Raw genomic sequence first — 144,179 nt, 5'->3', positions numbered from 1 at the left:
GTCTAACAAGTGTGAGAGGGACTCTGCAGCAGGGAAGCAGATGGCCAGAGCTGCGTGGGCCCGTGTGCCGTGGAACGAGCGGAGCGCCAGTGGGACAGACGGGAGAGAGCTGGGAGAGACAGTGAGCCTTGGCTGCCGTTGAATGGCAAGCAGTTGGAGCTGGAGCTTGTTTAGCTCCTGAATAAAAATGCTCATATTTCATGAACAACAATGGCTTTTGTAGGAAATTTATACTCTAAAACATAGGAAGGTAAAGGAATTGAGACATCCACAGCTGCTGCGAAAGAGTAAAAAGGCATTATGTCTTTGGCAAGAATTGTGAGTAAATTTATTGTGCATTCATAAAATAGTGAGAGTTCTTTGGCTGAAAAGATTTCCTTACCCAAAATGAAATGGCACAAAAAGGTGCTATGTTAGTGAGAATAATTTTTTTGTCAGTAATTTGATTTCTTTGTCTTCAGTTCAGTTTTCAAATAAAACATTTTTTCTGTAACATAATTTGATTTCTCCATATTTATTAACAAGATTTTCAAATTCAAACACACACAACTTTTTCTTACTCATATACAAAAATAACTCTCTTTAATCTTCAATTATTTTACACTTGAAATTCTTAGAAGATTGGGGAAATTTACTGTTCCTAGTTCTTAATTATATCTGAAACTCAGAATAATGTAATTACTTGATAAATGTGTTAATTTAGCAATAAATATATTTACATGAAAAGTCACGACCTACCTTTGTTTAAAAAATAAATAACCTTGTGGCTGAATTACTCTAAAAGTGCTTAAATATGCAATTTGGAGATCAATCATATTCTGAATATTAAGTGGAAGGGCTTTAACACAGCAGTTGCTGGTAGATAAAGATTTCAGATGTCTGAAAATTCTGTACAGATCCTGAGAACAGACTTGGTGCTTTTTTTTTCACTTTTGGAAAATGGAAAAGTGTTTTATTGTAGATCTGAGTTAAATTGACAGCTAAATAGTGAGCTTTAAAACAGGTGTCTCATGTTCAGTATAACAGCAAAGAGGCTCTCATCATTCTGACCAGAGTTAAACATTTTCTCATGGTTATTGTCATCCACTGGAATTCTGAGAATGGCAGTGCTGTATTTTTACGACTTTGGAGGCTCAAGATAAAGAGAAAAATAAGATGCTAGATATTATGAATGAGGCTTTCATTAGTCTCCTGCTAATATGTTTTATTCAAATTGTTGTTATTAGTCCTGCTAAGGTCTGAAGTAATTTATTCTGAGTCACAGATTGTTGTAATTGATTTCCATTAATCAGTTCTACACCTATATATATGTGGGGTCTGAACAATATAAAGCTGTAATGAGGCATGATGTTTACTCTGCATTTTGCAGGCATACTCATCTCCAAAAGAAATGGACTGAAACTTCTTTTGAGGGGTACTTATTAATGCATTTCACTGAATATACTTTTTTGGTCTCACCTCCCATAGGAGAAAGCTTTTTTCCTTTGGTCAATTGAGTATGGCACAGGGGTAATAACAAGTCTAATGAATGCTGTAAACCACCACTTTTTAATGCATAATGTAATTGAATCAGAATATAGTGTCTAGACTGATGGAGTCTCTGGTGCTTTAACAACTGAAATTATGATTAGAAAGATCCAGATAATGCTGACTTCTCTTATATTAAGCCCCTATTATACAATTTAATTTCTACAGCACATCACTTTTACTTTTGAATTATGTAGTGCCACCTTAAACAGTCCAGTATTACACTGGAATAAAATTCAGAGGTTCAAGAGAGCTTTATCATTTCTGTGGAAATACATACAGAATAAATTTGTAGTGGTGCGTGCTGTATGACTAATATTTCCTCCATACGGCTCTCCCATCAAATTCTGCATTTAAAATTGTGTTCTTTGGCAGAAAGCTTATTGTAAAGTCAGTTCTCCTCTGTTAGCCATTACTGAACAGAATGAAGAGCAGAAAGTGCCTCTGCATTGTGTGCTGAGTGTAGGTGACAGGGGTTTCTGCAGGCTCTGGGATAGCTGAGCTCTTTTCCTTTTATCTAAAGGACAAAATCTGAAGGCTTTTCTGAACAAAAGTAAATGGGAGATTGTGCTCTTAAAGCTCCACAGATCATCTAACCAGTGAGCTGCACATGAAATACGTTGTGCTTTCACAGAGAAAATTTCTATATTATTAGCTGACAAGATTCTTCATATAGATGGTAAAAATAAAAATGTCTAAGGGCCCAGCCCAGGCCAAGATGTACATGTGACACAGCACCAAGGTTAGCTGCGAGCTGAGCCTCAAACTCCTCAATATACAACAGGCTTTGGGTTAGGGTCACTGCAGGAGGACACACCTCAAAAGACATTAGCTAGAATAGCACAAGCTGCATGGATAAACTTTTCTCAGTATTGTATACTTTGAAATAAGTGTATGATAAAGTAGGGAATATTTTATCTTGGAAGTGCCTACTGGAAACTGGCTAATCACCATCCCTCTCAGTTCTAAGCCTTCAAACAGTAACTAGGTAATTAAACTCCTTTCTGTTGTATTAGACTAGAAGATATGCCTTCTCAGTTTTCCTGTAGTGGGTGAAGCTGTGGTGTGATGAAAATGAGCATTGGCTCATGCTGGCTGCCTTTCAAATCAGCAAACTGACCTTTTACTGTGGCTTGAGAGAAGTAAGAGTTTTGATTTATGTGGTAAGAAGTGCTGTACCTTGAAGGAGAAGACTGCAGAGTCAGTGGACAGTGCTTAACTTTAGAGAGCTGGAGAAAAATATGGGAGTCTTCATGGGCCAGAGCACAAAAATTTAGTGAATTGACAATGAAATCCAGTATGAAAAATATATTAGCCCTGAGAATGTAGACTTAAAGTAGTACTATTTTTTCCTTTGGTCAATTGAGTATGGCACAGGGGTAATAACAAGTTACAAATACATTTGGTGTTATGTATTCTTGGAGAATTTGGCATAATGGGCAGAGGCTGAAACTTGCTTTTTAAATCTTAAACCTGTGGGATTTTAGTCTAGGATTTATTCAAGAAGCTATTTTTAGCATCTCAGTGGATATAAGACCCAAACTTCAGTGAATCAAGCATCTATGTTCAAATTAAAGCCATGAAAAATTGCATGAACATTTGAGGTGGCTGCAAGTTTACAAGAAAGTTGTAATGAAAAATCCTATGAAATACAGCTGATGGATTCATAGTTCACGTGCTGGAATTATCACTTCTGATCATATCATGTCTGAGAAGCATGTTCTTCAAAGAAATCTGTATTTGTACACTTAAGAATGCTTTCATCAGCACTGTGGGCCAAGTAAGATTTTTCTGAAGATCCTAAAATTCCTAAGGAGTTCTGTACTGAGAACAAAAGCAGAAAGTTTTGCTGAGTGAGTATTTCAGGCAAATTTAGGCTGACAAAAACCATCCTTTATCTGACTGAACTGTCTGAGAATGTGGAGGTCATACTTAATTTTCATCTCAGATTCAGAGCTGCTTCTTTTCTAACAGAATATGCAAAGATTCTGGTATATGTATCTGTTTCTATCATTGATACTGTTAAGATCAGCAGGCCACATCTTGTGGAATTGAATGAAAAGGATAAGCATCAGGTATGCTCTGGAAACACTTGTCGTGCACCACTCTTTGTAGGCATCTGGAAGTTTGTGATCTAAGGCTCTTATTCCAATTATGCTAGATGTCACAGAAATAACACAGAAATACAGTATGAAAAATAAAGCAGAATGTACCTTTGCTTCAAATAGAGCAGTATTTTGTGAATGAGAATCTTCATTTTAACTGATGTGAATGACTGAGGCTGCAGCAGCCCCATGCCAAAAACAATCAGCCAAATGGATTGGCAAGTGTTCTGATAAATTGCTTTCGCTGGCAGTAGTTCTGTAACTTCAAATGAGTATTAACCAAATGACAGTCTTAATTTTTCAAGTACTAGCTGGAAATAAAGGTTTTCAACTCTACTGCATGTTCAGTACACAAAACACTAGGACTGCAGTATGATGTGTGTATGTACACAAATATTCACAAAATCAGTTCTTAATACATTTGTGACTGTAAATCCCTCTCCATGGGGCTCAACACACAGCACAGATGTTGCTGTCTGCTTTCCTTTCTACAGAATTGTTATACATTGTGGGATGTCTTGGGATGTTTTTGCTATTCACAGTGTATATTCCAAGTTCCTGCTGTAAAATCTTGTTCTTGCTTCTCAGCAGCATTTTCCCCCCCCCACAGTAACAAAATTCCCCAAAGTCAACTATCACAAGGGTAAGTTTTATCTACAAGGAAACACATATAGTCTTGTGAGATTGCTTGTGGCCTCTCAAGTCTTAAGTTTTTAATTAAACACAGGTGGAAAAAGAGACAAGTATTCCTTCACATTCATGACAAATGCACCACCTCATGCTTGTGTTGCAATCCATGTGCAATCCCTACTGCCCCATTAGAACCCTACAGTCCAGCACCTTTGTTTTTCCCTAATGGCTCTTACTGAGATGTGCTTTTACAGTGGAACATGTTGGGCTTTTCTACATGAGAGTTTGAGTATTAATCCTGTATATCTGGAAAGTTCCCATCTGAGGTGGTGTGTGGGAGAAGATGGGGAAGCATTTCTAAATGTCTACCGTTTCCCTCCTTTTTACTGAAAGAGGAGACTAGTTTGTGTGGAGCTAATCCACAAATTTTCTGGTTCAGTGGGGCTGTTTCTTTTTTCTTCCACACACATTCTAGTACAAATCCCAAACCTATTTTTTCAGGTGTTAACCAATAGTATGGGTTATCTGTCTCTCATCCTGTGGGATGAGACATGAACTAGAATAGAGGAAGGAAAAAAACTTACAAATGCATGTGCTAAATTATACAGCATCATATTTGTTTGGAATTGTACCAGTGCATACAGATAGGCATGTTACCTCTATTGATTGATCTTTTAAAATATTTTCAGTAACATTTAGCTTTCAGAAAATGAGGGGAGCCCAACCAGGGTATTTTATTAAATTCTGCAGTGTTTGATTTTCCTAGTCCCCAGAGACTTCACAGCCATCAAAAGAGATGGATGCATTTTTGTACATTCTTCCTTGGCTGCAGTAATCCTGTGAAGTTAGTATACTCAATCATAAGGGAAAAAAGTGAAGAAAAGAGTGAGGGGGAAAACACAGTATTGTATGCCTGATTCTCAGTCTCTGAAAGTAGCTGGGGCACTTTGTATAAATGCTGAGTTTATTTTGCTCTAAGATGCAATGAGAGTAAAGTTACAGTCTGCAGCAAGCTGAGAAGCAAATTTCCTTAAAAGTTCTGTTGAGCAACACTGGGGTTTTCTTAATGCTTGCTGCACTGCTCAGGCAGCAAACTTATGCTTATAAGTTAACAAAAAAGTACAGAAAAAATTGTCTTTTTGACACTAATCTTGAAGTTTAATATTAATTCTTTTAGCATATCAGTTAGGCTTAAAGTAGTATTAAGGAATGTCTAATATTCCTATTAACAGTGATGAGATTTTGACTCATTGATGATGAGATGCTTGATAATAGCATTGCTTAGACAATATAGTAAAAATAATAAAGAATTAAATCTGAGAAGTGGAAAAATAATCAACCATGTCAATCATTTAAAATCATAAGCCATGCCAGGAGATGGTAAGTAAGAAAGGTGGATTATAAATGCTATGTATGATTAAATTCATCAGGTGATCTTAAGTAGTTGACCTATATTCTTATGATCTCTTAATTGTAGCAATAAAAAAGGATATAAGATGATATTATTCAAGACCTTCTTTGTATTAAGCCTAAGAAGCACCTTTGAAGTTGATAGCCATACTCATGTATGTGGTGGTATGCTACTTGAAATGTTCTGGTGAACTATAGCTACAGATTTTAAACTCAAGAGCTTGAAGTGATTCTTGTGCATGCAAAAATAGTAAATTTCAGGTATCATTGTATACATGGGTCTGTTCTCCCTTTTTTTGAATAGTGAAGTCTCTTATAACTCATTCAGTAAACTTTGTAACAGGTCTTGTTTCTAGGGATGACCAATGATAGAAATTCTTGATATTTTGGAGTCTTTCCATAGAAAAACCCGTTTAGTTTTGTGTGAGTGAATGTATATATATACACAGCTCTGTATTTCTCAGCTGTGCATGTGAGTTAGTTGAGGTTGTAGAAGTGAGCAGATATTTGCATTTGTGCAGAGGAGGTGTAAATTCTTGCATCTACATTTCCAGTTCCAAAATAACTTAACTCTGAGACCAGGAAATTTATTTTTTCATCTTGGGTTTCTCTGGATTTGTGTTAATTAGATAATAGCATGGTACTTAGTGATGACCCAAACATGATAGCCATTCATGTGAGGGTGTAGGCTAGTTTAATAAATTTAGCTTCTATGTCAGGCAGCTCTGAAAATTTTGGATTAAGATTCTCAATTGTAATGGCCACCAGCCAGATCAACACTGATTCATGCTCAGAGTTTTTCTCTGTTGTACCTGAGCTGCAGGCAGATTAATTTTTTCACAAATGTATCTTTTGCTTTGCCATTGATTTAATCAGAGACTAGGACCTGCATATTTTTGTTTAGTGTAATCTTAGGGTTGTGAAAATCAATCCCTATTTATATGAGAAGTGGAGAAGATCTGCAAATTTCTAACTATAAAATAATTTGTTCAGCTTGAGTTATTAATGTTCAATTGCATTTATTTTTGAAGTGAGTTTGCTCAGTTCCCTAGAATGTGGTACAAGGCCTTCTTTGTAATGTAAATTTGATTTGATTGAAGTTAAAATCCAGATGCATTTGGCAGTGATCTCAGGCATCTTGAAATGAAACCACAGAGATGACATAGAAAGCATTTCCATAAAAAGCATAAACATATGACATAAAAAGCATAAACCACTATGTTTATCTGTGTACATTGTTTGGAAAAGATTTCCAAGGATATTTAAACTATATACACTTAGATGATTTTTAGGGCTCCTTCCAACCTAAACCTTTCTGTGTTCTAATTCTTTACTGTATTCATTTGCTAAGTATTAAGGCTATCACATCCTTTCTTCAATATTTTAATTAAAATTATGATTTTTTTAAAATGTTCTGTTATCTGACTTCAGCAACCAAGTTTTTTTCATGTAAAACTATGCCAGTAATTTTAGTAATTTACAATTCAAAGTATACTGTCTACCACAGAAACTGACTAAAAGAGTTAAAAAATAGAAATAATAGAATAAGAATAAATTTTAAAGGAAATAAAATAGCTGATTTCATTCTTGGGCTCTGCTGTGTCATCTGCCTAAGCTAGAACAGTCCTAGTGATGCTTATGCTGATAAAGTGTGATTGGCACTTATTCTATCAGCAAGTGACTTTGAGGAGGAGAATGGTGTACCTGTAAAAAATTACTCTTCTGCCTGAAAAATAGTGTTTGCAGTATCAGTGGTGTTATTGGCAGCCTGTTAAGGTTATAGAAATGTAATGCAGACCCATATTCAAACACTGGCAGCCTGGGAAACAAAAGAATGAGGTGCTTTACTATGTGATGCCACGATCTACTGGGAAAAATGCAATCATCCTTGGATGATTCTGCTACAGCTCAGCCATATGCTATCAGGGCAGGCAAATACTGAGAAACAGAAATATGTCTGTATTTGGCAACTGGCTTTAACACTATCAAACTTTAAACTTCCTCTGAGGGAATAGCAGTTTCTCCTTCTCACACCAGTAACAAATTTAAGAGTGTGGAGGAAAATGCCATCATTATGTTCTGCAATTAATAAGGACTAAAACATAGAAATAAGAAACTTAGTCTGACACTTAGCCAATGGTCCTGGAGTCTCAGGGGAGTGTTTATGAACAATTATCTACCAGAAAACACATGGTAACAGCATGCAACATCCATCTCCAATTCTTTTTACTTTTAATGTATCATCCAATTGGTTTACTAAGAAAGAAGATGTTCTTCTATTTTCTCTCAACAGGTGAAGCCCAAAGCAAGGAATGAATAAGTTATAACACAAACATTGCATCAGTTGGTCACTAGAGTATTAATTATAAAAAATCAATTATGTTTAACACTGGAGAAGATGAAAAAAGAAAAAGAAACCTCAAGAAACCTGACCCAGAATAGAACTATAAGGAACACTCTGGAAAAGAAAGAGGCAGGCAAGACAAGCGTCAAGAGGTTTTGAGGTGAAAGGCAGAATACTAAAACAGAAAAAAGGGAAGTCACCACATATGAATGCTTATCCTCAGGAAGTGGCAGGATAATAGATTTTATAGTCTGAGTATGAGGCTTCCAGAGTCATTTGCAGACCAAATGACCAGATCCTGTGCTGGATCTCTTCCCAGCTTTCCCCCACTACTTAGTGTGAGTCCTGGTTCTTTCTTCTCCCTCCCCCTGACCCGCTGGCTTTCCCTTCACAGCAAGTGAAAGATTTCTCTTTTTTGTTTGTTGTATTCCTAGAGTAATTTTTTTTTCCCCTCAGGCATAGCTATTTTGATAAATTTTGCTTTGTAACAATGTCCAGATAAAGTTCTCAAGCATCATAATATTTGCTTTTAGGAAGTGTGATTTGTGTGGAGTTTTTTTGTACTTTCACTGCAGTAGGTGTCCACAAATACAGTGGAAGAAAATGAGATGTCAGGTTTTTTGTAAAGCTATTTGTCAGATGAAAGATTTATTTCTCAGAAAGATGGATAGCTGAATGCACTTGCAAAAATAAAACTGAATTCTTTTGGGACACTAAAGCCTGTGGCTCTCAGAAAATGGAATCTGCAAATAAAGTTTTTTGAAGGCCTGCACTCATATTTTGGCTTCTGCTGAAAACTATATCTGATTGTGATATATGTAAAAATACATTTTCATGGGACTGCCAAAGTGTGAGAAGTTCTGGTTTTTTTTTAAAGAGACTGATGAAGAAAAGAACACCTAGCTTTCAGTTGTATAATATGGACATAGTGTGGTGTTTGATTATGTGATGGCTGTGCTTGGGTTATCTTCCTTGAGATGCAGAGGCAAACTGAGGTCCTCTTCCCTTTTATGTGAGAATGGACAAACTACTAAACATGAGGGAAAAAAAAAGTCTCATATTGAAGAAGAAAAGCAAATGGAAATAACTTCTCAAATGTCTGAAAAATTAGAGCAAGATAAGTCAACTTTTCCAGCTACTTCCTTTATGCTGCTGCAATGATGATGTAATTCTTGAGACTGCCAATCCTTTGGGCGTCACATCCCATCCTGCTCTGTCCTGCTCAGCTGCCTGGGTAACGTTTTTCAATCTGTTTACATGAGAGAGAGCAGAAAAGATGGGCTGCCTGGAGCTGGCTCCTTTGTTTAAAGTGCATTGTACTATATACACAATTTATGGATGTTGCTAATAAAGCATGCAAATAATTCATTGCACCTAAAGAAAAATATTCTGAAACAAAGATACATGAGGAAAAAAAAGCAGCAATATGAGAAGATATAAGTTAACTTACAGCAGAATAGATGACACCCAAGGAGAAAGATCACTTTTTGCATTAGAACCATACTGGATGTAAGTTGGTATTACTGGTTTAATTATTTTTTTTACATAGGACTTGCATCTATTGTTGATTTGTATTCTTACTATTAGAAATAGTTGATTTGCTTAGAATAGTTATGAATTCAGTTTAAATATTTTTTGTCTTGAAATGGCTATTGATTTCTAGGGATCTATTTGTAATTTAGCAGTACTTGCCAGACAGTTCAGCCAATACATTTGCATGATTAGGTTGTTTGGGAGCTGCTCATTTTGAATTTTCATGGTGTGTGACTAGTAACTTAACTCATGCATTATTGCTTCTGTTCCATTTTTCAGCAGCAAGCTTTAAAAAGCAGGAGAATAAATGGCAGAAAATTTATAACACATACACAGAACATCTTTTCATGTGAACCTTAGGTCATCTTAGATGCCACCTTTGAAAAATTTTAGGCTCAATGTTTCTGTGACTAAACCGAGGCTCTCAAACAACTAACAGAGAAGCAAATGAATGAAGTTCCCATATGTGAAAAAAAGTTGAAAAAGTACCTGAAGAAGTGTTTTCCCCAGATGTGTGGTGAGATGGGGCATGTGAAATACTTAATGTGTATGTTTGTATCAGTTACATGTTTCAATATTCCCTATATACTTGTTTATAAAAATTGTGGAGCTGGTAATGACTGAAACCACTGGACTGAGTGTGGATTAGTGAATGTTAGATTTTACTTGTTTACTTCTCTCCAAAAATAATGCACATTAAAATATTTTTAAGAGAAATATAACTAAATCTCTAAAATTGCATGTGTAGCTTCAAAAATCTTCAGAGGCTATTTAAAGGTGTTCTTCAAATAGCAACTGAAAAAGATGTGTTTAGTTCCTTTTATTTTACAAGTCTGTTATCTTAGGCAGACCATACTGGCACCAAATTCTTATATCTCTGTGTAGTACTCTGAGAAAGAAATATTAGACTGAAACAAAATCTTTCCAACTGGTTAATGAGTTACTTTAGAGTCATCCCTGTATTTGCTGGTGGATGCTGATAGTGAAGTTGCAGTAGGAGTGTTGTTGATCTGTTTGTTCAAACAATTAACTTGGTTATATCTAAATTTAGAAAAATATAGCTTCCATTTACTTTTAGATAACATTTTTTAAATAATCCCCTAATGTTAATGCAAGTTATCAGTAATGGACTTGTTTATAGGAATTAGTTGTTGCTAAGAGATTTATTTCAGATGATATTATGTTCATTGGCTTAAGCAACTGATGGAGTTTTTGAAGAGAAAGTCTTTACAGCTCAGTGTTAGCCTGGGATTCTGATGAGTAACAAGCTTTAACGTGAGCTTTGTCCCATCTGCTTTGTGCTTGTGTTACTACTGAGGTCAATGGATTAAAAAATAAAAATGTAGAAACTGTGAACTTTACAGACTTTTGTCTCAATGGATTGCTTTTTGCAGATGTATGAGGCCATATTTATTCTTTAGTCATGTTTATGGAATTTACTGAATATCATGGGGATAGTACTGGACGTACTTCAAGTAGGAATTAAAACCATGTATTTTCATTGTTTGGAAAGGAAGACTCCCTTCCTTTCTCTAGTGTATTCTGTAAAGAAGTATTAGACAAAGAAAATAATATCTATGCTGTATAGGTCTGACTCTGCTCCCATTTGAGTCAATAGTAAATCTGTTGCTGAATTTAATGAGGGTCACTTGGGACAAAACAATGCCTGAAAAAAATAATTATTTTAGGCAATTTAATAAGAAACTGTAAAAACATGTTGAAACAAAGCAATTATTTTGGTGGCCACAAATGGAAGTTACTGCTTATATGTGCAGGTTTTAGAATGGGTTTATCCCACTTGTGCAAAATTAGGCATCTGATCAAGTGTAGTCATCCGGACCTTCCTTCTGATGCCAAAATGAAGCTGAACACCCTGAGTGGGTTAAGGGTAATTCTTTCTTTATCCCATGAAAATCCCCTTGCAAAAGTTTTGATGTGGTTTTGTTTAGCTGCAATCCTAATTTGTAAGTATGAAGAACATTTTTATAGTCAATGCAGTCGTGATGTTACAAAGGTCTGCAAGAATACTTAGACTGCAACTGATATTTTAAGGCAATTACTACTGTAGAGTGAGAGGTAATGTTTAACACAAAGTGTTAATATTAAATATCTTCTTTTGTAAACCCATAAATTTCTTTGCAAATATATTTCCATTATTCAGTGATTAGCTTATACAAAAATGAGGTGTATCTGAGAGAGTAACAAAATTAACAGTAGAAGGCAGTGTTTGTCCTGACACTGTCTAGAGAAGGTTTGGACCAGTGTGATGAGCACAGTAGGCTGTGCTGGAAGGGAAAAGGGTGGTAATTTTACCCAATGGTTAGGAATAAATACTGATGTATAGTGATTGACTACAGTACACTGTAGTAAGAACAGTAATTTGAGATGTGAGGTACATTAAGCCAGACACTGATGCAAGGCAGAAGTAGGAGAGCATGACTTCCTTTTCCTGAAAAGTGCAGTCAATTGGCATTAAATGCCCTAAGCACTGGAGGTACAATCAGTCTGATAGTAACCTATAAGAAGTAATTGTTAGATAAAAATGGCAGCACACAACTTTGAAAATAAAATGATTATGTACAGTCAGACACGGGATCAAGTGGTTCTTAGGAAGACATAGTGATTAATATTTACAGTGGTCTTAACTATCCTTCCCAGTGCTGCATCTATCTGTGTGCATGTAAAAGTACTTTTCTCTTTACTGCTGTTTATTACAGGATTCTGCAAACAAGAAGAAAGTATAATAAGGAAAATCCATTGTCTTGTTTTTAGTAATAGCCTTATTTCTTCAACAGTTTTCTATGGCTTTTTTTATTCAGTTTTCTCTAAATGTACAGGGTCCTGAAATAAATACCTGAGGAAAAAAACTACAGACGCTATTGAAAATGACACAATTTTTTTTTTCTTTAGAATTTCTTTTTCTCCTTGTTTAAAAGATCCTGTGATTTAACTCTGCTCAGGTAAACAACACTGGATACAGAATATGAGTCTTACAGTCAACTAGTTTTGATCTGTACCCATCCATCTATCACTTGTACTATATGTGATTTGTATAACCTGGGAACTGCAGGGGTGGGGGTATTGTGAAGTAAAGGAAAAGCAGCCCTTTTTGTGTTCATAGAGAATATAACATTCAAGAGCAAAGAAATGGCATGTTCAGCCTATTCTGGAAACAGAAGGGAATGTCTGATTCATTGCAATTTCTTGCACACCTATTTAAACATACATTGATTATTCCAGTTAGCACTCTCTCAGTATGTGGTGGTGATTTTTCTGGTATAAAATTGGGTCTTTTTTATGGTTTTTCATCACAATGAAGAGCTTTCTTTTTTTCTTCCCAGTGGATGTTTTGAGGCTGGGCTATTCTCTACAGTCTATACTATGCTCTACATCATTCTCATAACTTCTCAGTGCTCTTCATATTTCTCTCTTGTGTAACAGTTGTTTTAATTTCTGTCCTTTGACTCTGATGTCAACAGATTTTTTAATTATGCAAATATCTTGCCTCAGCTTTGACTGGTAACAGAAAATGTGGATTTTTTTCTTACTTGCTGTGTTATCCCACTGATGTCTTTTCAAGCATTGTGGTTGTTTCATGTTGCCTCAGCAGACCCTTTTAATTTTGAGCTCTGCTACACAGGAATTCTTTTGATGATCAGGAGTGCCCTTGTATTGATGTCTTAGTGCCTTCCAATAAGATATTAGTTCAAAATTATTTGTATTCTCTCAATTTGTGACTCTGATTTCATTTACAAAGTCAGTGTCAGCAGAAGTTCTACTAAACTGGCGCTACTGATTGTTTCCAAGTAACACTCTAATTACTGTCTGACTTTGTTTCATGACCTACTTCTCTGACCTCTTTGTAGAATACCTCATCAATATACTGCTCGAATACAACGATGTATTTGGATTACAGGTATTCCTAGAACTGAGTTGTGGATGCTCCTTTTCCATCCTTATAAAACACTGATGTTCTCCAACTGCACTGTGGCTACAGCACAGGCACTGGCACTGTATTTCCTTAGAATTAGTGTCTAACAGAAGGTAGCAGAGAGGTTTCAATAATGTTTGATTCTTGATTTTGCGTTCTGTGCTGGTTCAAGCAGAATCATCTGAAAATGCAGTTTTATTAAATTTAACCTAATTATAGGAATTACATAAAAAAGATCAAAATATATGCTGAAAACTGTTTAATTTTGATGTAGCTGAAATGTTTAATTTTTTTTGTCCATCTTGACCTTTATATGCTTTGGTTTCTATTCAAAGCTTTAATTAATATGATACTCATTCCAGCTTCCACATGTTTGATACTGTACATATAGCCTATATATGAAATTCAGTCGTTTTTCAGTGTTATAGAGTGTCCCAATTAGACAAAACTAATTTATACTAAAGTGTGTGTTTTAAAAACTTAAATTCCAATTCAAAAGTGGAATGAAATTATGGTGTGTAAGTATTTGTGGAAAACTTAAATGGTTGTTTATGAGAGTCATAATGGAATGTTACAATATAAGGCTGGGACTGTGTTTCTGATTTAAGTGTTTGTTCTGTTAGTTTGACATTGTGCCTGGTTTTAGGGAGCTTGTGAATGAGGCTTTCAAATGGTTTTATATAATATTAGATGACCTATATATAAGAAGATATAAAACAAAATATTGAGTCCATAGGGAACTGCTGCTTTGCAGAACTTCAGAGAAATGTAACCAGGTGTTAATGCACATGTTGCTGTAAGGTCTAGGACAAACTTGAAATGTTTGTCCTGGATTTTACTTTAATTTTGCATATATTCCTTGTTTGATACAAATACCTATTAGTCCAGCTGTGATGGAATTGGAGAAACAGTCACCATAAATGCTATTTCTATGAAGAAATAGTCTTACAATTAAGAATACCTTTAAATACAGTGCATCATGTTCATCTTTTCAACTGATGTCTACTGAAGTTCAGTTTTTATCAAACAGATAAAGAATAATTGTTCCTATTGTAGTAAATGTTTACTGTATATTCAAAAGTAGTAAGGTTCTTCCAGTTGATCCTTTCAAATTTTTAATATTTGATTTTAAAATGGCAGAAGCATGCAGTCTCTCTGACTCTGTCAAATCCTGGTCTGACTGAGGGCAATGAACTGAGTGGCTTTTGTGCCTGTAGTTTGGCCACAAAATTCTTCTTCAGCACTGTTTCAGTCTAGTGGATTGAAACCTGTGTTTATCCTATCTATACATGTTAACAGTTTCAAATAAAGTCAATAGAGCTGCTAGTAATCATCAAATATGAATAATTAAGGCAATGAGGTGTACAACACACAAAAAGATCTTAAGTTTTTAGGCATCTTGTGATGTAAAAACCATCAAAATGGACTTTTCAACAATATCTTTAAACCAAGGCATTTATATGTTTGCATAAATCCTTTCTTGACCTTGTTCTCATCTTTCAGTGTGGAAGCACCTTGGAAAACACAGCTTCTAGACCATTAACAACTTGAAGAGAAAGTGAACAAACATAAAAATAGCAAATTACTCTCAAGTAAAGCAGTGATTAATCATATCAGTGTTCCACTCATACTTATGCCTTTTATACCTATGCCTTAAATATTTGCTTGATTTATTTTTTTTTTTTGGTGCTTTGTTATTTGCTATTCAGTGTTCATAGTTTGTTTTTGTCTTCTTTAAACCATTTTAGTCATTCAATAGGAGCACTAGAAACATTGCTTTTTAATTAAGTTGGCCAAACATTCCAGGCATATAAAAGAGTAGTGTGCTACTGAGGCAAAGATTTTTCAACCATCCCAAGGACTCAAAATTGTTGACATAAAATATTCACCAAATGGTTGCAGGTAATGAATGTTTGAATAAAATGATGGTCATTTCCTAGACAATTTGTGATAACAGAGAGGACTAAAGAAGAATATGGTTCACAATGAATAATTCAGTTGAAGCAGAACAAACATTTTAAAGTTTGGTTTCCTTCATGTTTCATAAATTTTACATCCTATCATTTATTTACCAAGTGCTCTTCTCTTCTAATTAGTTTTCTAGAAATCTGAATTCTTATTAATTTCACAAACTTAAAAGAATAAGTTCCTTTGCATGGTTCTTGTTTTCCTTTGAAGCTGGTTCTGTGTTTTTGTGAGTATGGAAACGTAATTTAATTTGTCCTGATGAAGGGAAAAGCTATTTACACATCTGCAGAAGGACTCTATGAATACGTTAAATAGTAAACTCTAGAAATTCTGGTACCTAGGTGTCATATTAAGCTTATTTTGGTGTCTTTTAATATTTTCTCTTTTGATGAATAGCAATAACTTATCTTAGCTTTTTTTTTTTTCAAGAACAGGAGGTTACACTTGGGTTCATGTTAAAATCATAAATTCCTTTTTCTTTTTCTTGTCGGTCATGAATTAGTTGACAAGAATTAGAGACATTTGTGCTTCATGGAGGACACAATGTATTCTGTGTATTTGTCCTCTTTTAAGCTTACAAATTGCTGATGAAGATGTTAGTTCATTTGTATTTTTAATTATTTTCAAAATAGTTCTTGATCTGCAGAGAAACAATGGTGCAGTGTTCATAGATTTCCTAGAAAAATATTTGATACCAGCAACATCTGTGGAATGGGAATTGGCCTCATAAAAGGCAGGATTCTGGTGCAAATTCTTTTAGGACATGTTCAAAGTTAACATTCAAAAATATGTTGCCATAGTTTATTTCTAGTTAATTGTCAGTGTTGCTTCTGCCTCTTTTCCAGTTTCTCACAGACAGAACACAGATGTAGCTGTTGAGAATTCCAGGCTGCGTGGGAAGTTGTTTGATGTAAACTTCAGATTAGGCTGTTGGCCTCTGAATATCTGTAGATTAAAAGATATGAGTTTGCTTTAAGTATGACACCAGCTTATTAGGAGGAAGATTGAACTTCTGTCATATTTTTAACAAGACTGTAATGATAAAATGGAGAAAATAATGAGATTATTGTATCATGAAGCATTTAAGCTTGAGGCAGTTTTAAAAAAATTGTTGCTGTAGTTAGTTTAACCATAAATATTGTAAAGCCCTGTTTTGTGTGTGCTGTATGACAGAATGTGCAAATCAAATTGTAGAGACAGTGGTTTAACAACTCTTACCTTCAGCTTCTTCCCTGTAACATCCGATTTCAATAACGTGAATTAAGCGGCTACTTCCCTAACTGGCAGAATTATATTTCTTTGGTTTCTGTTCTATGGACACAAAATTGCTGACAACTGCAGCAGTGGCAAGAAAGACTGCTCAGGTTGTGTCTCTGTAACATTTGTCAGATGCCTCTTCTTGAAAAACCAAGATGCTGGAAAGGCATCGGCTCTGCAGAGCCAGCAACAGCAAAGGCAAGGAACACTGTGATTACCTGTTAGAATACAAGAGTGGAGTAGAATTTCTAGTGAACAAAGATATCAGATTTGCTTCCTGCCTCCAAGTTTTTCAAAGATTTAAAGTAGCAATTTCTGCTGCTCTTCCCCACTGTGATTTTCAGTTGACTTTTGTGAGATTTTTGTCACAAAATGCATAGAGAGATGGGGCAGCTGAGGGGAAATACTGATGTAAGGAATAACCAAATTTTCATAGCAATAGCTTTCCCTAATGTGCTGCAGATAGTCTTAGGTCTATTTCTCTTGTATAATCATACAGAAATAAGAAATGTATAGAAATTGAGCAGCTTTAAATATGAGGACTAAAGGATAGGCTCCAGCTAGAGCTGGCCCTCACCCTCTAATTTGTCCAGTTATGAGTCACTGTTACTCAAATAAATCAATACAAAGAATATTTTTATACAGGGTTAAGAAACAATTATGTTCTTCAGAATGTGTCCCCTGTAATTTCTGCAGATTTCTCTGCATGCTTTTCAGGGCTGTGTGTGGTGAGTTCTGATGTTTCCTAATTGCACATCAAGAAAGTTTGTCACTTTAGCCAAAGGTCTGAAATAACACCTTATAGAACCAATTCCAATCGAACTCACTGAACATTAAGATCTACTCACCTGTTCATGAAAGGAATTCAAGTTGTTCCACAAGACAGAGTCTGAGTGGAAAAGTCAGTGATGGAATCAGGAAGGCTTCTATTTACTGTAGCAGATTTTGGATTAGGCATTTTGCATGCGGGCATTTTAATTAAGAAATATTTTTTTTCTTTTCCCCTGTATGTGCCAGTGGGTAGGGGATAATTTTGCTGCACCACACATATTTAAAAGTCATTGTTACATCCCTGATAACACAAATTTTAATTTCACCGGATACAGATCATGAAATCATTAAACCATTTCCACATTACAAAGCTTTGCTTTTGGAAACAATAGGGACTACTGGGTATACCAGAATGGTTTGTGAATATTGAAGTAAAAACCTGTGATGTCTGCACTGCCTTAGGGCTTTGGAAAAACAGATAAGGATATCTTGGACCAGCAAACTCAGATAAGGTGACGTAAATTCCTTGATTCTCAAAGAAGATAATTACTCATTCTCTCTAATCCCCCAAAGTAAGTCTCCTTATTAATAATGCTATATCATATACCAGTTTGTCCCTTATCTAATGTAACTGGCTGATAATTAAAATCCTCCATTTTTCTCCAGCTGTTATCTTCCTGAGTAAACAAACCACCAAGTTCGATTGCTTCCATTTGCACTTCATTGCCCCTTGACAGCAAACACACTATAAAAATGAGCTGCCTCAGGCTATTTTTAATCTCCAAAGGAGGAAGGAAACAATGCATACATAATTCCTTTTTTTTTAATAGTTTTCCACAAAACATAGTATTTAATTTTGAGTGCAAAACCATTTTTTCAGTAAGCAAATGTCAAGGTTACAATAATACACTTTTTGTAGACAGGAACGGATAAAAGAAATCCATCAGTGTTTCAAATCCATTTCTGTTACAGTCCAAATTGTCTTCCAAGAAGTGCAAGGTAATTAAAAGACCAAAACAAGGCTAAGAAGTATATGGCTTTACTTGCACGCAGTATTTCATTTAGAAATAACTCAAAGCAAGTTAAACAGTGGAGAAGTTCCGCTAAAATGTATTTGGTTTCTTTCCTTCATTTTTAGGGGGCACAAATACATCAAGACTTCAAATACATACAGCCTTTCCAATAGGGAATTATAATGTGGGTTTTTTATATTTCTGCTACAATATATTAACTTCTTTGAATCTTTCTAGCTCATTTTCTTTACCTATCTGGTCGGGGTATATTATTACTTGGTAATTAGTAAGGTGTTAAGGAACCAAATTTTTAAGAAGGTCTTAGCATTTTGGCCAAGAAATAGCCACAAGCTGATAGTTTGCTAGAGAAGTTATTTTACCTGTAAAACAAAAAACACCCCAAATTGTTTCAAGGTTCCCTAAAAAAATTGAAAAAATAGCTTAATGTTTTGAGTTATTACATATTATTTCCTCTGTAATCCTTGACCTTTCAAGACACTTTCCATTCAAGAGATTTTATGAAATAGTGAAGATAAAGTAATATTCTGAAATCCCTTTGTTCTTTTTTCTTTCTTTTTTTGTTTTTCTTTTTCTCTGTAAGGCAGACAACATGAGTGGCAGTAGAGCAATTCAAGGTTTGTGGGGTATATTTATGCCTTTACACCTTTATTTGGAGTTAAAGGGGTCTTTGCATGATTTTTGAGTGTATAGTGCTTATAAGATTGAGGGAAGGATGGCAACTGGTCATCCTTCACTTTGGACATACCAGCTTTCCCTGCTGGAAGATCAGGGTTGTGAAGATGTTCTGCTTATTAAAGTCTGCTAAGTTCTTTAGCACAAAGAGGTTGATGAAATAGAACATTTTCTTGTTTCAATGAAGTATGTACAGTGGTAAGAATACCTCAATATTATCAACTTGTTCAGTGAATTTTCTAAATTAGATACTAATCAAATACTCTAGAGAAGTGTATTTTATCTCTGTTATTAAAAAATGTGAACTAAACTTACAAAATCTATATTTCCTATGAATAGTTTAAAATTGATTGAAAGAATGAGTTCTTAAACTCATATAAATCTAATGCCAAAATTAGTACAAACAATTACCCCCAAAGCTAATGCAAAACAAATGCCAATTTTCAGAATCATAAGGTTCACTGGCACTGGTTAGAAATCCACATGTGTGTTCTGTTTATTCTGTCTGTACAGTCCCTTGCTGCTTGGTTTCTTAACCTCCCTTCTGAATGTAAGGCAAGACTTCCCCCTTATTGACTGGTGCTTGTTCATATAAACATGAGCTCATATGCATATAGTAAAATATATGGAAATAAACATGCATATATGGTTCTTCCATCACATGTGGGTATCACTTTTGCTGTTGATGAAGTCTGCAGCCAAAGGTGGTGTAGTAGGTGTTCGTATCTTGTTTATGATAAGGATGGCATGGATGTGGCTATGAATGGATAGTTTTTTTTGCCTCACTTTTTTTTTGTGCAATCATATCTGAGTTTTTTAAGGAAATTATTTCATGTTTATGAAGATGTGCAAGAATATATTAAATAAAAGCTCTAAGAATTAGAGTAGAAAATTTCAGTGTCTTCAATACTGGAGTAACGTGAGTTGAGACAGTAGGAAAATGTCCTTGAATTTAACTTTTTTGAAGTGGAAGAGCATTCAAACCCAAAAAACCTGAAAAGCTGGTAGCATGCTGCATGTACAACCCATGTCATTCAGCAAGAACAAGTGTCCTTTGCTGGGGAGGCAAATTGACTGAAATAGTCTGTGAACATCTGTCAGTAGCTAGCTCAGTCTGTTCTTGTAGGTCCTTCATCACACCAGACACTCTTCTCAGGTTGTGTGATGTTTAGTTCTTTTTTTTCTGCAGAACTTATGGTCTATTGACAATCTATAAGATAAAAAAAGAAATAAGCCAAAAATGAGTAATACTGCCAGTCTGATGTATTCTCTTTAAAGTGATCCCTTTTGGTACTTGTCTGTACTTGTTTTCTGTTGTTTGATATTTGATCTGTACCTTTCTATTAAGACTAAATTAACAAAAAACCCTCCAAACCCAATTATATAGTACAGTGTTTTAACCTCAGTGCCTTTACAGTGTTTCAAATATCTTTTTTTTGGAACTGGTTTGATTCATGTGTGAGCTAGCTGGAAGACTCATTAAGAACGATATATCCAGGTCTAGCTATTGTCCTTGCTTTTCTTTCTGAATATAGCAGAAACATTTGTGCCAAGGGCACAAGAGAGAGGAGAGGGTTATCCCAAAATAAATGCTACATGAAGGATAGGAGCCTGCAGAGGGCCAGCCCTCTCTGTGAGCTGCCTGGATTCCTGTAGGGAAAGGACTTGTCCTCTTGCACTAAGACAGAGGTAGCCTGATGAGGGTGCAAGGGGCATTCTGGCTCCCTATCCTGGAGACTAACTCTGCTCTTCTGACTAGGCACTCTGTCCAGAACTAGAGAAATCCTTGTTTTGGAGTTATTTATACAAGACATAAAATGCTATTTTTTAGCAAACTGCCAAATGTGGGAGAGGAATGCCTTATTGACCCAATCAGGTCAAATTCATGTATCAACTCAATTTTAAAAGTACTATCAGCGCAAAAATGTAGGATGCAATTGTGAGTATTGATAGGAGAGAAATACTGTGCTTTTACCATTCTTGATTTCATTAAATCAAAGAATGGCAGGCAGGGGTTCTCTGGTTTAATTATGCAAGAGGTAAAAAGGAAATTAAAAATGATCTCTTTGGGGCCTATTAAAGAAAGAGGGCAGGGAATACCAGAGGCTGATGAGATTGCTGTAGTGTTGGGAAAGGAGCAGAGGGATAGCTCTGATAGGAACTGGTAATATGAGAGCAGAAACAGGTTTTTGAATATTTGAAGGCTGCAGTGTTCACTTTGGGGAAAATACTCAAGCAGCTAATGGAAACAATAATTCATTAATATTTTATATAGGATATTTATGCAAGTCATGTGTTTTCAAGTATTTCCAGGCTATTTCTATGAGATTGGAATGCAATGAGGCAGAAGAATTGAGGAGCAATAACGTATCTGAAGCAAGTTTGCTAATTGAGTTTGATCCAGATCAGCCACTTCAATCAGTATTAAGGGAACAGGTTCTTGCTGTAGGTTACTGCATGTTGCAGCATGGGAAATCCCTGCAACTCATACCCAAATAATCCCACCATTCAGAGAAGGAGAGGAGTTGTGGGATTCTTGTCACACAAGGTACTTCTGTGGTGTATTTTGACAGAACTTAACAATTCAGGAGCCTTTGGAGAAGATTGTTCTTAATTGGCAGTAATGAAAATGGACAAACCCAGCTACAACTGAGTTACTGAAGTGCTCTGTGCTTTGCAGTTTTCTGCATGTGGGATCCCAGTAGGGTTAATATTAAGGAATGAATGAACAGGAGACATACAGTAGAAAGAGGAGCCATGTACTTTTCCCCTGTTCTGCTTGTCTTCTCTGCTTTAGAGCAAACTGTCATAATAATGACTTGGTACATGCACAGCCTTATGTTAACAACTTTCTGGAGATGATATTCGATTCCCTTTGGGCAGCCTGCATGCCAGCATTTGACATATGCACAAAGAAAGGAACTGAGAAAGGGAGGGTGGGTAATTCTGTGATCAGCAAGTAGCTGGGAAACTACAAGACAGCAGACTATTTCATACAGCTTACTGATAACTTGATGTTTTTTCACTCCTTTTCTTGAAAAGATAGAGAACCTACTAGACTTCAAATCCTTTTTTAAAAAAAGCTATGAAATAAAAGGAACTGACAAAAAACCCCCCCAAACCCCAACCAACCAGCCAAAAAATCACCTCTAACCAAATCAACAACAACAAAAAAAAGCAAACTAGTCCCTCCTCTTCTTCCCTTGAAAAACTAAGCCCACCTGAAACTGTATCCTACCTGCTTTTTTTAGGGAGTGTTTGACCTCAATGGAGGTTAGCTGAGGTTTGGAAAAGCCTTTTGCAGAGGTGTGATGGATACCCTGAGGCTGTCCCCCAGTGCCCAGTCAGAGGTGAGGCTCTCAGAGCTGCACTGCAGGACATGTGAGAATAGTGCAGGCTGCAGAGCAGTCTGCAGAACCTGAATTACCCAGAGCTCTGAACAGCTTTCCTGAGAGCTCAAAACATCGGTGAGCTCATGTACACAGTACACTAGTAGGATAATTCATTACAATTATTTTTCTTTATATATATACAAGATCAAAAGTATACAGATGAGCTCAATTTAATTCAGACTTTTAGATTTTGTGTCAAGAACAAAGGTTATTGAAAAAATTGATGTTTATGCTGTAGTCATCATCATGCTCTGTTTGGAGTTTGTTTTATTTTAAGGTGGATCACTGAAGACAGTTCCTAGCATAGCTTTACATTGTAAATATCTTTTTTGGGTATTGAGATGAACAGTCTCTGCCTCTGACAAGAAAGTGGAGATTATTTGTTCCATTTACTCTGGAAGTGGCAAGCCCTTAAATTCCTCTTAGTCAAAGTTTGTGATTTCTAGATATAATAGCCAAGTTCTACCAGTTTGCTATTGTTCAAAATACTTGGTCCATTTCCTCATATCTTTTTGAATAATGAGAAAATAAGCTCAAGCAAACATCCTTCTGATATGGGCTCCTGACAGTATATGAGCACCACTGACCACATTTACAGTCAATAAACCCAGATCTTCAGAGGCCTTCAGATTTCTGATGTGTCCTGGTTCAGTGGGAGCTGTGTGTACCTTTACATACCTTGAATTTTTATATTATAAGAGTGTGCTACATTGTTTTTTAACTCAGTAAGCCAAAACACAAATTCTGTCATAACAGCTATGCTTAAATGGCTTAAATGCTATTTCTCAGGAGGTTAGGTAGCTCCTAATATGTTTTCTTTATTTTCTTATTTTCATGTGTTTTTTATGTTACAGGTGAACAAGATCTCAGTAACTGCAACTTTGCTCTGAACTAAACGATTGGCTCAATTTTACATTGCCTAACCAAATTGAAAGGAGAATGGTTGAATAATGTGACCATTTATTTCACTCATTCTTAAATTGAAAGGGAAGTGTACTATTTCAGAATAAATTTAAGGAAAAAAAAGATAATTCCAACATATTTACCTGAGGTTTCCTTCATAATCTGTAATGTAGAGGGCAGGGGTTTTTCAGAGCTTAATATCAAATATTTTCATTCCTTTAGTGTTTGGTTCATCCCATTATTAAGAATTTCCTTTACCAACAGAAGTATATTGTTTTCCTTGACTAGCTCGATTCTGAAAAATTTAATGTTTCCAGAAAAGCAACTCTTGAAATAATAGGTATTAACAACAACAACAAAAAAGTAGGGGTGTTGTCCATCATGAAGTTAGCAACAGCTTATTGTCATAAAAAACATAGATGAAAAGCTTTATGTGCTACTCTGGGTTGTGTGTTTCAGTGAGACTTGAAATGCTGTGTTTTTGTTATTTCAGCCTGAATTTGTGCTAATATTCCTCACTTTCAAGATCAAATCTAACCCAGAATAGAGTGCAAAAATAAATTTAAGAGTTTGGAGTATAGTAACACCTGTAGATTAGGGTTACAAATGTAGTAAAAGCAGTGTCCTAGCAGAGTTTTAGACTGCCAGACTCTGCTCTGACAACTTTTAAGAAAAGGCAATAATGCATTAAGTGAAGCTGTGTAAATGCAGTTGCTATGGGAACAAGCCTTGGGTTTGGAAGTTTCCCGAGTTCTGTGGCCTGAAATTTCTGTCTCAGCAGTGCATCAATATAGTATTTTAAATAACATCTCTTTAAGTTATCTTCTTGAAGATGTTAGAATTGTCATGGACATTATTCAACATAAAATAACCTCCTCTGCTATAATTCTTATTAGCACACAGTTGTATGCTCTGTCAGTCAATCTACCCAGAAGTAAAAAATTCCACTGGCACTTTTATATGATTTTTTTTTTGCTTAATTGTTTTAAATTTCTTATCTTTTAGATTTTATATTTATTTTTAGAGTGAGTGCTAAATTCTAAGAATTAACTGACATGGTACTTCTTGCAGAGCAACTTAAGCTGTTATTTTTGAAGACTTCAGAGAAAATGAACCATTTTTTATCTTGGTGTTTTTTGAATGAGGATCATGTGGTACTTCATACAGAAGTCACTGGAACATTGCAAAAGAAGCAATATTTCCTGATTATAGGCAAGGACAGATGCAGTATTTTGGGATTTATCCATGTGCTGTTTATCCATATGTTATTTATCCATGTGTTGTTTCTGCAGACCAGAATGAAGAATTGACGGTTTTAGCTCAAGATTTACATCCTCCATTGATCCTTCAGGAAAATACCTTAATAGTCAAAGCCATTGTCTTGCCTCCACATGCAAACTATCCAATCAGGCCATTGATCAGTGGGTGAGTTTTATCTATTAATGAGTATATGGAAGTTCATGCCACCTGGGTGGAGCAGATAAGTCACGATAGACCTGTAATCACCTGCAACTTGACATATAACGGCAAGACTATCTCAGTCCAAGGGACGATGGACACAGGTGCTGATGTCACAGTCATCTCACATGTCTTCTGGCCCCAGGAATGGAGCTTAAAAACTCCCTTGAGTACCCTTTCAGGCGTTGGAGGGAACACCCTGTGCCTGCAAAGTGAAAGTCCCATCATCATTACAGGGCCAAGAGAGAAGATGGCCACTGCTCATCCTTTTGTGGTGCAGAGACCTTTCACAGTATGGGAAAGAGAAATTTTATCCCAATGGGGAATGAGAATAAAAATGGATTTGTAATAGGGGTCACTGAGGCACTCACCACTTTGAAACTGACTTGGAAAACAGACAACCCTGTTTGGGTGGATCAGTGCCCCCTGGGAAGAGGAAAATTGAGTGCCTTCAAAAAGCTGGTCAAAGAACGGTTGCAGAGAGGCTGAATTAAGCCAACAAGCAGTCCCTGCAATTCTCCAGTTTTCATGATTCATAAAAAATCTTCAGGTTCATGGAGATTGATTCATGATCTCTGGAAAATCAATGAGATCACTGAAGAGTTATGACCCCTTCAGCTCGGACTTCTGTCTCTTTTGATGATTCTGAGACATTGGCCAATCATGATCTTTGATCTCAAGGACTGTTTCTTCAACATTGCACTTCATCCAGAAGTTGCTCCTCGATTTGCCTTCTCTGTTCCATGCATCAACAGAATGAAACCTCTGCAGAGATACCATTGGGTGGTACTACCCCAAGGTCTCTGCAATTTGCCGACCATTTGTCAGTGGTTTGTGGTTCAAGTCTTGTCTCCAGTGTGGAAAAAACATCTGAAGGCATTGATCATTCATTTTGTAGATGATCTGCTCATCGCAGATTCAACACAGCAAGAACTAGAGGAGACTTGCAGCAGCATGTTTACAGAAAATTCAGAAGGCAGGACTTCCACTTCAAAAATTCAGGAAACCTCACCATGGAGTTTCTTGGGATGGAAGATCACAGCACAAGTGATAAGGCCACAGAAAATACAAGTGAGGACTCGGGTCAACAATTTGCAGGACTTACAGCAACTCTTGGGTGAGATCAACTGGGTCAGATCCATTTTGGGAATCACAAATGATGAACTTCCATCCCTTTTCAATCTACTGAAAGGAGACAGTAATATTAGATCTCCCAGAACTCTCACGCCTGAAGCCTGAGGTGCCCTTGAGAAGATTACTGAAGCTCTCCAGCAAAGACAAGCATGTTGTTTTTCAATGACTCTCCCCTTTTCCTTGGGGGTGTTAGGGGAGGGCATTCAATTGTATGGTTTTATATTCCAATGGGATGATTCAGAAAGAGATCCTTTGTTGATAATAGAATGGGTATTCTTGCCCTACAGATTTCCTAAGATAATTTATACTCTATTGGAAATGGCAGCCCAGATTATTATTAGGGCCAGAACCAGATTGCTAACAATGGCAGGCAAAGATTTTGCTATGATCTACCTGTCTCTGAAGAAAAATTATTTAGATTGGGCATTGCAAAAATCAGAGGATTTGCAAATTGCATTGCTCAATTTTTCAGGTGTTTATTCAAATAATTTCCCAAGCCACAAACTGCTGCACTCAAAATTAAGTTATAGAGAGAAAGCTAAAATAAGTGAGGTACCGTTGGATGCAATAGTGCTGATGCATATTTACATATTTACTGATGGTTCAGGAAAAACACATTAATCAGTCATAACATGGCAGGATGCAACCACAAAAGAATAGGAATCAGATATTCTAAAAGTACAAGGTTCACCTCAAATTGTGGAGTTAGCAACAGTGGTCAGAGCATTTCAATTACTTCAAGAATCTCTCAATTTGATCACAGATTCAACCTATGTGGCAAACATTGTCAAAAGGATAGAAGAATCTCTTCTGAAGGAAGTTGATGAAAAGAATTTGTACTGTTATCTTGAGAATATGCAGAAATTAAAATTATTAGAGCTAAGGGAAAATCAGTACTTTGTTTCTTGTATCTGAGCACATTCTTCTCTTCCAGGGTTTTTGGCAGAAGGAAATGGCTGAGCAGATAAGTTAACCATGTTATTTCGTACACTTTGCCAAACATTTTCGAACAGGAGAAATTGAGTCATGCATTCTTTCATCAGAATGCTCAAGCACTGATGCGCACTTTTCACATTTCAAAGGAGCAAGTGAAAGCCATCATAGGTGCTTGCCCAGATTGTCCTCTGGCACAGCCTCCTGTATCTACAGGGGCAGTGGACCCAAGAGGGTTAGAGTTTACGATTATGGCAAGCGGACGTCACGAAACATCCACCTTTTGGAAGATTCAAGAATGTCCATGTGTCTGTAGACACTTTCTCAGGGGCAGTTTTTGGCTCTCTTCACACAGCTGAAACAGCAAAACAGGCATGTAAGCATCTTTTGCAGGCATTTGCATTGTTAGGTGTACCTTAAGAAATTAAAACAGATAATGGGCCAACTTATAAGAATTGCACCCTTGACAAATTCCTGAGAAAATGGGGTGTTTGCCACACTACTGGCATCCCCCCATTCTTCCACAGGTCGGGCAATTATTTAAAGAACACATTGTACTTTAAAATCTATTTTATAGGCAGAAAAGAGGAGAGGCAGAAGCAACACCTCAGATGTGCTTGAACAAAGCTTTGTATGTTTTAACTTTCTGAACAGCTCCTTTTCAGAACCTACTGCACCAATTATCAGGCATTTCTCAAATAGTACCCAGGCACAAAGCTGAAGGAGAAATTTTTGGTTTTGATCAGAAATTTAGAGTCGGGATGGATTGAAGGCCCATTTCAAATAATCACCTGGGGGAAAAGGGTATGCTTGTGTCTCTACAGGACAGGACCAAAGTGGGCTCCCACAAGGCATGTGAAACCATATCACACTGAGAAGCAAGTAGTCGGAGACCCTGGAAACCAAAAACCAAGTACACAGATGTGATCCAGCACGAAGACAGTATCTGACATCTTAAACATCAGACAACCTACGTGCAAAAGTTTATGGACTGGGAACTCCGTGAAGGAGGGTTGTTTAGAGATCTGAGAATTCTTATGAAAGATAAAGTTTTCTTGGCAAAGAGAAGGGGGAGATGTTGGAGTCAGAGGCACAGAGTGTGTGCCCTTATCTCTGATACTTGACTCTGACACCCAAGAAAACACTGAATTTCGTATAACACCATGAAAACAACTGTTAAAGTTAAATAGGAAAATTAAGTGTGAGTGTGTAAATTAGAGTGTTTTCTTAAGTCACTGGGTGAAAAAGTTAAAGTTTGGAGTTTAAACTAGTTTAAAGAACAGAATACAAGATGGACAATTTAGGGTGTTGGCTCTTGTCCTTCTTTCTTCATCTTCTTCTAGAGGTTTTTGGGTAGTAGTAGGTGATTGGATAGAGAATGCTGCTGTGCAGCATACAGCTGTTGGGTCATTGGGTCACTAAGGAAAACAATTTATGTGTCTATTGTTAATTGGGTGGAAATGAGTATAAAAATAAGAGCTGTGTGTTTCGGGGCCATTTTGTGCCATTCAAGCCAATTTGAGGCGGCCAATGGTGGGCTGAACTTTAGCAGGAAGTCTGGGGAGGACTACCAAGTCTTTTGATAATATTAATTAACATGAGAAACAAGAACCTAACAAGCCTTTGGAGTATTCTTCCTGACTCAGAACTAAGATAAGCAAAACTCCCCATGGAGGAGTATCCTAAGAGAACTTGGCCCAGGAGAGACTGAGATCCTGCCTCACATGTAAAGCAATTAAGGAATATGCTTTAAAAGCAATTCAGAGGAAATTTTTTCAAGTGGTGGTTCCTGAAATCAAAGATATATATATTTTCAATTCTTAGTTTCTGAGCCTTTCATTAAGGATTGAAGGTCAGATTCTTAAAACAGCACCTGTTTCCTATATTCTGTTTACCCATAGCTTTGACCAAATTTTTCAGCTTAAAAATGGATACTTCTTAATGGTTATCCTATGAAAAATGAAATGCCATCATGGTAATTTTCATCAGAATTTTTAGAGAACATTTTTAAAAAGAAGCCTTTGAAGAGTCACTTGTGATTTTTGTTCTCTTTTCCAAATCTCTTCCTTAGAGGCTCAAGTTGATCTGTGGTGAGGTATCAGTTGGTGCTGTTGGCAGAAACACATTGTGTATTGAAATATGAGAGCTTGCTGGGTGAGCCCTCCACCCAGGACCTGCAAATTTCATTAGCTGTGGTTCCATTCTGTATTAATATGCAGTGGCAGCTTGTCCTGTGTCACTGCATTAACAAGGTGACCTTCACAAAACCTTTCCTAATCTATTAGAGACAGAAATAATGTAAATATAATCCATTAGAAGTAATTATGTGTGTGCTTTCTCCATTACTTTGTATCATGGGAAGCTATACATAACATGAGGTAATAGCACAATGCAGATAAAAATGAGGAAGTTATGGAGTGGTTGAGCATCTTGCTCTCTCTGATTGCCATTCTCTGTTGTCTTCCCCAAGGCAAGTGCATTATTTCTTTATTGTTATTGCAAAAGGAAGTTAGAAATACAGGGAGATAATCACCAGGAGAAATAAAAGTCAAAGAGCATGTAGGAGATAATGTGATCCTGCACAGTGTGGGGAAGGGAGGATGTGGTGGCAACTCTTTTCCTGACTAGCATAACAGATGACATTTCATGGTATGTACAGCAGAGCACTGAGTTGAGCTCCTGTCATTGTCCTGACAGCCACTAGGCTTTCACTCTTCCTTCCTAAGGAAAACTTTGTGCTAAAGGTGGACAGTACCCTGTGTTTTGCCACTGAGTGTAGTTTAAAAATAAGCAGCAGGGGTTTTGTGATATCTAGTGCTTAGAAATTCAACAAACTGACAAAACAATGGTAATAACTGAGAACTTTGAAGGCTTTAATTTGCCAGAAGGAAATACATCTGGACAGTCATGTCCAAGAGTAGCAGCTGCAGCACAGCCTTTCCACAGTTAGGTTTCTTCTCAAAATATGATTTCAAAATGCAACAATACAAAATTTTTTTTTTTTAATGGCAAAAAAGCCTGGCCAAAAATATTTCCATAATTTCCTAGTAGCAACATATGGCCCAGATGAAATAACAGGTACATGGGGATATGAGCTGTACAAATACTTCCATTTCAGTACAGTGATATGAGGAGTAAGATACTGCTCAGCATGAAAATCAGAACCTTGTCCAGAATGAATATTCACGAGCCTTTAGCCTAAAGTTTCTGATTGCTGGGACAGACTAGTCTCAGGGTTCAGCCTGCTGCTTTGTGCTTGGTATTTTTTATTTTCATTTAAATTGGGCATCTGAGATGTGGCAAGCAACACTTGGGCATGTTTTACAGAAAGTGCTGTTCAGACACTTTAAAAATTGTGTTTTGAAAAGAAAAACTATTTTCTGTAAAAGTACTCAAGCTTTGCATGTTTTTATGATCTTGAGCTTTTTCTCCATTGACCATGATTAGAAATTCTGCAATTCTCTGGTAGGCATGATGAAGGAAACTGGACTGATTGTGGAACAGGATATTTCCCACCTGAGTTAAGAAAGACCAATAGGTCCAACACTGCTCACATTTCATCTCTCTTGGAGGCTTACCCCCACGAGCTTCCTTGAGGCTTCCTTGGGTCATATGGGAAAGATGAAGCTCCTAGATCCCTCTTCATAACTTTGAAATCTAATCCCTGCTGTGGGAATTCAGCCCATGCAGAGGCTGTACTCTATTCATTACTCAGTCACTACTTTTGTTTGGTAGACCAGGGGTAACATGGAAGCATAGGCTGCAGATAAAATATTATCCAATCCTCTACAAAGGATTGCCAAGAGAAATCCTAATTTCTGGAGCTGCTATAAAACACTGTGGAAGTAGTCCAAACCTGTATAACCAAATGTTAGTGGTAATCTCTGTGCAGGTGCTTTACTACCTTGGAATGTTTTTGAAACATTTCTTCTGGTTTATTGCAGTATCTCTTCAAGAGTCTGAAATGAACTGTGGGTCATTGCACATAATCAAAAATCCCAGTTGGGGTTTTCATAAAGAAATTGCTGCAGCTGAGTCTGGGGTGAAGTGATGCCTTTTAAATGATCTGCCATTTTTAAACAAATGTGTTCTTTAGATCAGTGTAAGAAAGCACTCACCATATAACCTTCAATCATGCTGTTTTTCAAAAACAAATCTACATGTCTAGGACTACTCAATTATACACGTTCATTGTGTTAAAAATGAGAGTCTAGCACCTAGTTTAATTGGACAGCTAAGACTGCCTATTGGTAAAATAAATCCCTATGCAGAAAAAAGGTAGGTTAGCTTTCGTTTGTTCTTTCGTTCTTTCTTTTGTTCTTTCTTTCCTTCTTGGAGTATACTGGATTGTAGCAGCCTTTGGCAGGCATAATTTCCCTGGTTTTTGCAAAAAAAGTGGAATTTAGAATATCTTTGAAGCTATTCTAATTTACATCAGAGAATTAGTATGTTCAATGTGTCCCTGCAAGGCTTTTTGTTAGGTCAACAATATTCCCTTTTCCCAACCTCTGGGTAAAACCTTTTTAAAAATACAACAATTTGAATATTTTGGGCTTGATCATAATGAATCTATTCTAGAAAATGTAAAATTCCTTACAAAAATAAAATAGGAAGCCCCCTCAAACATTGTTCTTTCACTTCCGTTTTTCCGACTGAAATGCTTCAAGGTCTCTGCATGAATGGATTATGTTGGAGAGTTGGAAAAAGGATCTATTACCATGGTCACCCTTACTGTAAGATACAGATGGGAGCAACCCAGTTTTTGTGTTTGCAGTTCAGGTTCTGTGCTTGTACCTTCACACACATCAGAGGGGTGATGAAACTTCAACCTCCACTATACAGATTGTGTGCACACTTGTAAGCATCTCACAGGGGATGAGACTGTCCTCCAAACTGTTTTTCTTTGCTGTGCAAATGGCAGTTCATTTTTGCTTTCTGATCTTGTCTATAACATCAAGGAAAGACTTTGGTTTTCAATACCCTGTGGGTTTTGGGAATGTCCTTGAATGAACTCCACATATCAGAATTTCTTTTACTTTGGGCATCCATACTGGAGTAGATGGGGATGCTAAGGATTTTCTAACCTTAGATTTTCTAATACCTTAGACGTATTTTTAATAAAGTATGACTTTAGTTGTGCCCACGACTTCAGCAGGTGAGATACTTAAATAAGATTTAGTAACAGAGGAGAGCTAGCTGAGTCATGGTTATAGCCCTATTAATTTTGGACAGATTATGCTATAAAACACATGGATTGCTGAGTGATTTTGTGTTTCAGCAAAGAGAAGTAGTGAAAGGAGTAAAAACCAACAGAAAACATATCTGATCATATCTGCCATCCCTATTTTAATCTGTTTTTAAAACATTGTAGCTGAAAATATCTACAGAATTTTCATGCCAAGTGGTTTCTCTTTTTTCCAGCATTATATTTTTAAGCACATTTTAAAATATTTTAGTCTTTGTATCATTCTGAAGAATGTCAAATGCTACATTAGAAACTCACTATTTACATTTTTCTGTTGATGTGTGTTTTTCAACTTGTTTAATTTGCTTGTAAACAAGTATTTTTATCAACATTAGGCTGCTGTTACTGGTGTCGAGTTGCTGCTGCCTTTCCATCCATTTCTGTGCCTGCACTATTCATGGAAAATTAACTATTGAACAAGCAATTAGCCTTGGTTGTCTTCATTCCCTCTACTTGTGCAGGGCATCCAGAGAAAGAAAAACCTACAAAGCTTGGAAAAACTTGTGTTGAAGAGATGAGCTATCCTCTCATCTTCCATAGTCTAGAATGAGACATTGATCTGACCAGTCTCTGTCAGGAAGCTTTTTGTATTGGTATAATGGAAACAATATACACAGTATGTTATGCTAAAGAACTGAATTTTAACTTGACTTATGCTATAGCAAAGTCTATTGTACCATCTACTTTTATAATATTTTTATACATTACATTTAGTAAGTAAACGTATTAACATTATTTGATCAGCTACACAAATAGTGTTATAAAGGACCAAAAATTAAGACTTCTGTGGCATATTGTAGAGCATTTAAAATTGTCCTTTAGTGTCATGTTGCAGCATTTGATTGAGAAGTATTTTTACAGCCAAATGTTGCTGAAGTTAAAGGCAGATGCAGCAGTCAGGGTCTGGAGAACACACAGAACCTGACTCTTACAACTGCTCATGTCTCTGGCTGCTGTGCTGGGAGGAACCTTAAAGGCCAAAGAGCCCCTACCAGTGTAGACCTGTAACTTCTCTTAGCAAATGTGTAGATACAGTGTTGTCTACTTAACTGAGTGCAGAATTAAGAGTTTCTCATCTTGCTTCTTATTCTCAGTTTCTTGTCTGAGATCTGCATTTGTAAAAATCCCATAGAAACCTGTTCCTTTCCTTTCACTGCTTGTAAAGTAAGGGTGAATTGAAGTATACTCTGTAGACTGCAGTGCAAGTTTTGTGTTTCCTTTATACTTTCCTCCTTTCAGTTTGACCAAAATTAAAATAGAGAGGAGCCAGACAGTAACATTGTGCTCTCCCACTAGTTATCTGCCAATTCTCATCCTGTCTGCAAAGGAATGTGTAAATGGGAGCCCAGATGACTCTAAGGCTTCTCATCCTGCTCCAGGTCCTGCCAACCACCTCCTCGCAGCTGGTGTGCACACAGGTCTGCTACAGCCTCGTGCTCTCCTGCCAGGCCACTTCATTGCAAAGGGAGGCATTGCTACCTTAGAAATGGATATGATTTCTCTGTCGTGGAGAACTCTTTGGCCTTGGAGATAAGTGTGCAGAATATTGTGCCAGTATAATACCAACTCAGGAAATATTTTCCTAAGACAACAAACACAGCTCTAAGTTTGTGTTGCTTCTGCAGTTCTGAAGTTCCTACAACATCCTCCAATTTTTGGACTCAAAATTGTCTGGGTATGTAAAACATCCTGGCTTGTACTTCAGTTTATTTGTGGTATAATTTAATTTATTGTTTATCTAAATGGTGTTTTAAATTTCTAGGATTGGGATTGCAATTTAGGTGCTGGTTTTTCATGGTCTGAACTATTGCTTCCTAAAGATTTTGGGAGGAAGAGCAAGGATATTTTCTGGCTCATTGATTCTGTGCTTGCATTATATTCAGTACTACTTTCCACAGCTAAGATATCAAATATATTTTGATTAAACACCTCATTAGAAATAAATGAATTGTGCATTTGGTACTAGAACTGACTCTTAGTCTGGATACAGTTGAAGAATAAAGCTGTCAGATCATGTAGAGAGATCCCTAACAGCAGTGAAAACAAATCCATTAGTGTCAAGTATGTGTGTGTTCCTATAACATCATTGCAGCACTAATTATTTCTAACACACAGTAATAAAATTGTACCACAGTAAGGAGATAGTCTATGGCCTATATATAAAAATTGTATAAATGATATATAACTATAAAAATTTAAATAACTTTGAATCAAAAGGATCTTAAGTTTAAATAAATTGAATAGATTGGCTCCATGTGTCAACAATTTAGTGATTAAAGAAGCAGGCAATCTACAATGAAGAGTTAATTAAATGCTTACTATAGTAAAACTTTTTTTTTATTACCTGAATTCAAGAGAATGGTTAGACATATTTTAGCAACATTCATTAAAATCTTTTTTTCAGCAGGATATCCCTTCTTAGTGAAAAACTTTGGCCAGAATATATTAACAAATGTAATCAGTGTACAGCATACTATATTGAAATTGATGAAAGGTGATGTTTCCTAAAGAAATGTTGAAGATGTAGTGTTTATATTCTCAAAATTAAGAAGCTTGTTGAGTAAACTCAGATAATTTCAGACAGAGTCTAAGCTTTACAAGTGTCGAAGCAGTAATGATCATTGTTGAATTTTACAGGCAAAGAATGGTGGCAGACGAAGAAAACCCCCACAAGGCTTTTAATATCTAACTTTCAATTAAAAAAACCTGTTATCTTGGAGGCTTTGTTATATATAAGCAGACAGAAGTAATGTTAATCTGAAATTTGGCCTAGTTCTCAGTTGTAATTAACAAGATATCCAGAAAACCTAAATGTGAACCACAGAGATGTTTGCTGTGCATTTAAACATCTGCAAGCACCATTCTCTTCTGCTTTTTTAGCATTCAAATGTACTCTTTGTAATGCCCAAACATAACACCGAATGAGCAGTTATTCACCAGTACAATACCAGTATGGAGCAGCATAACCGGAAGGTGGTATAAGAACATCATAACTGTGGATTGATGTGGAGGGACAAGCTCAAAACTGCAGTCCCAGTGTTGCAGAGGCTTGTAGAAGTGTTTGAACTCTCAAATCTGCAGTTGCTCTGAATGCAGACCCATGGGCACTTTTGGATGTTGTCTCCACTCACGCGCACCCCCATCAGAACCAGCTGCTGCCTCAGCAGCTGCTACACCACTGTGGCCTTACAACTTTCAGGAGGAAATGCTGGGTCAGAATCCAATTTTGCTGTGATTTGACCAATATGTCTGCTTTATGAATAGCAACAGTGGATTAAATACATCAATACAATCTGTTCGTTCTATTTTAATTCAACCCAAATATAATATAATAGGTATAAATGGAAACCATTGCTTCACTTACCAAGTTGCATTACGCAGGCACAATGTGTCAGCATGTTGCTGATCTTTTTGAGTACTTGATCAAGTATTTAGCTGTGACATAGTCTATAAAAATTGTTAATGTTCATATTTAGCTGTCATTTTTACTGGCTTTTTGAGAACCTCCCACCTTAGCAGTAGTCAATTTATTATCCAAAAATTCTTTGTACTGTCAAAATAAGATATATATCTATAAAAAAAATCAAATCAAAGTACTGTTGGCAATGTATATCTAAATCTGCTCCCAAGATGGAGGAGTTTTTCTCCTAAATTCAGAAAAATAGGTAATTGAAAACCCTAACCCTAACAAAAATCCCATCAGTTTTGAACTAATAGCCCAGGTACAAATCTTCAGCCTGATTTGATTTGAAACTGTCTGATAGCAAATTTACAAAATTGGGGGGCAAAATTCTTCAAAGCTTACAGAGCACTGTTTGAGCTCTTGTCCAAATAATTCTGAAAAATAAAGGTTTTTTTCACCCTGTGTTTTTGCATTTATCTGTAAAATATTGCTTTTGAGGTAACTGCAAAGTGAAGACAATTATTCTGTGATGCCCTGTATTTTCTAGATAAGTGCAGGGCTAGGATTCATAGCTGTTTCATTCAATTACTGCTTTCAACAATGTTCTTACCAGGATATTGCTTTTTGGGCACTTAAGAAAACTGAATAAAATTGGATTTTATGTAAGATGAACCATAAAGGGAAAAGCCACTCCACCAGCACAGGGTTATCGGCCTTCAAAGCTGTATATTTTAGCTTAACACTTGCTGTCTCATGGAAGGTCTGCTATTTTAATTTTTTTTAGTATCAGGAAAAGAAAAAATATGAAAAATTAGCATAATCCACATGCAACCTTTTAAGCAGTATAGTAATTGCCTTTTATATGTTTCAAAACACACATGTTGTGGTGGCTTCACATTGATTGACATTTGGGAAAAAAAGTAAGAAATTATGTGATTTCTTTAAGAGAAGCTGCTCAGAACTTCCTCTGGCCTAGGCCAATAGCTGGCTAGTTCTGAGAACTGACAACATTTTGCACCATTGAGAAATTAGATCCAGCTCTGTGAGATCCACGGTTTTAAACCACAAGCCCCAGAACTCTCCCTGCTTCCAGCCTCGAAAGGTAGCGGAGCTTTGGTGGGGCTGGCCCCGGTCCCCTGTGGCCTGTGAGCCCTGGGGAGGCCAGGCCGGACCCCAGCGGCTCCAGGGTGAGGGATGGAGGCTGCAGGTCCTGGCCCCAGGCTGGGCTGGACCACGGCTGCTAACATCTCACCTACCTTATACCTTCCCCTTCCAGCAGCAGCCAGGTGAGGGAGGTGCCCAGCTCAGCCTGAAATCAAACACTGTGACTGCTGTGGCCACTGGGCAAGGTATTAACCCTTTCACTACACAGATGAGACCTGCAGACCTTGTTCCTCTCTCCAGGGAGAGAAAAGGACAGAGTGACGACAACATGAAAACACCAAGATCAGCAAAGGAGTCAAGCCTCAGATGACAGGAGAACGAGGAGATGCCATATGGGGCTGAAATATTCTTTTGATAGGGCCATGGAGATGGACATTGATATACTGAAATATCTCCTTTAATTCATGAGAGAGTATGGGGGGATGAAGTATTCAAACTGCAGATGTGAGCAGAGGAAACCATTGATGAAGCCAAACAGATGTTGGAGTAGCTGTGATCCCATGAGAAGCTTGAACAGAGAGAGAAATGAGAGTTGATTAATACCTGTTGCCCCCAGGGAGAGAAGAAGAAAACCTGTGTTCCCAGAGATGATGACAGAGACAGATGAAGGGAACCTTTGCCTTTGAACAACTCATCCTTAAAATAATACCCCTTGAGTTCATGGCCCATGAACACACCTCTAGGAGGACTGTGAAAATGGCAGGAATTTCATGATGCAGAACATTTTTGCCTGGGTGGCTGCTATTCGTGGAAATGAAAAGCCGTGAGAAAACTGTTTCTTGTAGAGAAGTGTCCATGGCATGAGAGGAGAAAACTTCTCTCCCCACAAAGACTGATGAAAGACTATTGTATAGTTGGTACTACGTTAATGTCCCAGGCTTTGTCTCTGTGTGGTGAGTTGGGAAAGGAAAAAGTTGGGTAGGGGGAGGAAAAGTGTTCTGGAGGTTTTATTCGGATGCTTCTTATACTTGTAGTCCTGTTAATAAAGTTTCTTTATACTTTTAAGGTTTAAGCCTGTTTTGCCCTTCTCCTAATCCATATCTCACAGCAAGAAATTAATAAATGCCAGTATTAAAACCCACCACACATGTGGTTCTAATTTTAGAAAAAAATGAATGTATTTGTTCTAAGCTGTGGAGGCTCTGGAGCCAAGGGCAGTAATGGTGTGGAAGGAGGCCTCTAATGTATGAAGTCAAAGCATAGAGAGATTTTCCCCCATATAAGAACAGAAGGAAAAAAAATCTTCTCCCATAGTTCTTTGTACCACCATTTCACTGTCCCCTGGTCCTATGTACCCAGTTGGTCTGTGGGCCGTCCCTCCCCTTTTTACCTTCTATGTCCTTTTCCTACAAAGTTCTGCCTTCCCTGTTTTCCCATTGGCCCCAGTTTGGTGCAGTCCTCTGCCCCTGTTATCCCATTGGCTCTCCCTGCCCCTCCTATGCACCACTTTTCCCTGTTCCTATTGGCCCTGACCCTTGGATCTGCCCCCACAAGCCCCCCTATATAACCCTGGACCCCCTTCAGCGTGTGGCTGTAATAAAGCCCGCTGGAACGCTGGACAAAGACCTTTCCTGACTCTTTGCTGTTGCTGATCTAACCATGGCACACTTATGAGTGTGAGTTTGATTGCAGCCTGCCCAGATGCCCTTCCTCCTGGAGGCGCTTTTGGGAAGGTAGCATCACCTTACCATCACCACCTGATGCTACACTAAGCACTATGGAATTGCTTTTGATTGGCTGAAAAAAGAGTAAATATATATTCTGTAACTACTGCTTGTAACATTAATTTCTGCTGTGGAGATTATGAACTCATTAAAATATTTTTTACTCATCTCTTTTTTCATATTATCAAATGGGAAACAGCTATATCAGCACTGAATCTTCTTCAGGGGAAAAATCCTAAGACTATAAAAGTTGGTGGAATTGTTTGCTGCTGTCTTTAGTGAACTATGTACCTTTTTCATGCCTAATTTTTTACTTTTTTTTTATTAACTCATTCACTTCAAAATATGTGAGAGTTGGCCACATATTTAACTTACTCAGCTAACAGAAAGATAGTTGAGGGTTGGGAGTTGAAGCAGCTTGTCTCTTTAGTAAGAATATTTTCCATGGCCTGAATTTCCTTTTGCCGTGTAAGGTTGTTACTTGTTCTTCCCACAATGAACATGGAGCAGAGTTAACTTCTATCTTCTTCATTGCAGCCTCATAATCACCTGTCATCATCTGACTCCTCAAGTTTTTATTCTCCCATACAGTAAAGAAACCAAACTCTTTCAAGAAGAGGCCAGATTTTCTAGATTTCAGATGATGTGATGATCTAGGCTTTGCCCTGTTATTTCTCATCTTCCTTGAACAAGATGCTGCAAATTAGATCCAGCATTACAGCCCATGTGATGAATTCCGAGAGCCTGTAGGATTTAGTTCACGTATTTGTCTAACACCTCTACTTCTCTGTGACTTGTATCAACATGCACATTAGTAAAGTTGATTATAATTCTTTTTCACAGTAGGAGAGTTTTAATATTTTTTTTCAGCTGTAGAATAACACTATAAAATTTCTTCCTTCAGAACTGCCATTGCTATCCTGTATTTTCATAGTAGATTGAAAGTACTGCTTAATCCTCACATTTATTGCACTATATTGCTTTTATTTCATACCTTTTTTCCCCCAAGAATAGAAGAAGCATTTCTTAATGCAAATAAGATTAGAGCTGAGGCTTCTAAATGGCTGTTCATTAGAGAGGTTTTGTTCCTTGGGCACAATAGGCATGGGTACTGTCTGCATGAACTATTGCTGGGCTTGGATGAATGAAAAGCAGTGTGAGACAGTTTGGTGGGTCATAATAACTGATCAGGCAAATTTTGAATTGTGCCTGTATGTTTATTTTCCTTTAATAAATAGCAAAATATATAGCTTCCTGAGTGTGAACTTATTTTTAATTTCTTGGTGTTTTAAATAGTTCTGCAATACCTTTCAAGGGGCCTCTCCCCAAAACACAGCCATGAGCAGACACCTTGACATATTTGTGTGCCCTGAACCTTGTACTGGTGCAGATGGGGATCAGTTTAGCTCAGATATCCCTAGGCAGGGAACTGCAGCACCAAAATTAAGATTAGAGGTCCCTGAAGCTGTTAATCTGAGGGATTAGATGAGTTCATATAGCTGCAGAGTTTAGGGTTACCACATCTGTAGGTTAATAATTTTGGTTAGTTACTTAAAGGGGTGGAATGGCTCCAGGCAGAACTGACTAAAACTGCCTTTCTTTAATGAGGTGCTGTCTGGCTGCATTCAGATTTGGCAGTGTTTGACCTCTTTGAATTAACCTGTATGCATGGAGTCTAGGGCTAGGAATGCATTTGCATTACTTGTTCTGCTTGTCCTAAAGGGACAAAGTCTGACAGAGGTGCTTTATGTATGTAGCAAGGTTTTCTAGCAATGATATTTGCTATAAATGAGAAGTGCTGTACCAAAGGCTGCTTTCAGCACAGTGCCTCCCAGCTACTGCTAACAACATGTCCAATTCACTTCACACAGAGGTAAATTGCCTTGATAGTAAAGTTGGCTGTTATTATTAGTTCTAATTATATAAAATTTGCCTACCAAGTAAATGTCAATGGAAACAAATATCAACAAACAAAATATCTTCAGTAGATATTTGAAAACACTTAAATTTTTTTGCTTTTAAATCCCTCTCACTGACTCTGTGAGATGTCAGTAGTTGGACAGATTTTGCTTAAGTGTCACACATGGTCACTATCATGAACATATCAAAATTTAGAGTTTTTATTTGCTCTAGACACATGTTTTTTAATACATGTCACTAATCCAAAAAGCAATATATGCTGCAAAATGGATTAAATCCCTGTCTTTGATCTTGGATGTATGGTTTTAATTTTCTTACTCATTTGCCAGCCTGTGATTTTACAGACTTGGAAAACTGAATGGAATATTAGAGAAGCCCATTTGTGCTTCTCCTACACCCTGAGGGAGCCTATGCTCATATAATTGTAGTCTAATCAGTGGAAATGTCCTTACAAGTTCGGAATCAGTTTGGCCTCTTAAAGCTCGGTACCTGTGTGATGAGCAAAGAACAGGAACAATGAAATACAGGGGCCTGTGTATGTGGTAAATGAGCAGATCTGAGAAGCAGTAGTTTTCTGGGCAATACACTGGAGATGAGATGTCTCTGAAATGCCTTGTTAAAGACTCTCCTTTACTTTGTACTTAAGGCAAGATTTTTGTCTGGAGGTTTGCAACAGTTCTTGTTATGCTTAGAACTAACATTTCATTCAACTCTGCAAATGGAGAGGAAATGAATAAACATTGATTAAGAATGAGAATGGGTATTTTGTGTTATATCAGGCACCCAGGAGACACTGTATGTTGCTAAAATAATTACTGTTGGCATATATGCATAGCTGAGGCACAAATGGGAAAAACTGAGGAAGCTCTAAAAAGAGGTTTCAGCAGTTTGCTAACAGTGTGACTGCAGACATCCCTCACCCTTAAGTGTTCTTTACATCCCTAATGCTAATAGATTTTTTTCCCTATGAAAAAGCTAATGAACTATTTAAATTAATGAACTATCAGGCTGTTTTGTTTCTTCAAACAGCTATGTTATTGTTATAAAACACTTTGGCACTTTCCTAGACCTTTGTGTTTACTCTGTTGAATTGTTTGAGAGATATTCTTGAAGGATTGTAAGCTTGTAAGCCACTTGTTAAAATATTACTGCTTAGGGTTATTTTAAAGTATTTCTGTATGTTATTTTTATCTACAAAAAAATCGTATGTCTATTGTAATATTAATGGATATTAATGATATTGCTTCACACAATTTTAGATTTGAACAATGAGAAGAATAGTGTGAGTATGCACAGGTATGTGCAGCAGCAGAGGGGCTTTTCCAGAGATACCAAACCAGTGGTTTTTTACATATTTGTTTTTCATGGATCTGATTTCTTTGCAGGGTAACCACCCTACCTTAGAGAATCAGTTCTGTACTGTTTCTATACATATCTGAAAATTCTTTTATGAAGTCATAATTAACTGTGACTTCTAATACACAGCATTTGATTTAAGCATTTGAAATAAAGGTTGCCATCTGAATAAAGCCCTCTGATTCTTAAGTGAGGGGTTTAAGAGATTTGACGTGGAATATTTCTCTTCAGGCATCTCTGCTCTTCCAAGGGTGGGGCAGCTTTTGGCCAGTGGACCTGTTAGCAGTGCTTAAAAGGCTGCAGCTTGATCAGACACCTGAGGATGAAGTTTATCATCTAATCAGAGCACCCTGTGGTCACCTGCAGGTGCATAACAAAAGGCTTGTTTCCCTTGGAACTCTGCTTGAACCGATGTGCAGGTACTGCAACGTGTACATAGAGTGCTTCCTGAAAGGACAAAGCAGGAGGAGTTCTCAGGGATTTGCTGTGCTGCAGAACTTTTATCAAATCTCCAGTCTGAGTCTGCCAACAGGCTTGCAGGTATAGTTAATGGCTTTGAATTTTCAAAAAACTTCAAATGCCAGTGGAAGTCGACAATAGACATCAGCCAAGAATATCCAAAAAGTATTTTGAACTCTCCCTATTTTTTCTAAATGATGATGGGGACAGAACAGAATCTAATTTTTTTGTTAATTTGACATGGACTGTTATCTTTCAAATGTAGACTAGATGAATATTAAGCTTTTGTAATGCTTAATTACTTTTTTTTAAAACCTGGATATTAATTTCAGTCTATGCCTCAATAAGCATATGTATACACATCTGAAATGTTGTGAATTTGAAATATTAGTCTATGAAATGTAGCAGGTAAATTGGCAGTAAGAATGAAATTTATTCTCCTTTCTCAATAAGGGAATCAGAAAATCATGCGTTCAGTTTTTTATTTTATTGGAAAAATAACAGTGCAATTTTAATGCCACAGTCTGCTCAGGGGCAGCATTTTCATTTACTTATGAGGCATAACTTCAATAATTTCCATATGCTGCAAGAAAACTTCTGTAAGTGATATATAATTACAATAACCTGTGACTATTTCCACAGGTCTGTTTCTATGGACAAAAGATGATCTGTGCAGTATATCCCAAAAGGTAGTAAGTGAATACATGCTCTACAGCCACAGCTATGAAATGTAAATAGAATTAAAAGTCCTAGAAAGCAGGTAGGCATTGCTCAATTTTGTCACTTGTTTATTTTTAATCTATGCTTAACACTATGCTGTGTTTCACAGAGACTACCAACTTCTTTGCAGTGTTTGATGAGGCATAACTAAATCTTTCACTATCTATAACAAGAGCTTTTGTCATGTAGAACTAGAGAACTTGCACAGAGGCTGACAGAACTTCTCTAGTGACTGTAAACCAGTATTTAGCTGCAGGGATGTAGGGAACAAAGAGTCTTTTAGTGGCTTTATTGATCTCCTGAAATAGGTGGAGAGATAATGAGACAAAGCTGAGTATGGCCCACTGTGTTCATGGGACAGGAGGAGCGAGAGGCGGTGTCACTGGGAGGAGGGATGATGTGGCACATGTACGTGGTGTCTGTTTTTCATTCATTAGCTGATCTGGTTTTCCTTTTGTACCCCTCGGCTTCTATGTATAAATTGGAATTGAAGGCAGCGTTTGTTTTCTCTTGTTTCAGCCTCTTATCCCTTTTTTTCTCTGCAGTGGTGGGAATTCCAGGGTGTAATGTTCACCACACTTCTACTCTACTGCTCAGTGTGTGTAAGGAATCCTGTCTTGGAGAGGCTAACCATAGGTTTGGGAAAAACACCAGCACTTGGAGTAGCCCAGGGGTCATGAGGGAAGAAAGGACAGAGGGTGACTCGCCCAATGTCCTTTGCTGTATGATTATGATATGATATGAGGACATGATTGCAAAGCACTTCTTGTTCCACAGCTAAAGTCGGAACTCATTCTTCTCTTTGCTGTTTTCCAGAGTGAATTTTAAACTGCCTGCGATTCTATTGCCACTCTGTATCAAAGCTCAGAAATGCAGGAAAGACACTATGCAGGTGCAAAAAGCCAAAATGGTTCTGGCAGTCTAGAGTGCAGGAAAGTCTCATTAATTAGAAATTAATTTTGTTACAGGAAAAATTGATTCTGGATTTATTCTGTTGGGTTTTTTTGGCTTTTTTTGTCTGACGTACGATACTAATTACTGGATAAATAAAAAAGAATTAAAGTAAACACTGCTAAATATTTCTCCTTTCAATTTGAACAATAGATGTTGTCTATTGCCAGATATTATTTAGCAAAATAACACTTATTTTTCAATCATATTTTGCATTTATTGGAGGAAATAATAAGTTTGTGTCTCTATCTACTGATATAGATACTGTAAATTTCCCTTTCATTTTTCCAAAAGTGAAAAAGAATTGTGGCAATTGATTTTCAAAATATTTTCCATGTCATCTTTTAAAGAAAGATGGGTATTTTAAGTGCATTCAGCTACAGACTCTTCTATTTCAAAGAAGGGAAAAGAACAGATACAGTACTTGGTATTTTTTTCTGACTACTCTTAACAACACATTGTTTTTTCTTTCTGCTGTGGCAGTTTAAATTTATGTATGGTAGTACCGTCAATGCAGCGTCTATCCATCATATATGCCTGATAAAGGTTAGAATAGAAAAATGCCACAGCTTTAGGACAGGAGGATTAAAAACATTTGTCTGAGCTAAAGCACTGGAAAATAAGACCTAGATTCAGTCAACTACCGTTTAACTCTATATTTTGATAAAATTACTTAATTTAATTAGACACCTTGTAGGGTAAATGAGCTCTATTAAAGAAATTGTAACTGATGGTTTTGCAATGCACTGAAGTGAATGAATGGACTTCAGTGTTAGTTAACCTTCACTGCACATTTCATTTTATGAATATAATTGACATTAGAGTGCATATTTTATCTCTTTGTCTTATTTATCCTCATGATCAGTGATGGCCAAGGTATGGCACTCTGTATGATGGTTTGACAATTAAGAAAAAAAGTAGAAAACACAGAAATGAAGGTTTTGAGAGAGGCTGCCTGGAGTTTCTTCTCTGCTTGAGACCTGGTCAATAGCTGGCCATTTCTGAGAATTGACAGTGTTGTTCACCACTGAAAAGTGAGATCAACTCTGTGAATACCACCTTTTAAACCTAAGTCTGGGAACTTCTAGCTCTCTTTGTTTCCAGCTTTGAAAGGTAGCAGAACTCCGGCTGGTTCCCGTTCCCCTCCCAGGCCCATGCAGGGGCTGGGCTCGGCCTGCCGTGGCTCCCGGGAAGGGATGGAGCCTGTGGGGATTTCCCCCTTCCCAGGGCCGGGGCCGGGCTCTGCTGCGGCCCTCCCGGGAAGCCTCCGGTTCCTGTTCCAGCGGGGTGTCTGAAGCCTGTCCCAGGGCTCCCTGGCCCCAGGCTGGGCTGGGCCATGGCTGCTGACATCTCACCGATACCCTCTCGCCCCACCATGGCCTGCACAGACGGCCCTGGGCCGAAAAAGCATTCGCTGCCTTTCCAGCGCTGCAGAGCTGAAATCCCAACACCAGGAATACCTGCCACAGTTTGAGCCAGATTTTAACCCTTTCACTACCCAGATGAGACCTGCAGATTTAATCCGTTTCCAGAGAAAGGAAAGTGAGAATGATCAACATGTAAAGAGATAACATTAAACCATCAAAGTCAGTAGAAGGAGTTGAGCTTCAGATGGAAAGAGAATGAGGAGATACTTTAATAAATTGAAATATTCTTTTGGTAAGGCCGTGGAGATGACAGTAATGTTCTGAAAAACTCCTTTAATTCATAAAATGAGTATCTGGGGGGAATGAAGTATTTCAAAGTGTAGATCTGAGCAAAGGTATCCACTGATGAAACTGAGCAGATGGTGGAGTAGCTGTGATCCCATGAGATGCTGGAACAGAGAGAGAAGTGAGAGTTGATGAAGACCCTTGGCCCTCAGAGAAAAAAAGAGAAAACCTGTTCCCAGAGATGATCACAGAGACAAATGGAAAGAACCTTTGCCTTTGAAGAACTCATCCTTAAAATAATACCCCTTGAGTTCATGGCCCGTGGACACACCTCAGAGAGGTGTGAAAATGGGAGGAGGGCATGATGGCAGAGTTTTTTTCTGGGCAGCTGCCATCATGAGAATGAAAAGCCATGAGAAAACTGTATTCTTGTGGAGAAGTCGCCATGGAATGACAAAAGAGAACTCCTTTCTCTGCAAAGACTGATGAAAGACTATTGTATTGTTGGTACTGTTTTAACCACCAGGTTTTGTCTCTATGTTGTCAGTTAGACAAGGGAATGGTTGGGTGATGGGAAAGAAGAGTTTCTGGAGGTTTTATTCTGGTTTCTTGTAGTTTTGTTAATCAACTTTCTTTATTCCTTTTAAGTTTTATGCCTGTTTTGCCCTTCTCCTAATCCATATCTCACAGTAAGAAATGAATAAGTGCACTGGTGATTTTAGCTAGTGCTTTTAAACCACCACACTCTGAAATAGTCTGTAGACCACACAGTTTACTGTGTCTTGTCTGTCAATCATCTTGTCAGCTGCTGTACTTTGGGTTTTTAGTAGCATCAATTTGGAAACTACTGAAGGAAATGATCCAAAATCCAGGTGCCTCTAGAACATTTTAAGACAAACACAAGAGGATGAGGGCTGCTCTTGAAGTCACACACATGGACACATCTCTTTCATTTCTAATTTAGTGTTTTAGAGCCAAAAACCTCCTTTCCCTTCAGGATTTTATCTCCAATGACACACAGTGAATTGTTACCTGGGCTCAACAAAAAACATTGGCTTCAATTCAGGTTTGATGCTTTTATGTTGCTTGAATGATCTGATTGACTGTTTTACATGGTTTTCCTGTGTGGTATGATGTGCTCTCTTGTAATTTTCAGTTATGTGTCAAGTGAATTCCACAAAGGCACAAAAATCCACCATTTCTGTCTTATCAACACCACCATGAAGTCCCTGAAAGATGCCCCAAGCATTACTTGAAATACTTGCTGCTAGCCAGTGTGAAGAAAATGGGACAGTTTGTTTGAATCTAAATATGGCCATACACGGAGTGCATTTGGAATTGCTATAGAATGTAGGAAAAGGCTGTTAATATCAACTATCAAAATGAAACTCCAGAGGTACTTTAAAAATGTAAAATATGAAAACTAATCATGGGAAAATCAACATAGAAAATACTATAAAGAAATTCCTCACAAAGCTGAAGACTTACTCTAGACTGGTTAAATGTGCATCCACTGAGTTTTTCTTAACCTACAGTCTCTGGAAACAAGAAATACATTTGACTCCGTGTGTTTGTCTTTACTTGTGCAGCAAAGATAGGCTGCTTGTGCAGTCACTACCAGGGCATTATTCAAAAGAAAATGCTGTTTCAGTGTTGGGACTGAATTGAACACTTTTTAAGGACACCTTAGAGAAAAGAAGGAATAGCACCAAACCAAATATTTTCTTTCTAGAACAAGTTATTGGAATATTTTACTTCTTGCATCTTCTTTCTTCACCTGTCAGAAGTGTTTCAGAAGAAATTTCTCTCCCTGTTGGATAAGTTCACACTGTATTAAACAAATATAAAAGCTTTTTTCATACATCGTTCTATATGTTTAATGACCTCTTTAATTTTCAGTTTTCAGAGTATTTGGGGGCAAATCTGGTATAATCCCTCATTCTGTATTCCTGGCCATTATGCAAGTTACAGGAAAAAAAGTGCTCATCTCCAGGAGTTGTTCTCATGGTTTGATCTTTCTAAGGTTCTTAAAGGTATTTAAGTGATTTAAAATGGTATTATCAGTAACTTCTTGATTTAAGGAAATTAAAACTAATTTTTCTTAGGAATCATCATTATTTTGTTACTAAGGAAATAGCCAAGGATGGCTGATATTCTTTCACAAACATAATCCCTTATAGCGTTCTTTCTATGTATTTATGCACAGAGCTGCTGATGACTGAATGGAAATAGGATTTAGTGGGATTTAATAATATTCTCAGTAGAAAAGCTGAACTTAATATGCAAGTTCTAGTGGGAATTTTCTTTCCCAAAGATATTTTATAAGCATTTAAATACTTTAAAGTATACAAAACAGAGATCCAACTCTCAAGCAGAAAAAGTGAGTCCCCTCAAAGTATTATCTTATTTAAATGTAGACCTTTATAGAAGCTGCATACTAAATTCACAAACAAAAATGTGGGATTATTTATTTAAGGGTTTAAATTGCCTATTCTCCATCTTGTTATTGACTACACTTAATACAGTCTTTGAATTTATGCTTGGTATAGTCCCCATATAGTAAAAATAGAATGAAATTTTCCACAACTGGTCAATGATAAAGAGTGATGAAGTAACCAGCACCAGCTGGGCATTCCTCCTCATGCAATCTGAGCACCTTCTGTAAGATGTGTAGTTGTTATCAGAAGTGATCCTGAGAATGTCTTCCACTCTCCGGGAGTGACACGGCTGCTCCACCCTGGTGTGACAGCACAGATAGAAATAGAGCTGGAAAACTGACTATTTATATAGGTTTTTGCTTCCACACAGTAGCTGTAAAGCTGGTAAACCATTTATTCCCATAAAAAGGCCTTGGCCTCAATGGTTGTGAAGAACTTGATGGATATGGTCTGGCAACTTCAGCTTCTGTAATGAATTATTAACAAGAGAAAAGCTATTTAATACCTCTGGAAGTTGTAGCTGAATGCTAGGATAGCATCTCAGTATTATTGTAAGTGATACTGGATGAATGGACTCTGCAAAATTGAAATAATGGAAGAATCTTTAGAATATTAATGCAGTAAAAGCTGTCTGCCATGAGTCAGTGACACAGCAACAATTGGTTATTTAATACAGGTTTGGAGATTCTTGAAGATGGTTTACTGAGCCAGAAAATTGTCTAATAAAGTGCCTTTTTTGTATGGATCTTTTGTATAAATTCGTGGTTATCTCCTAAATTACAGCCCATGTAATTTTGTAATATAGCATGAAAGGTATTTATTTCAGCCTTTCTGGCTGAAATTAGGTGGATGGGCCTGGATAATTTATTCAAGAAAATACTTTCTGAAGAAAGGATAACTATTTTAGAAAGAAGAGAACTCAGATACCACATAAATAATCAGAAAGGCAAAGCTGTTGTCTTCATTTGTTCTCTTGGAAATATTTCTATCCATAGTATTTTAATGTAGTGACTTGGAAGCTGAGTAGACAAAGAAAATATTCTTATTGGACTACTCTTGCATCTCCAAGGATGAAAGTAAGCAAACAAAAAAATGCCATTAAAACAATTGGATTACTCTCTTTGATGTTAAAATAAAATGGAAATATGGAAGTCTCTAACTCACTCCTGTGTATTTGTAAAATAAAAGGTGGTGGTTAGGAAAGATGGCTGTTATTTGCAAGCACGACCCAAGCACAAACCACAGTGATTAAAAAGCCAGACATAACTGTGTAGAAGTAAGGGTCAGGTTATCTGGTGTCTAATACCTGCCAAGATTATCTGGCTTGTGGTTATTACAATCTGTTTGGATTTCTGTAAGCCATGCTGGGACAGGGTGAGTCCCCTGCCTGAAATTTGCTTTTTCTGTTGGACAGGCACCTAGGCAGAGCAGAGCCACTCTGGAGATCACTATTGTGGGGACTGCTGGAGTTCAGACAATCCCTGTAACGCTTCTCTTCTTACCCAAACAGGTTTAGATTTACTCAGCCTAATCCATCAGTAGCTCACTGGATCATCAGATCATCCATCTCACAGAGATCATCCACAATCTCCTCTTACATAGCTATTGTAACATCCTTATTTATTTTTTTTAGTCATTTCTCCAAAAAAAGAGAAGGTCCATTTGTTGAATCCCACTGTTGTGGTTCTTGCTTTAGCATTTATATTCCATGTGCCATGTTAACTTTACTACAGTCAAGATAGAGGCCTGAAAGAATCTATAATTCAAGGTTGTAATCACGTTCCAAAATCTTTCTTTTCTGTTTAACTTAATTTAAAAACAAAATAAGTGTCTCATGCCATATAAATATGGCACTCATTTATCTGGCATGAGACACTTATGGCTGTTTTTGTGTCTGTGTGGCAATATCTATCAATTTGTCTATGTTCTATATTCCCCGTCTCCCCCATTTTTTTGTTTTTTGATTTTTTTTCTATTTAACTGTACATTATTCCATTTGTTAATTGCACAGCACCCCACACAATTGTATCAGCTCAAAAAGCTGTGAGAAGTAGCAGGGAGTTGGAAACACAGAGAAGGAGAAAAGTGGGAAGCTCTTTAACTGAATTTACTACTGAAATGAAGTGTAGAACTATATTCTTTAAAAGCTTGTGATTAGTCTTGATTCCTGGCAAGTCTGTAACAGTTATTGAAAAAAACAGAAATCATTCTACAACATTTACAAATAAATCACTTTTTCAATATACTCCCAGTCTGATTTTTATATTAATGACAATTGTTAAAATTGATTAAATTCTGGTATCTCATGAATATTCTCTAAAAGACAGCCCAAAGTAACCATTGTTTAGCATTAACAGACTTTTTGAAGCAAAAACTCACAAAGGGTTACTCATAACAATTTTCATGTGACTTTCTAGATCAGTAATTTCCATAAGTGCAGGAAAGTCCAAATTGATGAGACAATTTTAAAATGTTGACCTTTTTATGTTTCTTTGAAGTATTGCTGTGTGTTTATTCAGTCTTTATAAGTCTGAATGGAAGAATGCACCCCAAAGTGCTGATAAATGCTGTAGATCTAAATCTATAGATATACAGAGATTCATACAGTCAGAGTGTAAATCTATACTGTATAATGAATTACCTAATCTGACCTTTCCTATTTCACAGATCATTACACTTCTCCAAAACTGACTCCAGTACTGGCTCTTTTCTGAGTCTGATAGTTTGGGATTGACTGAAGCAAAACAGAGCTGAAACTTCCCACCATTCATGCATTCTCAGCATCACTGGGTACACAAATAATTCAGTCAGTTCTTCTACAGCTCTTATTGGTATAAAAATATTTTCAGATACAGTTTTTTAATGCCCTTTTTAAAGTTAATAGACAGCATTGCTTATGTAGAAAGGAAACAGAAGAGTATTTGTTGAACAGATATCTAATTAATTACTTGAAATGCCAAAGGCCCTTTTCTGTAACTTAGTGAAACACCATGTAAAAGGGCTCTGAAATTTTATAGGGCTGGGCCCAGTAGTGTCAGTGAAAGATAATTTAGCTGTTAATATTGATAGGTGGATTCACACAGACAAGACATCCAGGCATGAAAATGGTGCCAATTTCTATTTCAATATATGTAGGTGTATGCTATTTTAAATGGGTTATTTGGCAGGCCAGAGAAATTCCTATTTAGTAGCAGATGACTAAGGTATTCCAAAAGAATACAAATTAGAAAAAAAGTTGTAAAAAGCCCTAATTAGCATTTCTAGACTTGCTGTAGCTATCTGCTTACTTATCAAAATTTCTGTAATAAATCTAATAAGTCACCCCAGCTTTTCTCCCCTAATTCCCGGGTGGCCAGGTGGCAATCATGGACAAAATGTTCCTGAGTCTGTGCCACCAAGTGGACTAGCTAGACAGTGGCACAAAACTTTGGCAAATGACTTAGGAGCTGTTTACACAAAGATTGTTTTCTTACAAAGCCTGCCACACTGTACCGTTTGCTTGACTTTATTACAAAGGTTCCTTTGATTATTCAGGTGGCCATTATGTGGAACATTAGGATTTCTCAGGACTATCTGCTGAGAGCTGCACAGTTTCCACAGGATGAATATATTGCTGTTTGCAGCTGCCAGGACACTGGGGGCTGTGGCTGTCCCAGTCTCTCTGGCTGGCTGCAGCCCCTGCAAGGCATGACTAATTTTTTTCCAGATAGAAGAAATACCTCCATTTTGGGAAAGCTAACAGGGGAGTAGTTTTCCTATGTTGCATATTGTATTGTTTTCTGGCTGTTACTGCTTCAGTGTGTAAGCTCTTGCCCAGACATGCTATATTCTCTCCAGGCATGGTTGTAAATATAATGTACAACTCAGGTACAGTCATGCATCTGTATTTACATCTGCATCTTCTATATTATCTGTAAAAGTGACTTTGTGCTTTTTCTAAGTGCAGTTTGGAAAGGAAAACACAAACCTGAAATTTATGTAGCTCTTTCATCCCTATCTATTTGATCCATTATATACACTGATTTCTAATTTTCATATTTAATAAAAATATCATCCTACACTGTGGCATAAAATATTTCAATTTAAATGTGTTTCCTTGTTCTGATTTAATCTGGCAAATAAGCAGTGTTCCAGGCTCATAATTATAGGATTTTAAATTTTTTTTGTGAGTCAGTTGATGACATAAGTATTAATTTTTAGATGGTACATAAATATCCAGTTCCATAATTACCTAGTCATGTAATGCATATTATTATTCAGTAATACCAATAAAATCAACTGAGCTGGTATTTGGTATATTCTGTTGAAAAACTATGAGTGTTATTAAGCTAGACCATATATTGGGAAACACTTAATTGAGATAATTTTTTTAATGTTATATTTTACAGTGCTTTTGTCTTTCAGATTATGAGCTCTGCTGTGTGTCATTTTTCTGCTCTCTATCATGATATTGCATTGCTATTATAATAACAGCGTTTTAGCATTTGCCGTAAGAGTGCAGTTTAGTATTTCAGAGTGTAATTCATTCCTGGGCACAGGGCCAGGATGAGGCCTGTGAATCTCCCAAGTCCTACTTCATATCCCAAATAAGCGTCAAAGCATATAAAAATTGTCATGTTTTCCTCCCTCATTTGGCCTGGTGAACAGAACTGCTTTTGTAAATACTTTGATGAGATTTATGCTGTGAAGAGAGCTTGTCCAGAGATGTAAGAGATGTGGGGAGCCTCAGCTCCTCCCGAGCACGGCTGGGCTGCGCTGTGGGTCACAGCAGAGCTCTGTGACCAAGGTAATGCCCATCCCTGACACTGCCCAGCCATGGGAGCAGCCTTTGGATTCCTCCTCCATAAAGGGAACAAACTAACTCCATATAAAGTGACATTTTTTCCTCAGGGAAATGAAGTCATGACTAGGGGGAGTCAGCCATGGTAGGTGTACCATGACTGTGAATTAACTAGCCGGTTTACCAGTGGGGACAGGCCTCCTTACTAGGCCAAAAACAAAACAGGCAAAGCATTGAAGGCCAGTGTAAGAGTGTGGGAACTGGACTTTCAGACACATACATTTGTCTTAGCAGAAGTGAGCTAATGAGTGATACTGACTTGAGAACTGAAAATCTAACATCATCTGCTGGTGAGCCAAAGAAGCTCTCCTAGGCTTAAAGCTGAGTGTCTGAGGTGCTCAGCCTCAACAAAGAGATTTGTACAAATGTCCTTTCTTTCCTGACAGACTGGGAAATGGTGTAAATTAGTGTCTGTAAATTACCCTGCAGTCCTGAGGAGGTGGCTGCTGTGGAATGGCAGGTGCTGTGTGCTCTTCCCCGGGAGTGAGCTGCTGTCCGAGCTGCAGTAACGAGGAACCGCGGTTCTCCTGCACACTTCACTCCAAAAGGCACCTGTCTCTCCCAGTGCTGCTGCACTGACAGGGACAGCCCTGAGCCACCATCAGTCTGGCATGTCCTTCAAGGTGACAGCAAGCCAAATTTGCTGAGATGAGGGAAACTTAAATAAATGGCCTGTTTGCATGGTGTGACAGACTGGGAGCTTAACTCGAAAGGTCTAAGGACCTTTTACAGCGTGCACACTCAATTACTGTGCTGCCTGATTTCCTGGAGTTAGAAATGCTGCTGACCACCTTGAGGCTGTCATCCAGAAAGAAGAAATGGATGTCTAAAACTGCTGGGAACAATGATGAATTTAATTTGAAGTAATTTCTTACCATGGTAGATATGAAACAAAATATTTCCTTTATAATAAATAAAATGAAAGAAAGTTATCTGAAATTTGTTTTAAATTATTTCTATAGAGCAATCTATGTACAATCAGTATTGCTTGTAGGCAGTTTTATGGGCATGCTTGAGCTAAATTTTATGTAACTGGAAAAATAAATTTACACCTTCTCCAAATGAAACTTGCTGTACTATAAATCTTCTTTGCTGTTTGAGTTCTATCTGAAAAGCCATTTATTAAACATACTGCAAGATGAGAGGGGTTGGGGCAGGTGTAAGTGAAGATCAAGGTGATTAGAACCAACAAAAGAAGAGAAAATGCAAAGAAGAAAAAGCTGGAGTGGTTTGTGCATGTGGCTAATAATGTGTGAGGGAAAAATTACTTTTTCTGGCCCAGTGAGTTCTTCCTGTTCATGTTGACTGTAAGAACTGAGTAAATAAGAATTCAAACTTTGGTACAAAAGGCACAGTCAAATCTGTCCTGTTAGCTGTCATTTTCATTTGTCTTTGTATACTTGCCTGTGCTTCTATGGTATGTCAGTCACACAGTTTCCAGGGAAAATGGTGCTTCTGTACAGTGGAAACAGAGGTGGAGGCAGAAGGCAGCTGATCTAAACATTGTATTAATTTATAGTGAGCTGTGTTTAAAACTCTGCCTTTTTAAACAAAATCCTGAGGAAGCTTTGCTTCACTTGCACTGCTAAAATTTTCTGCAATGTACTTTAATTGGATGTTCTGAAGCAGTAGATACAGGAAAACTCCACAGGCTCTTCTGCTGATACTCAGCTGGCAAGAAGCATATGAGCTGAGCAGAAATTTCTGATTCTAAGAAAATGTGAATTTTCTTCCATATCAGTATTTCAGACAGAGACAAATATCCTTGGTCTTTAAGAGGCCGGATGCTTTTATGAAAAGCTGGTGCAACTGCTCTTCATATTAAAATCAATAAAAATTATCTGTATTTTAAGACTGAGGATTTCCTCCAGTGGTGGTGTTGGAAGGAACGGAGTTTTGATATCTGGAGTCAATCTCTATATTTATGAATAATCCCTCCAGACTAATGAGACCTGCAGAAAATATGTATCCCTTGTGTCTGTCACCCTCATGGCCTGACACAATGTGTATTGTGTATGAGAGTCTTCTGAGGAAAAAGAGAGATGTAGGAGTGTAGAAGTTATCTTTAAATACTTAGTAAATACATTGATTGAGCACAGCTAGAAATCTACAGGAGTCTACCGACTTTAAGAATGGTAATTAATCATAATGCAGGAATATTCAGGAGGATGATATGTTTTAAGAAAACTGCACCCCTCAGTTTAGTGAATCTGTGGTCACAGCTACTGCATCAATATAGAATCTCTGTTTTCTGGGGCCAAGCAAAAGCTACACTATACAAAACAGTCATTTTTTTGTATAATTTCCACAACTTGGTGCTGAGTAACTGTCTTTCCTCAGTTTCCCATTAAGTTAATGTAGAAACTCTTATAAAAATGATATTTTCATGATCTAAGTGGTCTCTTCTGTAGGAAAAATAAATTATCCTATAATTCTAGAATTGTTTTATAGTTTATTTGCATGCATGTTGATATTCATGTATATGATTGTGTGGTTGGAGAATTACTGAGGAAAGTTCAGCTTAGAAAACAGGCTTTACTTTTAGTTCTGGCATTAAGGTGATCTCTATTCTTAGTGGGAAAGTGAGTTTCAGGATTTGGCTTTATGATCTGTGGAAGGTAGTTTGCATGCTTGAGTTCTTTTGAGTGTGAGCTTCTGGTGGGATGCAGTTGTGACACTGTTGTGGTTTGGGAGTTGCTCTCCTGGGAATTAGTGGTGTGGGGAACTGGTCAGCACATCAGGCTGTGATGCAGCTCTGCCCCAAAGATCTGCAGCTGCAGCTCTCATCTGCCTGTTCTGGAAAGGATACCAAATGCTTAGCAGTGCCTTCTGCATGTCAAGGGTATAAGATTCACAGCAGGGAATGCTTGGGTGATTTATAGGAAGAGATGCTTATCCAAATGATTTCCAAAAAATATTTTCAGTGGTGCAAACATCAGTATGTATCAAGACTGTTCCCTGGCAAGTCTTGAACTGGAACAGGATACAATTTATGGGATGAGTAATTTGCTGTGAATGGTTTGTTCATCTCTACTCTAGCATTTTCTAAGCAATTGATTATGACAAATTACCAGGTAACAGGTTTGTTCAGGCTGTGCTTTGAAACAGAGTCTTTACTGGGGATCCAGCCTGCTGGGCTGAGTGAATGTGAGCACCCCTGAGCTTGTCTGAAAAGGAGGATTCTTATATGTAAGCAATCTGTGATTAAAACCTTGTATCAGTCTTACTCATTTATTTTCTTTTAATTTTTCAAATTGAATCCCATCTTTTGCTAGCAGTGATTACAGTGCTGGGGAGGCTCTGGTCACCCTTCCAGTGGTCTGCTTGGCACACTGCAGCAGACAGGGCAGGCTGCACAGCCTTCATGCCTAACAATGGACTTGGTAGCTACTCGCTGGCACAAATTTCCAGAAGGGACTATAGATTATTACTGTGCAGGGGGCTTTCTCTGGGAAGATTTGTTCTGCCCATTTTATCCTGGGGAGTAGTCAGTCCATTGCAGGGAGAGTGCTATGGGCTTTGTGGTGTGCATTGTTCATGTTCCCTAGGCTCCCTCAGGACAGGATGCCTGGAGGATTGGCAGACTTGTGTTCCTGGGCTAGATTTGGGGTTGTCTGCATCACTGTCTGCTGCCAGCACAGCTTGGTGAAATCTAGGTGTCGTGTTTTGGGTGGAGGAGTGCCATGGTCCTTTTACATGTTTATCCCTTGACACAGGAGATTGTTAAGATACTGAAACTGACTCTACAATTAATTTCCCCATGTTTAATGAGATGGTTTTTCCCCCCACCTACTATCAGTACCCCATTATCATAATAAAAAGCATCTGCTTCACCTATAAAACTTGTAGGTTGCTTCTACATTGCAAAGATTTTCTGCTTGTGCTGCCCAAATATGAAAGCAAAGATTGTAACAGATACCTGTTTATATTGAGGCATGGTGTTTGCAGCCTTTTGGGAATATTGCTTTGGAATTTCCAATTTTGAAAAGACAGGTGATCAACACATTCACAGAAAAACAAGTGCTCCTTAGCAAAAAGCTGCGTTACTTGATAATGGCTCGCCATGTTTTGCATTGATTGTATTGTATCAACTGTTATTTAATATTTAAATATTGGAATCCAACCCATTGTTACTAATTTAGAAGGGCAGGATTTATCTTGATATGACAAACCACTTTAGCAAGGTGCTTTTCCTACCCCTCTTTTCCATCCATCTCTAGCACCCTGTAGTAGTGTCTTTCTTTCCTTTGACTAATAGGAGTGTGTTATCCTAAAAATGGTATTGAAATCAGGTGAGTGCAAATGTTATCAACCTGTACTACTGTATGTATGCCAATTATACAGTATGAAATTATAAAGAAATATGGTAGTAATCATTGTCTTCAGATAAAGTGATCATGACTATTTTTCTGCCTTATGGTGATACAGTAGAAAGAAGTTTAATTTCTCAATCTAATTACTAATGTTTTTACAAGTGCTGTATTGGTTGAAAAAAACTTCTATTTTGTTGAAGTTACTCTGGTCAGGGGAAAGGTTGAGGTTTGTTTTATGGCTTTTGATAGAAATCTGAACATATTCCATTTTCATAAAACATCCCTGTATGATGTAAAATATCTTTTTTAATGAGTAGTCATACACATTTTGATATGTCACAGAGGAGGTTTCATTGTCAATACAAGAAAGTTGCTTACAGGACAGAAGTGATTTGTCTTTTTAGCTGAACTGAATCTGTCCAAATTCTGTGTAAGTTCTTGTATGGGATATGAGCTACCATTTCATCTAGACAGGAGAGGGAGATGGGAGCAAGAAAGTAACTTTTCTCTGGTCATGTTGTAACATAATTTGTTTGTTTGGTGTTTTTTTTTGTTTTTGTTTGCCTCTTTTCAGTTCTTGAAACCTTATTGGCATTTTTTTTTGTTTTGTAACTGGTATTCAAAATAAGGCAATTTGTTCAGCTTCACGTTGGCTTGTATTATAAAGCATACTTGTAAACATATATAGACACATACATTTATAATAATAAAAACATTAATGAGACTTTAGGTGGTCTCAGCTGGTACATTAGAAGAACCAGCAAATAAAATATATCACTTTTCAATTTCAAAGGATATAAAAAATAGAATTCAGATAGTGTGAGGAACACAGCTTTCACAGAATTTTTTAGATCCCTGTCTTTTCCCATTGTATTAGAGCTCAGCTAATAAAAAAGTCTGACTAGTGCTAATATTACCTTCTTTCTATTTTTGCCAAAAGAGATATATAGCACCTCATTCCTTTTTTCTCAATTATGCACACATCTCCCTGCCCCCCAGTGTCTTATGACAGTACAGCAACCCCCCCAGCTTTCAGAAATATTTGTTTCTTGAAGGCATCAGTTGGGGTGTAGCAATTCTACTGGTAGCAAGCCCCAAACCTCTTTGGAAGAGCTTGTCCTCGATATTGTTCCTTAACAAGAATTATGGTGAATACCAGGGGCCACACTCATCATCTGGGCTTTGCACCTTCCCTGGTGTATTTTCTGTGATTACTGTCATCCCAGAGAAGAGTTCTGTCCACAGATAAATGTTCTCCTCTTATGAATAAGACGACAGGCAGATGGAGAGCAGCTTGGCTTTTACCATTGCTCCTCAGTGCCCCAGAGCAGCACGAGCACAGGATGAACTCCCACTGTCAGCTGGCGGGCACCAGCCCCTTCCAGCTTCTGCCTTGTAAAGCTCACAGCAGGGATAAGCAGGAACAAGGGCAGTCAAATGGTGGAAGGGAAGAAAGTAGGAGAAAAAGACTGAGGGAGAGAAGCCAGCAGCAGGAAATAAAAACTGGGCAGAGCAAACAATTCTGAAGCTGGAACTGGTATGAAGCTTCAAAGTTGCAAATGTGCCAGTAAGCACGGCTGGTGAAGAGGGGATCTAGGAAGCAAAGGTGAGAATAGAAATCATGCCATCTCAGAAGCTTCTGGTCTTTTCAGAAATAACAACCTTTTATCAGATATTTACCACTTTCAATTGACTCATAGCCAGAACTGCAATTAAGCTTTGATATATTTTATAAAAAATAGTACTTAGTTTACTTTCACATAAGTGAAGAGATACAATTGCACAATGGTGGTTACAATGGTAGAAATACATACCGTTGATAAAATGTTTGCAAGAGATTTAAAAACATACTGTACAGCACCACATCTGAAATTGGATGATGGCAAAATGAATCATAATCCTTGTCTAAGTAAATTAAATTCCTAAATCTTTCTTTTGGAATAAATAAAAAAATACAATGTGCAATATGTGTCTGACACTACCAAAATGTTTCCTGAAGTTAAGCAATATATTAAAACAAAAAAATGAGGTAAAAAAACACATTCATGCATTTAAGCCACCATTAGTCTCAACTCTAAAATAAGGCAGATCATAATCTTTTAAACTGTCTTTAGCCATTTCAATCCTCTTTAGTGCTTTTCAAGACAAGGTCTTGACAGACCTTGCAGAATCATAAGTTAAGATGCTTTTTATTTCTGACAGATCATTTTTGACAGGTTCAGCCATATTTGAAATGCATTACATAGTAGAAAATGTTGCTTTTGTTTAATGAAGAAAGAAATGTAAATTAAAAGGAACTGAGAGAGATGAATGCTTTTAGAGTTAATCACAAATGAGACTGCTTTGAGGGAGAGAGGTAAGGGAAAGAAAATTATGTGTCATCCTCAGTTTTAATGATGTGGAAAAGGGTGACGTTAAACAGGACTTGATGTCCATTATTCCAGGCATAGAGAGCTCTATCTCTCGCATTGTAGTCAAGCATGGATATATGAAAATACTGATTATGGAAAGGAATGTCTGTGTACTCATAAGTGGAGGTTTTTGTGGAGTAGGAATAGTAGACCTTGGCTCCTGTTAAGTGCGAGTTAGTGACATACAAGGTGCCACAGATCATGAAGGATTCTCCAGCACTTCTCTTTGGGTAGCCCGTGCTCCAGCTCTTCAGCACCTCCAGCGTATCCTGGTTCAGCTGGCTGATGACAATGTTGCCTGCATTCTGGTTGGTGGCATACACAGCCCACAGCCCAATCTCATCTGCCATCAGGTCGATATCAGAGAAGCCACCCCAGGTGTAAGGGTAGACGTTGTGGAAACCAGCGTACTCCAGGCTACGCTGTGCCAGCACCCGCCCCGTGTCGAAGCTGTACTTGATGATGATGTTGCTCTGGTACTTGTTGAAATAGAGGGAGCCATTGTAGACAACGTGGTTGGTTCCTGCCCATTTGAATGGAAGGTTGTATGTCCTTGATTCGGCCCCGCTGACAAAGTCTGCGATTGATTTGTATTCACGGACAATTTTATTGTTAGTGTAACTATCCATGTACCAGACCTGGAAAGAAAACAAAGACTGGGAGTGAACATTTCAAACACAGTGTGTGGTTGTGTGATCATGACATGGCATGATGGAGATATTGCAGAGAAAGGAAAACAAGCTTCAGATGCACAGCGGGCTATCAAAGTACAATATTGCCTACATTCCTCTTACAAAAGCAGGAGGAACTCTTGAATTTCTGAATCAAACTTACCTGTACAGGTGAACTCCCAACACAACTGTAACTAACATTAGTCTGCATTTTCAGAGAAATTTAATTCTGGATTATTCAGTGTTTGGGCCTCTGCTATATGATGCTTGCCAAAATATATTTCTAGAGACTAATAATATAAGAGAGAGATGGGAAATGGCATGTGAGATAAACTTGAATTTATACTTAGGAATAAATGTGGTTAAATTATTTTCAGCTGATATTTTATTCAAAGAAAAATGGTCATTTCTTAGTAAAGGAAACAAAAACAATAGCAATGAAACCAGTGAAGTTTCAAAGCCATTTTTTCCCCTTAAAACAGAATTATTACTTCTTTTTAATGTTCTTTATGCAACTTCCATTCCCCATTTTTTTCCTTCATACAATTTGCTTTTTCTCCTTTTAGTTTCTCAGTTTGTTGCTGTCCTAAAGGTAATAGAGACTTCTGGAGTCAGCAGCAAACCTGAATGGACACAGCAGGCAGGGTAGAGCTGCACACAAATTCTTTATTTATTGTCATTTTTCTGTTGCCTTTTCTTGTCTTGGGGCCTTTTTCTGTATTCAGAAAATCAATGTTGTGGGTATCATACAAATGAAACCTAGTGTTTTGAGTTCCAAAGCCCTCTGATGGAGGGAGCATCTTCTCAAAACTGTAGCAAATTTGAGATCCTAATGGAGATCCAAACAACAAAACAATGGCATAACTTGGATATGATGGAGCAAATGATCTGACTAGAGCCTTAATGGGGTCTAATCCTGCCAAGTTTAACTGTCTGCATTATGGGTCCTGCTCTTGGGTAAAAATGTTGATGCTTGTTTTAGATTACTCTGGTTTTTAAAAGACATAAGCACAATTAAATATTTTAGGAAATAAAAAAACTGGGCTGTCAGTTCTGATAGATGTTTGTCAACCCTGAAAAAGTTGAAGGAAATGACCCAAAAGTGCTTAGATAACTTTTGTCTTTGGATATTTTTCCAAAAATAGTGTTGCTTTTTCTCTGGAGATGTTTGAGTGTGAAAATGACTGAAACAGAAAAACATGGTCGGGAATGTAACTTTCTAGGGGGAAATATCTTTTAAAAGGTTAAAATAAAGCAAGTAAGGCTCCAGGACACAAAGACAGTGCCTTAACATACTCGGTTGTTTTTCTCTGATGCCAATGGATCTGTCATCCAGGCTCCAAATCGGGTTCCAGATATCTTCACCGTAATGGGGCCGGTAATTTTCATCAATTTGCCGCATGCTGGAATCAAAAAAACAAATGCATTAATGCACAACTCTCCTTGACATCAGTTAGAGCACAAGACCAAATGCTCCAAACTACATAGTGGCTCCAGGGGATTCAGGCTTATGTTGAAGATTGATTGTCACCATTACTGGAGGAACTTTTCCATATCAAAGAGTAATATAAATATGCAAAAATATACACATAAATTTTTATTGGTATATATTTCTGTATTTACACCTTTTGAAGCACAGTTATGATCACCGGGCATAAGCTAAAATACAACTGATAAAATATCTTCTGAGCTGAAGAACATTTAATAATAAATGAAATGAAGACATAATCCCCCCCCACCTTTCGCCCTCAGAAAGTTGGGCACAAAGGTGAAATTGATGTTTCAGTTTTCCCTTGGCCAGGGTAACAAGGTGTTTAAGGGCAGACACAAAAATGAGCTTGTACACACAATATTGCTGTACTCAAAGCTTGTGCCTGACTGCCCCCTGCTTACACACACACGGCTCTTTCTGTCCTGGAGGCTGCCTGAAGAAAGGGAGTATGAGAATTATTTAGCAAGCTTGGCTGCATTGGTTGGCTTCTAATCCATTTGACTGTCTGTGAGGAAATAATGAAAGTCAATACCATCTCGGATGCTGACCTTCCTAACAAGTCAAAAATCTATATTTTAGGGGACATTAATGAGATATCTGTTAGTAACAAGCTCCTGGTGGAATTCATGTGTTTACCAAGATTTAATATCACACAGTGGTGTGCACATAATTAGCTTGAATAGCATGTTTTTAAAGAAGAGAATGTAAAAATAAGTGCTTCTCTGTGCTATGTGGTTGTGCCATACTGATAAGTGTATTTATCTAGGCAATGTGGAAAGCAAACAGTATCTGGTGTTGAGAGTGAATTTATTCAGCTCAAAAGAGAGGGTGACATCAAGCCTGAATTTTATACTCTGTAACTGGAACAGAATGTATTATGCCAGCCTACTTCAGTCACTTGGAATGGGGTTAATGCTCTGGTGAAAACTCAGAGGATGCGTGGGTAGTTTTTGTTCACAGCCAGGGAAGTTGGATGTATCAGAAATGAAGATAACTGAATGCATGCAGACCTCAATGAGCAGGATAGGCTGTGTCTATTTTCTGGGTCAGTTAAGAGACATTATTAGGAAACATATCTCAGTCTATGTATGTTGCAGTATTTTGAAGATATTTTTGGAATTTTCCATTTTAAAGAATCTTCCAGTTTTTTAATACTTGGTTATGATAGAACATAATTTTTGGATTTTTTTTTTTTATGTAGGCTGCTAGCATTGTGTGCTGAGTGCTCTTTTTCTACAGTATTGCCATTAGCTTGAAAGGTAGAGGACTATAACCTGTCAGGGTAAAGGCTTTTATTTTTAGGTGGTCTGTTAGTAAATAGTCTCAGAAATGGGCAAGAGATAACCCTTCTGAAGGTCTGAGTTTGAATTTGGAATACTTAATTCAGAATGAGTTATCAGAAAACTAATAAGCAGAAAGAAATCAGAATAACAATTACTCCTGAACTTGTAGTTTCTAGATAATTACAACACAGTGAATGCATGAGTTATAAGGGATATGCCAATACAAATTGGTGCCTTTACAATATAATATTGCAATTAGTGGGAAAGCATAAAAATAATTTGGAATCTGAAGGACTGTTTCTTCTATGGAAAAAAAAAATCCAAGAAGTTGAAAGTGGACTCATAATATAAGTTGTGAAATTTTGCTCCTGAATGGGCAAAACTTGTGGAAGAGCCCCTGGCAGAGATGTGAGGGCTCCCAGAGCCACCTTTTGTGTCGGGGGGCCCAGGCAGGGCAGGGGTGTGGCCACTCCAGGTGGGCTCAGCAGTGCCCGGGCACAGTGGGAGCAGCATGGGCACACAGCAAGCTCAGGACCCTGGAGCTGCAGCAGGACAGGGGTAAATCAGGCAAGTTTGGGGTCCATGTGGGGTGTGCACACAGCTTTGGGGTTGTTGCTCTATGTGAGGAGCTTCTGGAGGTTAGAGAGCAATTCAGAGATCTGTATGCTTAAGCATCAGTACTGTGGTTTTTATCCTGAATGTGTAGCTATGATTCGAGTTAGTTACACTCTGCTAATAATTAATGGACATTCAGCTTTCATTTAGTTTAAACTAGAGTTAAACTGTAGTTTAAACTATATGAACTGAGCTGTGTACCCCTGTCATAGGAGTTGGATGCTTTTAGAGAATGATCTTTCAAAATGTATTGAGATGCTGTTCAATGTAAAAAGAGATGACATTGTACTTCAGCCACTAAATAATCAGCAGTTTGAGTCAGGGTATATTTCTGATCTAATTTTTATTCCCAGACAGCATGCAGTGATCAAGAAAGGAAGACTCTTAGGAGAGCTGCTGTATAGCTGAGGGGCAGCTGAAAGTGACAAAGCTTCCCTTTTTGGCATAACAAAACAGAGCACTTTGTAAGAAGCATGAGGATTTTTTTTTCCCTCCTGCCCCATACATTTTTCTTTTCCTTCCTCATTAAACAGAAGCCCATAGATCTGTTTATTTTATGATATAACTTGATGGAACTGGTCTTTAAAACTAAGGAATACTTGTAGTATTCCTTAGTTTTTCCATGTATGGTAAGTGATTCCCATTGTAGCAATAATTCATCTACCATCAGCAAGCTTCTTCTGTAAACCCCAGCAGTACCTGAGGTCTGCTGACCTACCTGCTGACAGCATGGACAGTAAAAAGGAAGCAGCAGAGCTGTCAGAGCCCACCTCTGTCTTGTCATCCCAGCCTCCTCATAGCAGAGAGATCCTTATGACTGGTTTCTATTTAATGAGCAAGTAAAAGAACTCAAACCAATCAGAAAGTCCTCTCAGTTCAGAAGGTACTGCTTGAAAAGACAAGGCCCCAGAGCAAGTCTTGGCTGAATGGTCAACTTGAATCAACTGATGCTGTTTTAAACTGCTTAAGGCTGCAAAAGTAACTTTTGCAGAAGTCATGTTTAACAGCTCACTGACACAAGATGAGTTTTCTCTTGGTTTTAAGCACTTCCAAATTTGCTTTCAGTCCAAGAAATTTTCCTTACTCCTCCACCAAAGCTGGTAACAGCTTCTTGTCTACTTAAGAGTATTGATCTAATCCCTGTCTGTATTCTCAGCTGCAGAATAAACCTTTTAGTTGTTTGAGTGGCTGTATTAAAGTTGATCTTGCATGCTCTGAGGTGTTTTTGCTAGGGATTGGTAATACTAACATATTGAAGGCAGGATCATTTGCCTAAAATTTTTCTGTCATGAAAAGTCTGGGATTTTGAAATTAATGAAAATTCCAATTAGCTTCCAGTGAGGCATTTCTTTAGCTCATTTTGTAAAGAAATAGAACAGAGACAAATATAATGTAAAATGGAAATCACTTCTGGACTATGAATTTTCTATAGCAGTGAGGGGGCCGACAGTTAAAACTGGTCTATGCAATTTTTTTTTCCCCCTCCTTTTCTTTTGCCTGGTAGAAGAGAACATACAAAAAGTTTTGGTTTATAGCAATTTGATTCCCTGATAGAAGAACCAGGTGCTAGTAAAAAGTTAGGTCAAATATATCTCCATACTGGCACATGTGAAGAAGTTCAGGTACTCTAAGAAAAATGTGATACTTGGCTTTATTTCCCCCTTCGTGGGTTACACAGGAAAGCAGTGGGATCATTAGAAGCCCTCTCCTTCCCTTGCCTTTGGAAGAAGCAGCTGACTACATTAGAGAGTCCCAGCTGTAACTGATTGTAGTAGTTGGAAAATCCCAACCATAGAGTCCTTTTACCTCCTAAACTGAGCTGTACAAGAAACATCATAAGCACAATCCAGGTGTTTCTGGCTTGATTCCTCTCCTGTAACAATTCTGTACGGTGGACTCCAGTAACCTGTTCATGATTTCCAGTATTTATATTAAGAAAGAAGTTGAGCATGAAGAGAAGAGAAAATAGATGTACTTTTGTACAGCCTGTGGGCTGTGAAAGTATATGGGGCAGAACGTGTCTGAAGAGCTCCAAAGTGAGCAAGTACCAGGAGGAGGCTGTGACAGTGCAGCTGCAGAGGAGCTGTTTTGGAGTAGCTAGAAATGGGTAGCTAGTGCCATTCTCTGTGATGTGACTGAATATTGGTAGCTGCCATATAGAGCAACTGAGTGTATCATTTGTAGAAGGACTGGCAAGGGAAATAAAACCACAACATTCTCTTCAAGTGTTCATAAGCATCATTATTATGTTGGTTTGTTTGTTTGTTTTTCAGGTAATAAATAGGGGAAATGAAGTGAGTTTTCTTGGCACTTGCACAAATGAATTCCAAGTATTTTACTGCTTGCACTTTCCTGCTTATGGTCAAATTTGTCATAACATACTAATATGAGGGAATGAAGAATTAGTTCTTAATGAATGTATGTTTGCTTTCCTGCATAATATGAATCCAGGATGCACCATGATATAGTTATTAGAGTTTGCTGAGAAGTCCCTGGGTATTTCTACATGGGAGTCATGACTTGCTGTGTAAACTTTGGAAAATTCATTTATGCTTTTGGGCTGCTTGTTCCTTCATCTACAAAATGAGGTTAAGAATCTATATCTCTACTGCCCAGTTTTATACTAAATGATATTTGTAAAGTTCTTCAAATCCCAAAGGGAAGGATACTTTGGGAGCAGAAGTACCACTGCAATCAATATCTCATGCTTGCATGAGATAGCTCCTCTGCCACTGATGTAACAGAACTTTGGATACATAGAATATTCTACTTTTGAATTTTTAACAAAAAATGTTACTCTAAAATATTGTTCAGAGTCTACAGCATAATCAGATGTAGGTGGACATGAATCCAATATATATCTACTCCAATTATGTATCAGAGTATAGGCTTCTATGAATGCTACCCATGTAAGTTTTATTTCAATTTCATAAACATGTCTTGACAAGAATAGGAGAGTTCCAGGCATGCTGTGCAACCTGCATTCTCTTATAAATACCCATGACTTACAGGACTATTAGCAAAGGACCCATATATGCATCCTTACATGTGAGTTTGGGGTGTGTATAATCACATGCATTCTATTCCTATGTATTTAGCTGCATGCACCTCTTAAAAGTTTTGTCAACTGAATTCCCAGCAGCTTCATCTTGAATTTTCTCTTATTCCAAAAAGGAACAAAATTCAGTCATCACAACTGTTGTGGTAACCATTAAACCTCAGTGAAAGTAAGATAAATGCTTAGTTCACTGTAACAAGTGTTGAAAGTGTTCCAGTGCAGATGGAACTTTCAAGTGGCCAGGACAATATAAATAATGCATTATACTGCTGAAAAACACCTGCTAGGGAGAAGAATAGAGAATAGCTATTGCATACACTGATTAGAAAATTGTATTGTGAAATGCAACAAAATATGTGAAGATTCAAGCCAGATCCTGTGGCTTCTGGCTATCAGGCTGGCGTGGACAGGCACAGCTGGGTCATCTCCAGCATGGCCAATGTGGCCACAAAGGAGGTGTTGGCATCAGAGCTGCTTTCCCCTCATGCCCTCTGATCTGAGCACACAGCCCCAGCTCTCAGCAGTCACAGGAAGCCAAACTGAGGCTGTTTGTACTTCAAAAGGCACCCAGCCAGTCCATTAGTAGGGAACCATGAAAGTAATTTCAACTTTTAAGATGAGGGAATAATGTCAGTAAGGATGAATGAATCTGTGTTACATCTTGAGAAGGTCCACTCCCTTTTGATAATGGATATGCTAAATAATTTATTTTATACAAAAACTTTCTACTGCTAATATATGTAATTTTAATGCATTTTTTTCATTAGGTACATCAAGAGATTAGAATGTGTTTCAGGAATTCAGGATAGATAGGATGTCAATACACCTACTAATTCTGTTGTATGAAATATATCTCACACTGTCATTGCTTCACTAACTGTTGTTACAAGATGCTGTAAAAGCAAAGAAAAACAAGATACTTGTTAAACTGATGATTTTTGGTATCTAAAAACTTACTGGAACACTCACTATCAGAAAATACTGTTTATTCATAGGAATTTTCTTGTTTGCTGCAGTATTGCAACACAGCCATTTTCTCCTGACTGCCTTCTGTCAATGCAGTAATGTGTTATTATGTGTGTACTGAGGGGAAAATAGGATCATAAGAAATTTCTGTTTGAAGAAGTCTTTCATATATTTTTGCACATCATCACTGTGCTATTTTCAGAATAAAATAAAGAAATAAATTATTTAAGAGGCTAACTTAACCTAGATTTTTCTTGGTCTACAGTGTCAGAAAAATAAAGAGGCTCTGCTTATCCAGTTAAGAAGATATTTAATGTCCTTGGTAGCATTTAAAAGTAAACATCCCACAATTGATAACTGATACACCAATCACAGGCCTAAACCTTGGAATTTCAATTTTATTCATGTTCAGTGTTAAATTGCAAAGTGGTATTTTTTCATAAAGGGGCTGGATTTTTTTCTGTACTTATCCAGGTTGCAATAGCAATCCATTCAGAAATCTCCAAAAGCATGGATAGACTGGGAAGAGAGGACAGACACTGCACTGTATTTGTAAAGCAGGTTACCTATCCCTAATGGAAGTTGAGGCTGACACTCGATACTGATCCTTCAGGCCCTCAGTTTTAGTAGCTGATACTGAGCTAGTGCTGATTTTCAAAAATGCTCAACATTTGACTTGTAACTAAAGGCAGCATGATAGAGATGGGCTGAGGTAAACCTGGTGCAGCAGTAGCAATGATTGCTGCTGTGCCTCCTGCAGAAATCATGCTTTGGTCCCTTTCAGTTAGATGTGGAGTTTGGTTAGCACTTCTACTACAGGCTTCACACTAATCTTACAGGCTAAAGACATTACTGTTAGAGTGGCCTCTCTGGTGATACAGTAATATGCCGGGGTTATGTTGTGGACATCTCAAAACTGATTCCAGTCTACTTTTCACATTTTTTTTTCCACATTAGCAGCCCAAAGATGACTCTAGTAGCAGTGTCTGAGCTTTTCTGAAAGAATATTTGTAACTCTCCAAGTGGTTTAAACCTCAGATTTTGAATTTGCCATGTTAGAATTTTTCATCTTATTCCTTCTGTATACAGAAAGGCAGTACATTATGTCATGTAATTAGAATGGGATAGCTGACTTTAGCCTGAGTTACTCTTGTCTTTTATTAGGGTAGTACAGATCAGAACATAATGCAGTTGTTCATAAAAGAAACAAACAAATCCCCCCTCCCCCAAAGCTTAATCTTGCTAAAGAGAGACAACTTAAAATGCACAGCCAAGGAACCAAATTTGCCATGAACTTGTTAACTTACTGAGCTTTTTCATGCAGTCACGAAGCCTGGTTTCTAAATTGACTACACGCTGGTGTAGTTCCTCATAGTCATATGCACCAATTTCTTCCTGAATCCCAGTGAGCACAGTAGACAGATTCCTAATTTCCTCCTTGAACTGTGTGATCAACTTGGCATCAGTTTTGTATTGTTCCAGAACTGGGATCAGTGGCAGGAGCTCATCCATCTTTTCTTTCAACTCCTGTTAAAGGCAATCATATGTGCATTAGAGAAGTTTAAAGGAGTTTGATCCTCTAATTTTCTTTAATGTAAAATTTATGCCTGATTATTAAAACAACTTGAAAATGATTATTTTAGTTACAGATCTATTATTAGTCTACTGTGAGTCTCAGATACCTCAGACTTAATGGTGATAAGCTGTAGATTAAATGCATAAGAGAATAGTCTTTCTATTGAAAGTAGAGTTACTTCCAAATGATCTGAACCAAACCAACTGACTTTCCATCTAGAGAATATGAACAACCCCTAAGTGTGTCTTTCATCAGAAGATGAATAGGCCTGAATGCACAGTACTGTTCAAGATCAAACCTGGTTTACAGAGCTGTCATACATACTTGTTGAGCTTGTAATCTCTGTTTCATTCCCTACAAATACTAAACTCTTTGTCTTTCTCAATGTCTTTTGAAAAGTGTTTATTCTTGCTCCAGCCACAAGGATATCTAATTTTTTCTTCTGAAGTAAAAATCTATGGTTCTCAGCTGTGATTTGTACTTGTCAACCAGCTAAATGCTTTTGAACTTGCTCAGTTGACATCTCTTCTGGACTATCACCAAAGATTTATTTGTACATTTGTACACTATTTGTACATGTATTATATATGCCATGCACAGTTGTTGTTGCATTGCCATTCCTATTCTTAAACACAGACTGAAGAAAATAAGGCTCCATCTTGAAATCTCAGGTTGCCCTTTTCTCGGATTTTTTTTGAGACTCATACTTTGAGAATTTGTCTTAATTTGTAGCATATATTGGTTGCCCACCTTTAATTTTTAAAAGCACTAATTTTAAATTTAAACCAATTATTTGAAGTTGTTTTTTGTTACTGTTGTGTTGAAAACCTCAAAAAAACCTTGCAGTCAAAATATTATGCTTTACTGAAACGTAGCAGACATGTAATATATATAAATATTATATATGGATTTCAGAGTATTGTGTTGATTCTGTTCTCAAGGGGTCTTCCAATTACATTATGTCATCAGAGTTACCAAAATGGACACAAAGAAATGAAGTCCTTTTGTTTACAGTTTAAAACTATTTTTATTTGGCTGTTTTTATTAAAATCTTAACCTAAACCTACTTTATGCCTGTTAAAATGAATAGTAATTTTTACCTTGATGACAAAGGAAGTAGGCTTTGTGACAGAGAAAGAATAGCTCCAGAAGCCATAGTTACTTCATCATGAAATTATGAACTTAGGCTTCAGTTATTTGGGACAGTGAACAGCCAAAAACCACAGGTAAGGCATAATGGGAAAAAATGCAAAGCTTGTAAAAACTCAGGAGGATAAAATGTGCTTGAATTAGTGAAGGTAATGTAGTCCTGGCAGGATTTATACCAGAAGGTACCTGCTGCCCTGCATAAAGTGAAGTATGGGCTGACTGTATGCTCAAGTGTGATCTGCACCAAATTTGTACTCCTTGGTTCTGGTCAGCATAAAAACACGGATTTACAATATCTCATGTCAGTAAATCATATAAAGTTGATTCTGGTATTTTCATGATAAAAAACCAAAAAATAAAAAATTGGCTTCTGCTGACACTCCAGAGCTTGTTGCTGACACTCCAGAGCAATGAGTGGTACAAGAACAAATGTCTATTGGAACACAGATAGGTGGTAGATGTGTTCTGGCACTTTGTGGCAGTTCATATGAAGGGTTGTTATAAACAACATGATTTCTTTGTCTCAGGAAAGATAAAGCACTGGAATTTTAGTAGACTAAATTTCAGAATAGCATATTGTATTATTTTGACCTTTTAAATTATTTTATAACTGGATTGGCTGGAACTCTGTTTTATACTCCTGGCAAACTGTCAAACTGAAGGTAAATGACTGGCCAATAGAAATATTGAATATTTAAAAGGTTAGAGCACTGGAGTATTCTTCTACCTCTGACATTGTGCTTCAGACATTCAAATTTTGATATTTTGTTCCCAAGAAAAACTAAAATGAGAATACAGTATATATAATGGAATTATGCAAATGTGTTATTATTGTAGCAATAAGGGATAAAAGGGAAAAAAGGTGAAGATGTTTCCTATTAATCAAAAACCTGGGAGTATGTGCTCAAACATCTCTAAACTAAGAACAATGACATAATTTATAAAGCTTGGCATTCAGATCATTAGTGTACTTAATTCCTGATGTTATTAAGACCCACGCAATATTCAGTGGCTCTGAAAAAAACCCTAGACCTCTTGGCTATGTAAATATTTAGGTATCTAACTCCAGCATCAATTGGAAAATTAGGTTCATTTTATGTGAACTTTCAGAAACACTTCAAAAAATATATATTTGCTTAACATAATGTAATCCTCAGAATGTATTTTCTAGAACCTATTTGACTGTGGTCTCACAGTCCTGAAAGATCAATTTATCAGACTTGATATTTAAAGAACTTAAATACGCTCTTAAAATATTTTTCTCCTGAAGAGTACTCCAGGTAGCTTTTTCACAATACAAAATGCTACTTGTAGTATCTGCAGCCCTTCTTTCTCACAAAAGGATTAGCTTGTGGTTTTTGTTGTCATTAAAATTCAGTGGGAGTCTTTTTTTAATCACACAAATGTGACTGGGAGTGATTGCCCTCCTCCAGATCCCAAATTCAAAACAGCAGGCCTTCAGACATGAAATTAGATCTTAATTGTACTGGATAAAAATTGCAATAAATGGATTTATTATAGCCTTTCTTCCCTTCCACTGCAGTAAATGTCATACAAGACTATGAGCGCAGAACTCTACTTGTCTGCTATTAATTCCACTGGATCTCTCCCTTTAGCATTGGAGCTTGAAAGAATATAAATTTCTCAGTATGGTATGCACATTGATACAGAAAAACCAGGAATCTGTTTATAGTAATATTTCTTTAATAACTTAATAGTTCTTCCTATTACAATTACATTGAACATAGCAAAAGATTATTATCATAAAGGAATATTTTGCTTTTCTTTTAAATTGCACTCTTGTAGGAGCTTTTCAAGCTGGGACCTAGGCAGTCCATGCATTGCTACTTAGTACATTGTTTCCAGCAGACTTGAAAGTTACTGTAAAAACTGAACCTACTTGAAAGTGCTTTGTCATTAATGTCTTCCGATCATCTTCAATCTGTCGAAACTTGGCCTTCAGCCCCTTCATTTGCGTTTCCATTTTTAAAACATACTGGAAATCCCTCTGAGTCCGTAGATTTAAAACTTCAATAGACTGGGACATATTCTGAACCTGTCAAAGAAGAACACTCTCTAAATGCACTTTTTGTTGCTTTGCTTTTTTTCCTGGTTAAATGTCAGGCAGTGTAACACATTTCGGTCAATTAGCTGTGAGTCATTTCTACCACTGTAGTTGTACATTCCGTACCTGCATGATGGTACAAATATTGGGGAACAGGGCAAGACCTCAAAGCCATAAATTGTTTGAACTACTTAGAGGTAAAGAGAGAGAGATCCTTTAAGCATCATTTTCATTGGGCTCAGGAAATGCTTTCAGGCAATAGAGTCTACTTGAGACCTGTAGTAGATGTGGCTGTGGTTCAGAAGGTGCTCATACAGCATATATTCCTTCCAGGCACTTTGGGAGGGACAGGACTGAAATTTGGAGATTTAGCTCAGAATGAGGAGCATGACTCTCACAGTTAGTAAGCATTTATAGTATCATTCAATATAAAGTATACACAAGACTACCCAGAGATAAGCTGGGGTGTGTCAGTCACCACAGAGGTGTTTCCTCGTAATTCTGTAAATAAATGTAAATTTAGAAATTTTATTCAGATGTCTCAGTGGTAGAAATCCACAATTTATTATTTTTTTTTTAAAGATGAAAAGTAGTGAATGTTTGGGTAATTTTTGTAGAGCAAATGACTTTGTAGCTGTAGTGAGGACTTTCACCACAGTGATGCAACAGTTACTGTTGCCCAGAGTAAATGATACATGCTTTTAAAAGTTTCTGTTATGAAGGCAATGCTTTTATCAGCCATAAAAATTACATGTTTTCCAAGTGCTGTTATTCTATTTGAGTAAGTGTTTTGTTTTTCTAAAACATGAGGAAACTAGACTGCTGTAAATGTGTTAGGCATCTTACTAAGTTTTGGCTCAAACAAAACATATTGTACCCTCCTAAGAAAAGACAAACCCAGCAGTACCCCTGTAGTTTGCAAGAACATGCAATATTTGAATAGATATTCATGTTTGGAGCTAACTCATTATGATCTACAGAACGTATGATTTAGAAACTACTCTTAAAAATAGTATACATTATTCATTGTACAGTTGCCATTAATAGTTCTGAGAAAGGATTTTTAATGAAAAAAACAGAGGTTTCTCTCTCTTTTTTTTTTTTTTTTTGCTATCCAATTGTTGAAAGCAGACAAATAAAGTCCTTTGGGTGCTGGAAGAACTTCCCATTTGGCAGAAGACACATTCACATAGAGTCTCTAATTAAAGGACTGTATGGACTCAGGGAAGTACTAATACAAGAATACATATCCATGATTGCCACAGTCCTGATCATAAGACAATAGCTTTTAGAGACTGATGGTTTAGGTTCACTTCTGTGGCAGCTCAAAAATTACATTGTGATCTTAACATATCCCTCCAGTCTCCACCTCAGAAGAAAGATGTATGTTTGTTTTGTTTTTTGCAGTAATATTTTAGTATTTGGGGAATATGATGGAGCAAAGACTGAAGTTCCTTTCTTAAGCAAACAAGAAGCAATGAGAGGAGGCAGCTGCTTCTCCCTCTGCTGGTCCACCAATGTCCTCTCCATGTATCTCATGTTCTGGACTCTGCCAACTTGAAACATAGTCTCTTCTGAAGTTCATGGAAGCACAGGGAGCAAAAAATCTCTGGGGATATGGCACTATATTAACACTGGAATGATTTTTCTATAGCTAGAAAAATGCTAAAAATTATGTAATAAAAATGTTTTTTAAAGTCTACATTTTATGTTGATTTTTTGCTGCTGTTCACTCTCTCAGACCTTAGGTTCTGTACCACTGGCTATGATACAGTGATTATAACCTTGGTTACTTATACAGGGAGTGCAGGATGTTTATGTTTTCATAGTTGCAGCATTTTTTCTGTTGATGCAAAACAAGACCATATATGCAATAGTGGATAATACTGGAACTAAGAATTGGGCTGTTGGGGAAAATTTGCACCACTAGAAAATGAATAAATAAACTTGAGGAAAAGAAACAGTGAAAAGATTAGAACTGTTTATGCCCTGCAGAGTTTACTTTCAAGATGCTGTGGTGTCTCTCTCATTATTTTTTGATAAGAGATGAGAAATGACCTTCAGCTGTCTCACATGATCGATGCAGAAGCTGTAGTTTAAATCCCACAGCACTGAGCTAGTTTGAGGTGGGATTTGTAACTGGTTTTACACAGAAAAATCTGTCCTGTTGTATGTAAGAAAGAATTTGTGAAGGGTGACAAAGAGAGAAGATGCTACTTGGGTTGGGAAAGGTGTGGTGTAAGGAAAACAGATAAATAAATAGAGATGAAAACACAGGTAGGGGATATACCCTGAAGAGCAATTTTTATCAGGTAACTCTTCATTAATTCTTTATGTATTAACTGAGAGGGAAAGCAGTAGATTTCCATGGGAAGTTTAATGAGCAAGAGGAGGAATTTTTTTGGGAAGACTTACCTTCTCTAGTAGCTGTCTGAGCTGCCTGCTTTTGGCATCTCTCGAACATAGGTTTTGTTCAGGTGCAACAACAGTGCAAATGCAACGGCCATCAGGATCCTGGGCTGAACTATAAACTTGCCATCCTTCCTTGGGGCTAATCTGAGTCTGTAACAACAAAATAAGAACAATCAAAGGAGCTGAATTGATTTTTATTGTTTGAAACAAACACTGCAGCAGAATATTTTTATTTTTGCAGTAAATGTCTGCAATGAGGTTCCTACTAGTCAACAATTATTACTCTTAACTAATTCGTTTGGTAGTTTCCCAGTTTTGCCATATTTCACACCTTTGCAATAGTTCACTAGAAGAGTTTAGCACACACAGTTTCCAGGGCAAATGAGAATCTGCTTGTGATTCAGCACAAACCAGGTGATTTAATTCTTTGCAGTTTTTCATCAGCACAGAACAAACATGTCCTTTCAGCCTGGATGACTTTTACTTTAGACTAATGGAAACAACAAAGACAGGAAAGAACAAACATATGAGCCTGGGGAGAGTGCAGGGTGTGAGTCACGGGTGGGAACTGGCTCAGCAGCAGTTTGGATGTGGGGGTCAGGTTGCTCTTGAAGCTGTGCCACGCAGGAACTGTTCTCTGTGGGCTTCCACTGCACTCAGCCAAGGGAACAGGGCGGGATGGAAAAGTGTCTGGTCAGCCAGGGGAATGGGGCTCATGGCAAGTGAGCCACAGGGAGATTAAGACAATGCATGTCCTTCACTGGGACAGCAGAAATCTGGAAATTCTTAACCTGTTCTTTTTAACAGCAACCATGACTAAGAAAGGCAGACAAACAAACAAACAAGAACCACATTTGTTTGCAGAGCAGGGTAACACTGAACTGTATTTAATGTTTGTGTGGGATTCTCTTTAATAGAATGTACAGAACTAGTGTAGGAATGACAGGAAACAATGTAATGAGATGATTGAAAGCATTCAGGTGATGGAACTTAATAGATACAAGAAGCAGTTTTTGAACTTTCTTTTTAAACTGTAATTTAAAGTTAATATTGTGCTTTATTCTTTCCTAAGTTTGTACTTAGTGATGAATTTCATAGTACAGATGCTAATAGATAACATTGAAGTAATTTTGGTCTGGACACAGAATCAGTTGCTATTTATACTATAAAATTGTACTCAGTGGCAGCAGAGAAAGTGATTATTTAAACTCAGAAGCTTTGATATTGACACTTTCCTGGCAGCTTAGCGCAGGAGTTGCAGAGTTCCTTGTCTCTGAAGAGGTGCCAGCATCTCTGTTGACTGAGGTAAGAAAAGAGCATAGGCTTTTCACAGCAGTGACTCCTCTGAAAAAGCCACTGAAGATGGAAGTGACCTTCTACTGCAAAGTTAGTAGAAAAATCAAAATTGTGCTACTACCATGTTTTGCAAGGAAAAGCAAAGTGCTATCATGTAGATGACTTGAAGGAATGAGGGAACTTGGCCTGATGAGCTTTGAGAAGAGATGACTGAGGGGACCTCATCAATGTCTGTATCTGCAGGGAGGTGTCAGAGGATGCACCAGGCCCTGCTTGGTGGTGCTGAGCAACAGGACAGGGGCAATGGGCATGAACAGAGGCACAGGAAGCTCCACCTGAATATGAGGAAGAACTTCTTTCCTGTGCAGCTGACCATGCACTGGAACAGATTGACCAGAGAGGGTGTGGAGTCTCCCTGACTGGATATTCCAGAATCATCTGACACAATCCTGTGCCATGTGCTCTAGGATCATTTCAGCAGGAAGGCTGGACCAGATGACCCAATGCGGTCCCTTCCATTCGTACCCATTCTCTCTCACCTGTAAAAAAGATGAGATGCCTTAGGTTTTTCTAGAAAGGCAGAACCAGTGTTCTGCTAAATTATACTGCTTCTATGGCATTCTCTGCACCTTAATTTTAGGGCAAATGGAATTTAGCTTAAGACATGGAGAACAATAAAAATGAAATGAAATTACATCTGTAGAGACAATTTAAATAGGTTTTGAGAAGCTACTAAAATTGCAAGCTTTAACAAGTTAAGCCTTTCAAGGCTGTAACCCTTGAAAAGTGTAAGCTTTATTTACCCCAGTAGTTTCTATGTTTGTAGAACTTAGGGTCAAACAGTGTGGTCATGTAACAGCAAGGAAACTAAATTTTTTGTGGAAGTTCAGGAACATGTTCAGGAACCCAGAGCTTCTGATTATAATTCCTTTAGTAATTAATATAAGTTCATGATAAATTATTGTAATGTGCCTTATGCCTGCTACATTTAGACTGTGGGCAACTGTTTTCACTGGATTCAAGTAAGTTTTCTACAGTGGACAATATATGAAACAGCAGGATGACGCAGTCAATAGTAAAGCTGTATAATCCTATCTGAATTATCAAAGGTACTTATTTAGGCCAGAGAGATTATAAGTATCTTTCTAGGCTTTATCTAAGGAAATAAAAAACACTGTAATGATTAACTTAGCAGATATTCTCTTATGGTGTCTAAAATACATCTGATTAAAAAAGGTAACTTCTGTTTGAGAAAATGTTTCTCACAGTGAGAGAGATTGGTTAACCAAGAGCATGGTTACTGACTGCCCATGAATAAATAAGCACCCACATAGTACCAAAATGTAGGCTAAAATTCTATGAATTTTTCTGTGATTCCCTCTATTTGGAATTTTAGGAAGGATTTTTTCCTTCATTAATTAGGATGGGTAATATGAGTGCTGGCAGAGAAAAACATGCATGCATGCAAAGGTACACTTTGCTTTATTTTTCTGTTATTGTTTTAGCTTGACATTTAATCCCTACTTCAAGCAGAAACTGCTGTGCAGAAAAAGAGCTAGAAGTCATCAAAACCTTCCAGAAGCTACTGCATCAACTTTTCAAATGCAGGCTTACTGCTGACAGGCCTTAGTAAACAAGCAAGAAAAGAAATAACAAGTGGAAAACAACAATAATAAATTTTGCTATAACAATAATAAATTTTCTTGAAAATCTGGGTAAAACAGAGAAGTCCCTATAAAGCCCAATATTAACCATTGCCATGGCAGGCTGTTGTATTAAAGACTGATTTCACTTCTCAAAGGTTTATTTTTTCCCTCGCACTTTTATACATTCTGATAAAACTGTTACAGCTACCTCTGTTGTTACTATAGTGACAGGTCAAATGACAGTACCTTACTTAGGATGTTTGCTTAAACAGTATTTTCTGGTTTGTCTTGCAAATTCAGCTGTGGTACTGAAACTCAGGAGGCCCTTTACCTGACCCCACATCCCTGTACAGCTCTTCCAGCTGAAGGGAGGAAACTGGGAGGGTTTGTTCATTTTTCACATTGTACAATATACACAATTTATGAGCTGTGTATGTGTTAGGAGAGAAATTCTGGAGAAGTGCTCATGCTGCAGAGTTCACTGGAGAAGCTGCCCATGGGGAACTCTGGATGGCAGCCAAAAATCACTCAGTGATGACCCTGGTATTACTGAGCACTTGGGGCATAAAGTCTTGCAACCAACATCTAAAGCTTTAAGAAAGGTACCAGATTTGTGGTGCTTGGTTTTGTGCAAAAAGAACCATACATGATTGAAATTCATATTTTCTTTATTTGACAGATGTTGCCAAGCTCAGATAATCAAATTTTTATGATCACTTTCCCCGCTCTACTGGCACTCCTGCTACCCTTATCAAAACAAAAAATATGCACATAGCTCAACTTAATGAGTGAAAAGAGCATTCTTGAAATAATATTTAGAAGGCATTTCTATCAGCAATGCCCTGTTGTAGCCAAGGGAAGCATGACAGTTTTGTACTACTTGGAATCTGAACATATCAGTATAAACACATATACTTGTGTATAAATATATATATATATATTTATATACATCATAATAACTAATGTGCATCTTGTACTTATTCAGCTGCAACTTTAAACTTGGATGTAAATGTGATAGGGAATTTATAATATACAGCCACAAGAACTAGCAATATATACTGAAAGTCACTGAGACAGAATTACTTGTAAGGAAAATAAAACAGAGCTTTTCTTTGTATTCTCATCTTGCTGCTCTAAAACACAATGACATTTTTCTTATAACATAATTAATTTTGAAGTAGTAATATTTATAGACTAAATACAGTGATTTTCTGCAGTAGTATTTTTCCAGCATGCATATATTCAATTATTACATTGTTGGTTAGTAAATGCATAATTTTTAGTTTAAAAATTCTGAGCTTTGAGAACGGTGAACTACTATACAAATAGTTAAATTTATATTTTACATAACCTATTATTATGTAAACAACTGATTGCAGTTGCACAAAAAGATCCACAGACAAGAGTGTTTTACTAAGCATTTAGGAAAATTATGTTCTAATTTAGTTTATAAATACCAGGATAGGGTTCCCTCTCATCCTATTAAAGTGTTACTTGACTTTTTAGGCTTCTCATGAGTTCATATCTGTTCACAGCTTTCCTGTATATTTTTATTAACTGAGGCTGCTGATATGAGTGTCAATGATACAAAGTGATATTTCTGTCATTTGTGTTATTCCCATTATGAGCCTTTAAAAATTTCTGGTATCTAACCTCCTAGTACCAGGAGGTTTAGTACCATAAAATGTTATTTTATTTCTAACAACTATTTATTTGTTTAACTGCATTCCAATAAAGAAAAATAGGGAGGAATCAGACCCTTTGCATATTGTAGTGAATAGTTACTAGGTAACATTATCCAATTTTCAAAAAGAAAGCTAGTGCCAGATATAATTTTTCTAGACAACACAATGCATTTTTCTAGAGCAGTAAAGATAGGAAGAACAGGCTAGACAAACAAAAAGAAATTGCTGTACTCTTTTTAGTATTTCATGCTCAAGATAAAGGCGTTTGTTCTCACATCTTTAATGATACTATTTTGAAACCTTCCCTTTCATAGTAAGACCACAACATGCTTACCAGTGTGCAGTTTTATGATGCCCAAAAAGAAGCATGCATTAAGAGATGATAGGAAGATTAGTAGCTAAAAAAGAGATTTACAAAGAGGAAACAAACTAACGCCTTTGCTGCCACTTAAACACTAATTCAGCATTAAGATGGCTTGCAACATAAAACAGCTACTTACTAGAGTATCTGAAGTGGTTATTCTTGTGGTATTTAGTCCTACCAGAGAAGGGAGAGTTTGGGACATCCAGTTAGAGATCATTGCCATGGTACTAAGAACAGCACCAAGCTTCAGCAGCGGAGGACTCATTTCTGTGGAGCTAATGAGTTTTCATAGTGAGTGATTATCATCCCAGTGCAGGCTGGCAGTGAGAGGCGTGACTGCAGCACACAACATGCACAGCATGAAAGGAGATCAAGCTACCCAGATTTAATCATCCATTAAAAACATTCATATCCTCATTTGCCCTCTTTCTGCTCTTACTAACAAATAGTTACGACTGTCTTATGCCGACCACTAAATAAACAATCCTTTCTATGCTAATAGTCATTGCAGTTTCCAGTGGGAGATGGCTGGGTGAATTATCTCTTTATAGGTGCTAGACAGTCAATTAGCCCTTAATTAGTTCAGTCCAGGCACAGCAGTGTGTTCCTGTCTGAAATGCAAAATCCTGAGCACAAATAACCCCCCACTCCTCATCAGTGCTTTGGCAGAAATATGCCCAGTCTGTTTGTAAATATGGTTCTGTACTTGCTCATGAGGAAGGGGCAGAACTATCAGCCTGTTCATCAAAGCAAGAACTTTTCTGGACCTCCTGTGGTTTGCTGATCTCTCATAAATGACAGACATCAGTGACTTTATTATTGACAGTTTGTTATTAAGATCTTTACTGTTCATAAAAGAACATTGAGGCTGTGAAGAGTCACATTTCTCAGTGTTGTTAGTTTACAAGTTTTTGTACCAAGACTTATTGCATTACTTCCAGGGCTGGCAGACTCACTATGTCTTCATTGGTGCTTGGATGCAGGCAGAAGATAAATTGGGGATCGCATATTTTGAGACTCCTTTTGGCTTTGCTGTTAAATCTTCTGGTCCCTAGTGCTGTAGAATGAGCTGCAGGTTCTGTAGCAATGTATCTTACTCATATATTGAGTGTAGGGGGGGAAAGAAATGCAGAAAAAACAGTCTAGAAATCATTGTGCCATAGGGGCAGTTTTACTTTTTAAGAATTATTTGTAAAAGAAGTGCTGAGTGAGGACTTCTAATGGCAGTTATTTAAGAGAAAACTTACATAAAGTTTTCTGAGAGACAGGCTACTGCATTTTCCCCAGGGCAGTTATGGATTTAGTTTCTGAATTTGCTTCAAAAAAGCAAATTACTTTTTCTTAAGGACTTTTGGCAGTTCTACGAAGGAACTCTGCATGCAGTGAAACTGAAGGGATGTATATTTATGTGTGTGTCATCACTGATGTATTTATTAAAGCTACTGTAACTCTGCAAACAGTTTTTCAGATACTCAGAGCTTGTACACTCATTCAGGCTAGATATTTCTCTTTCAGTATCCATTCAGAATGATTTCCATAAATCTCTGCAGTTTAAGGAAGACACTTGTAAACTTATTTTTTAAAAAAGAAATTGAAAAACCCATTGAGAGCTATAATATAAACTTAAGGAGTCACCCAGCAATAGAAAATAGAAAACCAGTGTATCCAGTTGTTAACTATCATGTGGTAGTTACACAGTAAGGTGAGCTGTGAAATGTTTAAAATACTCAAAAAATTAATTCACTGAAAAGATATCTCAATACAGTGGAAGTATGAGTCTGCTTATGTACAGCTTCTGCACAAGAAAATAAGCTTTTTTCTAGTTTCCCTGTATATATAAGCATTGCAGTAAAAGACCTAAATATGCAAATAATTCAATACTAAATATATCTTGGTTTTATTTACCTGTAGCATACTGACTGCATACAGTGGTTTGCCTGCTTTCTGACTTATTTCACATACTTTTTCCAAAAGTCTTGGAACAAACTAACACACAAGGGCTGTTCTCTGCAGAGAACTAGAATTGCTTTGAAACTATTAACTTATAGTTGCTGATATCTGAAGAAAACATTGGGTTTTTTTGCTGATTTACAAGAAAAGTATCCCAGTGAAATAAAAACTGCACTGGATCAGTCTCCCTGATCCATTTAGTTCCTTTGACTACAATGGGCAGCTATAGGTGCTTACAAGAGGAGTGTAAGAACAGAACAGAGGCACATTAATACATTCCTTAGTGTAATCTTCCAGCAAACTGATACTAACTGGGCCAGAAGGTGCAAATTTGTGTTCATGATGCTTTCTCCTGAATTTATCAAGTAATTTTTAAAGTCATCTGTGCTTTCAGGAGGTACAACATTCACCTGCATGGAGTTCCACAACTGAATGATGCCTTTGTGAAAAACGTTATTGCTAGAAGTTGTGCACAGATCACAAATTTGAGAAATGCTATGTGCCCACAGCTATTTTACTCAGAGTGTTTTCTGTGTTTCAGGAGATAAAGTTATATAAGCTTGGATTGCTGATGGTGGTCATTATGTACATTTCTCGTAGAGAGTCCCTGTGGTCCATTCTCGATATGGTGATTTTGAGACTGAGAGGTGAGTCAGGCCTTTACCTCAGTTTGGTAGGTGCAGGCATTTGAACCTTTCCCTGTGGAGAAACCTCCCTTCTCCCTTCTGTGAGAACCTCCCTTCTGTGGAGAGGGGCTCAAAGCCCTGAACAGATGTCCAACTGAACTGTCCAGACTGACATCAAAAGTGATGCTTTTTGCTGAACCGTCACGTTTCATTGGCAATTTGTCAATTTCCCAAGGACCTGCACTGATTACTTCCAATATGGATTAGGTAACATTTGATAATGTTGGATAATTTTCCAGTTTTATTAGATTCTCCTGAAGTGTCTCAACATCTATCTAGACCTAATATGAAAAAAGATTTTAATTCATCAGTTTTATCACCTTTTTTTCTTCTTGCTCTCTTTCAGAAGTTTAATAAGCACACTAATTACCTCAATTCCAAGACATTTCCTGAATGTAATGATAGAATCTTGGTTTACCACACTGAATTGAAGCTTTTGACATTTTTGATATTCTTCTCTTTAACATTTGCTGTTTCACAGAACAACGTAGTTGTTCTCCTCCTGAATTTTAACATTGACAAAATACATTCAAAAGGCACTAAAAGACTTTTCTGATGCCCAGATTAAAAATTACTGCTAATTATCCTTCATCCAGGGTATTTTCAGCTCCTGGAAAGAATGCTGTTTGTGGAGTTATTATGATTATTTCTAACAGATGACATGCTCCTTGGTTCTTGTGACAGAATATTCATTAATGCAGTTTATCACTTTATTTTCTTCCAACTGGTTTAACTGTGAAAGTTTGCTGCCATGTGATTCCCAGTATTGCTGCTGGAGACATCGTTCCAGAACTCAGCAGGAGGTGATCCTCTATTCCTCTAGACTGGTTATGTAATTTAACATTACCAGAGCACTGGCATCCCCGTGGTGCTGAAGTCAGATCTGCTGTAGGGGCTTTAAAGGCTCTTTGTGCTGCAGTGCAGGGATGAGGGCAGCTTGGACAAGTGTCTGGAGCCCAGGGGCTGCAGGAGTGAGCATCACCCTGGGAAGCTGCAAACCCTTTCTTCTAGGGCTACAAATACATGGCAGCTGCATCCTGGGCTGCTGCAGATGGAAGTGTGCTTACACAGGCACAGCACGTGCTCTGTGGAATTGTCAATATCCTGTGTATCAGATATTTCCCATTTTGTATACCCTTTTGCCAAATACTGCTTCAGAGCACTACTGCAAAGAAGAAGTGATGGGAACACAGTCTTAAAAATGTTTTTCTCCTGAACAATGGAAATACTAAATGAAACTATATTTTGTTTGTGTTTTTACCAGAACTGTGTAAGTGTTCAAACCCTCTTTTTGTTAAGGAAATAAAATGTTAAAATAATTTTAGCTGCATTTTACCATAAATAATCGGGTACATTAAAAAATAACAAGCAAAGAGTAGAAAATTTTTCTATCGTATCTGAGGTCACATATACAAAGATCACACCTGAAGCCAGAGAATAACTGAAGACTTATTGTTGTATTGTTAGGAAGGAGAAGCAAAACTTTATGACCATTTTAGCTCTGTATCTTCTGTTTTGTTTTTTTTTTAAGCTGCAATTTCACATTTCTGGTTTATGATTAACTGCTGTGAATTAGTCTTCTGAACAAAAGCTAGAATGAAACAGCAATTCTAAAATCTGTACAGTATTCTTTACTACTCTAAATTTCTGCTGGTAGGATAGCTTCCTCTTTTAGTTAACTTCTAAAGCCAGTAAAAGCTGAATCTGTACAGAATAACTTCAGGTGTAATATTTTGATCTTACATAAAAGTCTGCCAATCTGTAGCAATTTCAGTGTTGTTAATATTATTGTATGCTAATCCTGTAATATTCAATTACTATATTACAAATTGGTAGGGTTATTAAAGATATTATTTAAGACCCTAATTGAATAAATAGTCTTAAGGCTCTCCTAGTCTCTGATATTTACTTTCACTTTGAGATCCTGTTACATTTTGATAGGGATTAAGTCTACTGAAAATGAGAATATATCCCAACATTATCTTATTACAACTGAGGTAGTAGGATCTCTGTACTGTAAAAAATAATTAACATCTGTATTAGGAATAGCAACAGAAGAAATGTCCAGCAACATGTGAGAATTTATCCAGCCATACGCCCCAAAATTAATTTCCTCCTTTCCAGAGGAAAATACTGAGTGTAAGAAAGAGGAAATAGTGAAGTTCAGCAGCAGTCACTTAATCCTGATATCAGCATATTTAATATATGTAAAACACAATGCTACCTTAAATAATTCTTGTAATTCAAAATTGTGTTCATGGGTAAATGCTACCATGTAAACACCTGAAACCTTGCATTTTTTGTAGAAATGACTGCATACTCATGGCTCAGCTGGCTTAATTAGATTCCTTTGAAGCAGAACAAAATGAGGAATCTTAAATCTCAGGAAGTCTGTATTTTGACAGGTTAGGTTTAGAAAGTAAGCTCAAAAAGAAAAGCCAGTTTACCTCACTGCACTGTTGTTCTACAGTGTATTCAGTTCTTTATCTTCATGTGATATATTGTGCTCAGTAGTACATTAGTTTAAAAAAATGCAGTACCTTAGTCATTAGTCATGTTCCTGAGCATGATTATTTATTCACATTAGGTTAATGCATGCACAAAGCAAAGTTCTCAGAACTGGAATGGCAATTAACATTCAGAGAGCTGCAGATGGACTGAGAAAGCACAGACTTGTGCCATCAGTTCAACTGCAGTTCTCTGAATTTAGAGAACTGTGCCTTCTTCATCTTACTCTGTTTTTGTTCAATAAAACCCTGTGGCTTCACAGTGCTCTTTGTGAGTAGCAATATCCAGGTGCTTTTAAGGGCAGTTTGAGAGGTATGTTAGAAACTCTCTTTTCACAGCTCATCTGTGCATATACAGTGACATTCTGCAGTCAGGTGTCTCCACTTAGGGAAGTATTGAGCAAGGGATTTTTAGTGTTGTCCATTACATGCTTCTGTACCAATGCTCTTGTGGTGGTGACCTTCCTGAAATGGTCTTAGCTATCTGCTTGTTCATTTTCCAGGCTTCAGGGAGCTTCTTTTGAATGAAGACATTAAAGAACATTTTCATGTTCTTCTCACACCTATTCTCTTGTGCTCTGCAAATCCCAAGTGTACAGAATAACAAAGTAGTGTCTCCACAGAAGAATTAGTTCATTATGAGAACTGACTGAAAGAGGAAGCAGGATGGGCAGCCTGATTTAGGCAAAATCTACAGTTAATTGAAACAGCTGGGAAAAACCAATGGGTGGGGAAGGACGAAGTCCAATGAAAAGAAAAGCTTCTTCTGTTGATTTTCTGCCACTTTAATTTTGAATCAAATTTATATCGGGTACTCAATAAAACCTCAAAAGCTTTTCTCTCTAATGTGTGATATGATGATGGATCTAATGGGAGAAAAAGCATATTTTCTAAAATATATGGAGACATCTATTTGGTAGATAATTACTAAATATTGTGCAGACAGTCCTTTTCCCTTTAACAGAGGCTGGAAAACTGCATTTTAGAGGATTTTGGGATCCCTTATCTTGCTCTGAGCATCCACAGAATGGATGGCAGGGTGCAATGTTGAATGGTTCTGGGTCTGGAATTTGTTGCAATTTTGCTTTCCTTTGAAAATTGTACGGATTGGATATGAGAATTTATACAGAATTCCTCCTGGAGTAATTCTCATTCTTTATGTACAATCTTGGTTTTCCATCTTCAAAATACATATTATTCTGTTGAGGCTGAGTGAGGTAGGTGATCTGGCTTTCATTGAGAGTAAATTCTAAGAAATTAAAGGATCTGAAACTGAAATTGCCCACAAACTTAGATTATATATAATCCTGGAGCTTGAGCCATGAAAATCAGTAAATTCCATTGTAATTTAATAAAATAAGTTGTTTCAGCTGGCTCTGACTGCAGCTAGATGTTTGAAAACAGAAACCTAAGCTACTTAGAGCCAAAGTGTATTTAGACTGTGAGAATGGGCAGTGTAACTGGCCCTTCCTCTGGTTAGTACAAGCTTACAGCTTTGCAGTCAGCATTTACAGACCCCTCAACTGGAGCTTGCCTGTGGACTGTCACATTTAATAGATAACAGGTAAATTTGTTCAGTGCCTTTAAAAAACTCCTTGAATCTTTGCAAGTGAGAAGACTGAAATGAAAGTGGAAGGGTTTGCAAAATAAAATTCCCTGTCAAAGGGGAATTTTGTCTTTGGAAAAAGACTGTGTGGGATGTGTCTGCATGTATAAACACAACAGGGTTAGGGTATGGGGTTGAATCCTGGCCCATAGCAAACTGCAGTGTTTGTTGGTGCCACACATCCTAATCACCTTTTCCTCTTATGCCTGGGCATGATTCCGGTGGTCTGGACACAGATGCAGCATTTCAAGAGGGAAAGAGTAGCTTTGCTGTGTGGAAAGGAGCTGTTCCTTAGAGTCCAGAAATCAGCTCATCTCCTTTTTATTTAGCAGCATGTATTTTCATTTAGCCAAGTGCTGTTTTTGAAATTGAGAGCAAAGGAACCATCTACTGTTTGATTTCAGCTGCATTCTGACAAGCAAGTCTTTGTTCTTTGTAAATTTACAGCTCTGCATTACAGAAATACTTGGCTATGTTCTCCTGTATTTCCCCATGCAGATAACTGTCAAGACTGACTAATAAATAAAGTAAGGTGAGAAGGGTTATCCTGCTGACTTGCCCTTCATCCCACCATGTTTCCAAACATTCTTTTGGCAAGTCTCAAACTGTCACATCAAGCTGATACCCTGTTCTAACATCCCTGTCATATTCTCTGTAGAGATGAAATAGGGAAAAATACTTCAGAAGTTTAAAGCTGAGCTTACTCCCAGAGGTCTGACAACCTACAGGCTCTACAGTATTAACCAAGAGTTTATAGGTTTAACCAGCATGGCATTGATAATGGCATTTAAAGTCTGTAGCATCTTCCTGTTTGGATTTTCTAGCAATGGTGGCATTAACAACATTTCCTTCTTGAGATATAAAGACCTTTTTCTGTAGGCAGAAAGTTTAAGAAAGAAAATTACATTTCTATTCACAAAGCACCACATTTCCTGCAACATCTTCAAAGAACAAGATTTTGTGAATGTGTCTCATTTCAAGCAAATCAATTTTTAATGTATACTGCTTCTTGACACCATCCTGGAAGGCCTAGTTTACTCTTAAACAGGGATGAAAGCTTACAAGTACTGTGAATATTGAGAAAATTCCATGGGCAATATTGCCTGCAAGACAAGAGATGTGTTAAATCCAAATGCTGTGGCCGAATTCCAATAGTTAGCTATGTTCTGTCTAGCAAAATGCTGCTTGCAGTTTCAGTTGGATAATTAACGTGTTCTTAGTGCTGTATGGTGCTTTGAATACAATGAGCCAGGTGCTGTGTTTCAGCTCAGTAAAACAGGCTGCATTTCAGCAGTGGGTAAAACAATGTACGGATATGCCACAAAGCATGATCCCAGAGGCTGTAAAATACTTTTATGTTTAAATAAGGGCACAGAAAGCAAACACTTGCTATTTTTTAAGGCTGTTTAATCCTGGAAGTTTCTGAACTGAATAATGCTGAGAAGAACTGAAGGTGTTTATATGGGAAAAAAATCAAAATTGTATTATTTGAAGAAAAATAATAGAGAATATACCATAAACCTTACTGAAATTATGACATACTGGTTTTCTTTTGCTGCCTTTTCAATTTCCTATTTATGTTTTACAGAACAGAAATAAAAGTTTTAAATAATACAGCACTTTAAGGGATTCAATTGCTCATTTCTATTAATCTTCCCCTTTACCCTATATTTTTTCTTCTTTTACTGAAATAATTTAAATTGGTGTGTGACCCTGAGGGTTGAGTTAAATCTATCCTTGTAAGGAATGGGTGCTGCCTTTCATAGGGCTGCTGAGAATGCTATTAGCAACTGCAGCTTCTCATGGATGAGGAGTTTGAGTGTCAAATTAGAAGGTCCCAGCCCCCTGTGAGCAAAAAGAGAAATATATTAAATTGGTGTTGTTGTCTGAAGGTAGTACTGTGGGAAATGCACTTCTTTAATGCACAGCAACGAACAATGCTGAATATAAATAAAACCACCACAAATATGTCCCAGATCTTTTGAAGATCAGTGTTCTTATCTCTCAAGCAGTAACAGTGGCTTGTATAAATACAGAAAAATTAAAAAATGTGTGGTTTAGTCTTGGCTACCATTTCCCTGAAATGGTAAAATGCCAATTTTCTAAGTTTTGATTTGGGTGATTGAGATTTCTGTATATGGGGGAGAAGCAAGATTGTAAAAGCCACTCTGAACATGCAAAGTTTACCACAACATTGCAAAACTCTTAGGAGGAAAGAAAAAGCTGCAGGAAGGAAGACATGGGGAAAAAATGGCTCTGAAAAAACTGAGATATAATGGTGAGCTATTAGGGATTACTGGCTCTTTGCTCCTACCTTGTCACTTGAATATACCAAAAGAAAGATGCCTAAAAGACAATTCAAAGCACCTTTTAAAATAAATTTAGGATTTAAGCATGGGCACAGTGGCAGTTATGAGGAGTGTGCCCATTCTCAGCCTGGTCATTCTGTCACCTCAGGCACACTGCCTGCTGTGTGAAGGTTGAGATCCTTCCTTGAGAGTTAACAAAATCTTGAACTGGTTAATATTCTTAGTTGCCTCATTTTAGAGACAAATAAGGTTACTGATGTTCATACAGCTCATGATATTCCAGGATTCCAGGCTCAGCAAATGTGTTGGATAACCAGAGATCTCTGCTTTGAAAGAAGTGATGTGAATTCTGACTTCCCTTCCTCCATTTCTACCAGGGGTTTGACTCAGGTGTGATTGCCACACCACTCTGTAGACTTTTAGTATCAGCACAACGCTCAGAAAAATCCATATGGGCAGCAGTTAACAACTATTAGAGAGGCCACATTCTTTTGATTACAAGAGTGGTGTACATTGAAAGTTCTTATAAAACTAGCACAGAAAATAAATGTAGGTATTTTTTCAAACTTATGGAAAATTAAAACTGGAGACATAATCTAAAAAGCTATGCTCCCAATAGTAATGTAGCTTGAATGTAGCAGTGGTACTTAAAGGTTAATAATTTCAACACTTGTGATTCTTCACCCTGTCATGTGTTATCCTTTACTCCCTCCTTGTGTGTCTGAAAGAGGCACTGAATCCTGTTCTCTTCTCAGTTAGGAAGTTGTGTTCTTGGCCTAATGCTGGGTGGTTTTTCAGCTGCTACAGACCAGGACTGCAGCAGTCGAGGAGCTGGTGGGAAATGGCTGGGCTTGCTGTTGCTTTGCAGTTGTGCAGAGCAGTGTCTGGTACTCCAGGCTGTGACAGTGGAAGAGAACAAAGCTGTTACAGCTTGGTAAGCACTTCTGACATCAAACCGATCAATGACTTATCCCACACAAAAAAAATCATTTTTCATCTTCTAAATGAAGATGAAAATGTATTCTAAAAAAAACGTAACGATGCACATCAAGTCACATTACAGCTATCCTTTTACAGTTGTAGTTTATGACCAAAGGAAACAAGGTCATTCACAATTTAGGACATGACTGAAATTTTGTAGTTTTGTGGGATTTAGGGAGCTGACAACAGTGGAGTGTGAATTATGAAGACTCAGATGATACCCCATCAGAAGTCTTCTGATTTTTTTACTGACACTCTCCATAACTTATATTTTTACATGTCTCTTCATCACTTTAAGGCTATTCTATATCATCTCCAGCACTTGCTTCCCATGTGCAGTCATAATCCCCTGTTTACAATATCAAAATTAAAATGCTGCTATTATCTCACATGGTAAAAATATGAAACCTGTGAGGAGTAAGTATCAATGAACAGCTCAGAAGCAAAGACATCATTTATAGAGAAAAAGGTTTCTGTCCACAAGAAGTTCAACGCAGGCCTTCTTTCTAGCTTTAATGAGGGGAAATTCACCAGTTAAGAATCACGAGGTCAGTGAGTCTTTAAAGAACTCCTTGTGTAGCATAGCAATTCACATAGCAATGTGACTAGGAGAATAAAATTCATGGGCAATGCTGGTGAAGTTTTACATAAGCTTTTAGATCTAATTAATAAAAAAGGGCCAAGATTTTGATTAATGAATGCATTTACATAACCTTCAAGATTTGATATTAATTTTACAGGGAGATTTAACTAACTTATTAGCAAATGACCAAGAAATTTAATAAAATATTTGTGCTAAATCTTGTAATTAGTTTCTGTAGCTTGGCTAGTAGTGCTACAGAAAGTAGAGCTACTTGTACAAGGGCAAAAAACAACTTGGACACACACCTGTGCTGGAGCTCCTGAAAGAATTTTCAATCCAAAACTACAATTTTAGAAACACGCAGAAACTCATATCGAGGATCGTAAAACAAGGAAAGGAAATTTCAATCAAAGCCACTGTACAGTTCAGACTATAAAGCTCTAACCTGTATTTTATAACACTCTGTCCTGACAAAGTAAAAATTCTGTTCTGAGTTTTTGTCTTGCATTAGTGTATTCCTAGCCAAGATTCCCATATCCTGCTTCTAAAAAAGCACCAAGACATTAAACAATAACAGTAAAAGCTACTAACATGAAACTGGAAAAAAAAATTAGCCAATTTGATAAAGTGCTTGTGGTGTTAAGGCAATTAAATAGCAATAAAAAAGCACTAAGGCCAATAACTGTTAGCTTTGAAAATCCATTTTAGATTTATAACTAGAATAAAATGATTTAAGATCTATAAAGAAAGAGATGGTTTGACAGAAATAGGAAGATGCTGAAGATACAATATTGTGGAAATCAAACATGGGAAACTGAAGAAACTGCATTTCACACATCTTTCTTATTGACTTTTTGCTTTTGATGGACTAACAAATTATTGCTTATTTGTTTTTTTATGAATACAACAGAGTCAATCTGTCACAAATAAGGAGAAAAGTGATTCCAGATGGATTCTACCTCAGTCAGTGCTTTGGAAAATATCTGTTTTCTTTGGGGCCAGATGGAATGCCATAGGGCTATTTGAAAGAATTATTTTTTGGGTTTTTTTTGTTGTTGTTTTTTTAGTGTGGCATCTAATGAAGAAAAAAGAAGAAATACACTCTCTAGTATGAAAATGTGGCTGCTGCAGGGAGACACCTCCTGTCTGTGTTCCTACTTCTCATAAGCCCTCGTGGTCAAGGGGGAAAGCAGGCAGGTACATTAATGCAGGATTTTAGCAGGGGACCATGAGGAATAACAGGAAAATGCCTAATGAACAGGCAGTAACAGGCAATTTTTCAGCAGAAATAAACCACAAGAAACCAAGCATTAGTTTGTTGTAGCTTTCATCTACTTTACACTGTTTAGGAAACGGATTTCTGCAAGTCTTACATCCAATGCAAGGGATGGCAACTTTAGCCTGAAGACTGTTAATAATACTTTCCTAAATTATCCCTCTTGGGAGATCTTTTTGTTTTACTACCACACATGTTTTACAAATAATACAAGTAATTTCCTGAAGGGCACTTCAACAAAACTCAACTTGAATTTATACCACATTTTCCTGGAAGGATTTAAGGGGACTTTTAAAATAAAGTGCTTGGTTTTAGCTCTGGAGTAACTTAATTACATGAAAGTCACTCTGCAGACAGTTTTTGCTCATTATAGTCAAAATCAGTTTAAAGGTTGAGCATGACTTGCATGATTTACACCAGAGCTCTATCACAATCCTCGTGGTTTGGATAAATCACCTTTGCTCACATTGTTAAGCTCTGCTCTGGACTGGGAGCTTTTTAATACATTGTTCAGTGAACTCAGGATACAGAAAAGTTCATGAGTTAAAGGGAAACTCAGTTCATAAAGTTTGTGACATGCTCAGTTTTCATCCATAGTAAGAATTAAAAATATTCTGATGAAATTAAAGTATTAAATTTATCATTGGGCATTTTATTATATGACTGATATGAAAAAGAAAAGTTTTGGAAAGCTTCCTTTTAATCAGTTATTAATAGGTGAAAAACAAGTCCTTAGGTGGTAAATGACTTTTTGATCCTCAGAAACTTGTCAATCAAATAATTTTACATAAATTCAATGGCTTATTAGTAAGAAGAATAGATATTTTTGGCTAAGCAACAAATTCTTTTCCAAAGCATTTAGAATAAGTATCAGCTTAAGCACTTTATTTCCTTGGAAAAATTGAAAGAGACCTTAAATACATTTATTTTGTTGCTTGTCACATTACTTATAAACCACAGTCAATGGGTATGCTCCAGTGCCTGGAAAGCAGGCTACACAAACACACCTAAATGGGGACATTCAAGCAATCTTCTTTTATACAGAATTCTACCCTCATGTTTTGCTGCTGGCAGTCTTTCATGTTTGTTTATTGTTAAGTTACATGTCTGAGCTATACAGAAACTGTTTTCAGCTCTTGTGTATTTTTGATTCTTCAGAACTCCTGGTTTTGGTTTCTTAAGCCATATAAATCGCTTTTTTTCCCTTAGCAAACCATTTTCTCTATCTGTTGGTTCAGTAAATGATACAACTTCCTACTGATTTTAGCTGGCTCATATACATACGTGAACCTAGAACACTTCCTTATTGTGTATTAGTTTTCTGTGCTACAGTTTGCTTTCTGGGATTAGAACAATTGAGTTCAGATGAGATTCACAGGACCCCTGCAGAACTCTGGCTCCAGGTTTCCATCCTCCCTTGCAGGGTCAAAGACTCTCCTAGGAGCTGGAGCTTGAGGGTACTTAAGTAACTATTAAGTAACTGAGGTATCAGACTGTAGACTTAGCTTTGCTAAATCCTACTAGTATGATAAGCCTTTTTAGTTTGGGCTTTCCTTGTTGCTCCTTGAGGGTATTGTTAATTACCTATTAATAAATTTTGGACTGTGCACTACGTGTAGACCAGATAGGAAAACACAAAATAGTATCTCAATCAGTGTTCCTTGAAGACTTTAATTTCTGCTATGAATTCCCAGATGTACAGGAAATGTCACAGCTATAAATCCCTTAAGATGATCATCAGTCTCAGAGACAGAATATACTGGATTTGGAAATATTTCTTTCAAAATGTAACAAGATCAGGTAACACACCAGAGCAAGGTGGCAGAATGGAGGAGATAAAAACACTGGTTTACAACGCAGATGAGACTTCAGCTTTTACCTCAGTAGCACTGTGCTCTAGAGATAAAGCTGGAAAACCAAGGTTGAATGTATAATGTAAATGCTATCTAGATACAAATGTCATTTATTGTTTTTATTCTTTCTCTTTTCACTTTGAGTCTTGGAGGAATTAGTGTTTAATTTGGAAGATATTGTTCCTGCATTGCTGCAAGTTTATGGTGTGCTGGACTTGGCAAGGATACCAGAATCTAATTAAATCAGTATAGGAATGAAGGGTGGGAATCAGTAGTTGCAAGAGATTCACAGAAAAAAAAGGTAAAATCTCTTGCTTTGACTCAAAAGTGAGGTATCAGAAGTCAGATACATTAAGCAGGGAGCAAATGAAGTCTCTAATGCAGCTTGCTTGGCAGTCAAAAGAATGTTATTATAATAGCTTTTTAGTGGAGTGGAAATATCCAATTTCCCCAAAGACCAATCTGGCTTAGCAGTGCAGACTTTCTGACTTCATATTCTAATGCTTACTTTACAAGATGCCCCATTTCTCCTTATGTAATGAATTGGAAATATTGTTTCAGAGCACAAAGTGCAAGTGCTGCTCCATTGGATAAAAGAATTCTCATGGAACTTTATGAATAATAAAAAAGAGAAAACTGGCCCTACAGTCTTCATGTGAAAAATTTCAAATTTTAAATATTAGATGCCTCTAGAGATGATAATCAAATATTTTTATCTCTAAGACAATCTGAGGAAAATAGTGTGGCTGATATGACAATAGAGACCCTTTAAAAATGCAATAGAAACTGAAAGGGCTGACAGTTGGGAACATCAGTATCTTGGAAAAGCACCCCCAAACAAGAACGTGCTTTATCAGATGTTGAAGAGCTGATTATATTCCAAATTACTTAACGCTATTACTTATGCCAAAGGCAGAAGAACTGCAGCCTAACTGTAACACTGTACACTGTTTTATGCATTCTGCATGTAATCATCAGGATAAAAGCCTTTCAGCATTCTATACAGACAGTTACATTGCTGCATGAAGTCTGTCTTCAGTAATTATGAAGAATCTAAGGCAATTCACAGTCTGTATTCATATTGTAATTTAAGCCTTCTGGGTTGGCAAACAGTTGTCTGCAATCTATTGTAAGAGAGGAAAAAATAAAAGAAATACTTCACATGCTAATATAAGATTAAAGAAGAAAGCAGGGAAGAAGAATGCAAATAAAAAATAACAGATTAAATCGACAAGATAATATTCTTTATTCCTTATTCTACATGACCCTTCCTTAAGGCTTTTCCTCAGTCTAGTATGGTGCTCCAGCTGGATAATACATGTACCGTCTGCCAAAGAAAACTACTGCAGCTGAAAACTGAGCTCTTTCTCAGAGCAGAACTGAAGTATAAGAGTGAAGGCTGACCAAAATCAAGAAACAGGAGCTTTCTGATTCATGTTAGGATGCCTTGTGACTCTCTAGCTGTCCTGCAGAGCCTGGAAAGGGATGGCTGAGCATGAAGAGCTCTCTGGATTACATGACTCTCTCGCTCACTGTCTTCCTGGACTTCTGGCATTTGTTGGCATCACAGTCAGCTCTGGCTTCTGCTGCAATAAGCATGAAATCATGGCAATGCCAAGGCTGCAGTAGCAAGTGGTTTATGATCCTGTCAGTCCTCCTCTGGTGTTTTTACTGGACACATGTCAGAGGGCCCTGAAAGGCAAACCTGTAATCTGTAGGAAAATGCAGCAGAAATGCCAGGCTCTAGTACTGAGATACAAATTTAAGGGAAAAGGACTGGTGTGTTATCATCTCTCCTGAGTTCCTTATCAATAAAGGAGTGTGCACATATCACTAAAGATCTTGTGTACAGTGGTGCTTCTTGATGGTTTTTATTCCATGCATGGAAGAATCACACTACCCTGGACTGATTTAGTTTTACTGAAGCACAAATGAATGCAAATATGAATAATTTTTTTTATGGCTCAGTGAAACATCTATTGTTCTAATCAACAACTGGAGAGAATTTTCTGTATGAATTGATTATATAATCCCTGAAATTAGAAGAGAAAGCATCATATTTCACCTTATGGAATCTTACTGATTGTTATTTCAGCACTTATTTTTGCTTACTTATGATACAGATTCATGGATATCCTATAATTAAAGGAATATACGTAAGACTCTAAACATGGGTTCTGCCTCTGGTCTTGGAAGTGCAAATTACTCTTTGGAAAGAAAACTTAGATTTGAGGAACTTGTACTGCAGCTTTTTAGAGTTTTATAAAATATGAATTTATAAAACTGTTTTTACTTTCCATCTATTAGTACATTGCTACTTGCAATGTTATATGACCAAGTATCATTGACCTCACAGGTATCTGTGTTTTAGTGCATTTCTGAAACAGGAGACCAAGGTAAACCTTTTCAGGCAGTCTGTCCTGTGCTGTACTAAAGAGAAGAGCACTTCCAGAGGACAGCAACACGCCTGCTTTCTAAACCCAGACCATTCACAGTGCTGAAGGAGGGAGGCTCAGGTTGTTTAAATACAAGCAGCATCCTGTTGGTTGAAATAGAAGGGCTCTAAGAAACTTTCCTAGGAAACCAGGGTAAAGTCCCTTCTTTGGACCACATTTTTAAAAGTCACAATGTAAGTTACCATATTTTGTAACTGAGACAACACTAACAAAGGAGTTAATGAACTGGAAGTGATGTAAAGCCTAAAGGGGAACAGAAGGAACGCCAGATATCTTTAGAGTAACATTCTTGAACTGCAGGCTGCATATTATTTTTGACATCTAATCAAGCAATAACTTGATCAACTGTTTTCCTTTCTTTTCCATAGCTCAGTATTTAAATCTACTTAATCACAGTATTTAAATCTACTTAATCACACCCACACATTCCATCAGCCAGCTCCACACATAGTTACAAAGTTAGGAGTGAAAACTCTAATGCTCACATGATTAATTCACTGATTTTGAAGACTTTAGAGCAAAAAGGGAAGAGCTGCATGGCCTGAAGTCTTAGTTTGAGACAAATGTGTTCATTTCACTTTTGAGAAAATGCTCTTATGACATCATCTATCAGCATAAAGCACTGAAATTCTGGCTGTACTTCTAGGATGATGCAGGGCTAAGAGTTTATGATTCAAGTATGTTAAATTGTTCTGTTTTGGAGGAATGGATTAAAGGTATTTTGCAGCTTCTGTTTCTTGTTTATCTTCTGTGATTTTGTGAGTGTTCTGATGGAGGTAGGGAGCACAAGATTTGTTCCTGAGTGGAGGGAGGGAACTGGAAAGGAGAAAAATTTCTGAAGTACCTATGAAACTTTTTTGCTTTTCATTTGAGATTAAAGTCAGGGGATAGGATCCCAAACAACACCATTAAAATGAGCAATGTTTTTACAGGGCAGCAGAGAGACAGAAAATGAGCTCTTCTGAGCTGACAAGAAACCAAGGCTAATGTCAGAAACTATTGATTAGGCTCTGGTCCACTAAAAGCAGTCAAACAGAACAATTGTGGGATCTTAGCATAAATAAGGTAGCTGTGCCTCTTAAAATCAGTAGTTTAACTTTGGAATATTTTTTAAGTCACTTTCATTTACATATTTTCTATGTGTTTGTATGTGAGCTCAGACTATGAAGTGAGGAGAAGGCATAATGAAGGTTAATGGAGCTCTCGGGTTCATGCAATTCACATGAATTAGAAATAATTTACTAAGAGGAGGCTCACTGAAATCAAATCTAAAAATACTTCATGCAGAGTTCACAACAGACTAAATATCACTTCTAAACAGCTGCAATGTACTTTTGCCAAAATGAGATAAAATAAATGCCAAGTAAGTGTCAGAGTGAACAAAGGAAGGGTCCCTCCTGTGTCCTTTACAAATACTTTTTCTTACACATTATTCCTTTTGTAAATGGAGAAGGAATAAGAATGGAAAGAACAAGAAACATTAAAAACCAAAGTGAGCCCTGGACCAGTCTCTCAATGGTACAGGAGTATATACTCCTAAAATCTCATAATCTGAAGTCAAGCACAACAAACATCATTCTTTCTCTTATTTTGGTAAACACCTGGAAGCATTATGAACTCAGCATCATATTGTGAGATCAGCTGTGTGCTCCTGCGGTAGAACGAGTCCTGTTCTTTTGTTCTTCCCACAAGAAGCTATAGAGAATTTCAGAATAGGGAGGAATACAAAACCAAATCTCTTCCCAAGACAATATGCCATTGCAAATTAGGCAGTGTGACAAGAATAGTAAATACTTTCTTTTATTAACAGCAATCATTAACATCTTTGGGATTAAAGGGGAAACAATTCTTTCTTTGTGCTGTTCATATAATAGTAAACCAATCTAATGATCATTGAGAATTGTATCCCCAGGGCATCATTTGGAAACTATATAGTTTCCAAAGGCTTTCTTTACAATATTATAAAGAGAGAAAGAATGTCTCACTTCATCTGGAAATGAGTTGTACTCTACATGCTAGAAAAGCTTGAAGGTTTTGAAACACAATTTTCATTAAGGACAAGGGATCAACTTGTGTCACTTGGCAAATAATTCTACTGCACTTTCATCTTTTCAGGTTCAGTCAGTAAAGGGCAGACGAATAGTACAGTGAGGCACACAGGAGCTTCTCAGAGGGACTCCCCAAAACTGCTTCATAAGGGTTAATCTGAGGTTATCCAAGCTTGGGTTCTTTGGTCAATCAAATTTGAATTCACAGAAAGTATTTAAGTCTGGAACAAGTCTGACTGAGTTATTTACTATTTCACTGTGTTTCAAATTTCTCCTTAATTTCTCTTTGATTATAATAATACTGATTTTAATTTTGACAGAGAATTTAACCTAAGGATGTCATAATATTTTAACATGTTCAGTCCAGCCTAGCAACAAAGAGGAATTCTAAAATCCTGTTACTTTCCATGTGATATGAAGAATGTGTGTTCTTGTCACAGATTTGAACCTACAGTTAAATTGCTAAAACCCTGGTGACAGAGAGGGAGGTAGAAGTGACCTTTATTGATTGTAATTGAATACACTGGTGGTGAAATCTAGCCCATGAGGTGCAGATTTGGTATAACTAAAATATAACTTGTGTACAAGGAAGTAGCACATTTATATGCTATTTCACAATGTATGGAGAATATAAATGCATGTGTGAGACAACACATAAATGCACTTTTTTTCTAGATTGAATACAATAAATACTAAACACTAGGTAACAACATATTCTCTCACCATTACACAAGGTAATAGTATATTAATAATGTGAAGCAACTGTTAATCAGAGCTAAATCCCTAAATCCTTATTCAGGCAGGATAAGGAAGAATTTTGTTCCATATTGCCTCTTTACCAAACCTAATTACTTGGTTACAAGTGTGCATAGTAAAAGAAATTGTTTGTTACTGTGCCCAGAAAGGATGGAACCATTCTCTTTTTCACACTCTGCTATTGCACTGTTCTCAAATTGGTCCCTGAAAATTGAGCTGAAAAAAAACCCCCTGGAAGCATGAATTCAAACTACCATATCTGTGTTTTGTAGATATCCAGTCCTGGTGTTAGCAAAAAATGAAACAGCATCTGAATGATAACTAATAGAAAAATGATGAGCAATGAGCAAAATCCTTACTGAATATAAATGATGTTTACTTCCATAAACATTTCTGAGTATGAAAGGCAATTCAGAGTGTACTTTAAGGTGGTTGCTAGTGATGACTCCAAGAATTAAATGTCACTGTGTTATGCAAGTGTATCTGTCTTCTCAAGAATTATAGAGGCACATTGTGTCTTCTGTTATCTAGGACTAACCCTGAAGTGACTGTCTTCAGTATGGTACCTAGTTTACACCACTAAGGATATCAAAATTTTGTTCTCTGGAAATTGCTTTTGCTCATTGGTTCACCAGACAAATAGAATGAAGACACTCAGGATTATTTTCTTCTCTTTTGAAACATAAAAAACAAGTAGCTATTGTTTAGGGTGGAAAAAATCTTTATATGTGCCAAATCAACTCAGAGTAATCTGTAATAATGGATGTGTTTGCTGGAGTATGTTGGTTTATTTGAATATTAAGGTTTTAACAGAATGAAATATTTATGGAGTTTTATTTAGCTAATGATGAACAAGGAGTAAATAGCTGCATGACTTTCTTTGTTAAAAAGGTTTCAAGGAGAAGAGAAAAGGCAATTAAGAATTCCACTACACAGAAACTAGACTTCTTTTCAGCTCTAGAATGGCTCCTGACTCAGCTGGATTTCTCTGAGAACCTCTGGTGACAGAAATGATGCAAAAAATATCTTGTTATTTCAGCTTAGGATTCCTTTAGTGAGTAGGAGGGAAGGAAGAAAATGAGGTCAAGGATATTAAATAATAGTGGCCAGATTTTTTCTTATCTAACTTTTTAGGGCTGTACTGATCTCAAGCCCAGGCACAGCCAGTAATTACTGGCTTGGCGATGGCAGGATCACTCTAGACTCAGTAACACCACAAAATTACACCTTGGAATTTAGTTAGGGTCAGATCTTCAACTGGAACAACTTCTTTGACTTCTGACAGTGCTCAGGGGCTGCAGCATGTCTCAGTTCAAAACAGAGACCATAGATAAGGCCAGAAGTCAATCCACAGCCTTTGCCACTGTTTCCCTGCTGCAGTGCAGATAATGTTTGCAAGTAGTTTGTGCAGAAACACTGGCCTAGGGGTCCTAACGCATTTTAATTGTACCTCCAACACATTCTCTTTCTAGCTACAGAATAAGGAAATCTTTTGTCTTGAGAGTGTACTATATTAATCCCTTGTGAATCCCACAAAAACAGTCATGTTGTTTGCTCTGCTTAGTCTTTCTCATATGGAAGATTTCTTTTATTTCTTCTGCAGTAATGTATGATATTCTCAAAAGACAGAACTCTGGACAGAAACAAAACAGGATGGTTTAGCAGTTGCCAGAAACACAATAAAAGACAGTACAGTTCAAAGCAAATTCACACACTGAATCCATTCATAATTGCACATTCACAGCAGGCCTCCAGAACAGCAGCAGTGGAATGTGTTAGGCTCTGTCTTACTCTGAAGTGCTGAGAGCCCCATTGCATAGTTAAAAATAGACTGCACTGCATTCTCAATAATAAGGCTAAGCAGATAATTTGATCTAAACAATTTAAAAAAATTAGCTTTCTCTTTTACTAGAATCAGTCTACAAAGAGTGCTATTTTCTGCAACATTTCTATAAATAATTCCTAGTGCACAGCTATTTTATGAATAATTCACAAATCTGAATTCTAAAATTTGAGCAACTATGGATTGACAAGCCATAAATACATTGGTATTTCTTAAGTGAGTATACAAAATTTGTTATCTTACACAAATGAAAGTACAAATTACAAATGTGTATTCAAACTTACAGTATTCTAACATTCTGCTTTGTCATTGGTTTTGCCTGATAGAAAAGTAGTACAAACAATTTTTAGCCTACATTTGTTTAAAAACTGGATTAACTGTTTATGGAAGATTTTAATTCTGTTCTCTTTCCCATCTATTGAGGGCAGTGTGTTAGGAAATATAAATATTGCATAATTTTCTTTTTCATCCTCATTTTCTTCATAGGCATGTTGCACTGATGTGCTTGTCCACAATAATCTTCTGTCCACATGATCTCTGATGGGCACAGGCCTGCTGACCCAGCCAAAGGTATGGGAACATTCTAACACACAAATGATGGATGGGCAGAGAGAGGTATAGCCAGAGGCCTTTCTTCAGGTACTCAGCAGTGTATTTTTTAATGAAATATATCACAGTCCCAATCTACTTGGATACTATTAGGCTTATTTTTATTAATAGGTGAGTGCTTTTATTGTCTTCAGGTATTAGCAAATTTTTTCAGATATTTCCATTTTTGGTGTTTCCAGGCTGTTCCCAGTAGAATTATTTATTTTAACCCCTCATTTTATCATCTGGACTTCTTGTTATCTTCCCTTTCTACGCCTGTTTCCATTTTTCAGAGTACCTAATACATTCTTCACAATGCATCACTATTTAGCTTATTACTTTCATCCTTTTTTTTATCACAAACTCAGTTTCACAGCCTGTTCATTTGAGGTAGACTTTACATTTTATCCTGTAAGGCTCCTATCTTGTGCATTTTTATAATGTATATATTGTTCTAAATGGCACAATTCAAACCAAACCATTTTGGTGCCTTGTGACAACAGCTGTTGTCTCAAGGGACACAGTGCAGGTGGTCTTGCATATAGCTTTGAGTTGGATTTAGAGCTCACTTTTCAGTGTCAGCAGTGGCATAGCCTGCATCCACAGTCAGGCATTTGTTTTGAATTTCCCATTACTTTCAGTGTTATCTTTGGTCTTTCAGCCAGTGACTCCTGAAGGAAGTTGATCTCCAAGTAGAATCTTGTAATGAATGGCCACCATGGCACTCATGCACACTGTGGAATCAGCATTGTCACTCAGGCAAGAATTCCCCCAGTATCAGTGTCTGTGGGTCTGAGCACACTGGTCCTAATGAAAACAGAAGTGCAAAGCCCTACTGACTGGAAATGGGGAGGACATGCTTTGTTGTGAAGATGTCTCTAAGAGGCTGTTGCCAGCTTTAAAATGTTCTGAATTCAAAGTGTTCAGTGGAAAATGCAGAGACTCTGAAGACATATGACTGATCTCCAAATATGACTTGGCTGACTGGATATTATTTTCAAAATAAAATTAAAATAACCAAGTAGATTATTAAAAATATTTCCTTACCTAATGTTTAAGTTGATGGTGGTAGGTGGGCTGATCATTAATTCCTCACGTTACAGTCAATACTTTATTCAAACAGACTTGTGTTATATAAGGCCTTCCCAAAATAAGAAATATATAAAAAATGGCTCCTTAAGGCTGTGGTAGGGTCTTTACCCTCTCTGCCTCCACTTCCCACCCTGCCCAATGCCTGACATGAAGCATTGTAATTAAGCTGATACTAATTGGAGGAACTGATCTAGAATTTGGATATGTGCCCTTGGAAGGATAGCTGAAAGGGAAGGATAGCTGAAAGTCTTTCCAGTCCAATAAACAAGTCACTAGATCTGTCTGTTATATGCTTTTAAGTAAAATCAAACATACATGAGGCACAAACCATAATCATGTGAGTTGTTGTAAGTCTGGGTTATTTTTCCTAGGTAAACAACGAATTAGGCTTGGCATTCTTGCCATCTTATTTGTAGCTCAGAGGAATTAATATCAGTTATTATTAAAGAAAAAAAAAAAGTAACAAAATTCAGCATATGAAATAATACAGAAGGAATCTGTCAAAACTTAGAAAAACTCTTAATCTTTCAAAGTCAAAAAGTATAAAAAAGATTCCTGGAAACAGAAGCCATCCTCTAAAGAAAACTGAACGGCAAACGCAAATCCCTAGCTGTTAGGGGGATCTCTAAGGGACATGTCTAGTCAGAAAGCGTTCCAAGATTGCAAACAAGAAGTGTGTGGGTACAGAATAACAATCAGCATTTTGGAGAGAGAAAAAAGTAGAAGCCTAAGGACCTTGGTATTAAATTAGCTAATGATAGCAGATTTTTTGCAGAGGAAGCAGAAATACTAGAATAGAAAAAAATATCCCATTTATTAGTTTCAAAAGATGTGCCTCAGTTTGGGAAACTAATGATGACATAATACAATAAGTCATTAGAACTTAAGACATTTATGACAATGGATAGACAAAGAGTGATAATTCAACACAAAAATATTGGCCTAAAAGAATAGTTTCTGAAGGTAAGGGCCTAGAGAGACTAGAAAATGAAAAGGTAACATCAGTCATTCTTAAGTATTAGATCCTACTAAAACCAGAAAATCACAAAATATAAGTAGCATATATCCAAGAATGCTAATGAGAACAGGAATGTGACTGTTGGATGATACCTAATTGCATGTGGTTTGGGAAAATTCAGAAGAAGATGCAGTTTTGTGTCTGTTTAACAGAACTGGGAAGTTAGGGCTTATGAGGCACATTTTTCTGTAATCAGCATCACTCTTACCATCCATTTAGAAAGTGATTTGGGGAACCACATGAGAAAACATGAATTGCTTTCAGGGTCTCAACAAGGGTCATGTCCCTTGTACAGACATGGACCCACTGTCCTCATCAGTCTTAAACTTATTTAATTTCTGAGCTATTTCTAAATGGGATAGAACTACTAGCAACAGTGATTAATTTTATTCCTGAAAACACCAGTGAATGTAATATGAATGCAAATAGTATCTTGGTAAATTTTTGCTTATAAACAACAGTGGCAATCCTAGCCATTAGTGTAGCTTGCACACTTGACAAATCTAGAACTGGGAAAATTTGAATACTTCAACTACTGCCAGTATAACATATCTATGAAAATCCCTTTTCCTTCATTTTCTCAGAAAATTAAAATTCCAAGCTCTCCGTATTGCCTGGTGGTTTCTTGTACAGTGGCCTTATCAGAGACACCAGAGAAGCCTGATGTGATTCCTTCTTCTTTTCCTTTTGAAATCTCCAAAGGAAGAATGTTTCTTCACTTCTCATTCAGGCTGGAAGAAACTTAAATGGAGCAAACACAGTCCTTCTCCTTGTGCATCATATCCTCCAGGATAATTTTACTGCCTAGTCTAACAAGCAGAGGAACAGATCTGCCTGTACATCCCTGCACACACAGATGATGTTGAAGGAATTGGAAGAACAGATGAGTGGCATTTGTGGTCATCCTCGTGTGCTGCTCTCTAAAGCTCAGAGCAGGAGGAGGAAGAGGGGGAAAGCTTCATTGACTGAAGTATAAATAAAGGTATTTTGGGGACAAGAAACTACTTCTCTGCCTGCTCTAAAATGAGAAAATCTAGTTTCTGGTGGTGCTCACAAAACCAAGTTATTGCTTCATTAAATACTTTTAATAATGACTGAGTGTTTAGCCAATAAAGTTTTTCTTCTGAGTGCTTGAGATTAGAAAGACCACTTGTCTCTAAAAAAGATAAACACCATGGTCTATATAAATGGGGCATTCTGAGAACACTGATTCAGTAAATACTTCCATTAAAAATTTTATTCAGATGCATGCTTTTTGTCATTGACAAGTAAGAGGGGAACTATATATATGTGTGTGTGTGTGTGTAGGCTGAAGTTGTATTTTGCTGTTTTAATGAAAGAAAGGAACATTGCTGCTGTTGTGAGATCTCACAGAATGGGAACAGCAACATCCACTCCAGATAAGGATAACAGCAACCATCTAAAGCAGGGTACCATATGTAAATGCAAGTCCAGAACCCGTAACTTTGGATACGCTTATTTTATTCTATCACCACAGTGAAGATATTCACATTCACTGACTTTAACTTCAGCAGCAGACTATTTCTATGAAAATGCAAGTCCAGAGGGCAAAGATCAGCAAAAAACAACTACAGCACAGAAATCTGAGCTTCCTGAATTGCGCTGGACAGACTGCTGATCACAGCAAGATGTATGGAAAGGAAACAAGGTAGAAATATATATCTGTATCATCAGCTTATATGGAAGTATTTATTTTAGCAGCGTCTGCACAACTAGTATAGCAGAAGGTCATTAAAAATTATTTTAATAAAATTTCTCTTGAAAAATATTAGAATGCAAATCAGCTATTTAACCTTGTATGAGTCACAGCTGACAGATTTTTTGATGTCATAAGTGAACCTATTACATCAAAGAATGTAGGATTATGTGGTGCATGTGTAACTTCAGGTGTTTTAAATGAAAATTCAGTAGAAGGGTAAAGACATAGCCACTCCTACTATTTACATGCCCTCCTACCTTAGAGGAACTTGTTTAATTCTTTGCATACACTAGTTTCAGTGTATTTGTCAGGGCCAGCTTCCAGTGTATTCACCTGCCTTTCCAGCTACATTTTTGCATATCTAGTTTAACTGCACACGTTACTACACGTACATACTGTTGAATATTAAAGTCCATATGATTTTAATATCAACATTAATCACAAAGAAAAGCAAGAGCACTTGCAAAATTTTAGTTGGAGACTGAGGAGGTATCTAAAAGTCAGTAAATTCCTGCCTGTTATGTGGCAAACAGAGGTGGCAGTAGGATTACCCTCTACGTTAGAGTCAGAAGTAAGCTTGAGGCTTTAAAAAGTCAAAAATGCAGGAGACCATCCTCTTTGCTTGTGGCTAAAGCTGATTCTCATGGGAGATTGCTAACATGTTTTCAGTTTTTTGATAGTTGTGCTTGTATTCAGAGACAGGACAAAAAGAAGGTGCGCAGCAGTCTTTGTATTTAGGTGACTCTGCCTGACATGCATCTCTATATTCTTTATGCAGGTGCCCAGAAACAACTGTGATCACAGCAAACAATATTGATCTGAGATCTCATTATAAATGCAAACCTGTCACCCACTTGGTTTCAGAACTGGATCTACATTTTTTGTACCATCATCTACTCTGTTTACTGTTGGTTACCCAGTACAATAGTTTGATACAACTACACTGCCTTCTACGTATTTTCTTGGGAAAAACATCCCAATACCATATATTGAAAATGCACAGTCTTATTTTAAGAAGACAGAATAGTTTGAATAATATGTAGAAGGTTATACAAAAGGAATATGAGAAAATAATTGTAGTAGGGAGGCTGAGACTGAACAACCACATTTAATATCAGTAAGGAAGGGTATGATAGGTTTGTGTTTATGAGATCTCAGATCAATAATATTTGCTGTCAGCACAAGTATTAATGTATTCTAACTGCATCTAAATGAAGTTCATATTTGTGTAAATCTGTGTATCTGTTTTAAAACTGAGTCCAGTCAAATAGCATTTACAATTTCATACATGGAAAACTTATGTGCTTAGTTGTCTCTTTGAAAGGGACACACTGGAACACATTCTGAAGTATATTCCTCTAGCTTTGATTCTATGAAAGGAAGTCCATGAAAATCTTTATAAACTATTTTTTAATAACTTGCCCCAATAATTTAAGAACAATATTCACCATATTATGAGTGGCCCTTAATAAGAGAGTTCACTCAGTTCTCGCTGATAACGGAGTTCTTTTTTTCCAGTTGTTCTGGTTGCCCCCTTATGGGTTACTGGAGAAGGGTACAAACACAAACACTGTTTCCCAAAACTGTAGCAGTGACTAGGGCTATTTGTGCTCAGAATTTGCTTAGGCTGTTGCTAAGCTGACTGATACACCCTTTTCAGTGAAACAAGTAAAGAGAATCATTAAATAACAGTTACAAGGATTTGTTTGGTTAGAAGGCAGTGCCAGCAGACAGATGACTGTTCTTCAGGGGAATGCAGGATGAAAAACACTGCATTTGTGTTATCTGGGGCTGCTTTAAGTTAGTTACTTAAGTCATTTATAAGTCTGAAAAAGGCTCAGAAGAGGTCAGAATATTAAAGTTTGTTTAATTCCTCCTGAGGAAAAAAATGTTTTAAATAAAGAGCACTGCATATTTTATGAGTAATTACATAAAATGTTCTTTCTTGTGAAAAGACATAGCTGCAGAAGCAGCAAGGTAGGAATTTACAAAATGCCATATCCATATGCCTGGGATTGAATCTTATTTTGGCTATAACTCAAATTCCAATTTAAGACTGTTGACTGACTTATGAAAAATATACTTGGTTGTTTCTTTAGCTTTTCTGATGTGCAAACCATTATCATGAAGCTGAAGGCAGCATAGCACAGAAGGAAAGGAAAGTATTCCACCATGAACCTTTCAGTTTATGCAAATTACTGTGTACACTCCTGTATCCATTGATACAGGTCTCAGTGTCAGCTGCTTGTATTACCAGTATTTCATGCTCTGTTTCCTTCCCTAAGCAGGCACACCATTTTGTGGTGTATTCAGTTAATTGGTATGAATCAGTCCTGCTGTCAGAAAAAGTAGTTATTAGGAAACCATCTTTAGAAGCTGGCCAGTAAAGATGAAGACTAGAGATCATACAATTTTAGACAACATGCACCTAAGTAGACAAACAGTACTAACCATTTTTATCGGATACATCAGTTATTTTCCTTTTTATTAAAAAATCTTTTAGTTCAATTCCAAACAGGATGGAATGAAGATAAAACAATATATAGAGAGGACCTTGTTATTTTGCATTTTGTTTTGTTTAAGACAAAAAATATGAATTCTTCAATTCCAAATAAAATCAAATCTAGACTTTAAAGCCCCTTAATATCAGGAATTAAAACAAAGACAATAAAAATAGTAATGCTTTTGAAATAGTTTCAAGTGTTCTACTACACAATGCTGCTGAAATAAGGTTAGTTTTCTTTGAGTCACTAAGGGAAAAATTGGAAGCTGCAGTCCATGCTTACAGTGAAGTGTCACTGAATTTTGGAAGTAATGCTGTAACATAAGAGGTCATGTCCCAGATAAATTTCAAAATACTTTTAATAATAATACATATTGGTACTGTGTATCTGTTTTCAAACTGCCTTAGAGCGCTAAAATCTCTGCTGGCTAGGTTCTTCAGTGGAATGATTAATGTGGATAGAACCATGTGCTTGGGTCACATATCTTGGTTTAAAAACACGTGAATAACAGAAATGATCTGGAATTCTGGGTAAATCCAGGAAGTTCTGAAATTCTGAAAATAAAGTTACTTTTTCACTGTTTCTGAATTCTCACAAGAAGAATTTTGTACTCATACCCAGGTACACAAAGTCTTTGCTTTCTCTAGATTTGGTCCTAGACAAGAAATCTGCTGCCTTGTGGAGTGAGACAGTAGGACAGATTGCCGTTCTAGTGAAAGATGGTCCTTGAGAGGACTTGTTCCACACTCCTGCTGCAAAGATTTACAGAACGCTTTTGAATTTTCCCTGGCTTTCAGTCAAGATTCACTAAGTGATGCCTAAATGATGCCCTGAATCGTTTTTGCCATACTGAAGTCTTGAAAAAGGGGATTTCAGTGCCCCAAATACACTGGACCCTCTCAGAAGAGTCCGTATTCATTTCTTAATAGGTCCCTTATGAATTTCACGTATTCAAACCTGCAATTTTAACACAACTGTGTTAAATCTGCAGCCAACTAAAAACACCATTTTTAGAGCTGATGTTGTTTTAATAGCTTCAATACTGCATTTCTTGTTCCTGATGGTTACCTTCTCTGCTTCAGCTTTTTCTTCTTTGCAGACTCAGTGAATTTATTCTTTTTCACTGGCTCATGACTTGGCCAAGCATAGAAGAAAGGTGAAAGCCTGGTTACCTGAAGGCAGTATGCCTCTACTGGAAAAATAATTGTTTCCTGTGAGGATATGTCTATCTGTGTATTTGTATTTTTTGAGATTTTATATAACATATATAACTGGTTTTTAGGGCATTCAAACAAGTAGAAGTCATAACAGTCATGAGCAACAAAGGAATCAGTTTTTAAACAGAGGAAAAAAAATAAAAGACCTCTTCCCATAGCATCAACAGTTTTAAAAAGCCCTTAAAGACCATGTGTTATCAGATAGTAACAGGGGAGTTAGCACTCATGTACATGTCACTCATGTGTTTTTCCAATATCTTAATATATGTTACTTAAATGATGTAGTGGATTCTGTTATTTTATATAATGTAACAGTGAATGTATGTAATTGAGCATAGATAAAGCAGAAATACATGAAGCATCCTTTTTTCCCCAGGACTGAAAGGTTAGAAGGCACTGTATTGATTACTGCAGGAAGAACAAGAAGTGTTAACTACAGTCTTAGGTCTTAACATATTGACTGAAGTTACTAGAGTAAAATATATGGAATGACACCTGGGAGAGAGCCCAGGGCACATTGATAGTAAAAGGATGCTGTTCAATGGCTATGAAGTCATGTTCCTCAGAAATGGGAGAGCAGACACCAAATGAGACTTGACCAGTCAGCAATTAATGATTTAAAGCATTCTTAAACCTTGGAGGTTAAATAATTATGAATGATTTTCATACTGAATAACTACTAATACCATAGGAAACAATGTAAGTTAATTTCCAAGTAGGTAATGAGATTTAATTTAGCAGTGTATTGTACTCCTGTGAGTCATATTTTCAGTAGAATAGTGTATTGTGGTAACCCTTTGCTGTACATAGTATTCTTATGAATTGTTACAATAGGGATAAATTAATTTGTATTCCTAACCAGCACTAAAGCAGTGCACTCTTCCTAGTGACAAGTTCTTGAAATCTGGGAAAAATAAAGATTTTAGTGACTATTTGTATAGTCTGATTATGTGAGAAAATCACAGGTTTTTAAAATCTAGAAACACAGCCATTCCAAAGATGCAAAGTTCAAGCATTCAAAAACAGATGACTGATTTCGAACCAGCTTTTGTTTTTCAATGTTAATATTCCAAACCATCCTATTATCCCGTGCAATGAATAGAAATCACAGTTCCTTTTTGTGACTGTCCTTATAAATACTGTACTTAGTTTCTGTCTGGAATTGTACTTGGCAGTCATTTTCTGAAATATTTTTTTGAAAAATTCAAACAATGAAAAAAAATAGATGTAGGATATAAAGCCATTATAAAATTTAAAGGCCTAAAGGTCATTAACTGCACTGAAACATGAACGTATTTATCAGATCTATTTAGATTTACAAAATTAAACTTACAAAATGTCATCTAGACTTCGAAAAACACTGAGATTGATTTCCATGTGGAGCAGGTTTATCACACTACAAAATTGTTGTGTGTGTTGTTGTTGTGTGTGTGTGTGTTGGCTGTACCACTGTGATTATCAAATGATGGTCAGCAAAGCAACCCTTATAAAACAAGTCCACTTTACATACTGTGAAGGTCATTACAGAAAACTCCAGGTGGAGAAAAGCAGCACAGAGATGCCATCTAGCAGTAACTCTTAGAAACTTCCTAGTACTGGATACTTCCTTCTTTCAAGATACTGCACTTATGAGTAGGAGAAAGAAATATTTTCTATCCAAATCCTTTCACTGTAGCTGGCTTTCTGCTGAATGTCTAACCACCCTGCTGGAAATAAATCTTTAATAAAATATATTATTGTGGATAATTTTTTTTAACATTTTCCTATGTAAAAACAGAGAAAAAATAGAATAAAGTAAAAAAATAGAATATTTAATAAGTATCTTCAATTGAAATTCAGTAATTAGCACTGTGTTAAAATTTATCATGAGTGAGCTGCCTTCCAGTTAGAGAAGAATTAGAGAAGAATTTCTAGAGTTGAACAGTAGTTTATATCAAGTTTGAAAGAAAGAATTCAAAAGCATGGGCAATAAATTACTATGACTGAAATAAAATCTTAGTGTTTCAGAGATTGGGGAATAAACTATATATACATTTTTGTTACATATGTTACCATAAGATGGCGATACTTAAGCACTTTACTATCAGCAAGTAAGTTGAGCACAACATCTCTGTCATAATAAGAGTGCCTGAAGACAGCAGTCTCGACTCAGTGATAGCCTGGTACTAAATTAAAGATTTTTCTTATGCCCCAAGGCATTATTTTAAAATAGTTGATCAATAAAATAAATAATTACCTGAAAAATATCTAGGGCATGACTAGGAATGTATTGTGTATACCAGAAATATCTGTTATGATTCATCTCCATAAGGTAAATAGTTTGTGAGTGTCAAGGGCACATAGAATGCTGTCCTTCTAGGCATGAGCATACTGCATAATTCTTTCTGGAAAAGAAAGAATTTACCATCCCCTTGTTTCCTACAATTAAGTTTGTATCACAGATTTGCTTCCCAACCTGTAGGGCAGGAAATTATTATTCTATTTCAATTTAGCATAAAGCAAGATAAATAATTGAGCACTAGTTCCATTTCTGAAGTGTGTTCAGTCAGAACTTGTACTTTTTTGCTAGAAAAACATTGTTAAAAATTTTACATATATAATTTTCCACAGTAATATGAAATATATTGTTCATAATAAAAATTAAATTACTGTTTGCCATTTTATGTTTAATGTGGTATACGATCCACTTGATCTCACTTTTTTTTGATTTATGAAAACCCAATGAGCTTTAATAAAAAACAGATTTCTAATTAAAATGCAATCTTAAGGACTCTTGGGCTTTTTTATTCCTGACCTATGACAAAGTCAAAGGAGCCTGGAAAGAACATCTGATCATCGCTGAAAATGTCACACAGAGTGATAAATAAAAGGCCATTTTCATGCCCTCTGCACAGCATGCCACAGCAAAAAGGGCTAGAAGCAAAGTTTCCAAAGTTCATTTGTGCCATTTCATTCCAGTGCCTCATCCTGTTTTTCAGTGCTGGACGGTGACAGAGACAAAAACTGGAACATTTTTTCCCAGTGATATTTTTGGGTCTGAACTAAAAAAAATTGTTCTGCCAGATCCGTTTGCTTCATTAGCGGTTTTACTCTTCTCTGGACAGAGAATGATAAATTTGCTTTTCCTGCTTTTATGCAGTCTCTTTAGTAGATCTTGCTAAGTGTAACAGAAGACAGAAAAATAAAGAAAATGAGTCTGTGGAAACCTGTAGTTCTAATGAGCCCATGTGCTTCTATTCACACAGATGTGAAACTCCCATGTGTGCACTGCCTGATGAGTCTCCTTACACTTACAGACATGGCAATACCTCAGACTTTCAAATAACTCTTATTTAATAGAACTGATTTCTTAGGTAATGTTATTAATCCTTTATCACCTCCTGCTTTTCTAAGTTGTCACTGTATCTTACTTATTGAAAAGCAGTCAGAATACTGCAGCCGTAAATCAGATTTCCACAGAATTGCTTTTTAGGTTCTGTTTTTGTTTTTGGAGAGGAGCATCCCTTCCATATTGTTGGACATTCATATTTATATACTTACAGATGAATATTTTTATTTTAAGTTAAAAACCTGCGAGAAGAGCTGAGCATTGCCTCACATGGTTGTCTGATACCTAACTGGTATCACTAATATGACATTCACCACCATGCAATATAAATTGTGGCAACACGGCACGGAGTGCTGCTGGTAATGGACTGCAATACTACAGCAATGTTTCCTCTTGTCACGTTTTTAGAATGCTCACAGTTACAAGACTGTATGCCACAAAAAAAAATGACAAATGAGACATGTTCTACATCTGTAAAATACAGCTCTACAGACATCTGCAAACCTGGGGGCTTTCAGTCATTACTGCTTGTAAGTGGTAGAGTGCAATTCTGGTTTTCTAAATAACTTAATCTGAAATCCCCTTCACCAGCCAGGCTGAGTGGCTAAAACCTATTGTTTACTTTTATAATTATTTCAATTTCAGCCTCGATCTCTTGGTGACTTGAATACGTTTGTAAATAACAGAACTGCAGCAGCCCGGAGCGTGGCTACAGTACTGAATTCAGTGTCTTCACGTGACGCCTCCAGTTTCACTCTAAACAAATTCATTTCCAGTCGGAGGCTGCCGATCCCTGCTTCCAGCGCCTCGCCGCTTCCCCAGAGCTGCTGCAGTCACCGAGCGCCAGAAACGCCTCCTTGGCTGGAGCGGGCTGGCTGGCGGCTGGTTCGCGCTGGACAGAGACCGGGCACGGCAGCCCCGTCCCTCTGCGGCGGTCACAGCTCAGCTCCTGCGAGCGAGGGCTGCCGCCGTGGGCAGCTGCGGGGTGCGGGGGAGCCCTACCCTGCCCTGCCCTGCGCGCCCGAGCCCAGGGCCCCGCTGCACGGCGTCCGCACTGGGCACCGCGCCCCCCTCCCGGGCCGGCAACCGGGGCCAGCCGCTCCCGACAGCGCTCCTCTCCCTCCTGGCTATTCGGACAGCCAAGGACACGCAACCGCCTCCCCCCGGAGCCATCTGGCGCATCGCCCGCTACCGCATACGCCCTGTGCGGGCAGGCTCCGCCGCTCCGAACTTGCGCCCGACCGGCTCCTACCTTGGAGGGATCGAGGCCGGCCAGCAAGGACAGCAGCAAGAGGTTGAGAATGCCGGCGGGCGCCCGCATCCTGATCCCGGGGCTGCCTCTCCGCGCCGCTCCTCTCGGTCATTCACTCCGCTCCCGCCGCAGCGACCGCGCCGGCAGCCGCGCTCTCCGCCCGCCCGCCGGAGCCCGAGTGGAGGCGGCAGCGGCAGCCGCCCGGGGGACGCTCATTCCGCGGGCAGCCTCGGCGCGGGGAGGGCGGGCGAGGATGGCGCTGCCCGAGCTGGTGGAGCGGCTCCACGGCCCCGTCCCACCCCGCCCCTCCCCTCCCCCCGGCCAGCCCACCACAAAAGTTTGGGCCCGGGAGACGGCGGAGCCAGCGCGGCTGGACGGGTGCGGGAGCGGGCGGCGGATGTGACATCAGCGCTGTCGGGAGGGCGCGCGGGCGGGGGGCGCGGGGGCTCCGGGCGGCGGCCGCGGGCTGAGGGGAGGCGTGGCCGGGCCGCTGCGGGGCGCGGTGTCCCCTGTGAGGGGCGGCCCCACCGACCCCGCTCCCGTCCGCGGGATAGCGGCTGATCCCGCACCCGGCCGGAGGTCAGCGCCTGATCCCGCACCTGGCAGCGGGATAGCGGCTGATCCCGCACCCGGCCGGGGGTCAGCGCCTGATCCCTCACCCGGCCGGGGGTCAGCGCCTGATCCCGCACCTGGCAGCGGGATAGCGCCTGATCCCGCACCCGGCCGGGGTTTATCGCCCCCAGCAGTGGCCGGCTGAGTAAGGCCCGCTCCTGTGTGGAGCGCAGCCGTAGGCGGGGAGGAGCCGCTCTCCCGAAAGGAGCGCCTGGCACCATGGCAAGGGTGGGCTGATGTGGGGAGCTGCGGGGAGAGGCTTTTCCTCGGGAGAATCCCTTTCACATGTCCGTTTAGAAAGTTAGGTCACGGCTTGACTGAGCTCTGGTGAGAGTAGAGCCACCTATGCTTTCCAGCTGGCCCATAGGCAGCAAGGGACCATCGTGTCTCCGTGGTTGGCCTGTGAACTGAGGCGGGAAAGCCTGTGCAGGTGCAGGCAGGCGGAGGTCATTTGCTGAGAGGATCCCTTGAAAGCTTTCTCAAAGGCAATCAGGAGTTGCCTTTTCCCATCAGCCAGCATCTTTGCAACAAGACAGCGCTGCTTTGCCAGCCAGGGCTCTGGCTTGGCTCCTGTCCGCCTGTGCAGGTCAGTCTCACAGGACAGGTAGTGACGGCGTTTGGCTTCCTCAGGGATGTGCGTTCAGCACAGCTGAGCTTGGCCCGAGTGTAAATAACAGCATTTTCCTGTTAACGTGGGCGAAGCATCTTAATGGTTCAGTTATTTTCCCTTAGAAGAGTCAACACCTATGGCCAGGGTAATCTTATTTGTGACACAGTCAAGGTTATTATAAACGTGCTTTTTAGCTTTGTATGGTAAAAATGTATTAGCTTTACAGTTAATAATTTTTTGGTCTTAACTAGGTTCATTGTGTGATTTTTCAGCATCTAGCACAGAAAGGTCAACGCTGTTATGCTGTTTTTTTAGGTGCTGTATAATATTAACTAAGGGAAAAGTGGGCTAAAGATGTCCTTAATAAAGCAAAACATAAGTGCTAAAATACCAACCTCCAGAGAAAACAAACCCCCAAGTTTGGGAGGGTATTAGGATAAGTGTGAGCAGAACATGATTTTCTAACAGTCTCCAAGTCTACAAGATTGGTGTAATTTGCCTTTAGGAGCTAAGACCACTACTGAAAGACAAATGGAGCTTGGTGCTTACAGGCTATCTGAGAAGATTGCATAGCCTTGACATAGTGTTCCCAGATCAAAAATGCTGACTTCTCCTGTGATTTCCAGTGTTTTATTACATTTTTGAATTGCTTTTAGGATTGCAATAACTAGATTTTGTTTTGTGAGTGAATTAAAATGTATGTTTTATGCTAAGATGTCTTAGACACCCCCTTTTCATCAACAGTATCTTTTACTGATACTGCTGATGAAAAGAGATACAGTCTTTAATTTCCTTGCAAGGTAGGTCTACAAATTATGTTTCCTTATGGCATGGAAAGGAAATTATAGATGATCCTTCATTGACATTCCAGGGTCAGTAATGGAAAGAGACTCCCCTCTGCTACAGCTGCTTTTGAATTACCTTCTACAAGGAAAATATAAAAGACACAGAAAGGAGATTAGTTAATTTTTTTTTTTTTACCCTCCTGTAGAAAGTATGTAAAAACCCTATTTTGTATTAAATAGCACTAAAAAATATCAAAGGGGACAGCCACATATATTCGTATTAATTTGATGTAAAGTAATGGTTCCATCGCACTGAAAACCTCAGGTTGTCCAAAGGACAGTAAACGGTACTTTCAGAAGAAATAATTTCATATGAAAAAAGAATGTAGATTCAAAGCCACAAAGGCAAGATTGAAGGTATTTAAATCTTTTCTAGAGCATCTCAATGACTAATTCTCTAATTTTCCCTAACTTTATTTTCTCCATGCTTTTCTGCCCTTCTTTTTTCTCTCAGTCATAGATAAAGTTGGCAAAGCATGTGAACTATTAAATTAATCATAGAATGCAAACCTTTTACGGAGCTTCCGTGATGCAGTATGTTTTTCCACTTCCTGATGCTGCTTGGAATATCTGTCTTCGAAATCAGTAAAATATTGAAGAATAAAGTTAAATAATAAAACCAGTGGTTCCCCCAAAAATGTAAGCCTTCAGAACTCCTGAATTTCTCATATACTTTTATGTGTTACAAACTAAAATTTGTTTGATATATGAAAAGGTACCAAAACACGTTTCAAAAGGATAGCATAAAATGACCCAATTATTTTCTGCTTGATTTTAATAATCCATTCAGAAGAAAATTAAAATACGCAATAGATTTATTCCTCCACCCTCTAGCAACCTGAGAAGTAATTTTTTTTTTGCCAGAAAAAATTGTCTGAAGACTGGTGAGAATCATTAGCAATTAGTACCTGAAATAATACTGTTTGTTAAAGTTTATCTGAAGAATTAAACAAAATTTAAGTTTTCATAAGAAGTTTTTATTTCTGCTGTATGCTCTGAAGCAGCAAGGGGATACCCGATTGTGAAGATCTCTCTAGCAAAGCTTTTAATCATCCTTAAAACCTATGAAATTCTATGTGAATGACATTTCTTGAGGTCTTTGTATGGAGACTGACTGCTGCAGTGAAATACATGATTGTGAGAGAAGAGATACCAAAAGCTTTCCTGCAGGCATCAAGGGACAGAGTATCAGCAGAATGGAGGCATGCTGTGAATACAGCTTGTCTAGATGGGGAAGGATGTTCTCAGTGTGTGCCTAAAGTTGTAACAACTTTTCTTCACACTGTATTGCAAGATGTATTGCTGGCAATTGGAGTAAGACAGAGACTTGTTCACTTGGGCACACAGAAAGTGAATTTGATGAATTGGCTGTAGATACCAAATTTTACATAACTAAGTTTGAAGTTCTGCAATCTGAGTTTGGCAGCTCAATAGTGATGGGAGTTATGAACAAGGATACCGTAGTGTGCATCTGTGGAAAGGCAATCTTTGTAACAGGTAACATCTGAAAAATTGGAATTGTTGTGCTAACAAACTTCTTCTCCAAACAGGAAAGTTCTTCATTAAATTGGTCTAATACCTAATATTTCATGGGTTTTGAATTTTCTACTGAGAAGGTAGTCTGGATTTTGAATTTTAGGCATTCTACTGATTGTGAGAATGAAAAGTTTAGGGAATTGGAAAGAAGGATTGAATACTGACCCTTGTCAACATCTGAAATGTCCTTGAGGAAGATTAAATTTGTTCTTCACTACATAAAAGATTTTGATGTCTCAAGTCAGCTAAAGAGAGAAAAAGGTACAAACGAAATTAAGCTATCAATGGTACAAAGGCTAAACATTTTGACAGATTGTATTTGTTTATATTTTTAAGGAACATGACAGAAACAGAACACATGAAGTTTCTAAAATCAGATGATTATAAGAATTAGTAAAAACTTTGTTTAATTTAGCCAGTGAAGAGTACATAGATGTTAAATAAAGTACAAAAATATTACACTTGTGGGACAAAATTCATGGTGGGACTTTAAATGACTAAAGTTACTACTAATTGGCTAGTTTTTACTGTCAGATTGAAGTACCATTTATAATTATCAGTCATATTAGCAGAGTAATTTTTGGAATCTGTCAATACTATGACCTTGCTTTCTAATCCACATCTATATTAGATAAAATATCAATGAGGCTTTAGAAGCATGTTTTGTCAGTGTAACTGCCCTAGTGATGATCATTTTTCTAAACAGTATTTTTTAAAGTTCTACTATTACCTGAAAAATGTATTTTGATTTTTTTCTATGCTATCAGAATTAAATAATTATTGAAAATAAATTTAGGAGTTTGCTTTTCTTACTCCTTGCTTTCTAGAAGTGAAACTTTCAAAAGAATTTTTGTTACTTAGAGTTGTTTTAGGAACTTTTATGTGAACATAACCTTTCTTTGCATATCTCTGTAAGAGTGCACTGAAAGCAGTTAAAATCCAAGTTTCTGCAGAAGTGCAGTGCTATTATATCCTGGTGAGCCTGTGCTGATGCCAGTGAGAGATATGCTGTGATGTGAGGGGCTGTGAGTCAGATCAATGTTACTGCCTCCCTCAACAAACACAAAATACCTGACAGATGATGGAAATACTTAGGTACTGGGTGATGTGGACTGGTTTAACAGAGAACCAGTGAGTCAGGCACCTCTTTAACTATTTGTTTAAAGCTAATCAGTATCTAGAATTTACTTGTGTCGAAGTTTAAGTTTAACCTTAATTTTCATCGGCGAAGAAATGGCCTTAGTAAAGTATTCCCACGTACTTACAGTTCATAGGAAATACAGGAAAGACTTAACTCTGTGGAAGTTTAAATTGTATATATTTTTAAACATTTCTGTGCTTTAGCTTGCTTTGTTTCTCTCTCATATATCATGCTTACTTATTTACTTTTTAATTCAGGACTTCATCAGTGTATCAAGAACAAATCTATAAAATAAATCCTATTTCTGGCCTTTCAGCAGTTAACATCTTTAGAGTACAATATAGCTATAGAATATTCAGATTTATAGTTCAGTTATATTTTAATCACTATGAATGGAAATGAGGAAATGTAATGAAACATTTAATCAGTGTGAAATGTAGGAAGGGCATTCTTTGTAAAAGTGGCAGAGTCTATAAAGACTGTTTCTCTACCAAAAATGCTTTTACTAGAGGAGTATGGAGCTTTGCTCACACGTGTTCTGGCTATTCCCCTTCCAGTATGGACAAATATTTTACAACAAATCCCATCAGAGTAGCCTTTACTTGTATTGTTGGTTATGCGTGACTTTTATAATTTTAAATATTGTAAAAATTAAAGATTAAGATTCTCTTCTACAAAAAGTATCACAAAAAAGGTATGATTCCATAGAATAAATGACACTTGGAAAATTAAGATTAAAATACATTTTATTTTAGAATAAAGTGCAGATAGAAATATCTAGAAGTTGTCTGATAGAATTTGGTTTGTTCGACTCAATATGAGCAGGAATAACATGATTTTTAAATGCAAGAATACTCACTTGGCAGTATTCTAAATTGACTGTTTTCTCTAAAAATATGTAACTTTTAGCCTGTCAAGTCACAATTAAAATTTGGCTAAGTAGTTGATTAAGTCTCCCTCTCAGTCTCAGGAATCTGTACAATTTTGAATATTAAATACCTCTTCTAATTTATGTATTTTTAATGTACTTTGCAAATACAACTTCAGAAGTAATAAAGAGCAGTGTTCTGTATGATGACACATGTATGAATTTATTTTGGTATATTCTTCAAATATTTATACACAGGCAAAACTAGTTTGTGTCTCATAGCATTTATATGAATATTTATTGACCAAAGTGTCATAGTAAAGAGGCTGCTTGCAATATTCTGGTGCAGCAGCATGAAGTTTGTGAGAATTTAAAGGCCAGGGTATGCTCAGCTATTGATCACTGTACAGTTCCTGGGACTCAGCATCTTGCAGGACTGGGTCTCAAAGAAATAAAATAGTAAGGAAACACTACTAAAAGTTCAGTTGCAATACCAATCTTTGTCATAATCATTTAAGGGTATTTTAAGTACTAAGGGAAAGATCAGGTCATGATTACAAATGATGGTGCAAACATCCTGATGGACTTTGTGTTCTGTTTCATTTTAAGGTTTTGAATTAGCCATCATAGCTGATATTTTTCCCCAAATGAAGATTCAGTGTATGTAGTACCTCTTCCGTGGGTCTAGAAATTTCTGCTGGAATGGAGAAAGAAAAGTTTGCATAAAAACTTTTCACAAACACAAATGGGCTTAAGAGGTGGGTGTTTTCTGTAATACAGTGGTTCATTGCTTTGATTTTTAATAAGTTTCAGTTTTTTAAAGAACCTATCAGTGTGATGCTATTTGAGGTACTATTACAATATTCATGATTCTGTCCCATATAGCCAGGGCTTTTTACAGCTGATGACATAAACTCAGGCACTGTTAGGGTACTTTTTGTAATTTGACATATATTTGATATTCTAATTCCAGGTAGATATCAGAATATAATTAATATGAAAAAAAAAAAAGTAGGTTTTCAAGATGATGCTTAGTGGAATCCCCTGGGTGCTTCTTTAGGATTAGATTTTGAATACTGATGTGGGTGCAGTGGAAGACACCTGTCAGTGTGCTCTCTGAGATCAGTTTTGAGTAGGTAGGCAGCTTTTTGGGAGGTAAATGTTAGGAAGAGAAATAAAGGTGGCTCCATCCAGGTCTCAAAACAGTGCAGTGAGCTAACGAAGGGTTGTGCTGGCTGGGTGAACTCAGCTACTTCTGCATTCCACAATGTTCAGTGTCCTTTGTTTTTGATTTTCTCATTACAATATCAGATTTAGGAGTCTGTAACTTGCATGTGAGACATATTATCCCCTTTTTAGTCTATTCCACTTGCCCAGTGTTACCCCAGATGCCTGGCTTTTATATTGTTTTGATTTTCCTCCTCTCCTGTGCAGCAGCCACGGAGGGACAGATAGGATGATTCCATTCATTCCAGTTCCACTCATAGCTCTGGCTGTGATACGTGGTCAAAGTAAACAAGGGATCTCTTCTTTAGAGAACAAAGTTTATAAAGCTTTTATTCAATTTTCTGTAAGATATCAGCCCATTTATAAATTGTAGAGGAAATAATTGGATTAAAAAATCATAAAGAATTATTGTAATAAAGTTGTGCTTTGGAACAAAATGTGATGGTTTTCCCTCAAACTGTGGTTTCCATTCCAGTAATTTTGTTATCTTTTATAAAGCTACTCCTCACTTATAACTAGTGTGTCTATAAAGTGAAAGTGAATCATACCTACAATATTTAAAATTCAGGAAACATAAAAAGTATAAATACCTCACATTTTAAGACATAGGAAACTCTTTTTCACTATTAAGCCAAGCAGTAGAAGAGGTTGCCTAGCAAGGCCATACCATCTGCCTTCCTGGAGGTTTCCTAGACCAGATTGAATAAAACTTTGAGTAACTTTGAAGTTTGACTTCACAGCTACTTTGAGCAGCTGGAGATCTCCTGAGATCTACAGCCTGAATTATCCTGTAACAATGCAAACGGTGGTGATCTACACAACTGCCTTGTCTCTTCTGCTCTGAGCAGGACTTGGAGCCAGCCACCTATCTTATTCCTCAGCATAACTGAAAAAGTATAGGTGCTGCATTTCCCATCAGTATGAATTTTTTGACCAATATGATGTATATTATATAGTTTTATGTGTGTATATATATATATTTCCATATTAATTATTTATAGATACATATTGCTATGTAGACCAGTTTGATACGAATTTTAATTACAGGAACAATACTGTACAAGTTGAAGATGTGTGTGTTTTTGGAACACCTCTGCTTTTTTTCAGAAGCTAGTTGCAGTCTTTGTATGAATGGTGTCAAACTCTCTCGTAATTAATTATTTTAAAAAGTTGCTTCTCTGCGCTGGTCCCTGATCATTGTTTTACAGGAACTTCAGCTTACACATTAATACCACTTTTTTTTTGGTCTCAAGCCAGAGGAGAGCGTTTTAAATCAGAGTAATACTGAGGATAGACAATGAGGTACATAAATTGTGAAATCCCTTTCTCACATCTGTACTGCATGAATGTTCATATAAATCTAATGATCTTTTTGAATATAACCTAGCTTCAGCTGTTAAGCAGTGGACTCAACCCCAAAGTTTTAATGAATTTTCTGAGATAGTCTTGTTTCAGTTTTAAGCCTGTGGGTGAAAAAAGCCTATGAGACACTACCCATTATTTATAGAACATGAACAGTCATTATTTGACTTGAGAATGAGGAGTTTGAAAACATACTTCTTGGAAAGCAGCACAGCTTTTCTTTCAGAGAGAGTAGTACAAATCCCTTGTTGTCATATTCAGCAGATGGCAGCATGCATGTTAACTGGCTGGGTATCTGCTCAAATCTTTTAGCTGCCGTGCCATATTGATGAGCAAAGTAATTAATTTGTGAGTGTCTTTAAGGTCAATCACAGTGGAAGCTTTCCATGTGTTAATATAAAATATCATATTTACCCTGAGGGTGCACTGTCACAGCAGGTAGAAGTTAATTGTAGAATTATCTAAATTTTCTTTCTAGAATACAACCATGTTGGAAGAAAGAAAATGTATAAAATGAGTGCAATTCAGAAGCCCAGTGTTTCAACCATTAAAACACAAATGTGACTTTGCCACAAATGCGTATCTGAGTGGCACCAGGATCAGGGCTTGGGATTAGGCCATGAAAGGTCATTAGGAAAAAAAAAAGAAAAAAAAAGGCATTCACACCAAGTGAATGTTTGTCTGTGATTAATGTCAATACTCACGTCATTAGAATTTGGCCAGTTCTGGTTTTTAATAGCAGACAAGGTATGGAGTAAATGACATGAAACTCTGAATATGAATAATAAAGGTGTATGATTGACGCAGCACTGCACTGGAGCTCCGGCTGGCTCTACGGTGGTCTTCTGCACTCAGGTGCAGGCAGGCACCAAGAGCGGGGAATCACTGGGGAGCAGGCTTTTCCCTCAGTGAAACCTCCAGAGTCTTGGGCCACCCCAAGCTCTGTGGTGCACGGTGTCAGGCGTGGAGGTGAGAAAGTAGAGGAGTCTCTCTTGGGTTGAAGTTCCCAGCAACAATTTTATTAGGTCAGGGAAAACACAGAAGCCACACTGGAAGGGGTCAGGTCCAAGACAGCCTCACACACACCCGTACAAGGAATTAAGTACAAGCCAACCTCCAGGGGAGGATACAAACCGTGGACCAATGGGGAATCTCTAGGGGAGGAGTAAGGGGAGGGGATCACAACTTCCAGACCAATACGGATGCACAGAGGGAGGGAGCAAGATACATTAGCCAATGGAGCCTCGAGGGAGAAATGATTGACACAGAAGGGTCTGGAGATAGGGGTGGGGTTTACAATGATGGATAGGGAGTAGGGGCAGGGCTAAACTGACTGGCAGGGAACATTTAGGAAAAATAGGAGGGGTTTATATAACTGACAACTGGGGCCAAACCAATATCAATCGATCGGGGGAAACAAGAACTTAGCAACAAGCTTTAACGAACCTTTAACAAAATTAAATAAACAAACTATTATGCTAACTGTATAAAACAAACTGCCATATTAAGTAGAAAAAAACCCCTTTTTCCAATCAACATGGTGTTTTTCACTGTAGTCTTCCTGTCAGACTTGCAGAAACAGTGTAAAGGGATACTTATATGACAAAAATCTAAAATGCTGTCTGAATTTTTCAGCTATGTTGAGTTTTGTGCAGGGCTCTTAGGGTGAACTCTTCTGTGTGAAAAATGCTATAGATTTTGACTATTGCTGAATGCTGTAAATATTCCTTTTTAGTTTTTCAAGAAACATTTCTTCTGTTTGTGTGTTTGTAGAAACTGATTTTTAAGGCCTGCTGGTGGTATCTTTGTGGATATAAAGCAATCGGCGTCTCACTATCTTCCATTTATTTGAAAAAGGTTAGCCAAATATTGGAATCATCTCACATAAATGGATCATTGTATTGAACCAAAAAAATCAATCACACAGACTATTATTAATTTATGAGTGCCTGTTGCTGGTTTGTACCAAGTCCTGCATACCTCACAAGAAATCTTACAACTAAAATTTGTTCAGAAAATTGTGAAAATTTCCCAGTGAGTAGATATTTTTATATAGTTACAGATAATTGGCTATAAAGGAACATGCTATTTTTGCTCACTGATTTAATGAAAAAATTATTCATTACAATGTAAGTTCTCTCTGAAGCAGTGTAAGCTCCTGATACTGAAGAGATTTATATGCATAGTTATTATAATCATAGATAAAGTTGGTAGGAACATCAGCCAGTGAATTTAATAAGAATGTTGCCTGTCTGTATTTCCATCACTGTGAAGTGGTTGCATTTATTACAATTCGGATGAAATGTGTTTGTAGATTTTTGTAAAAATAGGATCTTCATTTAACTAGGTTTGTTGGGTTTTTTTTTTTACTCCCCAACTCTTAGAACTAAGTTCTAAAGTAACCATTTTTGATTGCAGATTTTTGTGTTATTTACGGATGCAGAATTCTGAAGCTTTTTTGATGCCTTATTAAAATTTTATATGGAGATATAGGGATGTGCATAACCTTCAGCTAGGTTTCCAGTAGAACCATAAAGAAATCACATTAAGTTTGCATCCTGTGTTTCATATTATGGAGGCTCCCCTTCTACACCCGTGCTTGGAAAATTTAATTCCTATAATATAGGACATAATGGGTTTATTTCCCAACTAATTGATTTCTGCAGTTAATATGGAGTGAGTCAGGTGGATCTCCTGCAAAAGTCAAGAACAGACTATTATAGTATATTTGACAGGATTTAGGGAATACAATGCATAAATCAGTGTTCCTGTCTTTGTTCAAGTGTATTAATTTCTCAACTGATTAAAGACAACTGAAGAGTAAGAAAAGCTTTATTCGCATAATAGGATCTATTTTTCTTTTGTTTGCATTTAAAAGCAAATATTTGCTTTCTCATGTTTGATCTTGTTACAAAATAAATGCCCATAAAAACCAGAGCTCAGAATATTAATGTAACATTGAAAGAATGAGATGAAAGAAAAATAATTACCTCTAGTCTAGGAAATCTTTAAAGTTTTTTTACAGATAGGTTATGAACATTAGTTTTGATTAATTCATTAATTCAAGAAAACCAATAGTTTGGATGGTTGTAAGCTTTCAGTTTAATTCCTTTATTGCCGTCACTCTGTTGTGCCGAGATGCCTGCAATAGAATTAGAAGTTATTGGCACTACTAAGGCACTACTGAATAGTTTACATGTAAATCCATTGCAGTAGAAATTCTGTTTGCCTTATAGAAATGGTCAAAACTGTCAAAATTATCGTAGTCAGTTTTGGCGTGTAGAGTCTCATACTTTAATGCAGTTAAGCACAGTATGAAAAAGGAAGATTCTGAGTGGGCAGAACTGCAAAGTGAACCAGGAAGAGAATAATAAGAGTTTGTAAATTTTTTATGACTTCTAAATTCTCTATGTGAATTAGTTATTTGGAAAGTTACTGAAGCCCTTACAGCCTTAAAAAAATAAATTTCTATGGGCATCTGTTGGTTGGTTTAATTTAATAACTGGATACTAGAAATCACAAAGAAGGCACACGGTAGCTCCAGACAAACTTTTGACAGAGGCTGAGACCTCATCATCAAACCATTGCATCATTTAGTTGAGAAGATGCTGTTTCCTTCTGCCAGGGCATAGGATTTCTTTGCTAAGGTATGAGCCTTAAGTTCAAAAGAATATTAAATACTTGTAAATAATTGTCCAGAAGAGGAAAAGTAATGTGTTTTGGAGGACCAAACTGGCAAGGCATGAGCTATGTTAGAAAGTGTTTTGGTTGACTAGCTCAGAGTTTCTTTGATCCTGTTTTCTACAGGAGAAAAAAAGCAAACACTTTGTTTGCTCCATGCTTCATCTTCCCCTTATTATTTTGAAATGAAATGTTGACTAATTTAATCCAAATTTAAGAGAGGGATAAATGTGCCGAGGAAATTATTTTAATATTAGAATTTGGGGGAAAAGTATTAATGGTGGTACAGAGGAGAGACCTGTGTGAGCACTGCTTGCAGAGAGATCTTACATTTTGCTGTTCTGCTTGCTAGCAAGATGATCAGCATATCTTTACTTCTGAACCAGTCATGGGCCGAAGGAATCTCTTATGCATTTGATATCGAGAAGTCCTTGAACAAGGCAAGCACATTTTGAATGAGAAGTATTCCTAATGTTTTATTATGAATCTTCAGTTGGAGTCGATGATATTGGTTTGATAGTTTCTTGTTAAACAATCCAGTTTCCATGTACAAATGCTTAGAAAAAGAATATCTGGAATATATCAGTTTTCAGATTGATAAATACCTATCCGTATACTATATGGGTCTGTGACAAAATGTTAGAATAGTACTAAATGGTATTATCTTATAGACCTGTAACTACCCTTTGTATTCAAACATTTTTGAGTTTTGTGTTAGCTAGAGGAGGATACAATTACCTTTGAAAGAGCAGGCTTCCTGGGCTGGCATGAGGCCATTGTTACTGTCCTTTCCTTACTTGTTAGATTCTGTAGGAATATGGTTAGCTATGTTCTAAAATGTAATTTCCCAATTAGTTGCCTTCACCTAAATGAAATTAAAGGCATTCTGTGTATTTTGATTGTTCAAAAACACTGAACTAAAGGATCTTGATTTTATTACTTATTTTAAATTGAGAAAATGTATTGTCCAAATAGATTTAGCTAATTAATTCTCTGAATTATGTTGTTATTAATCTAAGAATTAAAAACTACCTTTTTCAATCAAAGCTCTATAAGAATAGTTTTAAAAGATTTTTAATGGTCTCACTTTTTATGAAGTAGTAAATGATGACTTTTAGAAACATGCTAAGGATTTTAATGCAACTTGAGTCTCCCATTATGTGAGTCTGATTGAAACAAGATTGAAGCAGGGCCAAAGGCATTCATAAAAACCAAAACCAGATACAAACAGTAGGTCCTCTCTCTGGAAGCTCTGCATTACACAACAAGGATTTGTAAAGATGGCACAGCTCTCCAGGCTAACAAAGGAAGATATTAGAAGCACTTACATAAAATTTTGCTATTTGTATTTCAGAACTTCAGCTATAATCTTCAGGTGGGTTGATGAAAAGTTGCATATGAAACTGTTTATATTAATTTATTCTAATATATATAGAACTTATGTACACAGAGGGAAGACTAACTGAAATAGTATTCCTGGATTTTGTAAACAGTTTTCATTCTTTGTGAGGAAAAATGGTTTTTTAGTAAATAAGAGAGCACAAAGTAGAAGGAAATCTTTGTGATTAGTCTTGATATTTTCTGGCTTCATCAGTTACAGATTTTAAAAAAAAGTTTGGAGTCATATCTTAGTATTTCTGGAATGCACATTTTTATTATACACATAGCAGTAAAAGGGAAATTAAGGTAACAGAAGGGGAAGGGCTGTGAACTGAGGTAAGGAAGAGGGAAATTACTGAAACAAAAAATATTGAGTCACAATGCAAAACAGAAACTGAAAGAAATAAAAAAAAAAATGGTCTAATTTTTTTCTTAATTTCTGATTACCTGCTTAGGCTAAAAAGCCCCAACCTTAAGCACGTGTAAAAACACATGCTTTACTGAATTTGTATTATTTTAAATTATGTTATAAAGTTTGGGTTTCAATTAACTAAAACTGAAAATGTAAAGAAATTCCCATGTAATTGTACTTGTAATATTTCTATCAACTCTTAATCAGCAAGGACTTGTGATACAACCCTGTGTCATAGACTCACTTCTGTTTTATAGATACGGCATGCCATAGAGAGGGTGAGCTGACTTGAAATTGAGGAACCTTTTGAAATTTACTCATCATTAATTTGCAGTTTTCCATTCCCAAGAGTCTTGGTTTGTTTGGATTCTGACATTTAAGTCACTGTCAGTCAGTGTAAATGACATAAATAACATGCATACTTGGCTAAGAAACCTGTTTCTGTTGAGTAACACAGAGCCTTAGCTTTCAGTTTAATGTCATTTAGCTTTCAGGCAGAAGAAAGCAACCCCTTAGGATGTGGTTGGTTGTTGTTTTTTTTTCCCCTTCTGTAGGGTACAGTGATCTTAAAATGTTTAATTGCTCAGATGATGAAGTGTCCCTTACACTGGAAGATATTTATGTTGATGTTTTTGTTGTCCTCTTTATATCTCGATGTCTGAGTCATAGTTAGAATTAAAGGAAGGCTGTCTTCTCGCTCAAAAGCTGTTTGACAAGAGCTCTTGAAGCATGCACACCTGCTGCATTGCTATCACAAAGTAACATCAGGAAATATAGGTGAGCTAAACCTCAGGTGTAGCAAAGAATGAGTACAACTAGCTGGAGTTTACGCAAAGTTTACTCATTTCTTACCTTTTACCTGTGGTGCTGAAGTCAATGATTTTATCTCTCTTATAAGGAACTAGTGCAGTTTTGTCTGCTGGTTACTCTGCTGGGCTCAGACCAGGAACTATCAAGCAAATACTGGAAACATTTGAGAGTAAGTCTACCTGTTGCCAGTTAAAAACAGTGGAGTGCACAGATCCTGGGTATCATTTTGTTTCTTCTATAAATTTCAGAGGCATAATTGCTGGAAAAATGTTAATTTCCTATGAGCCTGGTGATGAGCTACCCACATTGTGCCCAGTCACAATTTATATGTGGTTGACATCAGGCACAATTTAGTTGATGTAACAGGTGTGCTTTCCAGAATATTTTTCTGTGTTTATATGTTTGTGTTGTTATGGTACTCCTTTATATTACAGTGGTCTAGATCATTGCAAATTAAATGAGATTAGGTGAAAGCTTCTTGTTTGTATTTGCTCTACTCTCTAAGTGTGGCATATGGTATTGTACAGACTAGGAGTTATTTCTGTGCCAGATTAAATACTCAAAATGTCAACAGCATATGAAAACTAAGCAAAACGAAGCATCACAAGAAAAATGGAAAGCACAAATTCATATCCATAAGTGTAAGCATATAGCGTTACGGTCTTTGTGTTAACAAATGTGTCAAAATCCATATAATTTTTCACTCTCTTGTAGAAATTCAATGGCCCCAGGGCATTAGCTCATGAATCACTTGCAGCACTGAAGAAGTTCATATTTCTTATCTGTTACAGCTTCTTTGTGTATGAATCACTAAAGGAATGGGCTAATACGGGATCTGCTAAGGCCTATGAATTCCTTTGGGGAAAAATAGATCAAGTGGTGAGACTTTCTCAATGGGAGAAGTGGTGACAGAATTTAATGTCATTTGGTTGTACTAGACCCAAGTGTACACTCTATCTATTTTTCCCCTGTGTATTCTTGTTAGAGGAAGGCTGGGGTCCTTTGAAAGGTGACTTCTCTTGCTAGGGAACCTCTCTGAGGGGCTCTCACAGTTTCAGACATTTAAGCATGTGCCTCTATGAAGAGGGCAATAAATGACATTGATGTAAGGAGGAGGTAAAGGAGGGTTTTCTCTGACTGGACAGAATTTGATAGCGTGGGGTACCAGAATAACACTGATGGTAAGCACAGTAAGTTTCTACACAGGATAGAGTGTGTACAAATCCTGTGCACTCTCTGGCTTGAACTCTGTCCCGCACTAAGTACAGTTTCCACCCTTCCTTGTTTGGATTTAGTATGTGTCTGGGGTTTTTGTCAGTTTCAAGTGTGTTAGTCTCTCTGGGGAATGGGAAGCTTTTCCCCTCAGGTTAATTCAGGTTGGAAGTTTCACACCAACCAAAGCACTTCTGTGTGTCTTGTCTATTGAGAAGATAGTTCAGAATGCTACATCAGGCAACAGATTGCTGGCACAGTTTGGTTAGAAGGGAACTGGAACCTTAATAAGATGCTAAAGCACAAAAAGCAATCAAGAATGTGCTGAGGAGGGTTAGAACACTGAGAGAGGAATTGGGTAAAAATCTTCAAGAGAAGGCTGTGAAGCCTCAACTGCAGTAGAGGGACTGTTGGCAATTCTCTCATCAAGAGAAACAATCAAGTAATATACTGTGATCTGTGCTGTTTGAGGCAGTGCTGAACGAAAGATTTTGTTTAGATAAACCATCTCTCTTGCATGGTATCTTTTTTTCTTGATTTCTGGTTAACAACTCCAACTACCTTTTCTATAAAATAGTGTTCATTGAAGAATGGAATAGTTCAGCTGTGAAAATAATCAGGAATTCATTTTAATATTTGAAGTTTGGAGGAATAATTCTGAAGCTCCATCAAACATTTCAGACTCAGAAATACCACAGCCAAGATATTTACCAGGTTGTGATAGAAACTCTGGCTTCATAATTTAACAACGCAGTTTTATCTTTATTATTCCTTATATATAGGTGTAAATATGTATGAAAACGTGAGTTCAGGAATACCTTGGAATTTATTTCCCCTAAACCTCAAAATTTCAAGCAATTATTTAGGACTCTAAGTGGATGTGGTAGAGTGTAAGTTAGTTCATAGACCTTCAGTTCTGAAAGCTGAAGACAAGTGGTTCAGTTCACCAGTGGAATGTATTGGATAAACTGGAACTTTATACACATTCAGTCACTGAGCTGGGATATCCAGGATTTGGCATTAAATGGGACAGTAACTAAGCAACCTTCTAATGCTCTCCCATACATATTAGCTTTTTATACTAGGCAAAAAATAATCATTTACATTGTAATTAGTCTATCTGATGCTTAATGGATCAAACATTTCCACCATTTTTCTTAGGTATGTGCACTACACTAAATCTCAGTCTTGCAGCTAAGAAAACATGACAACAGCAATTAAAAAACTGTAAACATTGACATGTGCAAATCTAGTGAGCAATGTTTTATTACAATGAAAAAAATCTGAGCAAAATAAAATGAATAAATAAAAAATTAAAGCAAAAAAAGCACTAAAATGTGATATAAAAATGTTTCCTGTCTAAAAACAGCAAAGTGGCTGTCAACTGAAAAAAATCAATATATTTGCTCAATAATTTCATTATTAGTGCTTGGATTTCATTTGTATGTGTAAAATTTCATGGAAAATTCTTACAAATCTACTCAAAATCAAGACTTCATTGTTTGGTTGAGCATGAAAATTCTTACCTAGTATTCTCAACCGTTTGGTAATAACCCTCCAGAGGTACAAGCAGACTAGGAATCCTGGTCAGTGTCTAATTACTGTACACTCAAAATGATTGTGAACACTTGGAGAAAGTGGGAGAGAAAACAATTGATTGTTGTGTGAAACCAATAACCTGAAAATGAGATATGCCTGGTTTTGTGTTTATTGATGGATCATCTTAACAGCTCCATAACCACAAAGGAAATAGTACTCTCTCTATAGTCCCTTAAAAGAAAGCTATCTGAAGAGGGCTTATTGCTTTCTATCCTTCATGAAAAGATGTGGCTTATCATGAAATATGCATAAAAGTCGTTTTAGATATGTGACCTACATAATCACATTCATCCTGAGAGGCCAGGGTAAATTTTTTTTCTATTCAGAATAATTAAACTCCCCTTTTGTATTATTCCTCATTAATTCAATATTCTTCTAAAAAATAAAGCTCCTGCAACAGTTTTAGTAATCAGCTTTTCAGATTTATGAGCTATTTTTATGCTGGTATTGTTCTGTGAGACAAGGCTGCTTGATAAATTGCCAGGTAACTGTTTCAGTCTTTTCCCAACACTCTGCTAATCCAGCACATTAAATTATTTTTAATTGAGTAACTTCATTATTCAAAAAAATTCCCTTTTTCATGATTCTGTAAACATTAAAAGTATCTTATACAAACAATTATAGTCAAGTTGCTTCCTTCATCCCCATATCTCTCTTGTGCAGAAAAAAAGTTTCCAAGCAAGGAAGGAACATACTGGAAAAATTAAAGAAGCTTATTATCATTGAAGTAATTCCCCAAAGTACAAGACCAGTTTTAATCAGAGGTCCAGATATAAGACAGCTCTAAGAAAAATTTTTGAGAGGTGCTTTCAGTATGCTTTTATGTATAAAAAACCAGTTCTATTTGTCTGCAAGGAAATGTTCAAACCTTCATAAGTACACATAAAATGAGAATGTAAAAATTAAGCAGAGGTGATTCAGGTAGGGTATTTTCAGGTTGAAATAAAGAAGAGATTACAGGAACAGTTTGCTCAAAAGCAGTATGTTTTATGTTACCCAAAATGATGGAATCATTGAAATTAATGTTCATGCATTCTTTGTTGCATAGTTACAGGGCACCAGCTGCCTCCTTTTCAGCTGAAGAGTGGCTTTTTGAGTTCAAGTGCTCTTCCTGAAGCACTTTATTATTCCAGCAACAGTCATAACATCGCCTCTCCTAAAAAACACCCAGAAGAAAATGAGAGGTGTGTCTGAAAGGATCGAGAGGGACTGAGGAGGAAGATGGTGTAGCTGCCTTTTCTGCCGCATCTTTCTTCTCATAGTGACTCAGAAATGCTAGACATTCATGACAGAAGAAGAAATCTTTGCTCTCTGTAGTGAAAACTTTATATTTTGAGTTCTTGGAAGAATCCTTCACGTAACAGTATTCTTATTTTTACGAAGGGTGAGAAAAAGGTATTTACATCATCTGACATATATTCAAAGTATGTTCCCTTGATCAAAACTTAAGCCTCCAGTTATCTTGGAGCAGATTAAAAAATGTAGCTGTAAAAGCTCTACATGCTGCTGAGGATCAATTATTATTAATTCTGTTAATTTTTCACCTGACAGCAGCTCACATAGTAGACCTTGTTGTCTGTTCATGACCCATGCTAAAGGCGACGACGACAGGAGTTTCTACCCAGACTTCAGGCAGACCAGTTGTACAGTAGCTGATAGGTCAAATAAACCCCTTTCTTGATGGAAAGAGAAACCTAAACGGATCTTCAGTGAATGTGGTGTAACATCACTTCAAGGAATCTAGACATCTGTATGGATGATTTAGAGCCTCTATAGTGAGTAATTAGAAGTTGATGTGTATGAAAGGCAAACTTGTGGAAATCAGCGTAAGAAATAACAATCTGTGCTGATATGATTGTTTTCGTATAGTGCTTTGTGGGAACCTATTTAGATTAGATAGAAATATATGTGAAATTTGGAGGCTGGACTGCTAAACCTTAGGCTGCACCTTAAATGTATAAAATTAGGCAGTGCAATTGTCCTCCCATTCATTGACCAAATACCTCATTATATGTTGAGATATCATATGAATTAATGTCTATTTTTGCTAGTAATGTTAAGCACACTTTTTTTTGAGTTCTTTGATGAATTTTCTTAAGAAAATGCATCTGGATTACAATCCAAGTAATTCCTGAGTAGAGGCTTGATCTCCAGTCAAATATTCAGTTGATTTGAATTGATCTTGTGAAGGCAATTCACTTCCCAATAAATGGTTTCTAAACTGAATGCAGTAGTTTTTTATTAATGAAGTAAAGTGTCTTGTTTTGTGTAAGCTTTTTACCATTTTGTATTTAGTTTTTAGTTTAAAACCTATTCATAATTTGTCTTTCTGTGTTGAAAGATAATTTTTTTATCCTGAAGAGCCATGGTGCATGGTCTCTAGCTAAGCTCTCTGCCTATTGTCTGCAAGTGCATACTAAGGTGTTGAAAGTGCCTTTTTTGTTTGTTGATCAGAATGACCACAGTTACACCTAAGAGGTCACATGAAGGGTGCCAAGGAGCAAATAGCAGTCTGCACATTGATTTAAGAAGATATGAGCAAGTGCCACAACCTATGTACTTTACAAATACTGCAAAATCTGAGTGCAGTAGAGTTCTTTAGCTTGGTTGCCATGGGGTAATTCAGGCTGAAACCCGCCCATCCTGACAAGTGCTGATCTGACTGAGATTAATACTAGCTATTAATAATGTAGTACTGGTACTACTGCTGCTACTAATGCTGCTATAAACTATTCCTCCTGCTATTAACTACTGATCATGCAGTCATTTCTAAAATTCTACTTTCTAACAGAAATGACCCTGCTTCCATTTACTTTGTTTCTGGTGTTCTTTGGCATTTTTGATAAGATGTGTATTAGAGCCTTTAAGACTTCTTTAATGCTTTGCTAATTTAGTCTTTAATAGAAAAGGTGAGTGCCACATATATATGTATGCCTGTTGAGCTTTTCTTCCTTCTCAATTCTGCCTTTGTGCAGGCTTGTACCACTTTATGAATAAACTATGTTTGCATAGAGTTGTGTGTAGAGGCTGATGATGGTAAAAAAATTCTCCTGTTGAAATTGCCTTAATACCTTTATGTGATAAGTATGTGGTGGGTGGTTTTCTTCAGTTTCTTTTGTTTGAGGTGGCTTGTAGTATGAAATACATAGTCCTTTGCAAATTTTTTCTCTACAGGCAGTTCATTGATGCAAAACAAGTTCTGTCTTTCTAACTATCCAACCCCACTCACTCATAACAGTTAAAGACATGGAAAATAGCAAGGGATTTGATTTCACTGCCTGCTACAAACCATTCAAAAAAGCATAATGAATGAGATTTTTATTCCTACAATTTAATAGATTAAAAAAAGAGTCCCAGTCTCTCCAGAAATATGGTGTCATGCATGGTAGTGTACCTGATTTTCTCTTCCCTGAAAGTTTTGTGTTTCTTGTTATTCATTGGTCTGAGTCACCATTTCTGTTGTCAGTGCATCCTTGAATTCAGGCTATTCCTATTTATACTACACTGTGTGAATCCTGTCAATCATGCCTGCATTTCTCAGTTCATGTCCCTGCTGTATCCCCCTGCCTTGTGTGTTTTGTCCAGCTATTTCCCAGTTTCTCTCTCTGGGAGTTTCCAATCACAGCAACTGACTGTGCTGTCCATGCTTCGGTGTCATCCTCATTTGGCCCCTGATATACCAGACTTCTGTAGGACAATACATAGTTGTCTCTGAACTGGAAAAATCACTGGCTAAATACTAAGAAAAGATGCTCTTTCTATTAAATCCTTCCTGTTCCTGTGGTTTTGATGTTTTTGCTCTTTGTTTTGTATGATTTCATTGTGAACTTAATTCTATGTTGGTAACTAGTTTGTATATTCAACATCTGTATTTACATTTACATTATACATATACATCTGCATTATATCTTAATTTGTATACACATCTATAATTTAAATATCTACTACTGATCATCAAAACTGGGAAAACTTCCTGGGGAGAAAATTGTTTCAAAGTCCTGCTTTTCTTCCATAATAACTTACAGTTGCTAAAAACATTTTTGAATTTTGAAAGGAAGAATTCAAATTATTGGTGTAGCATGGATAAAACAACAAAAGATTGATGGAATAAAATAATGCATCACTGTTTTTAGTAATTTCTTTGTTCTTGAGAGGACACCAGGACTAGAAGTAAGGTTTTTTCAAAGGGAGTGTCAATTCCAGTGCTCACTATTGTATACGTTGTATACATAGGCACAGTTTGAGGACCAGTTTGAAAAACTCAAAGGATACCCAACACTGCAGCAACTAAGCTAGCTGCCTACCAGATCTCCAGTACTGTAGTAAAGATCAAAGGTTGTTACTGTAGTGTGCTACATGCAGAAAATGTGGATACTAAATGATCCTTGTAGATATCTCAAAATACAGTAAATTAATTGAAATGCTGGGAGAGGTATTCATGCTTTACTGTGTCTAGGATGATGAGGGGAAATTGCTGATTTGATGAGGAGAGGAAACCCAAATACCTTTGAAGTTGGCAAATAGCATGCAAATGGCCCTCCTGAGGGATATTAATGGAAACAGGAGTGGGGCACCCTGGTTTTGTCTCCCTGGAGAGCTAGTGCCAATACTCTGGGGCTCCTGGTTATAATTTATGCATTTTCTAGAAAATTAGGATGTTGTGGTACTAACATTAATCCAAGCTTTTCAAGTTTTGTATTTTAGTGAAGGAAGGTTGGAATTCATGGAAAGTAGATAGTATGAAGAAGATAAAAGGCTAAGTGTGGATTTGACCTTGTATTTAAAATTCCAGAAATGATTGCTATTAGTTAGTTCTTAGGCTTTTGAATCTTTCTCCTTGATGAAGCAATTTTATTCTTTCCCTTGTGTGCCTTTTTAAACATGGGGTAGGGTTTTATGTACATCAAGGCTATATTTTGTTTTACAATATTGATTTATTGTTAATTGAACTAAAATCAACTCTGAATATACATATTTCCACACACTCTCCTGATACCATTTATAAAATGAGGAAAAATTAGATTATGGGGAAGTGTTCTTTTGGATGGGCGTTTTCAGGGCTAGAAGCCATGGAATACATTCTTGTATTCATACTTCTCTTTCAGAGACACTTCACTTGGTGCACATAAATCTTCCTGCTCCTTGTAACAGAGGAGCAAGACTTGCCTAGTCTTATGTGGTTTTGCAGGTACTGGAAATGTGTCAGTCCATTTGTCACTGAGAATTTTGGTTTATACAGTTCATTTTTATTATCCAGCAGTTCAAGAACTATATTTTTATTCTAAGGATTTTAAAGGAAGTTTTTCAATTAATAGGTCTGATTTTTTCCTGTCTTTGAGCATTGTTTTTGATATCTCTTTCACCCTGGAAGCCTACCACACCATTTGGAAGCTGATCACAAGGCTCCAAGTGATGTGTCTGCCTATACATTCTACAGCTATCAGCTTAAATTATTGTGCTTAAAAGTTAATTTATTGTAACATGAAGCCATTCTTTTCCTTTTCTCTCCCTTGTCTCCTCTTGTCTTCTGCCTCCTTTCTGCTTTAATTAACAAAGACTGAAAGACTTTAGTACTCAAAGGCAGATTTACATTTCCTCTATTTCCAGTCTAAATACATTCCATTTTCTTATGAAAATAATTTTAGCTGAAAAAAAAAAAGTTCCTTTCCAATTATGTAGTAGTGTAGTAGTGGTTTTCTTCATCCACCACAGAGACTTTATGGAGCTTTAGTATTGTATTTATCCTCAAGTATTTATGGATGAATTAATGTTAATTTCAAGCTATCTCTGCCATTTGCAATAAATAATTTCTCACAATAAGCATTTGTTTCTTTTTCTTTGTGCACAGGCTTAAAAAACTTATGAAGTACAATTTATAGATGAAGTTCACTCTCCTGCATTGGAACTATGGGATCTCTTAAATGCAGGTTAAATGTGGCAGGACAAAAGTAATTTCAACACCAAAGGAGATAAAACTACACTAAAAGATCAGGGAAGGTGATAGTTAGCTGTTGAGGACAATTGGTGAGTATTTGGGATTTTAAGTTAGGATTCTGTGTCTGCTTTCCCTAGACACTATTATTTAGTTTCTTTCTTGAGTTTTGCTTGCTGAGTCTAGGACCATATGAATGTTTGATGACAACATCGGTGAGGAAGGAAGAAAAGTCTCCAGACCACAGTTTTCTGGAGTGAAGGCTGAGGAAACCAGTAGGCTCAGAGTATGACAATAGCCAGATTATACCCTCTACACTCCCCCTTAAATGCCTGTGCAGTTCTGAGGATACTGATTTCTGGCTTCCTGAAGTGGATGGTTAGATTATTTTAGATTTAATATTTAGATTTTAATAATCTTAAAATTTATGCCTTAGAAGGTGGTAATTTACAAACTGATCCTGAATCTATCTAATCTATCTACCTAAGAGGTCTGTCTAATCTATATAATCTATCTATCTAATCTACCTATCTAAACTATCTATCTATCGATCGATCGATCGATCTATCTATCTATCGTCTATCATCTCTTTGAAATAATTTTTACTACCTGCACCTTCTAGAATTAGCTATAACGGAGTATTGAAGGTAGTTACCTGGTAAGAATTTTAATTAAAAAAATGCTCATGTAATTTCACATTTTGCATAACAAAAGATCCCAGCAGCTGAGAATAGAAAACTGCTATTATCATAAATACATATGTCATGATGAATATTTAACATAGCTCTTCAATCTAAATGTAAGTACATTTGGTTAGGTATTTAATTTCTCCTTCTTTTCTCTGATTTTCACCTAGTTGTTTTGAACAGGCACAATGAAGAAATTAGTAATGCCAAATGTTGTCCTGGCTCAGCCTAAAAACAGTGCCAAAAGGTAATCAAATGTTAATGTAGGTCAGCATCATCCCATGAGTCAGCACTGGCATAGAGTATTAGATACTTTTATGCATTCAAGGTCAGCATCAGTTTCTTCCTATTAATATTGTTTGTAATATTCAGTGAGGCACAGGTTCTGCTTCTTGTATTTGAATCAAGATTTTCCTTTTGATGCTACATGCAGACAGAGAGCATTCTGAGCTAGAGTATTTTTTCAGTTATGTGTTTAACCATTTAAAACCTGGATAAAACCACTTTATAATATAGCTTCGCCTTAGATTTGTCTTTTTAAATAATCTTCATAATTTTTATTTTCTCAGAGAGAATTTGAGAAATACAGAACAATGAAATGTCTCACAAAATAACAAAGCAGTCCATGAGTGCATGCATTTGTTGGTGTGTTCCTCATAAAATCTGTCACACTATAAGTGATGATTCCTCATATTGAACTCACAAAACAATTTTAACAGATCACTGTATTAAGGAATTATCTAATTCTACATTTTAAAGCACGTATTGAACAAATTTTAGTTTATGATTAGTAAAACAAAAAGGCCAGTTCTGTTAAATGAATCAAAAGACTTGCATTCTTACCTCTGAACTGTTAATTAAACCCCAAATACTGGAAACACCTGGAACTTCAAACAAAAAGAATTGTGAGGAATTACTTCTAGAGTCAATTTTCTGTGATTTCTTTGTGAAGAAAAAACCCAGGCCATTTGGTATTTTTAGAATCTTGTGGTTGAACATCCTGACTGAACATGAACATGCCATCAAATAGCAGATGTCAAAGTAAAAAAATTCCAGAATGCTAAGAGAGATGTTTAAAAGTGGTTAAAATACCATCATCCTTTTATATTTCCTATTGAAAAACAGAATGCAGGGCGCAGGCATGTAAAACCACTTGAAAAGACAGCTTGTCATACTTCTGTATGTATTTGGGAAAATAACACATTTCACTGAAATGCCATGGAAGATTAACAAATTAATTATGTACAAGCTGACCTCTTATATCCTTGGGCTCTCACTGCTATCTCATTCTTTCTCAATGCCACTCTGATACAAATTTAATTGGAAGCACAGTTCCTTATGCCAGCTTGAGTTTGGGTTCTGTTGTTTTTACTGCTGATGCCTTGTATAGGGAGGATTACATCTAAAACCAGGAAACATGAATTCTCTTTGTTTTTCCTCTGCTTCAAATAAGAAACCTAATTTTAAGGAATATGGAATGCAGAAACTGCTGAACTCTGTATTTACTTTAGGATTAAACAGAATTTCTTTGTAGATTCCTCAAAAATAAAACAACAGCATTCTGTAAATAGCATTTATTAAGTACATTACATGCAAGAAAGCTTTTAGAGAAGAGCAGATGCAACAAATATGTATAATTTGCTCAACTAGTTCACTACACCTCCAGTATAAAGATTTTATGCATGCTTTTCTTTAGTGTTTTAGGGACTATTTAAAAATGAATTAAGTTATGAAGCAAGAGAAAAGCATCAGTAAGCAAAGCTCTGCATTTTCACCCCTGAAATTCTCTCTTGCCTTTGCTTTTCATTAATTTATTTTATTCATTTATTCTCTCTGCTTCTAATGACTTGCTATTCATAACACTGTCATTAAAATATCATTTGCACAGAAGCATAAATAGTGTCAAGAACAGGCTGCACAAGAAACAGCATAAACAATAGCAGAAACTTTTTGAAACCATATGTCCTTGAACTCTTTACTGCTTATGTGTTCTTCCTTCATGGTACTGGAGGTGCCCCGAGGGCACAATTGTCAGAACACTGTGGGGAGCCACAAGCAGCCACATCGAGTAGCTGCAGACAGGAGCCCAAAGTGAGCCTGTTCTTTCCCTCTCCTGACACTGTACCACATGAGTGAGTGCTGCAGGAAGGAACATGCTGTTGTATGATGAAGGAATGTACCCATGAATGGAATAGATGTGATTTGAGGTCATAGTGGGGGGATAATAATTGCTATTTTTTCCAGAGATTTGCAGTGTGTATTGGTGGCGTATCACAGGCCAAGTCTGGAGTCTAACTTCATTCTCCAAGGAAACCCTTCTATGTTGTCAGTTGCACATACATTCTCCTTTTCCCTTGTGTTAAATTTTCTGTCAGTTCAGAAACAAAGCTATCTGGTGTAAGACAGCAGATATCCTATATCCTGCAGGTTTAACCTGACCTTTAGAGATTAAATCAACACACTTTTATCACTAATAGTATTTTTTTTCTCTTTAAATTCCTTGGGCCTGCCTGGTCCCTCAATATTATTGATGCTTTTCTGAAATTATTATGTAAATTGTTATGGAAAATTTCCACTTTATGCTAAGCCATAAGGCAATAGCTGTGGGGAATAACAGCACAGATGCTTGAACATTGTGAATCCAGTACCTTAGACTGCATTTTGGAGGGAGGTGTGAAGAGAGATAGAGGTGCCCTGGAGCTAGAGAAATGCTGGAAGAAGGAGATAGGGTTGTTTGATGGGGAAGAGGGGTGCTGTACAGCACAGCCCCTCTGGGAATGGACCCTGGGGCTTGCATGGTAGCTGCTGCTGTCGTGTAGAATCCTAAAGCAGAAGAGACACTGCTGCACTCTGTTATGGAGTTAGTTGATGATTATAGTGGCAGCAGAAGATCAAAAGTCAATAAAAAGGTCTCTTACTGACAGGTTGAGGCTGTGGTAAAAAAGTTAGTATATTCCTTCTAAATTCTAGAAATGCATACTTGTAAACTTTGGTGATGTGAAAATCAGTTTCCAAACCTTCAGCTTCAATATTTTCACAGTTTATTTTCCAGCAATGTTTTTCTTATCTGTTCAGCTGCAAGTGAATGTAAGTATGTGCAAGTTAGGGAATAAGAGATTGAAAGATTTCAGCAATGAGAGTATTTAGAATCTGATAAATCAGGCCACTTTGAAGCTTCAAAGAGAACTGTACTAGAGTGACATTTAGTAACAAGACATATTGCCAGTGCCTCATTTGTAAAATTTATTAATAACTGTCAGCACTTCAGAGCAGTCAAATCTTATTAACAAGGTTGTCCTAAATTAATGGTGGTGCCACAGAGCTGTGCAGTTAGTGCTGATGGATATGGTTGTAATCACTGAGATTGAGATATCAGGCTACAGGCCTCTTTGATGAGAGGAGATGGAAGCATAGTGGGTAAAGCCAGCCTTCCCTATATTTCCTCTCCCACTGTAGGTGTTTCTGTATTCCTTGCCCATTTTGTCATTATGGCTTATACTTATCTGCATTACAAAATGGTTATATGTGATGACAGTGTATGTTTGTGTTAATTTAGAATACCTATGCCTGTATTGGAGAGAAGCAAATATTAATTATAACCTGCTCAATATATTTCTACTTTATGGGTTAAGCAGGCATCTGCTCTTGCTACAGCAGTGTAGCATCTTTATTTTTGTAGCAGGTGTAGTGTGTGATTTTCCTGCAGTCCAAGCCTTTCTAATGTAAAATTTTTAGGTACTTGCTTTGGAAAAAAAAGGTACATACTGAGTTTGTTAGTGTCTGGGAAGAACAGAGATTGCCAAAGCATCCTCTCTAACACAGAGGGGAACATGTCATGGTTGACATGTGTGGATTCCTTGGGTTCAAGCAGGAAAAGAGCTTCACTCCTGAAGGAAAAATAATTTCCTTCCTTTCTAGCGTCAGGAAGAGGCTGTTCAGATGAGCTGACTGGGCAGGGCAAAAAAGAAAACTCAGGCTTTGAGAATTGGTAGGTGCTGCTAGCTTCTCACTGTAGCTTGAGTTCTGGACCTTCTTGTTCAATATGTCAAAAGAACAGAATGGCCTTTTTGCCTTTCTCCATATTTTTTAGCTTTCATGATGTTGTTAAAGTGTGAAGTGTTTCATTTTTACACTTTATGGGCTTTTACTACTTAGTGACTTATACTACCGAAGTGTTGGACTCTGAGGGCTCTGACTTGGTGGTATGTGGCTTTCTGATCATCTGAGACACTGATTTCACCATGAGGTGGTCTCTTGGATTCATCTGAATCCTAATGATTTATAGAACAAAGAGCTCCTTTGTACCCTAGATGAATAATAATAGATACTGCTGTAGTATGGCAAGCAAAAGCCCTGTCTGGATCAATACAAAAAGGGCTTCCCATGAAAAATTTTAAGGATACTGAGATAAAATTTAGAACCAGGTTCTTATTTAATTTCTGTGTATTTGTAATACAGATTTCTCAAAAGATCACCTCTGAGTAATTTAATAACCTGAAAAAATATTCTATTGTTTCCTTACTGCTTGTTTCATTCTATCTTTCTTACAGTGCTCTTACTTAATAAATAAAAATTACTAGCCTTATGTTCATCACTTGTTTTTTCCTTGTGTTGTATTTTGGCAAGATTGTAACTGTTGTGACTCTTGTTTTTTTTCCAATTTCAACATCTCCCTTTTCTCCTTCAACATCTCCGTTTACAAACATGTAGAAATATTTACATAGAAATATATGGTAAAGACACTGAAAGGGTAAAGAATAGGAATTTTTTATTTCAGTTTAGATTTTTTCATATGTATCCAACTGAAAGTTTCTTTAAAACATGGAGTGTCCTGAGCTCTGTCACATTTTAAAGTGAGATCATTTCATATTCCTTTTGCTTGGCAATTGCTAAATGAGATCTGGAGCAAGCACAGCTTTGATATCACCTTCAGACACCAATATTGTGCCTAAGCACAGCAGATACGTTTTTAGCTCTTCACCTCAGTGCTTCCTATGACTAATCCCTGTAGCATTATCTTTTCTCCCCAGTTTTTAGTTTCCTTACCTGCCCCCATAATTATTGGCAGGTTTTCTGTTTCTCAGCTGGACTATCTCTCATTGTACTTTTTAACACTGTGCTTTGAATAACAGCTTTCTCTAGTGTCTTGGTACTTTTTCTAGTCATTGTGGTTTTGGTTTATAAAATGATGCTTATTTTAGCTAAAAAAACCCCAAATCTGAAACTAATCAAAAGTTTAAAAAGAAAATCTAGATAAAATTATAAAGATGCAACAAATTCCCTATTGCTTTACCTAGATGACAAATTCTTCAGTACTGCAAATACCATGAGATTACAAAGGAAAACTTTCTTTTGTGTGCTTTCAGTTCCCTTTTTTGTGGGGAAAGTGTACCCACCAGAACACTTGGTAGCCAGTTGCCAGTTAAAACCCTCAGTTTTCAGTCACCCCTGGTGACAGTCATGTGAAATGAGTGCATGTAGATTATGGATTCTTAGAACCACAGAATGGTGTGGGTTGGAAGGGACCTTAAAGATCTGTGGGCAGAAACACCTCCCACCAGACCAGGCTGCTCCTAGCCCCATCCAGCTTGGCTTTGAACATTTCTAGAGATGGGACATTCACAGCATGTCTGGGCAACCTGTGCCTGTGCCTCATCACCCTCACAGGGAAGAATTTCTTTCTAATGTCTAATCTAAACCTATTCCCTCTCAGTTTAAAGCCAATCTCCTTTGTCCTAGAACTTCATGTCCTTGTAGATGTTTAGAACTTCCTGTGTGAGTAGCATGACCTCAGATAATCCTGCTGCAAGGCAGTAAGGGAACACATCCCTGTGAGCTCATTGCTCACCTGACAGTGAGCTTTATTGCAGGCAAATCTGGCTGAATAACACTGTTTTTCCCCAGGCTAATATGTCAAGGTGTAGAACCGGCTCATTTTGTTGCAAACACAACAGGCATTGTCATTGTGTTCTGACTGTGAATTTCCATATTTTTCACCTGATTATATGTTTCTCCAAGTTTTTGCAGTCTTCAAGAGAAAGAGAAGTTTGGCAAAATGTGAAGTATGTTAATGCATGAATAATAAATATTTTTCTTACTCCTGAGGACTCAGTCCTTTTACTAGAGTAGTCTGCTCCCTTAGGACCTTTTACGATTACAGCTTTGTGCCTTTTAGAGAATTGATGGCTAGTAAGGAAGATAAGTTGTTAAATGCCCTAAAACAGCAGGTAATTCAGGATGATAACCAACAGAGTTAGAAGGGAAAATGTGTTGGCTTATGCTACAATATTTCTGACAAGTGTATTTCCCATTTGTGTTATATCTAACTGTGTTTATAGGTAGTTGTGTTGGCTTTTGTTTATTTTAGAGTATTGCAACACTGTCATTGGAGTTGATATATTTTAAAATAATTTTTGTAAATGAGCTTCTGTACTTGCAAATATTAAAATTATATAGAATTGAGGAGGCCAGTCATAGTAAACAGTGCTGCATTTAATTGTTTTTTATGAAGAATATTATACAAGTGAAATGCTTATTTAGACTTCTGGTTGGACTAAAGTTTGAATCCTAGAAAAGCAAAGCTGTTTTTTTTTATTCTAACTAGAAATTGGCCTAACAATTGAAATTCCTAGGCAATTGGTTGTGAGGTGCCCCCTGCCCAGGGAGGCAAAGATTCAGTTTCAGATAAGCATTGTTAAAGTGAGAGGTGTGGTTTTAAGCCAGGGAAATCTGAATTCCATTCCTCTACCTTGGGGAATGGGCCCTGTGAATCCAAGAAGAGTTTCCCCATCCCAGACCCCTTGTAAGATGGCAGCCCAGGGGTTTCTCCCTTGCTGTGTTCCTAATGGTCCCTGACCCTGAACTCCACCCTGGTCCT

General features: G+C 37.2%; 1 protein-coding gene and 1 long non-coding RNA gene across 3 annotated transcripts; one reads left to right on the top strand and one right to left on the bottom strand.

The window, feature by feature from the left end:
• Positions 1-42,143: 42,143 nt before the first annotated feature.
• LOC117244795 lies at positions 42,144-44,000 on the top strand. The gene is made up of 3 exons (XR_004498554.1): positions 42,144-42,294; positions 42,856-42,973; positions 43,479-44,000. It is a non-coding gene; the product is annotated as an uncharacterized LOC117244795 (long non-coding RNA).
• Positions 44,001-57,413: 13,413 nt separating this feature from the next.
• On the bottom strand, positions 57,414-113,674 carry OLFM3 (olfactomedin 3). Of its 2 annotated transcripts, none has more exons than XM_015636552.2 (6): positions 113,390-113,674; positions 74,829-74,975; positions 72,249-72,404; positions 68,931-69,150; positions 61,506-61,612; positions 57,414-60,176 (listed from the first exon to the last, which is right to left on the bottom strand). In XM_015636552.2, exons 1-6 carry the CDS (start codon positions 113,456-113,458, stop codon positions 59,499-59,501), a joined length of 1,377 nt encoding a protein of 458 aa, XP_015492038.1. In that variant the 5' UTR covers positions 113,459-113,674; the 3' UTR covers positions 57,414-59,498. The 2 variants fall into 2 exon arrangements, with proteins under 2 accessions (XP_015492038.1, XP_018863244.1); XM_019007699.1 differs by lacking the exon at positions 113,390-113,674 and adding an exon at positions 79,953-80,096.
• Between the last annotated feature and the right edge of the window lie 30,505 nt (positions 113,675-144,179).

Source organism: Parus major, chromosome 8 (genome assembly GCF_001522545.3).
Source record: "Parus major isolate Abel chromosome 8, Parus_major1.1, whole genome shotgun sequence".
NCBI classification, from domain to species: domain Eukaryota; kingdom Metazoa; phylum Chordata; class Aves; order Passeriformes; family Paridae; genus Parus; species Parus major.
Note: the sequence above shows the minus strand (reverse complement) of the source record. Positions and strands in the feature narration are given on the sequence as shown.

Bases quoted from the DNA above. Each gene is read 5' to 3' on its own strand.
- OLFM3 (XM_019007699.1), bottom strand. From the start codon at position 80,081: ATGAGTCCTCCGCTGCTGAAGCTTGGTGCTGTTCTTAGTACCATGGCA. The intron at 74,976-79,952 runs GTAAGTAGCTGT...TTGTTGTTACAG, and splicing joins TAACCACTTCAGATACTCTA to ACTCAGATTAGCCCCAAGGA. The intron at 60,177-61,505 runs GTATGTTAAGGC...TTTTCTTTCCAG, and splicing joins CATCAGAGAAAAACAACCGA to GTCTGGTACATGGATAGTTA.